This window comes from Malaclemys terrapin, chromosome 5, assembly GCF_027887155.1.
Source record: "Malaclemys terrapin pileata isolate rMalTer1 chromosome 5, rMalTer1.hap1, whole genome shotgun sequence".
In the NCBI taxonomy this organism is placed as follows: Eukaryota; Metazoa; Chordata; order Testudines; family Emydidae; genus Malaclemys; species Malaclemys terrapin.
The window spans coordinates 103,111,746-103,255,924 of record NC_071509.1 but is presented as its reverse complement, the minus strand read 5'-3'; the positions used below and the strand labels follow the sequence as shown (position 1 = coordinate 103,255,924).

General features: G+C 43.0%; 1 protein-coding gene across 1 annotated transcript; it reads left to right on the top strand.

The window, feature by feature from the left end:
- Positions 1–78,779: 78,779 nt before the first annotated feature.
- Positions 78,780–139,687, top strand: QRFPR (pyroglutamylated RFamide peptide receptor). The gene is made up of 6 exons (XM_054030324.1): positions 78,780–79,621; positions 120,225–120,383; positions 126,904–126,965; positions 128,972–129,207; positions 133,742–133,839; positions 139,205–139,687. The coding sequence occupies exons 1-6, from the start codon at positions 79,282–79,284 to the stop codon at positions 139,606–139,608; spliced, it is 1,299 nt and encodes a 432-aa protein (XP_053886299.1). The 5' UTR covers positions 78,780–79,281; the 3' UTR covers positions 139,609–139,687.
- The last annotated feature ends 4,492 nt before the right edge of the window (positions 139,688–144,179 follow it).

The window sequence follows — 144,179 nt, the reverse complement described above, 5'->3', positions numbered from 1 at the left end:
CCTCTCCCCATAGCAAACACCCCGACCCCATCTTCCAGATCACCTAGGTAAAGCTTGGGAGCCATGGGGTCCCCAACTCTCAGGCAGTCTGCATGGCAGGGTTTCTCCAGAGCTGGGAACCTTTGAAACATGGGCCACGTAAATTGGCAGAAAAACAAGCTGGTTCAGTCAGAATACTGCCTGTGTTCCAGTGGGAGTCTGTCAAAACAGATACACTTTCATGACACATTTCGGTTTTGAAAAATCAGCCTTGTTGATGGGAAAAACTGTTTTGTTGGAAAATCCCCCCACCAGTTCTAATCATGAATATCATGATGCAGGATTATTTTGAATACTATGGTTAAATTATACAACCTGTAATTAATTAGCCAATGACAGGTACATGTGGGGCCATCAGTTTTTGAGCAGAGTTCACTGCTGACGTGGAGGTGGGGAGTTTTGCTTGAATGCTGGTAGTATGATATGAACCCTAGTAAATATATTTAATATTTTTTGAATAGTTTCCCAATTACAATTTATGACCCCCTGGGAATTGTCTGAATTCAATGGCATGGAACTGCAAAAGTCAGTCTGTATTGTAGTTGTACCAGCCAAGTTATGCGTTTAATTTGCCAATAATTAAGATTGTTAGTAAATTGGTACCTAGTTCATTCGTCTAACCTTACTGCAATATCCAATTTTTTGTGTGTTAGAGAGCAAATTTCACACTTGGGCAAATTTGAAGCAAAAAAGGAAATCTACTTTGCCAGTAATTTTTCTGTAATGTCATTGCCATTGTTAAGGAGGAGTGTCTGAATAAAACTGGTTTCTTTTTTAGCACAGCTTCTCTTTCTGCTTCGCTGATGTTTCTTGACATGAGAAATGGGAACTTTGTAACAATCAAAAGGGGTGAGCCACCTCTTTCCAGTAGGACCTGCAACACTTGCTTCTAGCCCTGAAAGGCCTTGAGATATCAGATTTGAAGCTAATAATTTTATGGAAAGAAATGATGTTTTAGGTCACTTCTAGAGGCTTCGAGATCAGAGAAATAATACAAAGAGATGTACATAGGTTAGAAATGTGGGAAGAAAATAACACAATTTTCAACTTGGGAAAATGCAGACTAATATACCCAGAGGAAAATAATCCAATCAACAGATTCTTTTGGGGGCAGGAAAACTTATGGGTAACAATGAACAGCATATTAGGCATGCATTTCCAGTGGGATACAGCAGCAAAAATGCTATTTTGGACAGGATACTTCGTCACTGAGCAGGGAACTAATACCCTTCCCTCAATAATCCTCTGCATAACCACCATTGGAAGGCATTTGGGCATCTCATTAGCAGAAAGCTATTGGAGGGAGTTGAGCAGAAAAACCAAAATGGTTAGAGAGAAGTGGAGGGACTGATTTATACAGAAAAATAAAAGGATTCAATATGTATGACTAAACTGGGTCAGTCTAAACTATCTGAAGGATGTAAATACCAAGGAGTGAGAAGAATTATTTATCATAATGGGATGAAGTTTAGGTTGTGTATATAAGGAGAAACTTCCTGATGGTAAGGACTGTTAGTAGAAGTTGGAAAAGGTTGAGAAAAGGGCAACAAAAAATGATTAGGGATATACAACGGCTGCCGTATGAGGAGAGATTAATAAGACTGGGAATTTTCAGCTTGGAAAAGAGATGACTAAGGGGGATATGATAGAGGTCTATAAAACCATAACTGATGTGGAGAAAAGAACTAACACTTCCTTATTTTCTGTGTTAGGAGGAAGAGTAAATAAGGGTCATCAAATGAAATTAATAGGCAGCAGGTTTAAAACAAACACAAGGAAGTTTTTTACCTCATACACACAATGAACGCACAATCAACCTGTGAATCTCCTTGCCAGAGGATGTTGTGAAGGCCAAGACCATAACAAGGTACAAAAAAGAACTAGATAAGTTAATGGAGGATAGGTCCTTCAGGATGGGCAGGGATGGTGTCTCTAGCCTCTGTTTGCCAGAAGCTGGGGATGGGTGACAGGCTAAATTCCCTCTAAGCTGCACGGCAGTGCAGCAGCCTATTAAATATTGCTCAGCCGCTCTGGGCTGCGGCAGGGAAAGATACCTCTCCCCTAGCCCCGGACCTGCTGTGGCTGAGGGACAGGCACCCCTTCCCTGGCCCCAGCCCCAACCCCAGACCTGCCACAGCTGGGGGGAGAGGTGCCCAGCCCCAACCCATCCCTGGCCTGGACCTGTCACGGCTCAGGGGAGAGGCGCTCCTGGCCCCAACCCAACCCAGCCCTGGACCTGCCATGGCCAGGGGGAGAGGCGCCCCTCCCCCAACCCTGGTCTGGACCTGCACCAGCTGAGGGAGAAGCATCGATCCCACAGCCCCAGCTCCAGAGCTGCTGGGGCAGGGGGAGGCACCTCTCTCCCCCAACCCAGGTGATGCTTGGGGCAGTCCTCTCTTCCTGCTGTAGCCCCAGGGCAGCCTGTACCCCAAGCCCCTCATCCCCACCCACAACCCCAGACAGAGCCCTCACCTTCCTGGACCCCAACCATCTGGCCCAGACCTGATACCCCTCCCACACTCCCTTGGCCCCATCTCCACCACATTAATTTTGTTATGTGCGCCAATATGGAGGTGGTGTCACACCTCACCTCCAAAAATTCATTCCAACTTAGAGGAAACACTGGACAGGGGATGGATTACTTGATTACCGGTTCTGTTCATTCCCTCTGGGGCACCTGGCATTGATCACTATCGGAAGATGGGTTTCAGAGTGGTAGCCATGTTAGTCTGTATCAGCAAAAACAAGGAGTCCTTGTGGCACCTTAGAGACTAACAAATTTATTTGGACATAAGCTTTTGTGGGCTAAAACCCACTTCATCAGATGCATAGAGTGGAAAATACAGTACAGAGGTATAAATACAGTGTCTGAAAAGATGGGAGTTGCCTTACCAATGTTCACCTGCACCTCTACCAATATGCCACCTCTGCCAGCAATGCCCCTCTGCCATGTACATTGGCCAAACCGGACAGTCTCTAAGCAAAAGAATAAATGGACATAAATCTGACATCAAGAATTATAACATTCAAAAACAAGTAGGCGAACACTTCATCTCCCTGGACACTCAATAACAGATTTAAAAGTGGCAATTCTTCAACAAAAAAAACCTTCAAAAACAGACTCCAATGAGAAACTGCAGAAGTGGAATTAATTTGCAAACTGGACACCATCAAATTAGGCCTGAATAAAGACTGGGAGTGGAGGGTCACTACAAAGTAATTTTCCCCCCTGCTGATACTCGCACCTTCTTGTCAACTGTTTGAAATGGGCCACCTTGATTGCACTGAACTCATTAGCACCACAAAAGTGATTTTTTCCTTCCTTCTTGTCAACTATTGAGAATAGCCCACTTCCACTTTAATTGAATTGGCTCGTTAGCACTGACCCCCCACTTGTTACGGCAACTCCCATCTTTTCATATGCTGTGTATTTATACCTCTCTACTGTATTTTCCGCTCCATGCATCTGATGAAGTAGGTTTTAGCCCACGAAAGCTTATGTCCAAATAAATTGGTTAGTCTCTAAGATGCCACAAGGACTCCTTGCTGTTTTTGACAGGATACTGGGCTAGATGGACCTTTGGTCTGACCCAATATGGCTGTTCTTAAGTTGAATCGCTGTTATTTGGCACATTTAAAACAAGACTGGACAAAAACCTAGTAAAATGTCCTACATTGTTAGGGAGGTTATTTAGATCACTCACTAGGCTTTTTCTATCTCTGGAGTCTATGGACCAACTTCACCACTACCATAAGCAGGTGCGATTTCAGTGATTCAATAGAACTGTGGTTGCTTTACCAGTGGTACATCTGATTCTTTTATAGACATTTGCAGCTGGAAAGCCACATAATGGTGACACTCTTTGTCACATTCATCAGTCATTCTGGATGCCAATGTGGGTGTGGAATGTGTACTAAGAAACAAAACCCAGCTGAAGCTAACACTGAGAAACAAACAAATCAGCACTGCAGAAAAGTGCCAGGAAAGCACTCTAAAAATAAAGCACCGAAAAAACCACACAACCCTTATTTATGGTTTGCTTTGCCTTTAAATGTATAGATGAATAATTTGGAAGCTATGTGTACATGATATTTTCTTTAAGTCCAGGTTTTCATAGCCTTGAAAAATAAAGGGAATTTTCCCAGAAAGTAATAACTAGAAATGAATCCAAATCTAATGGGGATGGAGATTTGCTTCTTTCTTGCCAGTTTAATTTATTTTGGAGAAATGGTGTTTGGATTAGTAACAGGAAACAGATATGAAAAAAGGTAGGTTTTTCCATGTCACTTTGTTGGCTTTAGTCTGGGATTTTCATGGCAGCCTAAAAGTAGTTACATGTCCATATTCCATTCAATTTCAATAGGATTTGAACACCTACTTCCCTTTTAGGGTTAGGCTAAACTGCAAAAAAAAAAGTTTATTAACGTATGTTAGCTAATCTGTGTTCGCTAACTCAGATTTAAGTAGCATTGACAACATGGCAAACTTGGCTTTTAACTCTGTTTAGCATCTCATGTTTAACTTCAGCTCTCTAAGGGTATGTTTATATTGCAGCTGGGAGTGTGCCTCCAAGCATGGGTAGTCAGACATGCTCTCTAGCTCCTGTCAAGCTAGTGCACTAGAAACAGCAGTGTAGACATTGTGGCATAGGCTGAGTTCAGACCCTGGGGGTTGGGTGGGCTTGTACTTCAGTGGCTAGGCCATGCCCCCGCCCACGCTGCAACTTCTATACTGCTATTTTTAATGTGCTAGTTTGAGTGGCGTTAATGTGTGTCTGTCTACCCCGGCGGGGAGGCACGCTCCCAGCTGCAGTGTAGACACATCCTTAGGGAGCTGGGATTAAACTCAAGTTAACCTGAACTAAAAACTGAGTTGCCATCTCTTCACGGCTATTTTAACCAGAGTTAACTAATCCAAGTGAAGAACACAGTATTTTTTTGCAGTGTAGACATACAGATTCCTTTGAAAATTCCAGTCTCCATATATGGTGACACTTAAACATTAACAGCTTTACAGCATCTTAACATGGAATGCTGGACCTCCTTATAAGTGGAGGTTAAATAGTGCATGGTTAATTAGCAATTTCATTAAAATTCATAACTGCAGATAACTATCACCAGATTTCATTAAAATTCAGGGACTATACTTGTAAAGCTACTCTAAATTATTTTTCATCTCTAATGCCTAAAAGCCTGTTGTTAAGCAAGCAATATGCATGTGTGACAAATTTCCCCAGGTTGCAACCTGGAACTGGAGTACTTCTCACACTGTGAGGTTGTGACAAGCTGCAGACTGCTCCCGATCCTGCACTCAGGCAGGGACACACCCAGCTGCAGTTACATGAAGGCTTCTCCTCAGCCACTCATGACCTAACAATAGAGAGATTCCAGCCAGCTCACCTCCCAACTCCACGGTTTAGGATCCCAGAGCTGTACCATCTTGCCCTGGTCAAAAGCCTGACCAGTATAGATTTATTACTGAGTCTGCCCCTCCCTCAATGTGGAGAGGACAATGCACCAGTTTTTGTTCCTGAGTAGATTCCCCAAGCACTTCAAGCAAAACACACTGTTTTAGGTAAAAATATAAAACAGATTTATTAACTACAGAAAGATAGATTTTAAGTGATTATAAGTAGTGAGCCTACAGAAATGAGCCTACAGGTTACCTAAGAAATGAAACAAAAACGCAATCTAAGCTTTATAAACTAGATAGGATTTGAATCAAGCAGTGTTTCACCCTGTTAGCTAGTACAAGCAGGTTGCAGCTTTTGCATACACAGGCAGGAATCCCACCTGGGACTGCCTTCCCCAGTTCAGTCTTTGTTCATCAGATGTCTTCAGGTGTTGTGTTTTAGGGAGAGTGAGGCCAAGTGATGATGTATGTGCATGAGCACTATACAATGGAGACTGTTTGACTATCTCTGAGAGGCTTCCATTGTACACAGTTCCTGGGGTAGTCCTTGTGAGTGTTTGTATTTTCCTCGATGGGCCATCAACGTTGTTTGACCTTTTTATTGTTGTACCTGAAAGGCTGCTTGTGGGTGTTCCCAACCTCACAACTTGTTTGAGTGGCACATACATAGCAACACTTCATATACAATGATAGCACATACAATTTAACGGGACATTATTGTTCAACAGATTAAGACTTTTAAAATGATACCTCACAAGGCATGCGTTGTACAAAACATAACTATATCATGGAGAATATGGGGTGCATAGTGTCATTTTGGGGCACAGTGTTACAACATGTTCGTTAGACATGGCTGCCCCTTTCAAGCTCTTCTCATACTATATCAATTACACATTCATTGCACTTAGTTATCCTATAGAACAATTAAAAAAAAAAAGCTCAGCTTCATGTACAATGCTGGAAACATATCTTCATGTCTCTTCAACAGGGCTGACTGACTATTATGTAAACTGAGTTCTGAGATTATTTTCTTATGGCTGAAATGGGTGTCCACATGTGCTGGTTCCAGTCACAGAAAATAGTGTTTGAGTGCAGAGGATGTGATAGGCAGAATGATAGGAGATATCTATATAGTAACAAGTAGTGTTGGCTTTTATGGGAATATACATTAAATGGTGAACATACCTAGTAAATCCCAGGATGAGAACCAAATCTGAGGGGGAGGAGGAGGAGTGGGAGATGCATACATGCCTAAGGCCCCATCTTGCACCCACTCAAGTCCATAAAGATTTTTGCCCTTGACTTCAGTGAATGTAGGATGAGGCTCACAGCAATGAACTTGCAAACATTAGCATGTTTAGCATTAGATGTAGTCTCATGGAAGTCAAGGGGAAAAGATTTCCACACAAAAGGCACTTGATAGGCTCTGCCTTCCTGTTTTAAAAAAAATAGCAGGTTCTACTAGTTTGTTCTTAACTGCTCCACTGGGACATAGGACACTAGATGTTCTCTCAGAAATTCAGTTCCTGTATTGCTTTTAACTGTACTATCGCTACTAGTAAAAAGGTAATAGGGAGACTGATAGACTGAGATCTTGTGACACATATGTAATATTGATCATTACCTTCCTCATGACTATCAGCACATGAATTTCAAGTAAATTAATTCACTCTACAGTACTTACAAATTACTCTTGATCTTAAAATCCACATTCTTTGATATCTTTATACTAGGGTCGCATATAGACCACAGTAGAGAGTTTTTAGTTACTAACTTTTTATTAAAGATTAACAGAACTCTTGACAATACAGGTTATTTTCTCCTGTAAGTATCAAAAGAAAGTGGTGTGTAAGTGTGCAGGACTTACCGCTGTGGCACCTCCTGCTGGTCATGTCAGGAATTAGCTCATTTCCAGCCTTGGAGCGCCCTCTGTAGGCCAGTGTCCCACTGCTTCTTGGCCCCCATGTCCCTCCCGGACCCGGTGCCCTGTTGTCTGGGGTGCTACCCCCTGGCAGTAACCTCTCACAGCTCTGGGTCTCCCCCTCCCAGGGAACCCCCACCCACTATCCCCACTTCGCCTCAGTGTTAGGCTACTGCCCAGTCTCTACCTAGCCCCCATTCACTGGGACAGACTGCAGTATAAGCCACTCATCACAGGCAAAGGGGTTTGGACCTGCTGCCTCTGCCTATCCATGGGTTGCCTCCTGCAACCCAAGTGCCCCTTTGGCCTTATCCTATGGAACATATAGTAAGAAATATATATACATACAGAGAACATGAGTACCCAGAAGTCACCTACTACAGGACAGGCCCAACAAAGAAAATAAAAGAACGCCACTAGCTGTCACCTACAGCCCCCAACTAAAACCTCTCCAGCGCATCATCAAAGATCTACAACCTGTCCTGAAAGATGATCCCTCACTCTCCCAGATCTTAGCAAGGACTGGTCTGTCTCCCTACATCAAGCAAATACTCCCCAGCAACCACACACCACACAACAAAAACACTAACCCAGGAACCTATCCTTGCAACAAAGCCCGATGCCGACTCTGTCCACATACTTATTCAAATGACACCATCATAGGACCTAATCACATTAGCCACGCCATCAGGGCCTCATTCACCTGCACATCTACCAATGTGATATATGCCATCACATGTCAGCAATGCCCCTCTGCCATGTACATTGGTCAAACCGGACAGTCTCTATGCAAAAGAATAAATGGACACAAATCTGACATCAGGAATCATAACATTCAAAAACCAGTAGGAGAATACTTCAATCTCTCTGGTCACTCAGTAACAGACTTAAAGGTGGCAATTTTGCAACAGAAAAGCTTCAAAAACAAACTCCAATGAGAAACTGCTGAGCTTGAATTAATATGCAAACTAGATACCATTAACTTAGGTTTGAATAGAGACTGGGAGTGGCTGGGTCATTACACATATTGAATCTATTTTCCCATGTTAAGTATCCTCACACCTTGTCAACTGTCTAAAATGGGCCATCTTGATTATCACTACAAAAGTTTTTTTTTCTCCTGCTGATAATACCTCATCTTAATTAACTAGCCTCTTACAGTTGGTATGGCTACTTCCACCTTTTCAACTTCTCTGTATGTATATATATTTCTTACTATATGTTCCATTCTATGCATCTGATGAAGTGGGCTGTAGCCCACAAAAGCTTATGCTCAAATAAATTTGTTAGTCTCTAAGGTGCCACAAGTACTCCTCGTTCTTTTTGCGGATACAGACTAACATGGCTGCTACTCTGAAACCTGTAATTTGAGGCAGTAATTCCTTCCATTCTTATCAAACACATTTCGATATATAAGTATTTGTTTTTTTTCTGACCATAATCATGAAATATGTTGAGTGGCTGCAGGTACAAGAATTTTATGAATTTTCTAAATTTAAAATTAGGCAAATCAGGATATTATCCCAGCACTCTGCAGTATGAATTTAAGGCATACATCCATGAAAAGCACTTGTGCATCCCATTTCTATCACGGCAGAAACCTTTTCGTATTGGACAGTCTCAGAACTTATAAACATAGCTCCCAAACCATGGTATCTCCTGCAGCATTTTGCTGTGCATGTTGTATTTATTTTGTTGTTCAATATTAATGTGCAAAAATATCTAATTATTTCCCCAGTGTATTCTCTCCCTGAGGGGGAACATTAAAGATTTTAATTCTTTGGAAAATTAATGCCAAATTACAATGGACACATTCTCATTCAAATCACTTGCATAATTACTTCAGTTCTGTGATCATACATTTTTTGAAAGTTTAAAAACTGTTCTCAAAGCTTTAGTGCAATTAAATAATGATTAACACAGTCAAAATTGGTCTTTCAATGCTATGCTCTTTATTTTTTCTTGTGTCCTTGTTGCTTCTGTTTTCTCTATGATTTTGCCTTATATACATATATATATATAATAGCACTAAAGCTTTGAGAACAGTTTTTAAACTTTCAAAAATATATGATCACAGAACTGAAGTAATTATGCAAGTGATTTGAATGAGAATGTGTCCATTTTAATATATATATTCCAGCCTGGAACTACTATAAAGATAGTTACTGCTGTGTGATAACTATCTCAAAGTTGGATTAAAAATATGCAAATTGTAGTAATTAAGGTCCTAATTACCTTAGTAGTAATTAAGGTCCTAAAATTATGAATTACTACTGTTTAAGAACTGCTCAGACATCATTTTTAGAAAAATAGGACAAAGGGCTGGAAAAATTTTTAAAAAGAAAAAAATTCAAGATCTAATGGCAAGGCTTCTTCAGATTTTCCAAATAATCTGAGGAAACTCAAGTTCTTTGGCCTCTTACAATAGTGTACAGTGTATATTTTCCCTGTTTGTGAATGAATTGAAATATAGATATTAGTCACATACAATACTGAAAATATGGCAGCAGATTGAATCAAATATTATGATTAAATGAAGTTACATGTGTAAATGGGAAGCCAACTATGAGTGATACAATGTTGGGAAAACTACTGTAAACTTTGACAGAGTTTACCTGATGGGCAATCCAGTTGGGAAAGAAAAGGGTTGCATTCATATTGAATGCTGTTAGTTTAGTGATAGAGTGAAGAAGTAAGTACAATTATGCTGCTTATGCTATCAATTTAGTGAAATACAGGTATGCTGAAAGAGGCAGTAAATACAAGGAAATGAAACCAAATTGTGTGTTATAAGGACTCTAGATCAGAGTGGAATAATCAGAAATGTAACTATTTGGAAACAGAAATGGAAGATTTATACAATGGTTCTGGCCTACTGGAGAACAACGGCTCTTGAAGTGACTTTCCATTGTAGTGGACTGTTAAAACAAGTTTAAAAAGCATCAAAGAATGTGGATGGACTTTATATAAACTATATGAATTTTAAACTGGACATTTCAGTAGCTAGCTGAGAGTTAATAGAGTAACTTGAGCAAGCACAGTGTGTAAAGTCAGCCAAGGGATGCACTGGAGAGAGGCCCACGGAAAGTGATTTGTGGAGGTAAATTGTTTACCTCAGCAAACCAGACAGTGTTTGGTGTATGTCCCAAGATAGTTGTACCAACAGCTATGACCTAACTTGTCTTACAGAAGCAAGACAAGATGTTTTGCATCAAGAGACTGGAAAATTCCAGCCCCAGTTTCAAGAACTCAAAGATGGTGCTTTGATCCCTGATTGGATGGTGAGAGAGGACAACTCTCATTTTGATTTGACATTTCAAATCTTCAGACGGAGTATGGGTCATCATCTGATTGGTCCATGCCAGAATCTCCAAGAAAAGGAACAAAGACAACTCAGTTGAAATGGGATAAAACAGCCTGTCTCCTTGAGCACATTGATTTCCAAAAGCCGAAGACACCTGTAAGGGAGAAGACTGAAGTCTTGGGTTAGGCACCTGGGAATCCTCTTGGTGACATCAAGTTCTTTTGCAGCAATTCAGGTTGCCTGCTAGCGCACTGGGACAAGACTGTAGTTGTGTCAGTCTTTCACTCCACCTGTGTTTGCAGAGTCAATTTCTGCTGTGAATAGTAACGGAACTGAACGCTGATGGCTGAGCAAAGATATTGTGATGGGTTCCCCCTCGGGGTACCACCTGGAACTGGGGTACCACTGAGCCCCCTGACCCACCACCCTGGGCTCCGTCTCACACTGTATTGCTGTGATAATTAAGCTGCAAACCCCCCAGCCTGCACTTTCACCAGCCTTCATACAGATAGGGCCACACCCAGCTGCAGTACATGCAGGCTCTCTGTCCAGCCCCTGCAATGAACCAACAATGGAAAGGGTACAGCTATGGCACCACCCAGCTCCTCAGGTACGCACCCCTCTGGAGCATAAACCCCAAATTATATCGTCTTAGCAGAAGTTCATAAAATTCACCTTGTCCCTCAGTGTGGAGAGGAATATGCAACAGTCTTTGCCCCTTGAGCTAAGATTCCCATACACTTCACTCTAGCTCACAGGTTCAGATAAAGCAAAAACACATCTATTAACTACAATAGATAGATTTTAAATTATTATAATGGATAGCAAACAGATCAAAGCAGATTATCTAGCAAACAAACAAAAACGCAAACTAAGCTTAATATACTAGATAGGTTGGATATGAATTAGCAAATTCTCACCCTAAGAGATGTACAAACAGGCTGCAGATTCTTACGGGGCAAGCTTCCGCTTGCTTTACAGCTTGAATCCCCAGGTGTTTCATTCACAGGCTAGAAATTCCTTTAGCCTGGGTCCAGCACTTCCCCCAGTTCAGTCTTTGTTCCTCAGGTGTTTCCTGGAGTTGTCTTGTGCAGGGATTGTTGAACACCAGATGATGTCACTCCCTGCCTTATATAGCTTTTCCTTTTGCATATAGTAGAAACCCTTTGTTTCAAAGCTTGGTTCCCAGACCAGTCTGTGGAAAAATACTGACATTCCAAGATGGAGTCCAGCATCATGTGGTCTGATCACATGTCCTTGTAGAGTCCTAGCAGCCATTACTCACAGGCTGTTTGGAGTGTTCTCAGGAAGGCTCATCACCAGGTGGGAGATAAGCTTCTCCTAAGGTCTATTGTTTTTTTTCCTAATGGCCCATTGCCCTGAATAGGCCCTTTCCCACCCACTAGCAAGACTGAAAGCATCTTAACTAGTGGGCGTTACCCAGGTGCAACTACATCTGAAATACAGATACATAGTCAATATCCATAACTTGAGATACAAAAATGATACATGCATATGACTAGGATAATCATATCCTTCAAATCATAACCTTTCCAATGACACCTCACACGACTTATCTTGTACAAAATGCATCATAATTATGCTATAACCATGGGGTGCAGAATATGGGGTGCAGAGTCACAGATATAAGTAAAACACAGACTTTCTCTTGGGTTATGGCCCAAATCAGTTAATTGACTACTTCCTGAAACTGTGTAGCTAATTAATATGGTAGTGTACATGCTTGTGTATGAGCTTTAAAGTTTGACACAGAGTTACCGTGTGTGTCCTTGTTTGGTAACAGGTTCCAATCAGGATTGTTGTAAAGTAGTTTTGAAACTGAACAAGTTACTTCTTTTTGTGAACCGTGTCTACCATAGTTAATGTTTTCATACTGCCTTTCAAGTTATAGATGTAAACATACAGAAAACAAGTCAAAGGCCTGGTCTAAACTTAAAAGTGAGTGACCAAGCTGTCACTCAGGGTTGTGAAAAATGTAGTGCCCTGAGCACCCAAGTTAGGTCAACCTAACCCCTGCTGTAGACCCAGGTAGGTTGACAGAAGAATTCTTCTGTCAATTTAGTTATTGCCTCTCAGAGAAGTGGGTAACTACATCAACCAAGACAAACCATGTTCTGCACCAGTCAAGAATTTTAAGCATGGTTTTCTGAGAGTATGCTGTATGCTGTTTGTCCTGATCTGTGCTTGCATTAAAACTGTGTTCAATACAGGGTTAGTTGCAACTATTGCCGACACTGTTGTTAGCAATGGGTCATTTCTGTATTGAAAACCAGGTCTGTGACTGGAAACAAACCAATAGCCACCCTTCCAAAATATAACCTGGGTGCAACAGATGCAGAGATGTTTCTGCAGACAGTCTGGAATAACAGTATTAAGTACTAAGAGTACTAAGAAGGTGTAAACAAAAATTCACTGGCCCGTGACCTGTCCATGACTTTTACTAAAAATACCTCTGACTAATACTGCATGGGAGGAATTTGGGGACACCGTGAGTGCTGAGGAAGGGGTTGGTGGGTCTGGGGCAGGGCAGGCTTCTTACCCAGCTCCTGGGCTGGGAAGCAGTGGCCCCAGCTCCCTAGCTCCACGTGCTGCCTTTGCTCTACCCCACTGGGAACTGCAGCCAATGGGAGCTGCAGGGGTGGTGCCTGGCTGCCGGCAGAGACAGTATGTGGAGCTGGAGGAGGGGAGCCCCCCCCCCAAGTAAGCAGCAGCCCCAAGCCCTGAGCCCCCCCAGACCAAACTTCTGCTGCTGGGAGGCGGGGGGCCCCCGAGACTACCCCAGCAGCACCAGTGTGACTGATCCTGGGATCTGCCCGTGATGCTCAGGTGGCTTCTGGAGCAGCTGCATGGGGTTGATGCAGAAGTCACGGAGGTCACAGAAAGTCACGGAATCTGACTTCTGTGACCTCCATGACAAACACGGAACCTTAGTCATGAGACCATTAAAGAGCATGAGTGGTCAGGGTCTTCATTTCAGAAAGCAGCATTCGTAAGAAAACAAATCCGATGTTTTCTTCTTGATGCTAGAATTCCCCCAAAGACCTAACCATGCTCCAGAGGTTGTTCTCCATACCCATATGGTTATTTGCCAACTAAATTGTTGCTGTAAAGTATATGTTGGAGTAGTTGGAAAAATGCAATTAATTTAGATTAATCTTATTTAGTTTTGCTGTCAGACTGAAACAGATCTGCTTGAGATGCTTAAAACAGTGGGAGACAGATACATTTTAGAGCTTTCAGGGAAAAAGCGAAATAAAACTGGCTGCACAACTTGAAGTATCTTGAATCAAGCAAAGTATCTAATGAATATTAATGAAAGCAAAAAAAGTTGGTTAGATTTCCACTGGTTTCAAAGCATCTGCTCAGGTCTTGATCCTTTCTCTTATAAATTTCATCAGCTTCAAAGCTAAATCTCAATTTCTTCACTAAAAACAATTCATTAATAAAAATAGCCTATTTTCCATACTTTCCATATTTAAAATATAACTTGTAGTGGTGCAATTAAACAATACTTGCTAAATGGAATAAGAATATACAATGCATGTGTATTTATAACATTTACTGCATACCCCAGACTGATTCTGTGAGCTGCTGAGCTCCATTTGGTGGGAGTTGAGGTTACTCAGAACCTGTCAGGAGGTGTTTGGCACCCTGCAGGATGAGGCCCATAGTTTGAAGGCAATTGTAAATTGTCTCATGCCCTTGTAATCAGTAAGGACCTAGTTTGAGCCAAATCTATTGTCTGAATGGTGGTAGAAAGAGGTCTTGAATGATGCATGTTTTTCATTGAACCAGATCCTAACAGGACACTTGAGCAAAGCTCTCACCATGTGTCACCCTGTGTCCTCACCTGAAAGGCTACTAGATGATCACAGTGGAGCCTTCTGGCCTTTGAATCTATGAATTGTGTACTTGTTTACACATGTGCAAAGTGGACATAAAGTGTTTCCTGATTTGCTAGTTTTGCATTCACTTTATATAGGTGTAAATCAATATACAAGGTGTAAGCCCATAGAGCAGTGGTGGGCAACCTGCGGCCCACGGGCCGCATACAGCCTGTCCGGGTAATCCGCTGGCAGGCTGCGAGACAGTTTGTTTACATTGACCATTCGCAGACACGGCTGCCCACAGCTCCCAGTGGCCATGGTTCGCCATTCCTGACCAATGAGAGCTGCGGGAAGTGGCATGGGCCACAGGGATGTGCTGGCCACCACTTCCTGCAGCTCCCATTGACTGGGAACGGTGAACCACAGCCACTGGCAACTGCAGGTGGCCATACCTGTGGATGGTCAATATAAACAAACTGTCTCGTGGCCCACTAGCAGATTACCCTGATGGGCCACAGGTTGCCCACCACTGTCGTAGAGAATCAACCACATTTACATCTCTCTCTCTCTCCCCCCCTCTCTTAGTTCTACAAGGTTGTTGTCAATTTTATTACCTTGTAAGAAATAAGATCTGGTTAAGAGGTTTATGCTGAAGTATTGCTTCTCCAGGGAGTGTGGTGTTTGTTTAAAATAATTAATTGGATATTTTATGTTTGCACCTCATCTCTTATTAGTTTAATCTGTAATATTTCAATCTCTGTTTCTTTTTCTTTTGTTTTAGCAGAGGCAAAACTGGAGTTTGCTTAACAAGGCATTTTAGCTGCAGTCTATAATGTCATCTTTTTCTTTAAAGACATTATCTGGGACCAACATGGCTACAAAAACACCTCAAACAACCTATTTTTTGTTAGACAGTTCATTGACCTGTCTTAAAGTAAAGTATATTTAGAAGAGCCGGTTGAAATTTTTTTGATGGAACAATTTTCTGTCAGTGTGGTTTTGTCAAAATCAAAACTTCTGTGCGAATATGTCAAATTGAATACATTTTTGACAGGAAAAAGTCTAAAAGAAGCATTTCAGCTTTCTCATTTCATTTCAATAATGCTAAAACATTTCTTTTAGCTAATGTCAAAACATTTTGACTTTGTTTCTATTCAGTTAGTTTCAACTTTTCTATAACGTGTATGTAATATGTTTCAACATTATCCAAATGAAACATTTTTACCTCATCAATATGAGATGATTTGATATTATTGAATGAGATGATTTGACATTATCAAAGGCAGAGCCGGTTGGGATTTTTTTTGATGAAACATTTTTTTGAGGAGGAGAGCTCAATTGTTGAGACTGAAACTTTTCCCTGGAAAGGGTTGGTTTTGATGAATTTCATGCAGATATTTTTCAAAAGACATTTTGAAATCATCCATTTGTCCTCTTTTAATATTTTTGAAATAAAAAAAATTGATTTTCTGGTTTTGATGACTTTTTTCCCCCTTTCAAATGTAAGCCAACTATAGCAATTTTTTAAAAAAAGGTTCAAATCTAAATAAAATGTTCCAAAATTATTGAAAAAAATCTTTCAGCTGACCTGAACTTTTTTTTTATTTTCAGTTCACAAAACAGTTTCAATATTTCAATTTTTCATCCTAATTGGGGACGAGATTTTTTTTTGCAAAATCTTGAACATTTTTGTGGAATTAAAAAAACATTTCTCACCCAGTTCTAATCCAAATGAAAAATTTTAAAAGTCCTGAAATGAAGTTTTTTTGAATTTTCATTTCATGGAAAATGTTGAAATTTCAGCATTCTGATTTGTAATGATTTCAAAATGATGACATTTCCTATGAAACAGAAGTTCCAAATTTTGACCAGCTCTAATATTTAGGTAGCTTTGCAATCCACGGTCTTGATATACATTTCCAGAGCTTTCAAATTAGATTTAGCATTCAAAATTGCAGGTGTCTGATATGAAGGGGAAATGGGCTCTTTGTTTGTCAGTCTTTAATCTGTGCTGGGATAAGGAGCGTCTCATAGGACAGCTTTGTCAAAACAGTAGGGTTTATTAAGGCATGTCTATTACAGGGCTGCACCACTGTAGCACTTTAGTGAAGATGCTCTATGCCAACAGGAGAGAGCTCTCCTGCCAGTGTAGTTAATCCACCTCCCCGAGAAGTGATAGCTATGTTGGCAGGAGAAGCTCTCCCACTGACATAATGCTGTCTACATGGGGGGTTAGGTCAGTGTAACAGTTGCTCAGGGCTGTGGATTTTTCACACCCCTGAGCGACGTAGTTATACTGATTATAAGTCTATAGTGTAGACCAGATCTTAGTCAACTGGAACACAGCATAGGAAGTTCTTAGGTTAGCACAGAGAAATGAAGATTAAAGCTTAGACCATTTTGGTTAGCCTAGAGCCCAGCCAAGCAGAAATGAATCTCATTACTCAAACTTTGTGTCTCTGTCTGACCTCCTTAGTCAGATGCCAGGTGAGAGCCTCAACTTCCTCCAGCAGCTAACTCTTATTTCTCTACCTCACACCTCTCCAGTCTTCTGTTCTCAAGATGGAGATTGTTGCTCAGATTCCCTGTAGAGAGGTGGGGAAATCTATATCCCTCTGGTAGGTTGGTTGCCAGGGGCCAATCTCCTGCTGATTGGATTTGCCATTGTCTTCTCAGATGGTCCATTGATATGGGGACTAAGGCCCAGACAGCAAGGCAATATTCATACATATATCTCTTAGCCTGCCCTGAGAGCAAACAGTCTTTGCCCACCTACTGGGTAACAATACAGCATATAGGGGAAACTGAGGCACACATAGGCTTCAGAAAAATATTACAGAAAATTCCAACTTTGCCACAAATTCTCCTAGGAGAACATGGTTACTTGCGATAGCATTGTAATAAGCATAATTCATGATGAAGTTATACGAACTTATGAGGGAAGTAGGAGGTACAGATTCTTTATGTGAATGGATGATCAGCTGTTAAGGGAGAGACAGGTTTTCTTTCTATTTCACTTTCATTTGTGCACTTGCGCACACGTGCTTTGGATAATTCTACCAAACAAAAAAACCATTCATTTGAAAATGCTGATACATGTGATCATAAAACAAAATTATCCCAAGTCTCTTGTCAACAATCACCTTCCTGTTTGTGGTTCACTTTTTGCCCTTTGGTGTAGTTTAGTAAACAGGAAACCACAGTAATTGAAACATTCAGCCAGCGGATAGATGAAGAGGAAGAAAACACAATATCCCCTTTTGCAGCCAACATGATTAACTTTGAGCTTTATGGAAAATGGACAGACAATTTATTTAAATGATAGGATACTGTGCTTAGAAGACACATCGTGTGCACTTAATATATCAGCACACAGGTGATGTTTCTATTAAGAATGACAACTTGTTTGCTTTAGGGCTGAATTCTGTGAGGTATTCAGCTCCGTCATCTCTGTCACTTAAATGGGACTGGAAAGTACTGAGCATCTTGCAGGATCACACTTTTAATATGCATTTGCTTGAACACAGGGTATAATTCCACATTTATTTATATTTTGGTAAAACAATGTATTAAAGCCTTTTATATATTTTTATTTTAGTGTAGTTTATATTTTAGTCTCATTGCAGATGCTTTTTGTCACTGGTGGAACGAATGTCAAGAAAGGGTTAAAGAATGCCTGTGGTCCTAATTAGCCTCAACCTGGTGCACTTGTGCAGCTTGTCAGGCTTGGGGCAGGCCCTTAAAAGGGGAAGAACTCAGTTCAGTGGGGGTGGTACTCTGAAACAAGCAGGGCTGGAGCCTGTACTGCTAATTGGCATATAGCTTGAGAATGCTGCCTGCCATCTGAGAAAGAAGATGGGCTTTTTTGTTGGTTGTTTTTGAAACCCCCAAGACTAAGCCTTGGCCATTCTCTGTGCGGGGGAGTGAGAGCGGAGATTGTCTGTGGGGCTTGAAAGACTGCTTCTCTCTCCCTTGCATGAAGAAGATGGCTGATCTTTTGAGGGCTATATGAGTATTTTCTTTTTGTTTGGACTGCTTTGAGTGGACTTGCTAAGAGGTCTAGATGGAAGGCTCTACCTCGTATTCTAGGACCAGCCTACAGGACTGTTGCTACCTGTAGAACTATGTATGAGGTAAGTGAAGTGCCTGCCCTCACCCCAAGGAGACAAGCTTTAACAGTTATACTTCAGCTAAAAAAAAATGGTCCTGAAACACTAGGGTTACCATATTTCAGCAAGAAAAAAAGAGGACGGGAGGAGCCCCGCCCTAGCCCCGCCCCTGCCCCTCCCACTTCCCGCCCCCCCAGAACCCCCAACCCTCCCCCCGTTCCTTGTCCCCTGACTGCCCCCTCCTGGGACCCCTGCCCCTAACTGCCCCCCAGGACTCCACTCCCTATCTAAGCCTCCCTGCCTCTTGTCCCCTGACTGCCCCAACCCTTATCCACACCCCCACCCCCAGACAGACCCCTGGGACTCCCACGCCCCATCCAACCACTCCCCACCCCCTGACAGCCCCCCCCCGAACTCCCAACCCATCTAAACCCCTCTGCTCCCTGTCCCCTGACTGCTCCGATCCATCTCCCCACCCCTGCCACCTGACAGCCCCCCCCAGAACTCCCAAACACTCCCCCTGCTCCTTGTCCCCTGACTGCCCCCTCCTGGGACCCCTGCTCCTAACTGCCCCCCAGGACTCCACTCCCTATCTAAGCCTCCCTGCCTCTTGTCCCCTGACTGCCCCAACCCTTATCCACACCCCCACCCCCAGACAGACCCCTGGGACTCCCACGCCCCATCCAACCACTCCCCACTCCCTCCCCAGAACTCCCAACCCATCTAAATCCCTCTGCTCCCTGTCCCCTGACTGCTCCGATCCATCTCCCCACCCCTGCCACCTGACAGGCCCCCCCAGAACTCCCAAACACTCCCCCCCTGCTCCTTGTCCCCTGACTGCCCCCTCCTGGGACCCCTGCTCCTAACTGCCCTCCAGAACCCCACCCCCTACCTAAGACTCCCTGTTCCTTGTCCCCTAACTGCCCCCTCCTAAGACCCCCCCCGAACTGCCCCCCAGGACCCTACCCCCTACCTGTACCCTGACTGCCCAAAACTTTCTCCACTCCCCCCAAAAAGCCCCCCCCGTTTCTTGACTGCCACCTCCAGAACCTTCCTGCCCCCTGACCTCCTTACCCTGCTGCTCAGAACAGGGTGTTGGGCTCTGTGCAGCCGAGCCGGACACGTGGCTGAGCTCCCCTGCACAACAAAACCCGGTCTGGCCCTGCACAACAAAACCCGGTCTGGCCCTGCACAATGCTGCTGGACTGGGCTGCAAGGGAGCTGCCGGCTCAGAATGCAGGGCGGATCCGGCTCCTCTACAGCTGCTCCTGAGTCCAGCCCGGGACTTCCCTGCAGCCCTCCCAGCCGCTCGCTCTGCTAATCCCGGACATTGTGAGTGCTTTACAAATTCCCCCCGGACGCTATTTTTAGCACAAAAAGGAGGACATGTCCGGGTAAATCCGGACGAATGGTAACCCTATGAAACACAGGAGTTTCCCTGCTGATTGGTGTCAGTGGAAACCTTACCCTGATTAAAGACTGTAGGATGTGCAGTGATTAAAAGAAAATAGTACCAGTTTTGCACTTCCTATGACCATCTTTCCTAAGACTTTTTTTTTTTTTTTGACCATTTCCTGGTGTTTCAATTACCTGTTTAAAGCAATCTCCAAGAGACTAGAAAACAATCAATATCCCTAGTGGAGGTTGGTCATTAGCTAAAGTGTTTCCTAGTATAGTTCTGTTAATCAAGTAGTTGATTAATGAAGAGAGTTAAATGTTGAAGGTGGGGTCCTAAGTACAGATTTCACTGTTCAGAAGGATTAATAACTCTCAATAGGAGTTCACAGTTTTGAACTGTATGCAGTAGACTGGTCAGGAGTACTTGTCTGTTTGCACAGTGTTAATGAATGCTCCTTCCTGTCTAGCTCAATATGACAAGGAATTTCTGGTTCGTGCAGGGAAAGTAGGAAACTTTTCTCTCCCAGCAAGGTGCACACATGATGTAAAAACAGCAGAAATAGTCATGTTGTTCTGCCTGAGGCCAGCCTCCAAGAGACTAGGAAAGAGACACTACTCCTTCTAAAAGGAGGGATAATTCATGTGAGGGTGTGAAGGAGCACGGACTACTGGCCAGGGGTGGCTCTAGCTTTTTTGCTGCCCCAAGCATGGCAGGCAGGCTGCCTTCGGCATCATGCCTGTGGGAGGTCACTGGTCCTGCAGATTCGGCGTACCCGCCACCGAATTGCCGCCGAATCTGCAGGACCGGCGGACCTCCCGCAGGCAAGCTGCCAAAGGCTGCCTGACTGCTGCCCTCTCAGGGACCAGCAGGGCACCCCCCGTGGCTTGCCGCCCCAGGCACGCGCTTGGAGCACTGGTGCCTGGAACCGCCTCTGCTACTGGCATGCCCCCTCATCACTGGATGTGGCAGAGCAGCAGTGCTTAGTTTGTAATGAAAGAGATGCCAGGGCTCAAGCAACTTTTTTTAACTTTCATAACTGATGCGGCAAGCCCAGAGGTGCTGGGGCTATGAACTGCCAAGCCTAGAAATGCCAGGGCTCAGCCCTGGCAAGCTCTGGCACAAATTAAGCACTGCATAGCAGGCTCTTTCCTCTCTTGCAACCCAGCCAACAGTCACTCTAACCCTGCAGTGGTCTCTCTTCCCATAACTTGGCCCTCCAGGCAACTCACAATTTGTTTTCACCTTTTCTGGGGTAACAGAAAATGATCACTGGCCTCACAAAAAGGACTTTGGCCCCAACTGTGGGCTTTCTCTCAGGACTTCCAGCGGTCCTTATTTTCTTCTTAGGGGCTTCACACAATCTACTTTGGTAGCTGGTAGGGGAATCCAGGCCTTTCCACTCCTCTAGGTTCCAGCCCAAGGACCCTATAATCAGCAACCGGGGACTGCTCTGTCCAACTCCTTGCTGCTGCCTTCCTGGACTTCTTCCTACCCAGTCTTTCTCAGGCCTTCCTCCTGTAAGCTTTCTAGGTTAATCCTTCTCTTCAGGGGCCTGGACTCTCAGGACCCTCCCCAAAATCCCTAACAAATTCCCAAACCATAAAATATAAAAGTAAACCCACTTCCACTCTCCTTGGGCCTGACCTTACCTTCCTCTCAATTAAACACCTTTCAGGCTTGCTCCCAGGAAGTCCACTTCCTGCCCTTTTGTCAGAGCTTCCCTCCAGAGCCTGCTTCACTCAGATTCAATAAATATTTAAGTATTTTATAAATACATCCTGGGTGATATTGGTTATAAGGGCTGGCGGTGGCACCACCACTTCCTTGTCCTCGTGCTTTTCTGAGGAAGGGCTGATCTGACTTCAGTGCCTAACTCCAGGAGAGGGTTCACAGCTGTGACTCCTGAGTGGAGAGGTGTTTCTCTTCATACCGCCCGCAGCTAACTCCATTTGAGGGGCAGAACTTAGGCCCCAACCCCTTCCTCTGCACTTCCTCTTGGCTAGCTTCTTGCTGGCTTTTGTGGATCCCATTTGTAGGCACCTCTCTCCCTGTGCATTGTGTAGGGAGCCTGGACACCTAATTTGGGGATTCCGCTATGTGACAAGGTAACTAAACATTAGGGATTGCAAAGTCGAAGCTCCCTTTGTGGATCTAGCCTCAAGTGTCTTCTGTCCTGTTAAAGCACTAAATAAAGATCCATTTGTTGTGTACAGGAGAGGGTGAGCATTTGGGCCTGGCTAACACACACTAGCTTGTTCAAAACATCTCCTGTGGTATCAAAGTCATGGGACAAAACCCACCCTACTCAAACGCTGACCAAGATACTATAGCGAATATGAGGACATCAGCAGCAAGTTCCAGTTGGCAGAATATTCCCCATAGCAGTGTCCTGACCCTTTTATGGGATCTTTTATTAGCTGTCTGGTTCATTGTAGTGTCCGCTCTCCGTTGTTTTGCTGGCCAAGGGAGGATCTGACGTGAGGTTTTATCCTCTATTTAATCAATAGCAGAAGGCCATCCTGTATTTTCCCAATTAAAATTGAATGACTTCACAATGCTAATTTCATAATTAAAACTAAAATTTGATACTCACATTTCAAGAATTAAGGCATTGCCTGCTCTCTGCCCACTAATCTATCTCCCTGGAATTCATTCTAAATGTCAAGAGCAGTTGAGCTCTTATGGGAAAGCACACTAATGTACTGGTTACACACACACTTTTATTTCAGGCCTTTTACCCTACATTAAAATAGCTTTGGTCCATTTAGTTTATTTTCCTACTATATTTTATCTTTGTTTTAGCTCAATACAGGGTATACTTTGTAGATTAGCTTTCAGCATACTCAAACTTTAAACTTGAACTACACTGATTATTGATCTCTGACACTGATATGGCATAATTTAGCCAGGAAAACCTTTAGAAGGCAAAAACCCAGCTTGGCTCACAGATCTCAGAGATGTAGGGTCTACAGTTGGGGAGGAGGGGGGGGGGAAATAACTTTTTACTCATAAACCCAGCATGTGGAAGCTCTTGAAATAACAATTCACTTGAGAACAAAATGGCAGTTTAAGCTTCTGATGTAATGTGAAAGATTGGAGTAATTAAAAACAAGATATCCCAAAGTGATTAAACACTGAGGTGAGTTGAGGGGGAAGAATAAGTCTGACAACATTATACACATTGAACTTTATTGCTTTGAACTCTTTTTTATTAAAATTCCTGATACATCAGGATGTAATTCTGTATTTGAAAGGAATGATTGATTATAAGGATTGATTCCTTTTCCTGTTTTGCCTTGAACACAGATGTGGGCCGGCAGGGTTTTCTAACCTGTTTGGTTTGTTTTCTCTCTTGGTACTATAGTTTCATTGTGAATTCATCTGGAAAACAAATTCTTCAAAGCAAAGAAAGTGTCTCCCTGCTTTCCAGATGAGAAGGCTTGACTTGTCTGATGGGGAGCTATGGTTCTTATAAAAATTACAACCTTATTTTGCTTGAATTAATGTTACTATGCTTAGTACAGAGCTAAATATCAGAGTATTTCTGATAACTAAGTAGACATGGATTTCTTTAATGATCAAATCATATAGTCAGAAGCTGTTATTGTAAACCTAAATTCTTCCATGTTAGAATTCCCACTAATAAGGGAGGGGAGAAGACAGTTCAGTTTCTGCTTTGTCAGATACTGTAGTGCAAGAGTACTGTTAAAAATTCTAATGTTGTTAATATGCAGTTGAGAAGAAGTTTCAAAATCAGGATAATTGTGTTATGAATGTTCTGGTTTGTATCTGAATATAGTACAGTAGAATGTGAAACCTCCACAGTGAGAGGTGGTCACTTCCCTTTTTAACTTAGTTTGCTAAATGTATAGTCTATTGTAGACCTGGAGCAGCACAAAGGAAGAAGAAGAAAGCAGCCTGGGGATTCCGCAGACACAGGTGAGCCTCCAGTGGGTGATGAGCTCATGTGCTGGATCCTACGCACCCTGCAGCACAAGGTGTGTGTTGGGAATAGTGTGGGGTTGTGGCCAGAATGTTTTGTGCTCTGGCTAATGTCTTGGCCTGTTGTAGACGACCACCAACTGGCATAGTGTCTGGGGCCAGTGCAGATCTGACCAGGGAGCTGTAAAAACTTGCTGACTGCTCCAAGTTTTTGCTGTGCCCAAGACCAACTCAAAACAGAATTTGGATGTGTATATGTAGTTAATTTATAAATGTAATCTAGGTTAAAGAGACATCATGTTAATTGAACCATTAACTGATTAGTACAAAATATCATATGCAAAGGTGTATGAGAAATTGGTGTTTCGATATAGGCCTGGTCCCCACTAAGTCCCCACTTAGGACTAAGGTACGCAAATTCAGCTACGTTAATAACGTAGCGGAATTCGAAGTACCTTAGTCCGAACTTACCGCGGGTCCAGACGCGGCATGGAGGCTCCCCCGTCGATGCCGCGTACTCCTCTCGCCGAGCTGGAGTACCGGCGTTGACGGTGAGCACTTCCGGGATCGATCCCAGAACATCGATTGCCTGCCGCCGGACCCTCCGGTAAGTGAAGACGTACCCATAGCCTGAAAAAGAATAGAGAAACCATTTTTAAGACCCATGAAATAGCCATAAGGCTGATTCTATATTTGCTTCTGGAATTTCTTGACTTTTGAGTATTTGAGAAGTCAGTCTTTGTATTGCATTAAATTTATTTGCATTTAATTAATTTGGCAATTATACAGTTCTGTTTCTACTTTTTGACGCCATTCCTTTAAGGGGACCAGGCTGGAGCAGGTCTGGTTGGTATGAGAAAACTGGAAGGAGGGAGAAACTGATAATCATGATGCTGGGGAAGGAGGAAGCAGATCTGTTTCTGCTTATTGCAAAGATCTATTTGGTGCAGACAACCTAACAGATGCAAAAAAATTCTATTTAAGATCCTGTTTTGCAATCTTCTCTCACACTGAATAGCTCATAGGTGCATGAGTAGTCTCACTGAAGTCAATAAAACTCTAGATTCTTCAGTATGAATAAGAGTTGCAGAATTAGTTTGAAAACCAGTTTGCCACAGGATCTTTTTTGCATTCAAAGCAATTCTTCACTTCATAAAGATTGTGAAAATTGGTGCATGGGATACAGAGGAACTAATTTGTTTTATTAGATGTTTTTGTAGTGTTGAGTAAGTCCTTAAATACCTTCTTGCATTCAAAATTGAAAGAGATTAGAAAAGTTTAAATGACTTCTGTGCTTGTGACTATTTCAAAACATCAACTTTAGAGACAGTTGTTGTTGTGATGTGAAGAGAGACCAAACTTGAATAGGGAATAACATTACTGTGATATTATTTCTAGTCCCAGCATAAAGGAAAGAGACACAAATTGTTAAATGTTATCAATCAGGCACTCTCTTAATAAAAACAAATAAATGAATTCTATTTCCTCTTACCTATGTGATTAAGTCTTTGTGTGAAAGTTACTTAGGTCATTCAGACAATTATGTAAACCTCTGTCAAAAGAAAGATAGGTGGGGAAGAAAACCAAATCAACCGAACTGCTTTTTAAATGTGAAATATTTTATTCTCTTGAGCCTTACGAGGGTCACCTAGATGGACTTCTAGCATTTAAAGTTTTGTTTAATACAATGTAAAGCTTTGTTTTAGGGTAAAAATTTCAGAAGCACTTAAGTTACTAACATGCCTAAATCGCATTGACTTTGAAAGATACTTACGCTACAAAGTACCTGTCACTTTTGAAAATGGGATTTAGGGTCCTAAATCACTTTAAAAATTACCCCAATCTTAAATATCTAGATTTCAATATTGTGAATTTAGTGTCATTGGAAGTGTAGTGAATTGATAGCCCTTTATACTGATGTTCTCTGTTCACAAAATAGACACAGCAGAGCTAGTGTCAACATAAGCTTCTCCACACTGCCCCCACTAATGCGCTGTCTTCCAGAGTGACCAGCTCTGAGGATGAGCGAATAACTCCACCTCCATGCTCATTCAATCCTTGGGCTCTTCTTCTCCATGTCCACTGAAGATAAGCAAAGAAATAATTGGCTTACTCTGCAGCAAAACAGATTTAGGTTGGATATTAGGAAGACCTTTCCAGCTATAAGGGTACTTAAGTTCCACAATAGGCTTCCAAGTGGAATCCCCTTATTGGAAGATTAAGAACCAGTTAGACAAACATCTATGAGGGAAGAGCTAGGTCTTTTTGGTCCTGCCTCAGTGCAGGGGGCTGGACTAGATGACTTCTTAAGGGCCCTTCCAGCCCTACATTACTATGATTGTAAATTAATGGTGAAGAGAGAGCAGACCAAGCTACTAGTGAACACAAGTTCTGCTCTCCCACTCTTCTATCCATTTGTAAAACTGAGCTCCACACAGTGATTGCTGGCTGCCTATTGACTGTTCTGGTTAGAACATCATCCAGGGTAACATGCTGAAAGAGTAGGGTGCTAAAGAGGGAGCCTATAGGAGATGGGATGTAGCCATTGTTGTGGTCAGGCAGGTTGGTGAAGAAACTTACCCTGCACTCCAAAGACTGCTATATTCTCCACTTAATTAAATTGGGCAGTTCTGTGTCTTCTTGAAAGTAGAAATGGAAGAATGTAGAAGCTTGCATGAGTGCCAACATAGACAGAAATGCCCAAGGGGGCTGTCTGTGACTCTGTTAAGGCTGTTATAGTGCTTGAGGAATTCACACTTGATACTTGCTTGGCGAAATCTATAGAACACACAATCAGTTTGGGGTTTGTGCCCTGGTATGTAACAGTCTGCCTTGAGGTTGGCTCCCACATTCGTGAGCTACCTTAGACAGCCTGACAGCAGACTTGGGCCCTCAGTAAGCAGGCACAGCTCAATTTCTGAAATATCATTGTGATGTAAAACTTGAAAAATATAATCTAAATAATAATCATGTTAAATATGCAGGCTTGGTCGCAGAATATTAGAGAGACAAGGTGGGTGAGGTAATATCTTTTATTGGACCAACTTCTGTTGGTAAGAGACAAGCTTTTGAACTTACACAGAGCTCTTCATCAAGTCACTGTTTTATTGATCCATTGGGAGCAGGTCACACATCTGAAGAAGAGCTCTGTATAAGCTTGAAAGCTTCTCTCTCATCAACAGAAATTGGTCTAATAAACAATATTACCTCACCCACCTTCTCTCTAATCATGTCGAATAGTCATTCTTTGATGTCCTGCAGCTCTTGAAATAATGGACAATATAGAGAAGCAAGAGTCTGATATAATAGAAGTAAAATATAATTAAAACCTATAGAGAGCTATCTAAAGCATGAAAGTTTAAAGAAAAACTTTTTACATTGCCTATAGCTATTCTCATATCACACTCTAAAGGAAATAGAACGTTGTGCCCCTTACAGGGCTTTAATAAAGTCTGAAATGATGACTTTTTTTAAAAACACTTCAGATTGCCTAATAAAAGGTGAAATAACTGACTAAGCCAAACAACGCAAGATGACAACAAATTATACTCCGGTGAATTGCAGCTAAACGGCTATGGTACGTTTCTTCAACTGTGTTTACCTCTGCTAGCTCCTTGATGCCAAAGGCACAAAAGAATCTGTCATAAAACAAGCAACCTTTCAGTCTTTGTCCTTAGTGTTTTTTTTTTCCCCTTTGTCTTTTGGTCCTCAGGATCCATAAAAAGATCTGACATAATTGCTATGAGCAATGAAAGTTAAAATGTGTTTACTGAGAGTTTAGAGTCTTAGAAACTCTATAGAAATAAGATAATCTTTAGTGATTGAGTTTTTTTTTTTTAAAGATGTTCTCCATGGTGACTGTCAGTGGTATACAGATGGGTGGGCTATATCTTTCAGGCAGGTGATGACCAAAGTGGATTTTGAAGTGTTTCCACCCAGCTTCTCTCTTCAGGAGGTCCATGCAGTCATACACCCCAGCTGATGACTTGGAAAGGCTTTGACTCTGATCTATTAAAAGAGTGATCCCGGTGCTGCTGTTACTTCCCTGGGAACCTGCAAGGGGAGAAGTTTGTCTACCCTTTCCAAAGGAGGAACCAATAACTTAAGATTGTGGAGCCCCTTCAGAAATCTTCTGTTTGGCAGAGCACATCTGTGGCACAGAGGGCACACAAGTTAAGACCATGAATGATAGAATTATAGAAGGCTCTCTTAGCAATTTTCCAACTGCTTGGAGGAATGGGCAAAGCCACCACCTTCCCTTCTTTGGTGGCTTCATCTCTAGGAGGACAGGCAGACTTCCATTTGGAGCAGAAGAGAAAATCCCAAGAAAATGAGAAGGAACTGAGAAGGGGCCACAGTGGGGAGATAAAATGGATCTTTATAGGAGAGAGTAGGGGAGGTGAGCACCTGGGTGGCTGCTCCAGGATCCATGGCCTCTTCTGAGGGAAATGGTCTCCGCTAGGCTAGGATGTTCTTATTTCTTTAACTGATCTTTAGCTGAGTGCAAAAGTCCCTGTATCATGATAGGATGGTGTCTGGCTGATGGGGACATGAACTCATCCATCCATCTGTATCAGTGACAGTCACTCCACAGGATTATATAGTTGAGATGAATAAATAAGACAAGTCTGCATATAGCACTTGTGGAAGAAAAGAATTGGAGGAAGAGGAAATTAATAATCTCAAAATATTTAAATATATTCGCATCACTGACAAGAATATTTCAAGTGTGATAAACAAGCAATAGAAACCATATGTAAAAATGGCATCTGAGTATAGAGCTGAAAAGAGTTTACTGATTATTAGGGCCATCATTCATCTAGTAAAATACTCTGAGAAGACTACAAAGTGACAAACATTATATGGGGAAGATGTGATTTAATTTTTTTCAGCAGGAGGCTGTCAGGTGTTGCTAACAAGTTGGTGGATACAGTTAGTATGTCAACACTTCCCTAAATGCAGTGTAGTGAGGTAGAGGCCTTCATAGCTGCTGGAACTAGGAATGCTAGGGGTGCTGCCACATGCCGTGGCTTGAAGTGGTTTCTATCATATACAGGGCTTACAGTTTGGTTCAGTGGCTCTCAGCACTCAATTATAGAAATTGTTCCAGCACCCCGGTGGTCTTTGTTCCTCTAGGAAATGTTTCTGTGCATACTTTGAGCAGGGATTTAAAGTTTGCTGTCTAGCACATATGAGTCTGCTTTATTATAATTTTAGTTTAAAACAATTAAAGCTAAAAAGCAAAATAATTACTCTCCAGACTTTACATTGTCTGGTTATGACTGAGGCCGCGTGTGAGTCCCCTTCAATATACCTTTGATAATTGACTGAAAAATAACAGATGAGTGAGTAAAGAAGTTACACTTGGGTAGGAAATTAAAAGTCGATGATGAAAGTGTCCATTGTGGCCTGTTTCTGTGACATCAGAGGTAAAACTGCTATCCACCTTCAATGAGGGCAGAATCAGTCCATATTGCCTTAGGATAAACCCTCCATCTTTGAAAACCTGGGCAAGTCACCAGCCAGAAACGTTAGATTTCTCTCATCACTTAGGCACTGCCTTCATCCTTCTCTCTCTGCTTCTGAATTGCCTCTTCATCTCCTGTTTCATTAGACCTCATTTATTCCTTTTATAGTGCTAACGTTGTGCGATGCAGTTCATAGGACTTTTTTGAAGGCTGGAGCCTTATTCTGTCCCAGCTGTATGCATTTGATATTTTTTTCTTTGATTCCTCACACAGAATAGATAACCAATATTTTCTTTTTTCCATCCATAGAGTCATTAAAGCCCTAACTTTCAGAGGAGGGGTAGTGTTCAGAGGGAATAGCTTTTGACTCTCATTTAAACTGTAGTTGAGATTAGGAGGGAGCTAATGTGTAAAAAAAAAAAAAACAAAACTTTGCTCATTTTTAGAACCAAACTTGAATTGAAGCCTTTTTTGAAGTGCTGAATTGTTTAGCAAACTTCCCCCTGCCATTCACTTTTATCATTCTGGGTCTTGGATAGAATGTACTGAAATTTTATGAAGCAGGCTATTTTTGCAGTATTTTTGCCTGGGACCAGAAATGAAGATGCCTGAAATCTTGTGAGAAAGACCATTGGTAAATTTTTCCAGCTAATTTTTCAAGACTCGGGTATCTGTACTTGTGGACACATCTTAACTAAACCCAGACTCTGGTTGGTGGTGTGTGTGTGTTTTAAGTCATTTGTCCACCACTAGCTCACACCTAAATGGTTTCCAATTTCATTTAAAGGTGATCTGCAAATTTTTTTTTTAAATTGGGTTATATTTGGGGGATTCTTCATGATGTATAAAGAAGACTTGAAAAATTTAAAGGGGAAGAAACAAAAGAAAACAATGGCTTGGGTTTCTTTACAGCTTTGAGATCCACCTGATGAAAAGTCAGGGCTGGCTCTGGCTTTTTTTGCCGCCCCAGGCAAAAAAGCCTGCCCCGCTCTCCCCGGTGGGGAGCGCGCCAGGGGGAGGGCGGCGAGCCCGGCCGCGGCCCCGCTCTCCCCAGGTGAGCGCTGCCCCCCTCCAGGTGCTGCCCCAAGCACATGCTTGGAGGGCTGGTGCCTGGAGCCGGCCCTGTGAGAAGTTCTACATAGGAACTAGATATTTATTTCACACGAGAAACTCTGGAGATAAGTTTTGATCTTTCCTGTTTTCTTGGGGGACTTCTTGGGATTCTCAGGCCATGTCTACACTACAAAATTATGTTGACCTAACATACATCAGCCTTCAGCCACTTCAGTTATTAAATTGCTTGTGTGTGTGCACACTTGGCTCCTTGTGTTGTTGGTGCATCTCCTCACCAGCAGCGCTTGTTTTGTCAGTGTGAGGCATTGTGGGATGGCTCCTGAAAGCCAGTAAAAGTCTACGTAAGCAATGAATGTGTACACTGACACTACGTTGACCTGATTACATTGGCCGTGACTCTCTGCCGCTTGGGGAGGTGGTGTTTCTAAGGGCTTGGTTACACTTGCAGCTGTACAGCGCTGTGAGGTAAACCTATCTTTGTACAGCTGAGTACAGTAGTCCAGGCCTCAGCAGATATGTAGTTAGTATTTAACAAAGATTTCTTGATTTTTCTTTCCAGATGTTAATGTCTTTTCCAGCTGTCTTCCATAAGCTACTGGATCAAATGACAGGCAGACACAAAACAAAGGGCCAGATTCTACATTCATTTAGCCCAATGCAATCTCATTAATTTCCATGGAATTTCACAGGGCTAAGTGAGGGCAGAATTTGGCTCAAAGGGTTTCAGACAATCTGACTTAAAATCTCTCCCATTTTTCAATTGGTCAGCTTTTATTTTCCTGTGATGTTGCAAATATTTCTAATTTTCCAATTCCTATAAAGTTTTTCAGGGTGAATAAGGCATACATTTCTAATTTTAAAAAGAAGTGTGGAAAAGGGACTTATTTGAGGGGAAAATACAAAACTGCCCAGCTCCATAGACCTAAAATTTGGGCATAACCTGGTCTCCAATCTGCCTTCACTCGCCTCTCCCACACAAACTTTACAGGTCATCTTTAGTGTTTTTGAGTCTCTGCTAACATTGGTGCAAGTCATTAACTTCAGTGGAGTTAAAGGGATAATTCTCTCTCATATTAGTTTATCTTCTTCCAATAAGCAAATTAAACAATAAGTAATGTATTACAATAATACTGGTGTATTAATTAATGCTTTTCCTCCCTACCCCGCCACCCCCTTTTTTTTGTTCCTTGTCTATAGTGTGTGTGTGTGTGTGTGTGTGTATACACATATAAAAATTAATTTTTATTGGAGAGATATAATGTTAATTGATATGCAAATTGGAAAATCCCCTTTATGGAGAGAGAACCACTAGAAGAGTGTAATTAGATACTTTTTGCATACTGGCCTTACAACACAAAACTAACCAAAAAGCCAACCAAACAAAATAGATGCAAACTTCCTAACAATGCTGGAGGAAATGTCATAGTGCAAGGATCCAGCTCCACCAAATCTGGTAATGTACCAGAATAAAAGACAAATGTTTGAAAATTGATTCAAGTTGTTTTAGGGCAATACCACCCACAATCCTATTATGGTGTCAGAAATGACCTAGTTTACTGAAATTAAGATGATTATATCTTTAGAATCATTGTAACTTTATTACATTGCTGAAGCAACACAAAGCGGTCAGACCAGGGGCCCAAACTGGGCCCTCAGAGCCTAGGTTAAAGGACACAAATGAGACTTCACACTGTGAACAAGTCAGAATGTAAACGAAAGGTTTATGCACAGTTTTGCACAAAGTCAACAACATAAACAGCTGAATATTATTGTGCAGCTGTCTGATGTGCCCTATTATTCATTAGAGATTGAAATGGGCTCCAGGCTAACTCATACCACTTTATTATTGGTTGGACATGAACTGATATTCCACATGAAAACCACTAATACACAACCAACATAAATAGACCAACAATGTTCTTTGTTTACCTAACATTATCTAGGTCAAAAGAATCCCCAAAGCATGCATGAAAATATATACAGAAAGAACAAATGACTATTTACTGATATGTTTCTCTCACTAGTGCTGGTCACAAGGATGCTGTTTATTGATGATATATTCCCATCTAGAGAACAATTTTTTTAACGGAAATCTGATTTGTATTCAGAACATGGAAGGCCATTTATTCTGAATACATCTTTACTCTGAAAAGCAGCAATGTGGAAAAACAGCAACTTCTTACTTAACACATTCCTTTATTCAGAGTAATATCTGCTTATCAAAGCAGCAAATAAGTTTAAATTGCTTTAGGTGTTTTTTTTTTTTTTTTTTTTTAAGCATGAAGTTACATTTATTTCCTTATGCATTATAAATAGAATCACTTACTACATTCCAACAATTATATCTGTGGGAACATACTGAACAAATGGGACTGTATAGATGTCAGTGGGCAAAACTTGAAGAAAATTAGTGGGATTGGATTGTCCTGTAGCAATGACGACCTAATGGGCTTGCAGAACCTTTGTTGCTTAATAATCCTTCACAAGAAGGAAAGAATTCAGCTTGAATCTGTAAGCCCTGCTTGAGTTTGCATGGCTGGCAGTTAAAAAAAACCTGCTTTGTTACTTTTTGTAAACTGAGCTAATTCAATATGGAACATGAAATCCTTTGATATAGCTTCATCTGCTGCCAACAGAACGGGCCAGGAGGAGGCTAGATAAGCCCCTCTACCTTCCAATCCCCACTGGGTCCAGGATTTTGAGTGATATGGCTCCTATAGCCCCTCCATTTTCCCAATAGAACTATGTGTAGTGGAGACCACTATGGAATTTTTCCAAGGGAGAGTAGCTGTCACCATGCCTCTGTGGGCCACAACTAAGAATACCAAATTCAGGACAAGCTGCTGAGAAAGAGAGCAGACGCCCTCCCCTCCCCCACAAACTGGTGATGGTTCTTCCATGAGCTATACCAAACCAGCAACAAAAATAAACTTCTGTCTCACCACACTGGTTAACAAGAAGTCAGAAATGCAGCCTCCTTAGGTATTCTAGTGCTGGATTCAACACGCAGACATTAGACTTAATGATAAGTGGTTATTTAAAACCAATTTAATCAAACAAAAGGGTTCTTCTAATCCACAGGGACCAGTCACACACCCAGGTCAATTTATAACTAGATCTTACCCAATAATCATGCTGTTGCCATTCCTTTAGTATCTAATATCTAAAGATTTATTAATAAAAAAAGAAAAAAGTGAGAGTTAACTGGTTAAAGGGAGCAAATACATGCAATCAGGGCCGGATTAAGACCTCTAGAGGCCCTAAGCACTGAAAAGATTATGGTGCCTCCCCATGTGTAATTCAAAATAAAAACAATACAATACCAGAAAATAAAATTTTATTTTTCAAAATGGCACAAAACTTACATGTATGCTGAAATTAAAATAGCTTCTTTCTAAATTTTCTGATTGCAAAATTCTGGATAAGTTCATCGAAGCTGACTCGACGAAGGATGTCTACTTCCATTCACAACAGGGAAAGTGAATCAAGTCTGTCCTGACACATGGTTGTTCTCTGAGGGTTTTTTATTCTTTTCAGCTGAGAAAAAGTGTTCTGTGGAGCAGTTAGTAATCATCAATGTTAGAAAAATACGTAGTGTGATCTCTACATTTGGAAATACACATTATATTCCGTCTTTCAATATTGGGTCATGAAGATCAATGTGACTGAATTTCATTTTTCCTGTTTCATTAGACTTTGCACGCATATAACAGTGGAACTGCTGTACTGCTCCACAGAGATTCATGTTCAAGTCAACAGGATCTGAGTCAACTAGCTTTTGGGAACCTTGTGAATATTGTTCATCAGATAAGTCCATATCGTTTAGAAAAGAAAATCTACTTGATACTTCTTTGTACACTTCACCTCTCCTCTTCATATGAGCTTCAGGTGTATCAATTATAGCGTAGTAAGTAGATACGTGAAATTTGTCTCTAGGATTCAATGCTGTTTCTGTTGCATTGCTATCATTTGCTTGTTTTTTCTTGATTTGTTTGTGGGACTGGGCTTCTTTGTAGTTAGTATCAGGCAAGATATCTTTTGATGTGTCTTCAAATCTTTCAAAATCATTCCTCAAAGAGTGTAAGTGGTCTGCTAATGATTGACAGAGGTCTGCACATGTTTTCAAATCCAATTCTTTTTCTTGGAGAGCTTGACTTGTGTTGTAAAATTTCAATCCACATGGTCAACATGAATACAAACTCTAGTTCTTGCATCTTGTTTGCAATGTTTTCTGCCTCTCGTATAGTTTCTCCCTTTTGTGATTGGTCTTCAGCTATACTTTCTAATGCATCCACAATCTTTGAGTAGGACTCCAGAATTGCACTTGTTGCCACTGCATGTGCCTCCCAGCGAGTATTAGAGATTTCAACACACGATCATTGCCCAAATATGTTTTAAGAACTGCCTATCGGTGTGTTGAGGCAGAGAAAAATGTATAAAGTAACTGGACTGTTGAGAAAAAGCTTACTGCCACCAGACAACCATCAACAGCACTGCGGCCAACAAGATTGAGAGTGTGTGCAGCACATGATATGAATATGGCATAGTTGTTCTGTTCTAAAAGCTTCTTCTGCATTCCTTGATAACGCCCTGACATGTTGGCAGCATTGTCATAAGATTGACCTCTGCACTTCAAGAAATCTATCTTGCAAACTTGGCACAGATAATGCAGTACTTGATTTGCCATTTCTTCACCAGTGTGGCTTTTCAAATTGAGGAATGTTATAAATCGTTCAACTGGTTTTCCATCTGTGGGAGACTGTATAGGTGCAGACTCACCCCTGCGGCGCCTCCTGCTGGTGACTTCCAGGAATTAGCTCGTTCCAGCTTCGGACCGCCCTCTGCAGGCCAGTGATCCGCCTGTCCTCTGGCTCCTGTGTCTCTCCCTGGACTCCGGTGCCCTTTTACCTGGGGTGCTACCCCCTAGCAGTAACCCCTCAGTCTTAGGGTCTCCCCTCCATGGAGAACCCTCACCCACTACAGTATTCTGCCAGTCACTAAATCCATCTGCAGCAAACCGGGATGTTGAAAGTTTATATGCAAAAAGTTTGCAAACAAAACCGTACACAGACCCTGTTGATGGTGAATACAGTAGCCATTCTCGGGTGTATTTCTCACCATTCGCTTTCATGCTGAAAAATATTTTTTGTGGACAATATCTTGTTTGTTTGTTTGCTATTGGTAAAAGTCGGACGTGATTTCTCACATGGCCCAGTGTGGTGTTGATAGTCATTTGGTCCACGATCTATCCAGTAAGCTACATCATTGGTACTGAAATCAACCCACATACCAGGATCTTTTCTCCTATTATTTACAGCATGAGCAGGTTCAGTCTCTGACACATGCACACCTTCTAGAACAATGTCTGTTTTACCACCAGGAGTAGGATCATCAGTTACAGTCTGATTTCCTCGCATTATTTCCATCTATGTTAGTAGGACGCACCCCTGGTTTAGGTGGGGATAAGTAATAAAAAGAGAACAGAAAAACGGGGGAAGAGTGTGTAGTGGAGTGTAAGGAAGTCTAACAAAGTTCTGATTTTTTTTTTTTTTCCCCATGATGACTACTTTGGTGTGGTGTGTTTTGTTTTGTTTTTTTTAAATCAAATATCAAATTAAAAAAAAAATCTCTTCTCTTTGGTGCCCCCTGCTTTGCTGGTGCCCTAAGCACATGCTTAGTCTCCCTATTGGGTAATCCAGCCCTCCATGCAATAAATTCAAAGTTCTTGGATCAGGTTTGTATCAGTGATAGAATAAACTGCTGACTTGTTAAGTCTCTGGTTGTTTCCAAATCATTGGAAGGTCCTCAGTCCCTTGGCTAGAATGCTCCCTTTAGCATAAATTCATAGTCCAGAGGTTTGAGCAGGAAAGAGGCAAAATGGAGTTGTTTCCAGGGCTTTTTATAGCTTCTGCCAAGTGAAGGGAAACCCATTGTTCTCACCGTGGAAAATTACAGGGAACAAGATGGTATTTGGAGTCACATGGGCAAGTCACATGTCCATGCATGCTTCGCTTCGTCATAGTAGGAGCCACCACAGGAAAGTCCATTAAGTATAGAGAGGCGTCTTCCATGGTCCATTGTGAATTAAGTGTTCCATGATTAGCCATTTAATTGAATAGTCCCTTCAAGATGTGCAGGCTAAATACCTTGTGGGTGTTACCCAGAAGTAAACACATTTGAAATAGAGGTATAGAGCCAATACTCATAACCTCTAATACAAAAATGATACATACATACAAATAGCATAATCATATTCAGCAAATCATAACTTTTCTATTGACACCTTATTTGACATACTTTGTATGAGATTTGTTGCAATTATATAACAGTGATAGCGACAATGCTCTACGGGCAGGTCTACACTATGGCAGGGATCAGCACTCTGAGATCGATCCACCGGCAGTCAATTTAGCGGGTCTAGTAGAGACCCACCAAATCAACTGCAGATTGCTCTCAATTGACTCCTGTACTCTATCCCCGACGAGATGAGTAAGGTAAGTCGACGGTAACTACCGCGGTAACTTGACCTAAGGTATGTCGATTCCAGCTATGTTGTTCATGTAGCTGGAGTTGTATAGTGTAGGTCGACTTACTGTGGTAGTGTAGACATAGCCTACATCAGCGATGGGCAACCTGCAGCCCGCGGGCCGCATGTGGCCCATCAGGGTAATACACTGGCGGACCATGGGACATTTTGCTGACATTGACTGTCCGCAGGCACAGCTTCCTGCAGCTCCCAGTGGCCACGGTTTGCAGTTCCGCCTGTGGCCCGTGGGCCACAGGTTGCCCACCACTGATCTACATGGTCATATTTTAATCAGATAACGTCACCATAGTGCTTTAAGACGGCCCAACTATACTCTAGGAGAGACTCAGCAAGGGTGCAGGAAGTTCAGCAGCACTAAAGGGCCTAGCTGAGCCTCTCACCCTTGTTAATCCAGGTCTTTGCAGGTGTATGTTCCTGGCAGAGCCCATTTTTCCCCCCCAATAACGCTGGTCTCAGGAACCTTGATATCAGCTGTTCTGGATTCTGTGAGATGTTTTGTGGGGTTGGCAGTCAACTGATGGGGTGAATGAATGGGAGAGTAGGAGGTTAGGCAATAGGCAGGCTCTGTACTGCACATAGTGTTGCCAACTGTTATGATTTTATCACAAGCCTGATGATATTTGGTGTTTGTTTTAAAAACTCAGCTTCCAGAGTCATGTGGCTCTCTGAGAATCTCAGCTTTCATTTTAAAAAAAGTACATTTCTAGCCCTCATGGTAATGGAGAAATGCTTGAAAACGTTAACCCTAAAGACTCAAAGCCACAAAGCAAATAAGAGCCCCATATGTATTATTGAAACAAACAAAAAACCCAGCTTGGCTTAAACAAGATCTCATGATTTTTTGAGGTGAAAGGTGTGATTTCCCCCCCCCCCCCGGTCGAAGTTGGCAATGTTACTGCATTGACATCACAGGTTGTATTCCATAACTGCTCAATGGACTTTCAGCACCTGACATAGGGACCTACCTCTGTCCCATCATTGGCCATGAACGTAGAAGAGCCCTGTTGCCCCTCCACCAGCCCCATGTGGGCCAATGCATTGAGAAAGGGGACTTATGAGGTAGGAGTGGCCCACTACCTGTCTGAGGGACTATAATGCTATGCAGAGAAGCAAGTGGAGTACAGTTTATAATGAAGCAGAAAAGGAACAAATTAGCTGACTATATAAGAGGTGATGAATCCAGGATCAGTTTCCTGGATTTGGAAATGTTAAACTATAATCCTCTAAACTCTCTTAATAGGGAACTTAAACTACTGATGATAACGACAACAACCACAAAAACAAAAAACCAAACCCTTATGTGGTTCACAGTCCCCACACTGTGCGAGCTCATGCAGCCTTAGGAGGGAAAGAAAAGGATCACTGATATCATATTATGTTATGTCATTTGTTGTGCCTTGTTTGAAATTAGACAGAGGCCATGTCTTCCTACAATATCTTGAAATTGGGTTCTATTCTGATAGCTATATCAGAAGCACCCAAAAAACCTAACCTTGCAGAGTAGAGCTGCACTTTTGGATTTCTTACGTAGGAAACATTCAAGACTAAAATTTACTCAAAGTAAAAACACTTATTGTGTTTTGATATGAGATTCTGGAGTGGGGTTGAGGAAGTAAGATTAGTTTGATGCTTTTCAAGTGCATTTTAGTGTACAAATTGTGAATAGAGACATTTTGCAGCATAATTCATATTGAATACTGCTGATGCAGCCTTCTTACCTTGATTCTCTCTTCTGACCCTTAATATCGTGTATAGTAGAATTTAGTGCAATGGGGGTGCCATACATAGCCATAGCATGGGAACTTTGGGTTGTAAGCAGCAGTTGGTGGGAAGGAATAATGGAGGACAGTAGAGGCTGTTTTGTACTAAAAACAATATTCTTATTCACTGTTCCTTAAGAAAGTGCGTTGAATAACTATACACAAATCTAGATATTGGTATCTGAATTTAGCAATGACTCGTTAGTAAGAACTCAGTTTTCCCTGGGACAAACTTTCTTCTGGAGCCTAACTTCATTGGCCCCTTTTGCTTGTGAGCAAGTACAAACTAGAAGAATATTTTTCTAACTGCCTTAACATTCTTTTTTAGTAACTGTTGACAGTTTATAGATGATGGTAAATTGCTCTTAATATAAAAATGTTGCTTACTAATGAAGAGAATTGTATAATGTCAGTGCTGACTGGGGAAAAGGAAGGAAACCAGACAAATGCTACAATGCTTCTGACCCCCAAAGATTATATTTGATGTAGGATCTTACTATTTTAAGTAGTAGGTTTTGTTAAAGTTTTTTCCTGGTGTCATATTATTGTGTATCTCCTTTATGGTAAGTTGATCAATTTTGTTCTTTTAAAAATTCAAGAATTAAGAGCCTGAAACGACATGTGGGCTTTATTGAACATCCACCAATTAGATACTGAAGGGTTCTCATAACAGTCAGGGCCGGCTTTAGGCCGATTTAGCCGATTCGGCTGAATTGGGCCCCGCGCCAAGAGGGCCCCGCGCTGCAGCTCTCCACCCCGCCCCCAGCTCACTTCCCCCTCCTCCCCTCCCCTGAACGCTCCACCCCCTCCCCTGCTTCTCGCGAATCAGAGTTTCGCGGGAAGTCTGAAAAGAAGCAGGGGCGGGCCGGCAGCACAAGGTAAGCTGGGGTGGTGGGGGCGCGAGAAGGGCTCCAGGGAGGCGCGGCCCGTTCCTGCAGGCCCCAGCGGCTCTGGCCCGGCTTGGCTCCAGCCCGGCCCCCGCGGCTCGGGTCGGGTCGGCTCCGGCCCGATCGGCGTGGCTCGGGTCCCCCCCCCTCCCGGTGCGGCCCCCGCGGCGCGGCTCGATTCCTGGGGGCGGGGCTTGTAGCAAGCCCCGCCCCCAGGAATCGGGCCCCGCTCTTGCTAAAGCCGGCCCTGGTAACAGTTGCCTGCAATAGTGGCATTTATATTTTCTTTAAAAAGCTACTTTATGATCTTTACTTACATTAAAAGTTGAATTAAAAATTATTAATGAGAGCACTGAATGTTTCTCTTTCCTCTTTTTTTTTAGTTGATGGAAACTTTCTCTTTCAAAAAGGCTTGCGAGGGTGTAGAATAAAATTTGCGATTATTCATTTTTTTTTTTTTTTGTGGTTTAGTCCACCCTCTTTTTAACCTATTCACTTCTTTCCCCTCTTTACTTCACTTTCTTTTCACTGCCTCACAGCTCTTCCTCTTGCTCCCACATTTTTCTCTCTTCCTTTGAATATTTTCCAAAAAAACTTGCCCACTTAACTACTTTATCACTAGATTTAGCGACTTTTTGGTTTCCCTAACGAGAAAATAAGTATCAAAGTGATCGGTAACAAATCTAGCGACTTTAACTGCCAATTACAGTGACAATCAGAGAAAGAAGTCACCACTATGTATAGTCACAAAATCATTCACAAAAAGCTCAATAGTGTTAATAAAATCCATTCCGTGCTCTTCTTACTACAGTCCATTGCACACCAAATTAGTGTCATTACCTCTCAATTGAGCATGTCCTCGGAAGGAATTGCGTTCCAAACAGAGGGTCCTTCCTACAAATCGGACATATTTGGCAGGTCATAGCCTCAGCACCTCTGGGCACTGCTTAATTTGTGCCAGGACTTGTTGGGACTGAGGGCAGCGGAGTCCTGGCATTCGTTCATAACAAATTTAAGCACTGGGCATACCTAAACCTGCAAAGGATCCTCGTCCAAGTCCCATTCACCTTCTTTGGATGTAGCTGGCTCTTGATTACTGGTACATGGCTCAGGTTCCTGGCTGTTTTGCTTTAAAAGAGTAGGCTGCAGTAGTTCCTATTAGTCTTGTAAGGGAGTCAGGAAGGTTGTAAGTGCAGCATGATTCTCTGAACAGTTTCAGTCCAGTTCTTATGGTCAGGATAGTGTTTACTGTGTTTATGCCCAGATGATTATGCAGTTTTGACTTGACAACATTCATGAGATTAACAGACGTTCAACTTCAGCATTGGAGCAAAGGTTTGAAAAGGGAATAAGAGATTTATATTATCTGCATCCTTGCTTGAGTTTCCTTGCATGGGTTTTAGCCAGCCCTTAAATTGCTCCTGAGACTGCCACTCCTCTCTGAATCACTGAGTATATGCTGCTTTGTGTTTTGATATCTCTGGTTTGGATAGACTGCAAAAATTATTACTGAAATACTTCAGTTTTTTGCACATTGCTTGTAAACAGCAGTTACGGAAAGCAGAAGCAACTACAACAGTACACTGTCATCATCAGGAGGGTGCCCTCTGCTCGTTGGGAAGGACACTGTACGCTGCAGGGAGATTTAAAAACAAAAATCAGCTAGTCAGACCCCTTTCAAATCCCCCACTTCCAGGGTTTGATTTCTGAAAACAGCTGGACATCTAACCCCAGGCCAAGCCAGGGGAAGGAGTAAAAGGGAGCCAAATTCAAGCTATTTCCATCTTTGATCCTATAGTAAGGGCTTCATTCCTAGAGGCACGGTGCCCCCTGCCCCATTGGGGCACATGGCCCTGTCTCATCCCACCCCACCTTCCATCCATGCAGCTCGCCTCGCCGGCTAACCTGCCTCCTCCACCCTGCTTCATTAGACATCTTTCCCTGCATCACAGGATGCGCTGCCTTCTATGGAGCAGCGAGAAAGAACACATTTGGGTAAAAACAAAGCCCTGGCTAATGTGCTGCTCTCTCCAAAGTGCGCCTGGCTTTAGCAAAATATTTAATTAGCCTTGAAAAATTTCTTTTCCTCGCCCTCAGATTGTAGTGATCTCAACCCAAGAAGCCTTGGAATGCAATTCCTTCTGAGGACATGCTCACCTGAGACGTAATGACATTGACTTGGTGTGCGACAGAATGTAGTAAGAAGAGCATGGAATGGATTTTATTAACACTATTGAGCTTCTTGTGAATGATTTTGTGACTATACATAGTGGTGACTTTCTCTGAATGTCTGTCTATCTATCTATAAACTCTTTATTGAATTCTCTGGGAATTTAATTTAATGACATTTTTTACTCCTTTTGAGCGCTTAAACAGCTACATCTAGTGATTCACTAGGGTTTGTCTAGTGACTTCCTGCTACGTGGTGTTGGCAACACTCCTTCAGACTACTAAATATTTGATTATTCCATTAAAATGGTAGGCCACATTATGCGGCCAGTGGAAGTCTGCCTGATTTAAGGCTTCATAATTTGGCCCAGTATGTTTATACTAATATAATAGCGAAGACCTAGAGGAAGATTAACTAAGAAGCACACCACTAGTTATGTAGTTCTTGAAACAGTTCATTTTGTGGTGTTTTGTGAATCCTTGTATTGTATATGGAAACACACAAGCTGTCCATTTTGCCCCATTTTTATACTGCATAGGTAGTATGTTGCTTAAAGGCCCAGTCATGCCTCCATTTGCTCTTGTCAAACCACGGCAAGTACCAATGCTAGGCATGGAGTCAGTATGGAGCTCCTAAGACTATACTGTCATTGAAATACTGGTCCAAACAAAGGAAATTCCCAGACAAAAACTTAAGATGGAGATCAAACTTTATGTAAGCACTGATACCATGTTATTAATTTGGAAATATATGTAAATTAAGAAGAAAAAATCCATTATAAACCATAGTAAACCCCCACTTTCACAAATATGTGAAAGTCGGCAATTCAGTGTCAACATGCTGTATATCCAAAACCATGAGAGCATGGTAAGTTTGCATGTATCATCTTCTGTGTTAGCAGTATGAGCTATGTACTACCACTACACAGTACTGTACTTTACATGAATAAATACGCAACAACAACTGATCTGCCTGCTATTTAACCTGTTAATTCATCTTTGACAAGAGAGCCACACAAAAATAAGGCAACTATACAAATAGTATCTTTCCTCTCAAACTTCATATGTGCAGTCCTATTAAGCTCCCATCCCACATCACTACAGATCTTGGGTTTTGCATCTGTTTTACATGTTTACTGTTTTCAGATGTCAAGCTCCCTGTGGCTGTGGGCATCTCAAAGCCAGTATTCCAAAACTGTATAGGTTACATGTAAACCACAGTAAAGAGTGGTTTCCTGTTAAAAAGGAAGGAGGGGAGTAATGTGTTGATGTGCTTCTGCCAGAGTTGCAACATATGGGGAGAGATCCTGAGGGAGCTCAGGATACTACCACCACAGAGCACTGTCTGCACAAAGCTGCTCCTTCTGCACACCATGTGGTCCTGAAGCATGAGTGTTAAGCATCCCACTAGCATTAGTGGAAACTCATTAGGTGGGGTGAACTGAGGCAGAGCATTTGGTAGCACTGTACCTACTTCAGGCCTGTGATCTGTGGCCCTGCCCCATTAGTCTCTGCTTTGCAAGAGGGCTGCTAGGATATTGCCATCAGGATGAAACAGAGCTGTTTTTTTAAGCCTGGGCAGATAGCATCTTGATAACAATGGTTCTTTGTTCTCTTTTGTGTCCCCTCTTTGAGGGGGCATATCTGGAAATAGTAAGCCATGTTAAGAACCTTGACCTCCTGTATCTCACAGGCCATTAAATTCTACTCAGCCCTGTATTGAGGCCAATAACTTGTGTTTGACTCAAGTATGTCTTCCAGAAAGGCATCAAGCCTTCATTTGAAGACATGAGGAGATGGAGAATCCACCACTTCCCTTTGCAGCTTGTCCATTGTTAATCACCCTTGCTGTTAAACATTTGTGCCTAATTTCTAATTGGAATTTGTCTGTCTGGCTTCAGCTTTCAGCCATTGATTCTTGTTATGCTCTTCTCCACTAGATTAAAGAACTGGTAGGTACCCACTATTTTCTCCATGTGAAGATTTTTATACACTCTAATCAAGTCACTTCTCAGTCTTTTTTTCTGATGAGCTAAATAAATTGTGCTCTTGTAGTTGCTCACTAAGACATTTCTTCTGGCCCTTGAATAATTTTTGTGGCTCCTTTATTCACCCTCTCCAAGTTTTCAACATCCTTTTTTAAAATGTCAACACCAGAACTGTACACAATGCTGGACAAAACAGTACAGCATCATAACTTTAGGCTAACAGTCAAGATGGTCCAACGGGAATATGAGCGAGGCTTCATGTATCTTTTTTTCGCCCTCCTTTTTTGTTCAGTAAGAAAGCAGGCAATTCTTCTGTAGTTTCACTTTTTGTAATTGCACACAGATACTGGGAGTTTTATCTTCAGATGTCAATGTCTGGGGGGTATGGTAGTTCTATTTTCAGAATTTAAATACTTTAGAAAAGGGTTTTTTAAAACTTCCATAAAGTGGAATATATTTCATGAGAAAATTGTCCTGAGGTTCACTATCTTCTCATTCTTGACTATGTAAGGTCCCTTGGTAACTACATCAATTGTTTACATGGAAAAATAACATTATGGAAGTACAGTATTTAATGCATTTTTATCTTTCAATGCAATTTAGTAGCTGGAAACAAAGAGGATGGATGTTGACCAGCCACCTTTCTTTGGACCACCAGTCAATGCACTGTGGGCCCCAGGTCCCAGTTTGGGAATCTCTGGTATAAGCAACTTATGGTACACCTGCTCAGAATATCCTTTTGCAGGGGTCTCCAGTTTCACCATTCATAACTCTATATCTTTGCAAAACTTCCATAGGGCCCTATTGTATTAATTTCAACGGTCACCATAAAAACAGTGAAACAAAGAAGTCGAGGGTTTTTTTTTTTTATAGTTTACTCCGTTTCTTGAAAAACACTCAAACATTTAATCTATAGTTGAAAGTTCATTGATCAAACACAAGAAAGAACAAGAAATTAAAACAAGCATTTATATTGAAACTGAAATTGAGTGATTATGCAAAACAAACAAAGCTTTTAAAGTCTCTCTTTGGAGGCAAAATATCAGAGTTTCTTATTTGCAAAAAACCTTTTCTCTGAAAAGGTATGGGGGGGGGGGTTATTTTACTCTCAGTCCTGATATGTAAAGGGTATTCACATTTTTTAATGTTTTTAATGTTCTCTTTGTAATGCTTTTTACCTTAAGAATAAAGTAGACTTGCATGGGAAGTGCTGTGTGGGACCTGTAGCAATTACGCTGTCTCTGAAGAGAAAGCAAGCAGGAGTCCTTGGCAACCTGTCTGGGCTGGGAAATACATAATGAATGCAGGACCTGTGCAGCCTGGAAATAAAAGACAAACTATCTGCAGTTATTTGCAAACATCTGATTTATGATCTACCAAGAAACCCAAAGCAAACAAAAAGCAGTAATGCATTTTATTTTTCTAGTGCCTATTTGTCAAGACCTTCTGGGCACTTCACAAGTGACAAAAAATGTTCATATAGTATTCATTCATGAATATAATTTAAAATATTGGTTCCAATAAATTCTATAGACTTTTCTGAAGAGATACGAAATTCCTGTAATGAATGAGGCCTTTGTGGATCTCTGTCTAAGGGTACGTCTACAGTACAAAATTATTTCGAAATTATTCTATTTGAATTTTCAGAAGTGATTTTATATATTCGGTCTTGTGTGTCCCCACTAACGCGCATGAATTCTGCAGAGTGCGTCCACAGTACCGAGGCTAGCATCGAATGTTGGAGCGGTGCACTATGGGTACTTATCCCACAGTTGCTGCAGTCCCTGCCGCTCATTGGAATTCTGGGTTAAGCTCCCAATGCATGATGGGGCAAAAACATTCTCATGGGTGTTCCTGGGTGTGTGTCGTCAGTTGCTCCTCCCTCCGTGAAAGCTACGGTAGACAACCGTTTTGCGCCTTTTTGGCATGCAGACACCATACTGCTTTCAGCGTATGGTGCACCGCTTCTCTCTTGGTACTACAACTCCACCTCGCATTTCCTCTCGTCTTTCTATGAAATCTCTATAAGTATCGACTCTTTCTCTTCCTCATCGACCGCTTCCGCTGCCAACTCTGCTCAGCCCTCGTGAACCAAGCAGCACAGTTTCCACCGCCAACTCTGCTCTCCCGCTCTTGCTGCGCTATCGAGCTTCTCCATGTTGTCTGTCCTGGGCTCCCGGCTCCGTGAAAACTACAGAAGACAACCATTTCCCACCTTTTTTCAGCTATCATGAACCAAACAGCACCTCTTCTGCTGCCACTCTTCTCTTCTACGTTTCAGGCCCTTTTTCCAGGATTACCCATGCAGGCGCCATAGCGCGGCAAGCATGGAGCCTGCTCAGATCTCCGCTGCAGTTTTGATCATTGTAAATACCTCGCGCATTATCCAGCAGTATGTGCAGTACCTGCAAAGGCAAGGAAGCAACGACAGCGTGATTACTCTACTGATGAGGACATGGACACAGGCGTTCCTAGAAGCACGGCATGTGGCGATTGGGAGATCATGGTGGCATTGGGCCAGATTCATGCCGTGGAACACCAATTCTGGGCCTGGGAAACAAGCACAGACTGGTAGGACCGCATAGTCTTGCAGGTATGGGATGATTCCCAGTGTCTGCAAAACTTTCGTATGCGTAGGGCCACTTTCATGGAACTTTGTGACTTGCTGTCCCCTGCTCTGAAGCACAAAGGCACCAAAATGAGAGCAGCCCTCACAGTTGAGAAGTGAGTGGCCATAGCCCTGTGGAATGCTGCAATGCCCGACAGCTACCGGTAAGTCAGGGCAAATCTACTGTGGGAGCAGCTGTGCTGCAAGTAGCAAACACAATCATTGACCAGCTGCTATCAAGGGTAGTGACTCTGGGAAATAAGCAGGTAATAGTGGATGGCTTTAATGCGCTGGGGTTCCCTAACTGCGGTGGGGCGATAGTACCCCTTGCAGTTTACACACTGGCCCTATCTTGGCCCTGGAATACCGGGGCAGCCAGTGTGTAAACTGCAAGGGGTACTTTTCAATGGTGCTGCAAATTCTGGTGGATTACAAGGGACGTTTCATCAACATCAACGTGGGATGGCCGGGAAAGGTACATGACGCTCGCATCTTCAGGAACTCTGGTCTGTTTGAACAGCTGCAGGAAGGGACTTACTTCCCAGACCAGAAAATTACTGTTGGGTATGTTGAAATGCCTATAGTTATCCTCGGGGACCCAGCCTACCCCTTAATGCCATGGCTCATGAAGCCGTACACAGGCACCCTGGACAGTAGTAAGGAGCAGTTCAATTATAGGCTGAGCAAGTGCAGAATGGTGGTAGAATGCGCTTTTGGACATTTGAAAGCGCACTGGCACAGTTTACTGACTCAGTTAGATCTCAGCACAACCAATATTCCAATTGTAATTGCTGCTTGTTGTGTGTTCCACACTATCTGTGAGAGTAAGGGGGAGATGTTTATGGTGGGGTGGGAGCTTGAGGCAACTTGCCTGGTGGCCAATTTCACACAGCCAGACAACAGGGCGATTAGAAGAGCTCAGCAGGGCACGCTGCGCATCAGAGAAGCTTTGACAGCGGTGTGACAGTTGTGTTTGTTTAGTTACCCGCCCCCCCCCCCTCTCTCTATATATATATGAAAGGAAATAAAGTCACAATTGTTTAAAAACCATTCTTTATTATTTGTTGCACAACACATTGAGAGAAATCAGAAGGTAGAGCGGGGGAGGGGGAGATACTGGGTTAGGGGTGGAGGAGGAGGAGGAGGAGGAGGGAAGGACAAGTCCAGAAACCAAATAAAAATTTTGGATATGCTAGCTTTCTGCTGCTTGTGCAGTCCTCTGGGGTTGAGTGTGTGGGTCCCCATAGCCTTCCCCCCCCACCCCCGAGTTCTTGGGCATCTGGGGTGAGGAGGCTATGGAACTTGGGGAAGAGGGAGGGCAGTTATACAGAGGCTCCAGTGGCAGTCTGTGGTCTTGCTGCCTTTCCTGCATTAGATCCACCATACAACGGAGCATGTCAGTTTGCTCCCCCATGAGCTTGACCATAGCATCCTGCCTGCTCTCATTGCACGCGTCCCTCCTCTCTTTGTGTTCATTTAATGCTAATGTGGGGGTCTAAGACAAGGTTATGGTTTACTGGTTATGATTATGCTGTCTATATGTGTGTATCAGTTTTGTAGTTGAAGTTACGAATATGGCTCTATACTGTCTGTATGGCAAACTTATGCTATGCTTCTGGGTGACATCCCAGACAAGCTGGGATTAGCTCTGCCTAGCCTGCTTGATGGCCCATTAAAGAACATCAGCTATACAATGGACCCATTGAGAGAAGGCAAATATGCCTTCTGACTCAGCAAAGTATGCAGGGACTGGCCCATATGACTCCAGGTTCCATTTTGCTGTAATTTTCCACAGTAAGAACAAAGAGGATTCTTACACCTGGAAAAGACTATATAAGGGTGATGCCTCATCTCCATTTTGTCTTCAATCCTGCTTCATACCTCTGGAAGGACTTTGCTACAAGCTGAAGCTTTGAACAAAGGACTGAGGACCCATCCAAGCGGGGGATGTATTCCAGAGACTTGATTTGAACCTGCAGTTTATTCTATCGCTGCTGCAAGCCTGAACCAAGAATTTTGCCATTACTGTATGTAATTGATTCCATTTAACCAATTCTAACTCTCAGCTCTATCTTTTTCCTTTTATGAATAAACCTTTAGATTTTAGATTCTAAGGGATTGGCAACAGCATGATTTGTGGGTCAGATCTGATTTGTATATTGACCTGGGTCTGGGGCTTGGCCCTATGGGATCAAGAGAACCTTTTTGATTTTTCTGGGGTTTTGGTTTTCATAACCATTCGTCCCCATAACGAGTGGCACTGGTGGTGATACTGGGAAACTGGAGTGTCTAAGGGAATTGCTTGTGAGACTTGTGGTTAGCCAGTGGGGTGAGATCAAAGTCCTCTTAGTCTGGCTGGTTTGGTTTGCCTTAGAGGTGGAAAAACCCCAGCCTTGGGCTGTGACTGCCCTGTTTTAGCAATTTGTCCTGAATTGGCACTCTCAGTTGGGTCCCGCCAGAACCGCATCATCACATGAGAACAATAAAATTCTGTATGATGGCAATAATAATAATTATGGCACTCGGTGAATCAAAGGCAGTAGGCACTGTAGCCTTTAAATGAACTTATATATTGTGTGGATTAGTCCCTCTCACCACATCAAGTTCTCACCACTGTAAAATTCTGTAGAAAGTTCATATATACATTTAGGAATGTTTGACATTACTCCCAATTAATTTTTTATTATTCAAATGATTTTCATTGTGCAATGGAGTACACTTTTAAACTGCAAAGACTGAGGTTTTGTAAATAGGGATAATAAATTTTGTCCAATATTCAACTTTTTAAAAAATCTACTTCTGGTATTTTAATACAGTCATAAGTTAGGAGTTTGCTTTAATCTTTTTATGGTATCTTTTTTGAAACAGTGTTTTCATCTTTAAATACACATTTCCTCTTGATGTGTGCAGTGTTGTTATAGGAATGTTGGTGCTAGGATATAAGAGAGTCCAGCCACTTCACCTTGAATAGTCCTGTAGTGAGGTGGAGTGGCCTCCCTCCCCACTTGAGGGTGAGGGACCACTACGAGTCCCTTACAATAGGTGTTAACTACTTATGCTAATCACATCTGTTCCACCTTATATTTAGCTGTAACACTCCCTGTACCTTTCCCAGATCTGAAGAAGAGCGCTGTGTAAGCTCAAAAGCTTTGTCTGTCTCACTGACAGAAATTGGTCCAATAAAAGATATTACCTCATCCATTTTTCTCTCTAATTATCACTCCCACTGAGATAATTCTCCATTTATAATCCTCTTTGACTATATGCTGGGAGATCAGCCACCTTTCATTGCTGCACAGGTTCACTTGAGAGAAATGAAAAGAAGAAGCCTTGTGTTTTTCCCTCCCTGCTGGATTATTATTTATGCTTTCAACCACCGGACAAAACCTTCTTCTTCCCTCACAAATGGCTCAGTCTAGCATCTAATTTTTTTTTTCACATTAATCACCATCCTGGCAGACTACCTCTGTTGCCCTTCAATTACATATTTTAAAACCCAAGCCAACAACTAAAAGTTCATAGCAGAGAAAATGAACCAATAAAACATATGTTGCCTTTAAAAGTGTCTGGAGTGGTCTCTTGGTTTCTTTAATATTCTGAGCTACAAGTGCAGTAAGAATTCTGAGCGTCACTCAAGACACAGACTATACATCATATCAAAGCTTTTCCTGTGGCTTCTATAGACTCTGTAGATGCTCTCTGATGAGAACTGTCATGACTCTTTCCAATGATCTATTCTGGTGTTGAAGAAAAGAATATGTACCACACTTTCTTCCTTATCAGCATGGAAGATGTGCAGTGTATGTTGCATTTTATTGCCAAATTCTAATGGGCCAAATCTCACCTAATCCTTCTCTGTGGGGGCCCGAAGGACCTGAAATACAGGAAAGCTGCTGGGGTTTTGCTGCATGGGAGGAGGTAGTGCTAGGAAGAAGCTGTTTGGAGGGACCCCATACCACTTGTATACTGTGGAGTAGTGTCCATGGTCCTTTCCTCTTCACAATAGTATGCAGAGAAATTCTGGCTGCAGCACTTGTGAGTGGAGTTAGCCCTTTGGTCTTGCAAAGCCTGTGACCTTGCTGCTTGGAAGGAGCTAGAAAGACTCTCAGGTTACATTCCTTTCAAAAAAGCTAAGTTTCTATCCCTTTTCCTTGTGAAGCGAAACTTGAAAGCATAAATTGATGTAACCCAATTGCCCTGGTTGAAAGGAATGAGTAGCTGGACTCTGCTTCTGGAACCGAAGGCATTATGGGAGGAGGACCGTTGTGGGGCATACTCACCAGAAAAGTGTCCCCTTGAAGCAGAGTGTGATGTTGCAGGGGCTTTTGCCTCCAGTGCCCCTGTAGGCCATCTGTCTTTACGCACCATGCAGCCCTCCGGCTGGGAAGCAACAGATAATCCAAACCCCTTCTATGGTAATGACAGGGCCGGCTCCAGGCACCAGCCCTCCAAGCATGTGCTTGGGGCGGCACCTGGAGGGAAGCGGCGCTCACCTGGGGAGAGCGGGGCCGCGGCCGGACTTGGCACCCTCCCCTGCCGCACTCCCCGTCGGGGGCGGAGGGCAGTGGGACGCTTTTTTGCCTGGGGCGGCAAAAAAGCCAGAGCCGGCCCTGGGTAATGAAAGTCCAGGTGTAGTCTAAAATTCCAAAGAATCAACTTAGCTTCTGGGCTTTGTGCTCAGCCCTTTCCTGGGGTTCCACTCCCTTTCCTCAGCTCTGGTATCAAGCGCTATTGACCACCTGAAGTCTTCCTGAGGCCTTCAGTGGTCTCTAGAACTTCAGCCCTTCACAGGAGTCAGCCTTCCTCTCTGCTCCCAGTGGCTTCCCTTTCAGAGTGAAGTCTCTCCCCTCTTCTAGGGCCTAAGTGTCCATTAAGTGATCCCATGATCCCTCCCAGTCCCACTCCTGAGGCTGGGAAGCAACTAATTAGGTACATCTATTGAACTTGGGCTGTAATTACAAACTATGAACCTCTTTCCAGCCTGTGATGGATTTCAACCGATCACAAAGACCTAAAGATTCTTCCTTCATCTCCACTTTCTGTGTTGAACACAGCAGTTGAGTCTTACAAAAGTAGGGAGGGCTAGCCACTCCTGTAAAGTCCTCAGACTGAACTGGGTTACATTTGGGGTCAGAGGAAGGAGTAGTAGAAAAGAAAAGTTTAAGAGGTTTGACCAAAAATACTGAAACAGATACAGTCTTTGGATCTGTCACTCTGGTTCTGATAGCCAGAACCTCTGTGTGGGATGTGCATATGAGGGAAATGGGTGCAGTAGCAGCAGCCCCTTTTAGTACCCCTGGACTGTAACTGTAATGCGTCACCTCCTGAATGGAGGATTCTGACCTCAGAGATACCCTGCACAAAGCTTGTTGGCTCAGGCTTTGGCTAATGATCCAGGCTTTGGCCCTTTGAGAGCTACAAAATTTTGGGATGATCTATTTGTATTAACTGGTGTGATGGGGATGGTTTAAGTGGATACTAGATTAATCCTGAGCATAAAATCTCCTTGTTTTCAATGTGATTGGCTTTCTTTCCCTCTTCCCCCAAGAATATCTGCATGGTTCACAATTTAGTAGGTGTCTTTCCAACTGTTGTGTATTTCCACCTGTTGAAAGGAGGTAAACCGCAAATGTCTGATCTGAGATGGCTATAATTTTGTGTACTGCAGAATTTGGATTTTGCATAATTTAAATATCAGAACTCTGTAAATTAGCAAAAATGCAAGTTGCTCTGTGCTCAAATTGAGATGAGGAAGATAAATTCCATAAATGCTCATTAATGCATTCTCATGTAAAGACATACCCAGATGGTTCCCAATGCAATAAGCTTTAAATTAACTCATATTTTAAAAAGAAAATAGAGGGACACGGGGAGAAATTCTCACTAAAAATCAGATTGTGTCTCCACTGTGATTTAAAAGTTTGAGAAGTACGTGATCAAGGTTAATTTGTGTCTTGCAGGGGCAACAGCAGCACATAAAATCCTCAGAGGTGAATAAAAGCAATACCTCTTTCACTCAAAGTGAAGAGGAATCAATACATTTACTTCAAAGTGAATTCATCTCAAGTTTCAAACTAAATTGCAAGCATTTTCCTGGGAGAATAATATGAATGGATCTTGAGACTTGTAAATTTACCGAAATATTTAACCATTGCTATAGCAGTATGGACCGGGCCAATCAAATGGTATCTTTTGCTACCCTAACCTATACCGGTGACTTGGCCAGGAAATAAAATCCAGTCTTGCACCAGTACTCCTGTATATTACACTCCTTGTACATAGTGTCAGAAGTTTGGCAAAAAATGGAATGAAGTCACCTGAATTTCTCAATCTGGAAGGAAGTGTAGCAGAGAACTGGAGAAAGAGAGAAGAGAAATCAGAGTGAAACATCCCACACTGCTACTTGTGGCTGGGCCAGACCCATAGGAGATAGAGACTTAGCACAATACATTCCAGGGGAAGTATGGAGGAGACTGTAAATTGTTAGAGAAAGTAATTAACAATGTGAAGAGTTGTTTGATCAGTGCAAAAATTTCACATAGGAAAGGCATATCTTCACAGACCTAGTGAAAACTTTTTAATCTAAAAATTTTAATTTGAAAAATGGGATTTTATTGAAAAAAATGCTGACAACTCATTTTTGACATTTAAAAAAAAATTCAAAACTAAAATTTACTGAATTTTCATTTCTTCACAAAACTTTGTGCTTCAAATTTGTGTCTACATTCTGTTTGTAATTTTTTCCTTTAGAAAAATGGAGAAACAAAGTGTGTAGCTCTCTTTCTCTCCACACACACACACATTTATATAAACTTTTTTATAAAAATGTATAAAAATATTTTAAAATAGTTAAAAGGTGAGATAAAATGACAATTTCATTTTTTAAAGTAACAATTTTTCTCATTTTGTTCTCCAACTGGAAAAAACTCCAAATGAGAAAATGGGTGGGAAGAGGAAAAACTTTTCACATGTTACTGTTTTCCAACTGGCAAAAGATGGATAAAGTAAAATGTGGGGATAAAGGAGTTTTTTTCCAAACGTCCTTAATTTTTCAAATTTGCTCATGGGAAAATTTCAAATGAAGATTTTTCTCCTCAAAAATTCCCGTTTTCCAGTGAGCTCTACTTCAATAGTCTTATCTGGAAGCTGTGACTATTATATTAAATGCAAATAATTAAGCTATAAATGTGGACAGTTAGAAGATGGATTACTAGAGCCTGAGTTATTTGTGGTATAACTCAAACGGATCAAAGCAAGGCTGTTGTAAGACATTGACTTTGCAAAGAACAGTGGATATTTGGAGGTCTATTGAAAATTGTGCTTCCAAATGGAAATGTTAATACACAGTCAAAGAAAGGGGTTATCCTTCTGGTGAGCTGTGACAAATTTACAGTTAGGCATAAATGAATGAAATTTTATAAGGTCTGATCAAATGCTGCCATTTGATGCTGTTACTTGCCTCCTCTGTGTTAATGTAATTGCTTTTGAAGTAAAGTAAATTCAAGGACATGAAGAGATTGGATGATCTCATTAGAGTTCACAGCTTCTGAATGTGTAGATATCCTATTTAAAAGTTTTCAAATTCTTTACAGGCATTATCTTGATTAAAGTTAGGGTAGTGAATGGTATTTGATATAACTGAGATAATTATATAGATTTTTTTCCTCATACTGTTTTCATGTATTCTTCCTTAGTTTTTCTTTCGATGTAAATTTTTTAACTCCGTTCATACAGAGTCCAACTTTTGTGGACAGGACAGTGCATCCTTCACTTATTAATTTTCCTGGGCTATTTTGCAGATGAATGGTTTTTGGTGTCTGCCTTATTTGCATTTTTAACAGATCAAATTCTATCCTCACTGAACATCTGTGTAACCCTTTTGAAGTCAAAAAGTTTGTATTTGAACAGCTGTACATGAGAGAAGAATTTGAAGCTTAATCTTCTCTTCTAACTTTGGCGGATAGAGAAGACCACTAGATGCATAGCGAGTACATACTTTGTACTCTCATACTTTGAAGGCTTCTCAAAATCTAATTCAGGCAGTAGAGCCTTTATTGATTTCTGCGTAGCCTGTGGTACTCTATTCAGCTAGGTCTGAGTCTGAATACTTATACCTTATGCAGTGATTAGTTAAATCATCACTCAGTTAAATCAATCATTCTGGCCAGCAAATCTCTAGTTTCACAGAGGTAGAGAGGGGATGGCATGATAAGCAATATCATCATCTCAGTCTTTCTGCTTCTCCTGGTATTAGCATTTCTTCAAGAAACTCATCTAGGTGCCATTCAAGGAGCAATCCTGAGACAGGCACCTTAATTAATATTAAGAATCTTAAACTCAAGTCCCATTATTTCTGTTTACCAAAGTTAGCTGATGTATGCCTGGACAGGAGACACAGTCTAAATTATCTGGTGTCTAAGAGAAGCTGTTAATATCTTATATTACAATAGTATTTCAATATTCCATTGAAATATTACTAGAAAAACTTAAATCTAATGTCTTGGCAGTGCTGAAGTCTCAGTGATGTCATCATGTTGCAGAAACAGTGTCAGGCTGGGAGGTTGCTGCTTCCTGATGCTGAGTTGTGCCTTCATTGTTCATCTTAGCTGTCTTGCTGCTGCTGCTGTTTGCTTGTAGAGATGAAATGCATGTGTTGAGAGGAGTCTTGAGTGCTTAAGAGACCATACGAGAGTAAGCATGTATAAGAGTGCATAAGGGTTTAGGAATAAGAGTGTGAGAGCATATATAAGCATAAGAGTGCATGTATCAGTTCAGAGAAATTTATATTCTTCTCTTTCCATAGTCTCAATAAAGGTGGAAGACACCTTTTTCAGGGGCGTGGTGGGATTCAAATATCAGCTACTGTCACCTTTTGGTCTTGTTTGCATATTCATGAGCTGAAGATGCTATCTACTAAAGCATTGCAGCAGGGTTGTAATTCTTCTTTAACTTTTTGGCAATATTGCTTTTGCTTTTGTGACGGGAAACTATCAGAATATTGTTTGCATTTTAATTCTTTCTTTTATTTAGTTCATTTTCTGAGATATCCCTTTTGTTCCATCAGGGTTTCACAGGTGTTGAAATTCTGGTTCCAATGAGTCCAAAGACTCATATTTCCTATATGAAAGTATTTTAGCTCATAAATAGTCTCTTTTTAACTTAAATGATTCCTAAATAAAGTCTTTAAACATAAAAGATCGTCATAGAAGGTATTGTCTTCTTATCAATCTTTGGAGAGGTTATCGTCTTCATGAGTTTGGTAAGGAGTTGCATAAGCATTGCCAGATCATTAATTAATTTCCCCCAATCAATTAGTTATTTCTGTACTCCAATGCTTCTTATATTAGTAACCAGTTATAGCATCAAATTTGCTATATTTACATAAGACCTCTTTCTATTCATATATCAATGGTATCAGACAGTTAATATGGGAAAGCTTGCATTTAGATACAAAATATTTGCAAATCTACATCTCAAAAGATGCATATACTGTATTAAGCATTTGAGGCACAATGGCACTATAGAAATCCATGGTATGCCCACACCATGGTATGCACTTCTGGTTGCTCCATCCCAAAAAGATCTATCAGAAATGAGAAAAAGTGCAGGGAAAGGCAACAAAAATGATTACTGGGATGGAATAGCTTCCTTCCATATGAGGAGAGATTAAAAAGACTGGGACTGTTCTGCTTAGAAAAGAGATGACTAAGGGGGATATGACTGAGGTTTGTAAAATCACCAATGGTGTGGAGAAAGGGAATAGGGAAGTGTTGTTTAACCCTTTACATAACACAAAAACCAGGGCTCACCTAATGAAATTAATGGGCAGAGGGTTTAAAACAAACATAAGGAAGTACTTTTTCACACAACACACAGTCAGCCTGTGGAATTCATTTTCAGTGGATGTTGTGAAAGCCAAAAGTGTTGTTGGAATCAAAAAAAGAATAAGATAAGTTCATGGAGGATAGGTCCATCTATGGTTGTTAGCCAAGATGGGCAGGGACACAATCCCTTGCTCAGTGTGTCCCTAAGACTCTGACTGCCAGAAGCTGGGGCGGGATGTCAGGGGATGGATCACTCGACACATTGCTCGGTTCTGTTAATTCCCTCTGAAGTATCTGGCATTGGTCACTGTCAGAAGACAGGATACTGTGGTAGATGGACCATTGGTCTGACTCTGTATGGCCATTCTTATGTTCTTATGAGTAGAGGTTGGACACCAATAAGAATCTGTCCCTGAATCTCTAGCAGTTTAATGTAGGAGCCAATAAAATCATGTTTGAATTAAAGGAGGAGGAAGGTGAAACATGTCGTATGTAATATGATTTAAAAATCCAATATCTTAAGTGCTAGAAGCAGTCTGGAATAATCAAGAAAGTTCAGTCACACATACAAATTTGAGAGAGGTTCCATGGTGGTATCCAAATTACAATTGACCTGCTACCAACCCTTATGCTGAAAGGTGATCCATTACAAAAAGACACACACATACAACGTTTGGATTGCATTCTTATTAATTCCACCTCTAAAAATTTCCCAGAAGATACTAGAGATTATAGGGGGGAGGTAAGGTGAGGGGTGTTTGTGGCATGATGCTCTAGGCCCTGGGAAATCACCTTCTTTGCAGAATATATCAAAATTAAGGTGTAGGGGTCCTAGGTCTTGTAGTGGTAAAATGTTTAGCATCACAAAGCAGAGACATCAGAGAAGAGGATGGCCATCCCAAATACTTGGAGCTGAATGCTTTTGGTTGGCCTAGTTCTGTAGAGCTTACTCAGTGGGACTACTCGTGTGTAAGTACTATTCAGTGTGAGTAAGGATTTGCAGAATTGAGTCCTAAGTGATACTGGGAAGCATTCAGTTCTCCCTAATAGTATATTTGACAAATGTCCTAGTCCGAGTTGTTAACACTTCACTCTACATACAGTTAAGTCTGGCAAAGGTAATTCTTCTCAGTATTCTTTTCAGGATACTTAGGATCCTTTGCTGGCCATGCAGTTTGTGGGGAGGAAGTAAGGAACTTTCCCCTGCACACCTCATATAAAGTGTGGCCTGAGTTACCCCACCTCTGCCCTTGGGGAGTGCATGGTTGCTACCTTGAATGTGTCTCATGAGCCCTAAAGGGGCTATTGAGGGCAGGATGTAGGCAAGAGCTTTGGCTTCCCTCCATCAATTAGCAGTTCAGGGGAAAGATAAGAATGCTGTACCCCTTAAAGGGGTGTAGTAGTTGTTGCATAGCCTCATGCACTAGCGGGCTCAAGGAGGCATTGAGTGGAGCAGAATGTTATGATGGTCTCACTGGAGTAGCATGGTTCTGTACTGTCTCTAACTCAGGGCTGTGCTGAATAAACACACCCTAGCCTTCAGTGTTTCAGTTATTTTACTCCTTTTTAAAGCACATTTACACCAGGGTGACAAAGGTTAGAAGAAAGAGAATTAAACACTACCAAGAAATCTTGGAAAACTCTGCTGCATCCTACTTCATATTTTTTTTACTGAAACATTTTGTGAAGTCAACCTCTGAAGTTTCTCCAGACTCGTTTGATTAGAGTCTGCAGAATATTTGTGAGTACTAGCTTGCACTCCTCAACCACATGCAAGTTTTAATTACAGCTGGGCCATACTGAGAGTTATGACTCTGGATCAAAATTTCTCCAAGGTCAGAAGGACTCTGGATGTGATGGTCTGGTTCAGTCCTGCTTCTAGTTTTTACACAAGCTGGAGACAGCTGAAGAGAGAGAGAGAAGAAAAATTGAATTGGAAATATTTCCATCAGGCATTGTGAGTAATGGTTATGTGGGTGTGTAAGGTGGTTAATGAAGAGAGAGAAACAGATCAGATGAGATCATAGGGAAGAAAATAATCAATCCATTCCCTTTGTGTTAACTAGAGATGGGCCTATGTCCAGAAACCTGAATCTGCACATCTGCAGTCTTTGAAGAGGTAAACATCTGGACCTGAATATCGAGATAAATTTCATGAAGACCTGTATTACACTAATATATATTATCTCCACAATGAGCCAAATCAGCACTGCAAATCTGAGCACCCCTGATCTCTGGGGGAAAGGAAAGGAAGGCCAAAATCTGGACCCAAACCTAGATCAGAATTTTGTGAATAGACCCTATTACCTGGGCGAGATTGTGGCTGGAAAGAATAGGGGTTTGTAAGGATTTTCCCCTGCCTTGCATGGCCACATTAGATCTTACCAGCTCTCAGCAAGTGAATGGGGAGTCGGTGGAGTGGAACTAGCTGGACATGAGAGGGGAGGGTGAAATATTCTGCATCCTACAAAGGGGTGTTCAAATTACTTGCCATTCCATCCTGGTGCAACAGGGAAGTGCTAGGAGAAACTGTGCTTGAGGGGTGTCTTGAATTACACTGCTTCCTAGCACTTTAGGCTGCACCTTAATGGCACAATGTAGTCCTATATTATTGGCTGGACTCAGATTTGCTTTGGGCCAATTTCTAATCTTAACAAGTCCAGATCTGCTTGTTTTGAGAGCTACTGAGATGACATGAGCACATACACTTTTGGGAGCAGAGACTGCCTTTGTATGTGTTTGTGCAGTGTCCAGCACAGTGTGATCCCAGTGCTGATTGGGCCCCTTGGCGCTTCTGTGATATAAATCTGAAATAATGCTGCATTGCCTTTCCAAATATTCATTGTACGTTTGTAACCATGCTGTGAAGCCATCTGCTAGTGCAGTTTTCTGTTAGAACCATTATTATCTTTTAAAACCCATGATTTTCTTACCCAAAAGAAATGCAAGATAAGGGACAGGGAAGATTTGTTTTTAGGGCTCACTGTATGCAGAAGTGTTCTCAGTCTGGAATCTGGAATGTGGAATTAATGGGAAAATGAGAATGAGCAGGACTTGACATTTCGCCAGATTAGCAACTGGTAAGGGATGATATTTACTGAGCACAGTCTATTTTCTCTTACATGATTCAAGTAATTAAAGTTGTTTCTCTGAACTTAATATTTCCATTCAATAGCCTTCTCGTAAATAACATTATCAATCTAGGCACCATATGTGTCTTCTCAAAATTGCAGTTTAATTTTCTCATGCCTTAATTCCTTTAGCAAAAGGGTAAGAGATATGAAAATACTGTAACTGACTGCCAGTGGGGTTTAGAAATGTAAAGGTGCAATATCTATAAATACAGCGCAAATAGAAAAGTATCAATTTTAATGACTTCAATAGACAAGATTGAGTTAGTGCTAATTTAGAGACCACTTCTGCATTCTTAGTGACACAAATTTCCAATTAAAGTAAATGAGCCAAATTCTGATCTCAGTTAAACTAGTGTAAAGTTAGACAAATTTTACTGAGTGGAGTTATTTTGGTGCTGTACTATTGTGACAGAACAGAATTATGCCCATTGGTAGTTTAGTATGCTTTAAGAATGAAGGATTGGGCCCTAAACCCATTCTCCCAGAGTTCAGTACTTCTGCACTTGGGAGCTTGGAGGAGGGATTGGGGTCCATGTTATCTTGCTGAATTTGTCTAGATTAATAACAAAACTGTTTGGGGATTTGGTTCATGCTCTAGAGATACCATAAATGGCTCTCATTTGTTTCAGGGAATGTTAAACTTGCTATTTTATTATTTTTCCTATGGCAAAGAACTACTCATGAAAGCTGAGAAAGACCATAGACTTTGGTATGAATACACACCAATATTATCTGGACCTATACAAATTGCATACAGGACCACATCCAGTCAAAAAGGTGAAACTGATCCTGCAAATGGCAAGACTAGTGCTGGATGAAATTTTTTGGCTAAGAAATGCAGGTTTGGGTCAACAACTGAAACATTCTGTGAATTTGGGTCAAATTTGCCAAATATTTTATTTGGGGGAAAATATCAGAAAAAAACTCTGAAATTGAAATGAAATACAGAAGAACCAAAAAGTTCTTAATTTTTTTTTTTTTAATTTTAGGTCAACCTAAAATTAATTTTTTTTGTATTATTTGTTTTTTGGTCTAGCCAGCGGACCAAAAAACCATTTATTCACACAGCTTTAACTAAGACCTATGGGACTGGGAGTACATTTGCTGGGTGTATGTGTGTTAGAGAGGTAGCACCCTTGCCTCCTGTTTAGCCCCTAAACCTTTCAGAATGGAGGGGAAGAATTTAAAGGAACTCTGTGAGGTTCATCTCTAGGTGTCACCAGAACTCTCAAATCCTGTCTCTTAGGGATGGTATATTTTGACATGCTTTCTCCCCAATTCCATAGCAACCAGTGAAGCAAAAATGTGTTGAAATTCACATTGAAAAGTGAGGTTAGTCCTAAAGTTCATCCAGAAGCTGTCTAGGATCTCTGTCTGCTTAAACTGGAGTGTGAGCAATGTTCAAACAGGCTCTTGTTTTGTGGCCTGTTTATAAAATACTGATTAGAGAGCCAATTTATTTTTCTGTAAGAATGTAGATAAAACTCTCTGGAGAAAAACCAGTGAGACCATGAATTTTCCTGAGGTCATAGAACACTTTGAGACTTTCACTTTTAGTGCTGAGGTAAGGAGTAAAATGTAGACAAATTCTATAATTCTGGAATAATTCCACTGAAATCAATTGCATTATTCTTTTGGGGGATTTGATGATAGTCTTCTACATCTTCTCGGTTTTTGCTTAAGGGATTTAGGCCTTATTTACACTACTGGGGTAAGCCGACCTAACTTACGCTACGCCAGCTACTTGAATAATGTAGCAGGAGTTGACGTAGCTTAGGTCGACTTATCACAGTGTCTTTACTGCGCTGCATCGACTGCAGCAGCATTGATCTCCTGGTAGTAAAGACAAGCCCTTAGATTAGCTGAAAAGCTAATCAGTTTGACTCCTGTTGGCTGTTGATGTGGTTGATAGCTGTAGAATTCCCCAAGCCAATCATTATTCAGAACTTTTCCGTGTTCATCTTGATTTTCCAAAATGTACAGCACTTTCCTTACTTTTGCATAGCAAAAGCTTTGGCACATAAAAGGGTAATTTTGTTGAAGTCACAATATGATAATACTCATACAAGTGCTCCTATTTGGCAGGATTCCAAGAAGACATAGCAGGAAATGAATGCTGTGAGATAATTAAAAAAATAATAATTTTAGCCTAGGAAAGGATTATCCTTGCCCACAGAATAAGAGTTCAAAATGGATCACAAGTTACATTTTGGTTCCAACACTTTTGTATTTAGCTTGAGTACTTTGGGAGGGCTCAGGAATTTTGATGCATCTTTCACCCCGCTGTTTTATTTACCAAACAAAGCAGTAGAAGAAAGTGTGTGAATATATCCTTAAATCATTCCTTTGAAAAATCATGAAGTTCTCTGCAACATACAGCCAGTCATTTTGTTTGAATGGCTGAATATTTCTAACTGCAATTTTTAATCCGAGATCTTGCATTGTTTGTTATGAATACCTCTGCCTGGCTTGTGATGTAGTGATTTGTGTGTGTGCACCACTGACCTTTACTTGAGCACTTGGCCCTACATTGCTAAATTGAGATGCTCTTTTAGCTTAAGTGGTAGAAGCCTGTGCGTCTGTAACAGGAAAATCTGAATTCTATTTCCGTAAAGTTCAGCGTGATCAGAGCATGCAGCATGATGACAGCTATGAAGTATTAGGTGATTCTGGTTTCATACACAATTTTGGTTTCTCTTCTTCCTGTTTCATTTTGGGGAGAATTGCTTAGATTCACTGTAGGGTCTTGCATTCCAAACCAGTCTCTCCAATCTATACAATAGAAAGAGCAGCAGTGCTCTCTGGGCACTGAATACATTTATATTTCACAAAATTGAGTACTACAACATATGCCTATTGGTACATAGATCATTTAAATGCATTGGATTATGCTGGTAATAAAAACAATGAGGACCTTTTTTTTTTTTTTTTCTTTCAAGGCTCCCAGGGCCAATCTCTTAAAGGTATTTAGGCATCTTAAGATGCAGATAGGCACCTACCAGGTGTTTCAAAAGCACTTAGGCACCTAATTCCCATTGATTTCAATGCACCTCCGTGCTTTTGAAAATCCTGCTAGGTGCCTATTTCCTTTCCCCTTTAGCACTGAAAGTATTGCCCCACTCCAAGCAGTCAGAGACTCTGTGACTGTCTTTGTGCCAGAAACTTCTTTGCTGTAGATATGCACCTCTGTACCTGCCACTTGCTAGCCTGAAGGAGATGAGACCTGGCAGCCTTATCTCTTAGGGCTTATCTAAATGGGGTTTTTAAACTTGATCAGACTGAGTTGCAATTCATGTTACAGAGAAATTATTTTAGGTCATTTAACTGAAGGAATAATGATCACATCTGTTGAGATTGCTTAAAGAGAGCTCTGAGAGAAATCATTAGCAGATTTGAGTGAAGTTAAGCAGATGTTTTTTGTTTCTTTAGAATCTACATTATAGTGTGTGATAAAATGAATACAAGGCTGTCGGCATTCTCTTACCCGTTGCAGATTGTGCTACCCTTCCTATCTTCAGTTATATGCAATGCTGAGGAGAAAGAATAACCATTTAGTATCCTTAGAAAAAGGAAGACGGAGTAGAAAGGATTTATATGAATTTATATCAATTTCAGTAAAATTGGGATATCTGAAATTTAAATGAAATGAATCATGCTAAATTAAGTTATTTTACAGTAGCATTTTAGCTCCCAGTCATGAGTGCAATTTTCTGCATTTTATAATACACCTCTACCCAATATAACGCTGTCCTGGGAGCCAAAAAATCTTACCGCATTATAGGTGAAACCGCGTTATATCGAACTTGCTTTGATCTGCCGGAGCGCACAGCCCCGCCCCCCGGAGCGCTGCTTTACTGCGTTATATCCGAATTTGTGTTCTATTGGGTCATGTTATATCAGGGTAGAGGTGTACTTGAAAGGTGAACAATCTAAAAAGCCTTGGGCCTGATTCTCATTTACTCTACATCCCCTTTGCACTTGTCTGGCAGTAAAAAGAACCCTTAATTTACTTTCTCTTGAAGGCCCCTTTAGGCTGTCTCAGTGGTCTAAAAGGGGCTTAGTGTACATGACAATTGGTCCAAAATGGGATTTTTGTGTGGGTGATTTCCCTGTTGTGCACAGAGACATAGCATGGGGGTGTAAATCTACAGCACACTAGCCTGCTGCACATTAAATCGCCATGTCAGCCCTGCTACTGCTTCAAATAGCAGTAGGTCAAAGTGCACTAGGGAATTTTTAGTGTGTGGTAGCAGGGTTCACACTGTGACTTAGTGCATAACAAGCTGTACATCCACACCATGTCTTGCCGCACTAGGTCACTGTGTGGACAAGCTTGAAATATTGAGATTGGTTTAATTTGGGATCCTTTCATAAAACACTAAAGCCTTATTTCCATTAATACTGCCTATTGTGTACCTACTGTAACTGTGATAATGTTAATTAGAAAAATAGAGGTGTGGGAGAAACTTTCCACCTCCATTTCTTGACCATTCATGTTAGTTACCTGCTTGCTTTTATTATTGGAAATTAGTGCTACTGTTAATAATGCAAATTATTGGATTAATGGGAATTAGTGTCCCTCTGACTTTTTTTTTTCCACCTGCATTATACTGGCTGACTAGGAGCATACTAAAATGATGCTAAGCCATAAATTCTGTATCAGAGAACAAATAAATACACATTATATGAAAGGAAGAAATGCAAACCTACCTGTATAGAATTTAGGGGAAACCTGCAGGTAGTTGAGGAATGTGTTGGCTGGGTGGTAGATGAGAAGAACTTTTACATCTGCCCAGACCTCTGCCAATATTTGACAGGGAAATTTATTTGCCATTTTAATGTTAGACTGTAGGGTTAGACTGTACTGGCTGGGCCTTTAGTGCCAGCTCTGTATTTTTATTTAATTGTTTTATGTATTTAGCCTCTTAGTATAGTTTTAGCTTAATATGTAGGGGATGAAATATATGTCTTGCTGAAATGAGAGGTAAGTAAGAGGACTGACTCTGCTGCCACTGAAACCAGAACAAAACATCAAACATTCACATCAAAATGGGCAGTTTATGGGTGGGATTGTCAAAAGTATTTAAGTAAGGTAGTCCTACTGATTTTCAATTAGTCTTGCACTTCTAAGTCACATACGTGATTTGAAAATCAACCCCCATGGTCATCACAGAATGAAGTGAAATTTTTAACTAGCCTTCTCCAAAGTGTTGTAAATAATTCCCATTAAGGGGACTCTTTGTTCTGTTTAAATGTTGTTTTGTTAGTGCCATTTTTGTAGCAGCAGGGAGCCAATATATTTTGTCTGGGCTTGGAGAACTAGATAGAATGGCAGTTATTTTGTGAACATTTCTTTGTAACTGGATTGTCCATTGTAATCTGTGCTTGCATTGATAACCTGCTACTGCTGCATAACACTTCATAAAAAGAGATTTTTTTTTTTAAATATGGGCATGAGCGCTGGAACAATTTGTGTAGTGAGGGTGCTGAGAGCCATTGAACCAAACTGTAAACCCTGTATATAATGGAAACCACTTCAAGCCAGGGGATGCAGCAGCACCTCTAGTTCCAGCACCTATGGGCATGAGACTTGATAACTCAAGCACTTCAGACTACAAAATACATAAAATGGCTCCAAAAACAAAAGACTGCTATAAAGTACAATTGTTCCACAAAGATGTAGCAGCATACTGGAATGTCTGTCTTTGGCTGCTTTCTCTCTTTCTTACACATGAATGTTACAATATCCTAATGGTGACTGATGCGATTTATCCTATGCTTTAAGAGAGAATGAAGATGAATTGGTGCCTAACTCATTTGAAGAGTAATAGTAGCATCAAACTTGTACTGTACCAACACCTCTGCCGCAATGAGATGATGCCACTATGCTTAACAAATTCCTTGTTAAGCGGATCCTGACACCTTTTTTTCCCTTCCACTGAGTAATTTCCAAGTTCCAATCCTTCTGTTGTTGGCTGCTGGACTGAGAGACCTTAAAAGGCAGTTAGTCTCTCAGTAGCAACCCTATTGTCCCACCAGCATAGAACTATTCAATCTTGATGGCCCTGGTTCAGATTCCCAGATTTAGTCTGTTCCTGCTACCAAATGGAGGTTCTAATCCACGCTGAAGGTTAGGATCATAAATTGTATAGTTACACCTGGCTGGTCCCAGGAATGAATGAGCAGGTGGCCCTCATGGCTGGTCCCTGTACCCAGAATGTCTTAGTGGATTCAACTACTGATTGTTTGTTTCTTTCTTTCTTTGTGGGATGGAGTAAGCAGCTTGTTCTAGGAAAGTCCCTGGAGAAAAGGATATGTGGTTCACATGGCTGGTCCTTGCTTCCCCTAATGTTCTGGCACCTGTTGCTCCTGACCTTTCCTCTTTCCCCATTCCTCCCTGAACGGGTACAGAAAGCCACTGCCCTCTCCTCACTTAAATATCTTTTGAAGACCCACTTCTTCCATGGCACCTATAGAAAACTAGCTAACTCAGAAGCTGATCGAACTCTCATTGAAGTCAACAGAAATAAACTCATTGGCTTCAATGGGAGTTGGATTGGATCTTTAGTAATCTACTTATCTGTTTAATTTATCTCATGAGTGAACTGCTCTTGTGTGTTGAAGGAGGGGGCCATCAGCACTGGAATTGAAGCTGCCAATTGTTTCCTTCCTCCTTTATGATGCATAGCCATCTGAGAATTGGTTTTAGGCAAACTGCAAGAACAGGAAGAAGCAGAGCCAGAGACAGCATTGTCCCTTAAGAACAGGCTGAAATTACAATAACATAATTTCAGTTATAATAATCTCATTATGAAAAAGTATTGATGATGAATTGATATTCCTTTTAAATAAAAAATTGCCATTATTGCTCATCCCAATTTGTTTAACCCAGAAATACATTTATTCTTTAAGAAATTGATGTTTTCTGAAAAATTGGTCCCTAAATCCAAATATATCCTACTCTGTTTGCTCCTAAATGTATGTTCATATGGTGAGTTTTCACATACCCCATTCTAAAAGTATTAATGGAAAAACTGAGATATTGTAACAAGTCTTTTAATTTGAGAAAACAGTTGGGTATTCAGGATATTCATTCTAAATCTGATGTATGATATAACCATTTGCCATCGAGAATTTGCTCTGAATGCTATTTGGAAAGGATATGGGAGGTGGAGATAAATAATGTATCTAACACAATATCTCACCAGTGATCCTATTTGATTCACTGCATTGCCAGATTTTTGTGTCCATACGTTTTAGACATTTTCTCTATCAGTGTATGTCTACATAGAAATAAAAGCCCTGGAGCATGGCTGGTTTAGGTTAGTTGACCTGGGCTCACGGGGCTCCAGTGGGGGTTAAAAATCACTGTGAAGACATTTGGGTTTGGGCTGGAGCCTGAGCTCAAGGAGCCTCCCTCCACCATTGCTATTCGTAAGCTTGAAAGCTTGTTACCCTCATCAACAAACATTACCTCACCCACTTTGTCTCTCTAATATTCGGGGACCAACTCAGCTATAACAACACTACATAAAAGATAAAGACTTTAGTCACCATCAACTTGGCTGTCATGGTATTTGTTTGGCACAAAGGAGAAAGTGGGGACAAGGCCAGCACACTGAATAGGCTAGACATAAATTAGCAGAGTGCAGATGAGTTAGCAGAGTGCCAACTTTGTCTTTTCCTTTATTTGTGTATAACACGACAATGTGTTGCTTTATGGCTTTAGAAATTGTCTTGTGATACCTGATATAAAAAAGAGTCTAAATGAATAGATCACTTTTCCAGTAGAGCTTTTGAAAAGGAGAACTGCAAATTAGTAAGTTCATCTAGAAAAATAAATTCTAAAATAGGCTGAACGGTTGTTTGCAAAGAATCAGGCTTGATTTTTAAGGAGAGTACAAGCAACCACAAAGAATTTCCAAATCCTTTTTGAGTTCCAAAGAACTTTCTTCTGACTTCATTTGAGCCCAAGATCTCAGATGAAGAGAGTTGCCATGATACCACTTGGGGGGGCATTTTAGCTAAAAAGATTAACTAGCATGCTTACCCATAAAGTACATGGTAATCAAAAGAGATGGATTTAGTTCCACTTGGCTCCTTTTGCTGTGCTATAAAACCACTACACTGTGAAACCAGAGTAAAAATTGACAGCATACCAAAATTTGCCCATAAATTAATCCTGTCTAGAAGTAAACAATTTTGATCATGTATTTAACCGAACTTAAAATATCCATGATTATAGTTGTGTAATGAACCATCATAAACACTTATTTTAGAAGTACCTTTTTTAACAATAGAGATTTCAATTTCACAAACTATTTTATTGCCGGATAGAAATTGTGGAACACCTGACTGCACACATTTATTCACAGTATTGTATTATGTGTGGATGCATTTTCCTAGAGAATGTTTTTGAGCTTGGTTTCAGGCTTGAAAATTGTAGCCTGAAATCTAATCAGATATTCGTTATCTATCAAGTTTGTTAAATCTCTAAGTGACAATATAGAATTAGAGATTAAAAATAGAAACACTATTGTCTTACATTTCTCATGTCAGAGTACTTTGTGAGATATAGCTAAGCAAAATAACTATGATAAAATATGGCTCCTTTGACTTAAAATCTTTCAACTGGAAAATCATGATCATAACTAAATTTCAGAGGATAAAGAAAATTCTTGTATATTTCTCCATACATGACAAATGCGTCTTGAATTGTCCATCTCTATAACATCAAATAATATAATTCCATCATGATTTTCACCAACACAGATACCTTCAACTTTGCATGTTATAATGGATTAAGCTTGCAGGATGTTTTTAAGATGGTCTTTTGGCTACTTGCATGAAGGATAAAAGCAGGGAAGATATGGTACTTCGAAGATATAGTACAATGCTTTGTGAGTGGTTAGAATTGGTGCTAGTACCACTGGAAAAGAAGAAAAAGGAGAATTGGATTATCCAAAAATAAAACTGGGCCTTAATTTAAAAAATGAAACAAAACAATAGGCAATCTTAAAGAGAGTCACTATATTGTATTTTTATAGAGTCAAGGTTTTGAAATTTGCCTGACATCCACTAACTGGAGAATTAAACCTGCTGCTCAGGGGCATGTTGTGCAGAGGCATGTACAGTAAATTGTCCAACGTAACAAAAGCCCAACTCAGCCAGTTACATCAAATTCTGTGTGAAAATCAGCAAAAGTTGGAGAGAAATAGATTGGTACAAACTAGGTTGTGATAAGGGGTCTTCAGAGCTTCTGGTAAAGTCCTGGGTTGGCATGGCAATGAGCTGAAAGATTCTAGAAATGGAAGGAAATATTCATAGCTGAAATCACCAAACTGATGTAAAAAATTGTTTTGACTGGTTAACTTTAAAGGGATGAGGTTTCCACCCCTTTTTTGGACATTGCTACCTAGGAGTCACTAAAAGGAATGAGGAGGATACATAGACTGAAAGGAGCAAGAAGCTTTACCATCCTGGCTACCATCCCTACTGTCTCCTGAGTATGGAGAAGAAATTCATGTTATTTGTCTAAAGATTAATGAAATAGTTTTTTGAAAAACCATGGGGGAATTGATTGTTGAGGCTAAGTAGAAACTACTTATCTGTGATTCTGTGGGTGTTGCTAATGAATGTGTACTGGGAGTTAGACTTGATTTGGACAGAGGAGGTGAGGAGAATTGATTTTGCCTACTGGTAAAAACTGATTGCATGTGGGTGGAGGTTTGATAATTGATTGTATGGGAAGAAAGGGGAAATGATTGCAAATGTGAGCAGGAGGAGGAGAACTGATTGAGAGAGGTGAGGGAATGGTTTGTGAGCAGAATAATTTTGAGCAGAAAGGGTGAGAGAAAATTGTGCAGCATGTGCTGAAAAAGAGGAAAAGGAACAACAGATGGGAAGGCAAAGTGAGATGAAAACTGCAACTCTGAAAAGGAACAGAATATACATAATTTAATTTAACATAAATTGCAATTGTGCATGTTTTAGATCAGAGGTTCTCAAACTGGGGGGTGCCCACCCGAGGTATTCTGGTGGGGAGGGGCTGAGAAGCTTACTGCACACATTTTACCCACAGCAGTGAATAACTAGAAAAGTTGCTTCCTCCAGACATATCAGGTCCTCAGATGGTGCTATGCGTTTGCCTCTAGCTGGCATTGTGCATTTTGATTGCTTTGATAAGCTTGCAAAGTATTATACAAAATCGTTGCCATCTGTACGTTAATCCGTTTGCTACAACGCGGTGTGCACATTTAATTGTAAGCATTGATCACATCTCAGTTTTGCTCTTATTACAATGGATTGTTGGCTCTATTTGAAACAGTGTGTTACTGTTTTTAATATTTAGTGAGAGTTGCATTTTTTTTATTGGTACGTGTACTTGTGTGGTGGGTGGGAGGGGTGTAAACCACTACAGACACAAAGAAGTGGGGCACGATCAAATACGTTTGAGAATCATGGTTTTAGATGATATGTACTTTCCCAGTTATTTTAACCAAACATATGCATAACAAAAGTGCTTTTGGAAAAATACTTAAAAAAAAAAAAAAAAAAAAACCCATTCAGGAGCCATTGACTATTTTTAGTCCAGCTTCATATACCAATACATGAGGGAAAAGTAGAAATCTGTTACTATTTTAATTCCATCTCTTTGAGGACTCCACTTTGCTACAACTCATTGTTGATTGGCTTCTATATCATGATATCATAAGCAAATCTGCTGGCCATCCAAACATCTTTCTTTTTTTAATAAATAGTACTAGTTTGATTTTTTCTTTGTTAAGAAAATATGTGGTTTACAAATATTGAACTGTGCTATTGCTACCTGTAACTTGACTTAATTTGTATTCTACAGTAAAATTGGTACAATTAACAGAGGCTTTGTCAAATGCAACTGAAAAGCAGGGCTGCTTGAAAATTTTCTGTCAAACCTTTTTTGGACAGAAAACTGGGTTTTTGACTAAACAAAACCATTTTGTGGAAATTTTCTGCTTTGTTTGAACACTTGATTTTTCATCAGAAAACTGAAAATTGTTGACTGAAAATTTCATGATTTTCAACTAATTGTTTTCATTTTTTGTTTAACAAAAACGATGTATTAATTTGGGGAGGGGGTTTATGAAAAGTTGAAATTTTCCTCAGGGGGAGGGGGCAGGGGAAAGAAAGAAACACAACATTTTCCAATCAACTCTACTGAAAAGTTTTCATAATACTAATAGAATAAGTTCTTTCTATGCACAGAAAAATAGATAATACATTTGAGAACTGGAAAAACACAGTATTAGAAGATATGTGATAATTGTCTAGAGTTTATCGCCCAGGAACATGAAAAATATAATGTATTCAATATCTCCATTTATGTTGATTAAAAAAATTCCAGGAAAAATATTTATATAAATAAACTAAGAAAAGCTTAATTTTCCACAAAAATATTTTCCGAAGATTGAGGCAGTGTCCTGTGAGGGAGAAGAGATTGGGAGGGATCTTTTAGTGCCACCTTCGTCGTCTTTGTTTTGTTTGTAGTGGAGCATGTTGGCAGAGATATAGCTAAAGGGAAGGTTGATCTTGGATTTGTACTTTGGAGATTAGGTGTATATATACAGGATAAGAACCCATTCTCTGGATCATAGAATCATAGAATGTCAGGGTTGGAAGGGACCTCAGGAGGTCATCTAGTCCAACCTCCTGCTCAAAGCAGGACCAATCTCCAACTAAATCATCCCAGGATTCTGAATGCCTGATGTTATTATTTTTTCAAGTATACAGGAGAGCTCACTGCTTTTAAAAACTTCATTTTCCTCTTCATAGCTGCCATATGGTGAGTTTACCACTTGCCGCTAGAAGAGAGAGCCACAGACTGCAATGATAGCTTCTTTGGCATTGCAGTCTCTCTCTGTAGCTTCGTTAATTTCCATCCGCTTCGCTGTTGAAACTGGTACATAGTGCAGTGTATTAGTGGTTTCACTGTCTTGATCCTCTTTCCCCCCCCCCACCACCCCCAACTTGCTGATGCTGGGTATATGTGCCCTGCTCAGGGTGTCAGCTAACACTCGTAATTGTCCTAGACAATATCTGATTTCTGTTGGGTCAGCACATGCTGCAGTCTCTTTGGAGCACTAAGAAAGGGCTTTGCCATGATTGTATCTAGGGGTCCATGGTTTGATTGCACTATTCAGTGTACGATAAGTGTACTGATGGAATCGCTCCACTCCAAATACCATAGCCAGAAGCTTTTTTTTTCTATTTGGTGTATCCTTGTTCAGTCTCTGACAGGGCTCTACTGGCATAAGTGACCAGCTGCTCCTGCAAAAGAGCTATACTCAATCCTTTCTCTGATGCATCATGCTGGAATGTCAATGGTTCTCCTGGCTGGTAGTACTTCAGGACATGGGCATCTATTGTCATTTGTCTGTGTGTATCAAATGCTTGCTGTTGGGGACCTACCCAGTCCTAATCAACATCCTGTCTTGTGAGATGATGTATGGGTTCCATTACAGCAGCTAGGTGCAGACAGAACTTGGACATACGCTTTTAAAAATTTCTCTTGTCCAGGGGACTCCTCCATTTGCTTCTTGCACTGCAGCTATAAAATTCTGATGCTTACACCCTGATCAGATCCATGACTTGTGTGGCTGTATTCCCCAGCAGGGGTCTGTGGTACCTACAGCCCACCACCACAAACTTCAGTTGGTACTATCTGTTATTTTTTGGGTTAGTTACTATGAGATCACATTTCTCATGCCTGGCAATCAGTAGGTTTGTGAAAAGAGGATTGTATTCTCATTGAGAATGAAGTAAGGCTGGGAATAGCTAGTTTCTGACCATATCTTTATCACTATGGAAAGTTTCCTTTTGTTCAGGATACAAAAATGTAAAACATTCAGGTAACTAATAGGAAAGTGATTTAGGCAACTAAGAACACAGTGAAAAATGCATTATCTCTGTAAACACAATTATTTGTTAGAATTTTTATTGATCTGGCCTTTTTTTATTAAATGTTTTCTCTGTTTATATGAATATACCACTTTTATAAGCCATAGGTAAGAGAATTGGAATGAAAAATGTGGGTTGGAAATTGCTATAATCTCTACTGCTGTGTCTGAATCAATAATAGGACTTGTACTTTTATAGTATTCTTCAGCATCTCAAAATACTTAGACATTCATTAATTAAATATCACAAATCCCCTATAGTGGCCTCATCCACCTCCTATTGAAGTTAATGGAGAACTCCATTGATTTCAATGGGAACAAAGTTGGGATTTAGGTTAAATAAAACATATGGAGGGTCATAACTAGGACTTGAAAAACTCACTCATCAGTGAAAGTAGGTAACAGTCTCTGGCACAGGAGGGAGCAGTTAAGCCACCAACTTCTACAAAACAAAAAAAAAGGCCTCAAAAAATAAAAAGCCCATTTGGTTGAAAAGGCCAGTATTATAGCTCTAGAATATGAAAACAAAATGAATCTGAAAACGATTTCTGAGCTTCTGCTCTCTCACAGTACAGCAGGGAAATTGACAACAATGGGAATTTCAGCTGCTGCTATTAAAAGCTATGTGGGCAGCTGTGAATCCGACAAGAGCTTTGGCAACTTCCCGCTGCTTTGACTTGATCTAACTACAAGCAGCATCACAGGCAGATGGTGGTTGATGTTCACTATAAAGGAGGAGGACTCAATTAAAAAAAAAAAAGAGGAATAATGGACGTGGCGGGTTGTCCGTCACTCCAGGGTGCCACCTGATATACTGGGGTCCCACTGAGCCCACCCTTTCCACCAGCTGGGGCTCCCTTACCTTGTCCTGCTGATCCAGGCCCTCAAACGTCCTCCAGCGCGCGCGCGCGCGCACACACACACACGGACACACACAGCTGCAGAAAGACACAGACACTGAGATCAGCTCGGGGAGTGTCCAGCACTCAAGTGCACACCTCCTGTAGAGAGTAAACCCAAAATTGTATTGTCTTGTGCTGCACAGAGATCTGTACAGTGTAAGCTCCTCAAAGTCGCTCTCTCCCAATGTGGAGGAAGATATGCACAGCTTTTTGTCCCCCCTCCCCGTTATGAATTGCACAACCTGGGTTTTAGAAAACAAAGCAAGTTTATTAACTACAATGGATAGATTTTAAGTGATTATAAGGGATAGCAAATAGATCAAAGTAGATTACTGAGCAAATAAAGCAAACACACAAACGAAGCTTAATACACTTAAAGAAACTGGCTACAAGTAGTAATTTCTCACTCTAAATGTTGTTTTAAGCAGGTTGCAGAGATTCTTGAAGATAAACTTCTTTTGCTTGCATCTTAGAATTCCAGATATTCCCTTCACATGCCAGACACCTTCTAGTCTGGGTCCAGCTGTTCCTCAGTTCAGCCTTAGGTGTTTTTAACAATCATTTTGGGAGGAGATTTAGTGAAGAACTGACCCTGATTAACTCACTTCCTAGCCTTAAATAGGATTCACATAGGGCGGGAATCCTTTGTTTCCCAACTTGATTCCCACCCCCTGCCAGTGGAAGAATACCAGCAGTCCAAGATGGTGTCCAGTATTAGGTTACACAATTACATGACCCTGCAGTGTCAAAGCAACATCCCTGGAAGCTTCTCAGGAAGGTGGGAGATTAGCATCTTCAAAATCCTATTGTCCTTCCTAATGGCCCATCTAGGCTGATTGCCGACTGTCTGGTGGGCATTCCCCAGGTGTAAACACTTTAATAATTGATACATAGTCAATATTCCTACCTTCAGATACATAAATGATACATGCATACAAATAGGATAATCACATTCAGTAAATCATAACCTTTCCAATGATACCTCACATTACCCATCTTGCATAAAACATATCTTAGTTATGCCATAATCACATCATAACAATATCTCTATGAAGAATATGGGGCATAGTGCCACAGTGGAGACTAGCTTCTGTGTTAACACTATTATACTAATTTCATAGAGAGGGAAACAGGATCAGAGAACATGCTATGGTCACACAGGAAGTCAGTGACAGAGCTGGAAAGAAAACTCAGTGATCCAGAAGTCCCATTGCCTCCTCTAATTGCTAGATAACATTGTGCCTATCTAAATCAGGTCTTTTGTACAGTAAAGTCCAGTGAAGTGCACAGGAGTCATTGGCTTTGCTTCAGGTCCAATATTATCATTTTGTAATTGGACCACATTTATCCCTGGTGTAATTTCATCATATTAAAATATTGATCAGTAATTTGGCTTATTGATTTTATAATGTCCATAGATAGGAAAAATATATACAAACCCCACATACATACTCCCCAAATGGGTAAATGCACAAGCCAAATATTACCTGCACATTTACTTGCTTTGTGTGCTCAAATGGCTACATCCACCAAATGTAATGGCACATCTTTATGGTCTACTGAAAATCTGGCCTACCAGCTTCAGGCTCAGAGTATATTATTTGGGATATGTGAATTATAAATTTTCAGATGTACTGCCTATTATTGCTATTTTAAACTGAACATTTACATTATTTGCAACAGCAAGTAATCACAGTAATACAACAGAAAAATAGGGACAAAAGGAATGGCCATTGTAATATTTAAATATTTTATATTCTTTGGATCAGGAACGGTCTTCATTTGTGTTTGGAAAGTGTCTGGCAGACAGTAGTTGCAATCTAAACAATTAATAATAATTAAAATGAATACAACACCCCCCTTTGATATACACACCCCTGGTCACTACATTTAACACTGATTCACAGAAGATTGATCTCCCTTTAGGCTTTAATTTCTTCTATAAAAAAGAACAAGTCTGAAACTGCTTTAAACTTGATTCTTTTACAGGAGACATTAAATCTAAAAGCAATTGCTCTTGTTATGGGAGGAAATAAAGGAATGAAAAAGAGGATTAGAGAGCGGTAGGGGAAAGTGTACGCCACTTTGCTAAAAATGCCAATAGTATGTTAGGGGTTTGAAGGGTCTCTAATAAAAATCCATTAGCCCATTCAAGCCATACAACTAATTGTACCCTTCAATTCCTTCTCCTATTTTCTGCTCCCACTTATACCTGGACGCCTGAATTAAACTTCTGACCTTTCAGAGACGTTGCAAGTGTTTGTATTAAAACTGAGCAGATTAAAAACACATTACAGAGCAAAACCCTTCTGTTAACGTGGATCAATTTTCTATTAATATTTTTATCTACCTTTTATAAATCGTGTATAGTATAATATTTTGCACTTGTAGGCCCCTATTCAGCAAAGCACGTAAACATGTGCAACATTTTAAGCATGTGTGTAGTCTCATTTAAGTCAATAGGAATACTCATGATTCAAGTTAAGCATGTGTGCAACATTTTAAGCATGTGTGTAGTCTCATTTAAGTCAATAGGAATACTCATGATTCAAGTTAAGCATGTGCTTTGCTGAATCAGAACCAAAGGGACTGATCCAAGGCCTATCAAAATAGTTGAAATACTTGCATTGACTTCAGTGGGCTTTGGATCAGACCCTGTCATTACATCCAAGAAACAAAGGGCTACATCCACAAGGGGATTTAAATGCTTAACTACCACTTTAAGTGACTAAGTCCAAAATTTTGATCCTCAAGACCTCTGCTCATCTTCTGCCTGTAGTGGTCTAAGCTGCTGCTGGCAAACTCCCTTAAAATTTCATGCAAAGCTGCCTAAGTCCTCATGCTGCCAAGCTGCTCATGCCTAACCCCTTGCAGGATTCTCAAACTAGGCATTCCCCTGCTTACCTCGCTTGCAGGGCCCGATCTGGTAGGCACACTAAGAGCATACTTACCAGATCACCAGGCTATAGGGACAGTCTCTCTCTCTCTCTCTCTCTCTCTCTCTCTGACTCAATGTTTACTCATCTGAAAAATATTTTAATAAACTCCATGCAGACAGATGGCCCTGGCATCTGTGGATCTCAGGAGATTTGTTGATTATGGAGCCTGAATCCCTTGTCTGTACATGGGGTAGGGGGAACTCTACACCTCTGCCCCAAGGGGCAACTGCTGAATTTCTAATCTCCCACATGAGTATTCTTTGGGACAGGGCCTGTCCCTTCTTGTGTGTGCAGACAGTGTCTATGGGTGCTATTGGACACACATAAATAACATTAATGGTTACTCCTGCTTACGAAATGATCTCGCTCTATAGGTCACCCATCAGCCATAACAACATGAGTCAAATTGTGTTTATTATTGCTGTTATTGAGAATAGTTATTTATTCTAACAGGAGATTTACTGCCTGGAAGTACTAATTATTCTAGATTTTTCTTTTGAAACCAGCTATCAGGCACATAATGAACAGAATGCTTCTGCTAAGGTTTTTTTTTACTACAATTCCCAAGAATTGGTCAGAAACAAAGAGCTGACTGTTAGTCATTATTTTTAATGATGCTGTCTTATTAAAGAACTAGAACTATGGCAGTGTGGTCAGCAAAGTGACCAGCATCTTTTCCCTTAACATTGCTGCTCCTTGTAGGTCCCTTATGTTTGATATTTTACTACTGTTAGGTCTGGTCTATACCACCCGCCTGAATCGGCGGGTAGAAATCGACCTCTCGGGGATCGATTTATCGCGTCCCGTCAGGACGCGACAATCGATCCCCGAATCGGCGCTCTAACTCCACCAGCAGAGGTGGTAGTAAGCGCCGCCGACAAAAAGCGGCAGAAGTCGATTTTGCCGCCGTCCTCACAACGGGGTAAGTCGGCTGCAATATGTCGAATTCAGCTACGCTATTCACGTAGCTGAATTTGCGTATCTTAAATCGACTCCCCGCTGTAGTGTAGATGTACCCTTATTGATGAAAAGGAAAGCTATTGCTACAAAAGTTAGCACAGCAGTGCCAAGGAAGATTGTGCTACATTCTATCCTGTCTAGCTTACCATCAGCAAAACTGTCAACTAATTTCTGATTGCAAAATCTTTAAGTATTACTAGGGATGATGTATGTGTCAGAAAACAATCTGATGTTTGGATCACAGGGTGGGTTTGCATGGCTGAAAGTTGGGAAAATCCTCTTTTGATTAGGGTATTTTGAGTAAATGTGGCATGGCTTTCACTGAGTGAAAATAAATATGGAACTCAACAATGCCCTTCTTACAGTCATGTCTCTATCTGGAACTCTAGTTTTAAATCCAGACACTTGCCCTTGTCTATACTAGGATTTCCATTGCTGTGTCAGTACAAACCTATATTGCAGACACAGTCTGCTGCACAACATGCATTAGAATAGCTTACTCTGGTTTGAAATTGTGTCAACATTAAAGTTTTATACTGGAGTAAGTGCAGCAGAGGCTAAGATCTCCATGCAGATAAGGCTTATATTATTTATTTATTATAAGGTTTAGGTTATTTTAAGACCTTGATTACATGGAAACAATATACAAAATATATTAAAAATATATTATTCAGTTGGGATGAAATTCACCCCTGAGCTGAGGGTCCACACTTTAAATCCTATTTTATATTCCACTCATAATAGAGTGGGAGATGTCATTGACTCCTTTTGAAAATCTCAAGCTTTGTTTTGTGTATTTGTAGTGTAAAGTGTTTTACATAAGTGAAGGACACTCCAGCTGGTAGCTCTTCAGTGTGGAGAGGCAATCTTTATCATATAAATCTCCATGACCTTATGGTAACAAATGAAGCTTTCACTTACCTGGATGCACTTAAAAAAAAAAAAAGCAATGTTCTACTGAAAGAAAAAAAGGAGATGAGAAAGGTGGGTGAAGGAGAGAACAACAGTGAGACATTCTCAGACGATATTAAAAAATATGGCATTTCACTGTCTGGGTTCTAGGACCAGCGTTGAGATTCGTACAGACCAATGACAGTTTCAAACGGTAAAGGGAGTTGTGCAGGTTGTGAAGTCCCAGCCATGGGACTGCACGGGTGCACGGAACCACCCAATAGGGGAATCAGGTAAGTGGCTATTTTTTCTTGAGTGTATTGCGCAATGTTTGACAGACTTTAACCACGGGGATGTGCAACGATAATACAAACTTAGCTAACTCCCAGGCGATGATTTGAAGATCACTTAACCGACAACGAGACAAAGATTGAAAGCAAAAAATCAGATCGGCTAACCCGAGGGGAGACTGCACGGCTCCCTCCTTCGCCGCCCCCTCCCCGCCAGGGTCTTGCCAAAGGAGCGATCAGCTCAGCCGCCTGGCAGCCCCCTTCCCGTGAAGGCAGCAGATGCCAGCGGCCCCAGTTGCTCGCCCGGGGGCTAGAAACTGCTGAGGGCCTGGGGGGCGTTAAAGGGGGAGAGGGGGAGGGCGCCTTAGTGCACTGATTGGCTGATACCCCAGATAAAGCCCCAGCCGACGCTGCTTACACTCCTCAGCTTGGCTGTAAACTTTCAGTCTTGAGCTGGATTTTCTCCTCTGCCGTGACCGCTTCCGGCTCGTTAAAGGGAGACGGTCCAGGTTGCCCCCAGATTGGGCTACATTCAAACCAATGACCAGGAGCTAGTGGGAGCGGTTGCCTCTTGTCAATTTCACTCCTCCGTTCTTTCCCCTCGTTCGCTTAGTTTCTTTCTTTCCCAGCAAATAGCAGCTCAGCCCAAGAGTATTTTCAATTGTTCTTGGACCTCTCAGGGTTACTTCTCTCCCCCCCCCCGGCGCCCCCTTGGCTAAGTGGCTAAGGCAGCCCCCTAGCCTGCAGGAGTACTGGCCATGCAGAGCCCTTCCGCGCAACAGCCCTAGTGCTCGCCCGCCCTGGAGAGCCTGGCAGGGGCGGGCAGCTCCGCGCTATGCCCAGCTGCCGGACGCTCCCCTGAGACGCTGGCAGGTAGCTTGGGCTGCCGCCTGGCCCCGGGCAAAGATCAGCGCCCCGGAGGGCCCCGCTATGCGGTCCCTGAACATCACCCCCGAGCAGTTCGCCCGGCTGCTGCGGGAGAATAACGTGACTCGGGAGCAGTTCATCGCGCTCTACGGGCTGCAGCCGCTGGTCTACATCCCGGAGCTGCCCGGCCGCACCAAGCTGGCCTTCGTGCTCGTCTGCGTGCTCATCTTCGCCCTGGCGCTCTTTGGCAACTGCCTGGTGCTCTACGTGGTGACCCGCAGGAAAGCCATGAGGACCGTCACCAACATCTTCATCTGCTCCCTGGCGCTTAGCGACCTGCTCATCGCCTTCTTCTGCGTGCCCTTCACCATGCTCCAGAACATTTCCTCTAATTGGCTGGGGGGTGAGTAAGCCCGCTGCTACCGCCTCTAGCCGGCCGGGGATCTCTGAATGGACCCAGCCTCTAGGGACGGGGATCCCTGCCTCTGCCCCTCTCCCTCCCTCTCATTCCTGGACGGGGCGCCCGGGAGTTCGCATCTCTCTTTCCCCCACTCCCCTGCTTGCTGGGCTTGTTCCTGTCCCATCAAGCACACCTGGCTGCAACAGATCTCTGCCGGAGGAACAGAGCGGGGGATGCAGGTGGGAAATGACATGTAGATCGCTTTGGTCCCACAGGACTAAGGAATGGGCTGTGTCACCCGGGAAGATGCTACTGTCTGGCACTTCTCATCTTCAAAGCAACCTGCAAATGCCTTTTGTGTACAGGAATGAGTCAAAAGGTGACCTGCAGTGTACTTGTAGAGGTGTGTTTGTCCAAGGGTATTAGAGAGACAAGGTGGGTGAGACAATAACTTTTATTGGACCAGCTTCCTTTGGGGAGAGAGACAAGCTTTCCAGCTTACACAGAGCTCTTCTTCAGGTCGTTTTCTGAAGATGAGCGTTGTCTCTCTCACCAAAAGGAAGTTGGTCCAATAAAAGATACTACCTCACCCACCTTGTCTCTCAAAAGGAGGCAGGGATTTATTTAGCTGCCCCCCTACCTAGATGAAGACAAAACACCTGGTTTTTAGAGTTTATATTTTCTTGGGAAATTGTTTTTCCTTTAGGACACATGGATTGTTTTGACTAGATAAGGCAGAGTGTAAGGCAGCCGTTTTCTTTTCTGGAAAACCTTTTGTACTAGGGGATCTGGCAACATTACTTTATAATGCTCCATTGGTATCACTACTAGTGTGCAAGCTCTCATACTTTCATAGCTCAGAACTGATGCTTCAAACCTTTGAAAGTCTCTGTTCATAACAGATAGCTTTCCTGGTTCACTCTAGAACTGTTGCTTTTGCCTACTTATTTGTAGTCTGTTATTGCATTTTAGGATTAGGGCTCTGAATCTACAAATCTGACCCATTAATCTAAATTTTCAGTGTACTCCTTATTCTGCAGAGTTTCAAGAACTGCTACGTCACATCACCATTGGACTAAACTAACAGATTGTATTCAACTTGAAACAGCTGTGTCTTGAGATTCTGGTGAAAGTTGCAGTAAACAGAATTTTTGATGTAGTAATGGTGGTGACATGACACATGTATCCTGTAATTTTTTGTTCCAAGGATACATTCTTGCTGACAAGTGCAAAAGAAGGTCTGAGCCAAAGCTTGTTGAAGTCAGTTCCATTGATGTGAATAGGCTTCAAATCAGGTCCTTTTTGCCTTTGTTAGCAAAAATGGGTCCTTTGGTTGATTGTATTACAAGATGTCCCATTCATTTGGGGTTGGCCAAAGTCACTGACCAGACAGAATGAGGAGAGGAAAAGCCCCTCTTCAGATCAGGTCATTTATACTTTAGGACAAAGTGTCTTTAGTTTTTAAAGGTGTTTCACAGACTACATTTCTTTAATAAATGGCTTTCCTTTTGTTTGACAGTGCATAGATAATATGATGAATGGGTGAAATAGATACATGTTCACAAACTGCAGGGCTTTGGAAGTTTTCATGTTATGATCTGAATGTGAAAGTTAAGAGCAGTGTACAAAGGCACTGTCTTTAGGATTTATTTGCCTCTTGTGGATGAGGGACCACGGGCCAGACTCCCATTGAGTTCAGTGGAATTTTAGAGTGTATATTGTTGTCACAACAGAGAACTGCAGAGACATGAAGTTAAAGAAAAGGACAGGCAGATGCAGTAGTGCTACGAAACAACAATTCTGTAGAGAGAGGCTCAATGCTCTGTCTCTGCTCTTTTGATCTTGGCAATTACAAGTGAAGAAATAAAATGTAGGTTTCTGCCATGAATGGCAGCCAGGGATGCTGATTATAATGGAAATGCATATTGGATTTCAGAGTCTGGACTCCAATATGATATGAGTGGGAATATCTACACTGCTTTTTTAGCCTTATGGCACAAGCCTTGTAAGCCTGAATCAATTGATCCATGCTCTGAGACTCACTGTTGTGGTGTATTTTTGTTTTTTATTTTTTTGTTTTTTTTGCAGTGTAGATATATCTTTAGACTTATTGTTGCAACAGCTAACTTTTAGGCCCCCTAATGCCTAAGGGAACCAACAGATCTGAGTTAGGCTGCTAGGCTCCTTAAACAATGCATGTGAAGAAGTCCCTAAGAATGGGACTTACAAAAGCCAGCACAATGAATGGGGAGTTACCCAAGATAGCCAGTAGGAATTGCTGAGGAGAGGGGTGGGACATATGTCCAGCTCCTCAAATGGTACTTAGGATAGATAGGGTGACCAGATAGCAAGTGTGAAAAATCAGGACACATTTTTTTTTGGGGGGGGGGAGGAGTATAGTTTCTTATATAGGAAAGCCCCTAATATTGGGTTGGTCCCAATAATATCAGGGCATCTGGTCACCCTCACTTAAGTGCCTAATAGCAGGTCACTCCTGCTGCTTGGAATTCATGGCTGTGAACCCTTTCTTGGAGGTAGAGGCCTAAGTTAGGTCAGTGCCTCTGCTGCCACTTAAGGCACACCAACACCATTTTTCATGAGAATCTTTCTCATGAAAAATGGTGTTGGTGTGCCTTAAGTGGCAGCAGAGGCAATGTGTGTGTGTGGGCATGTAGGGCCACATGCACCCCCAAATTTCTGCCAGGGTTCACACTAGAATGTCAGAACCATCTGGTGAGGACTGCTGCCCTCATTCCCTTTGCCTTGCCCAGGAGTTGCCCTTGGCCCCTGTCTTTGCAGAGCTCATCCTTTCTCTCCTCCCCACCCGCAGCTGAAAGCAGGCATCCTTCCTGCTTGCGCAGCACCAAAATGCAGCTAACACCTCCAGGCTGCTGCTGGCCACTGGCATAACCCAGCTGCCTCCTGTCCCCTGGATTAAGGATGGATTGTACCCTGGGGTCCCTGGGAACCTACAGGGGTAGTTGGGTTCTGTCAGAGGAGGAGGAAGTGACACTGAATCCCAGCCCAGGGAGAGTGTGGTGAGGGGTCTGGCTAGTGCAGCCTGGCTCCTTCTCTTCCCTGCCAGTGGCACCGATGTCATCCTGGGCTGGAGGTGCCTCCTGTCATGGTCTGTCCTTCTACACAGCCAGTGGCACCTGCCAGATAGGGTGGCCTCCTGCATGTGCCTCTGACTGTGGGGGCTGAGGGTTACAGACAGGGCACAGGGGCACGGCCTGCTCCAGACAGCCCAAGCTACCTGCTGAAGTTGGGGGAAGGATGGAGGGGCACTGCCCAAGGAGCAAAGAGCATTACCCTGCAGCCTCCCCCCACCCCACCCTGGGACAGGGACTCGGCAGTAAGGCTGCACCCAACCCTGACACAGTGCAACGGCCAGGCCTGCCCCAGAAGCACCCTGGGGTCCTGCCCCCCTGTGTCAGGTGCACCAGGTGTGGGTGAGCAGGCTCTGCCCGGCAGCAGGATCCAAGTGCAGAGGGACTTAGTGTGGGGGGATCCAGGTGGGGGTAAGAGAGTTCTCTGTGGGGCAATCTGGGTGCAGGTGGCTCGGTGGGAGATCTGGATGCACAGAAGCTCATTGGGGGGTTCCAGGTACAGGGGCAATGGGTCTCTGCAGGGGATCCAGGTGAAGGTGTTTGGGGCTCAGTGGGGAGGGTGTCTCAGGGGGCTCATCAGGGTGGTACAGATGCAGGGGAGGTGGGGCTTGTCAGAGTGAGGGTTCGATGGGCCTGCTTGACAGGGGAGCCCCAGCTTCTACCAAGGGGATGCCGCATGCTGGGCTCCAGCTTCCCCACTGCCCCCACGTCTCCCATCCCCTTCCCTTCCCCATCCCATGCCCCTACCCCACCACTCCATCTCCTCCCCATCCCACCCTCTTCCTTCCCCCAGCTCTTCCCCATGCCCCCTTCCCCCATCCCCTTCTCTTCCCCATCCCATGCTGCTTCCCCACCTCTCCATCTCCTCCCCAGGCTTGGGGGGAAGGGGGGAAACCACCACCCCCAGCATGAGCTGGTAGAGTGGAGCGGGTTGGGGCTGGGTTGCTCCTCCACTTCCTGCCACCTGGTGATTGCAGGGTGGGCCCGACCCCGCACTCACAGGGCGGTGGGAAGTGAAGTGACCTGGCCCCAGCCTGCTGTGCTCTGCTCCCCTGACTTTGGGGGAAGGGGGGAACTGCCCCCCAGCACTCACTGGTGGTGCGTCTGGGAGCCAGTGGAGTGGAGCAGGCTGGGGCCAGGTCAATCCTCCACTTCCCACTGCCCTGTGAGTGCAGGGCAGGCCTGACCCCTGCTGCAGTCTCCTGGGATGCATAGCTCAGGGGAGGGGGATTGGGGGAAAAGGGGGAGGAGTGGGGGTGGGACAGGGGTGGAGCGGGGTGGGAAGAGGCGGGGCGGGCACAGAGCAGGGGCGGGGGCAGCTTTCCTGGCCAGCTCAGCTGGCCGGGGGATTGGGCTGTAGCAGCAAGTCCGGACACTGGGGCCCCTTCTGACTCTGGGCCAGGTGCCATGGTAAACCCAGTACTGAGCATCTCTCCAGGGGTCTCAAAGCACTTTACAAGCTGCAGTGTACCGCTGGGAGTGGGGTGGGGATTGCTCATTATAGAGAGGGGAGGCCTAGCATTTAACTTCATGCAGCTGTGCAGGCATGTGTGTGTTCAGGGGCTGCACCTGCAACCCTGGGAACTGGGCCCAGCTGCCTTGTTCAAGCTCACAGAGTCCATCACAGAGCCAGGAATAGAGCTGGGGTGGGTGGGGTAAGGCTCAGATCCTGTGGCCAAAGACTAGTGGGACAGGGAGCCTGTGGACAAAGGTGGGACAGGCCGGAAGCTGGCTCTGAGCTGGGAGGTGCTGGGAAGCTGCTGTGCATTGCACTGAAGAAAACGCAGCGAGTGACTGTGAGGCCAGGCTCCAGCCCACGGGGCTGTATGGCATCCCTTGCCCATGCATCGCCTCTGCTGCCAGGTTCCTACCAGAACCTTTAAATTGTGCTCCCCACTATCAACAGTTGTGCTTTGCCTCTGAGTGGCAGTTATCTTGTCCAAGGTGAACAAGAGGGGACATGATAGAGGCTACCTGCTCTAGAGAAGGTAAATCAGGTACTTCTATTTACCCTCTTTCACAGTACAAGAATAAGGAGATGTTCAATGAAATTGAAAGGTAATTGTTTAAAACTTATAAGAGGAAATACTTTTTTCTCATTGCACAATTATTCTGTGGAGTTCACTGCCAAATGATATCCCTGAAGTCATGGCTTTAGCAAGATTCAAAAAAAGGATTAGACACTTAATTTTTTTGGTGTGGTTTTACAATGTTTTTTCTCTCCCCTGTTGAGAGTGAGTTTTCACATGTCAAACAAAAGGCGGTGACTCTGGCCCCTATCCAACAACCGGATCCACATGGGTGGATACCTGCATCCATGTGGAGCCCTATTGACTTTGACAGTGGTCTGCCTGGGTAGGTAGAATCTGTTAAAGCATGGATCAGTGTTCATGTCACACTCCTCACCAGTACCCAGCCTGGGAAGCTAATGATCCAACCACTGGACCAAATTCGGTGATGAATCCTGGCCATGTGCCATCTGAGGCACATTGAGTATATGCTAAGAAGTTATAGGAGTAGGGCCAGTGCTGTCAAATGCACAGTGTGAATAAACACAAGGAGAGATTTGTTTCTCTTCTAATCTTTCTCAGATAGGTAACCTTTAAATGTTGTCGAAATAAAATAGTGGGCAAAGAGAAATTCAGAAAGAAATATGATTTTTTTTTAATTGATGGTGTCCTTTTAAAGATTGAGAGACAGGATGATTCACAACCTGCATCTCTGCCACTTGAGGTTTGTTACTATGTTACTATGCACTATGTGCATGCTTCAGGCTACCTTGGCTGACAGCTGAGTCCTTGCTGTCCATAAGTGGACTATTCAGAAAGTCTGAGGACAGTAAACAAGCCTTCCAAAGTACTCTGCTAATTACACATTGGATATTAATTGCCTATTTAGCATTCTGCAGCATTGCATGCTGGTTTTCAGTGCTATGCATTGCTAAAAAGAGTTGTCCAAGCTTTACTCTGAAGAGGGTGGCATTCCCTCCCCCCCCGAGCCCTGTGGCAGCTCTTCGCCCCCACCCTAAGATGCCCCCCTGTGGCAGCTCCCCACCTCCCCCTCCGCCCTGAGGTGCCCCCCGCCCGCTGCAGCTCCCCCCGGCCCAGGGAGCTGTGCGGCAGCTCCCTGCCCCAGCTCACCTCTGCTCTGCCTCCTCCCTGAGCATGCCATCGCCACTCCACTTCTCCCGCCTCCCAGGCTTGTGGCGCCAATCAGCTGTTTGGCACCGCAAGCCTGGAAGGGAGAGAAGGAGAGCGGGGCCGCGTGCTCAGGGGAGGAGGCGGAGCAGAGGTGAGCTGGGGCAGGGAGTTCCCCTGCATGCCCTGCCCCCTTACATGCTGCAGGCAGTCCTCCCCGCGCCCCCCTGCCCCAGCTCCCTTCACCTAAATGCCAACGATGACCAGGGCGGCCGAAGATCCGGCCGCCGTGGTCACCGCTGAAGGACCGAAATGCCGCCCCCCAAATGCTAGCGCCCTAGGTGACCGCTTAGGTTGTCTAATGGGTTGCACCGGCCCTCCCTAACACAGCACATCAAAATCTTGTGGTAATGCTGGATGCAATCTTAGTCAAAGGGATGTCTTAAACCAATTAGCTTTGGTTAGTTTTAATTTTTCTTATGATTTTGTATTTATTTCTTTTAAAAAGCAGTGAGGGTGGGTGGCAGCAGTACCTGAGGCTTTGTACATCCTTGATCTAAGCTCAAGAACAGACTTCACCCTTTCTTCCCTCCCCTGATATAAAGCAGGTTACCTTGCTTTATCTGAGCTACTGTTGGTTTTATGTAGACCATTGTTGTGGACTGTTCTCAAACAGAGAGAGACCTAACTTCTGACCTGTTTCGTTCAGTCCATAAGGCTCCCTCCTCAAAACATGCTGGTGCATATATTATGGTAAGGATGTTACCAGATTTGCCTATTACTTTGGGGTATGCTCATTTATTTGGGTTACTCTTGGAGGGGATGTTTCTGTAATTCTATCAATGTACTGCTTGTCACGTGTGTTTTCATACGGACCTCTACTCCTCCCTTATGCAAGTCCCCTCCCAGTGGAGCTATCCTGCAGGACCTAGGTTCCCTAGGGCTGGGTTCCTGCAGCCCCAGAACCGGATGAGAACAAACAAACAAACAAACAAACAAACACACACACACACACACACACACACACACACACACACACACACACACACACACACAGTAATAGAGCATGTCTGAGCGGATCAGGTCAATCAGCACTTTCAAGCTGACCCCTTATGTGCCCCTGGGCTCAATGGACTGGGTAAAGCAGCACTTTCAAGCTGTCACCCTTATGTGTTCCAGATTCAGCATGTCCGTATCCCCACTCTCACATCACAATTGTACTGGTAGTAATCTACTTGATGAGCAAACCCCACAGTATTTTGGGCGCTGCAAGGATCTTTAGCTTAGGTAAAAGAACCGTTGCTGCAGAGTAAATGGGGGAAGCTAAAAACACAAAAGAGTAAAGTTCAGAGAGAGAGAGAAGCAACCAGTTTAACCATAAAAGTTATTTATTGAATAATAGTGATAACTACACAAGGAGAGCCTAAACCAACATAACATACATTATTAAAGGTTAATACCTAAGGTAGAAAGGAAAACAGAGAGAGAGAAAGAAGGGGATCTCACCCACTCCAGGAGGCTTGAACTGGTCGGGGTTCCCAGGTGATGGTGGTAGCTCAGGGTCCTGAGTGCTGGAGACAGGCAGAGCCCCCAGCACGATCAGTCAGGAGAAGATGGAGTCCCAGTGGAACTGATGCATAGTTTGAATCTAAGCATCAGAACACTGACTGGAGGGTGAGTAGGGATTTTTGTAGAGAAAATACAATGGTTCAAGGGAGAACACTAGATTTGTTTATGGGTAAACTGATGACTCAAGGGTTTTCTTTAGGTTAGACAATAGGAGGTGATCAATCTTGGCTTTCGGTAGTGTTTTCTTCCAGGGAGCTCACAATGCAACTAGGCTGCTTCAGTATTTTGGATATCAATCAAGGATTCCTTACTAGAATTGGTCTGATAACTGCTGAGCTGGGTGTGGGCAGGCGTACATTCATTAACATCTGGAGCAGAGATTCCCACGATGCAGTGCTTCCCTGCTTTTTCTGGTCCCAGAGTTCAGTGCGGTTCTCTGTTCTCTATTCTGTACGCAAATTGAAATGTTTCCTTGTCCCATCTTTCAAGCAGATGAGGCTTGGGGAGTTGTCTCTGTTCTTCATTCTGTATGCTAATGAAGATGTCTTAATCTTGTCACCCTTGTCAGGAAGGGTCTAGGTGTGTCTCCCATCTGCCCTTCATTGCTCTCTGCAAGTCTTTTCTCTGATGGGTTTTGGTTTAAGCAGAGGGTGGTGGTGGTGGGGTGTCTTTCATGAGTCAGACAGGCTGGATACTGCGCCCTGGTTCCCCAAGAACACAGAGCTGACTGGTATCAAGGACCAAAGAGAGTGATGGGAATAGAGGACTGAACTGAAGATCAGTTTAACAAGAATTTAAATCGCCAAGTGTCTGTTTTCTCTACAATGCCTGGCATGTTTTTTAACATTCCACTATGTGCCCAAGAAACGGTGGAAGAATTCCCACTTTAGCCCATTATGAGAGTGCAATTTAATCCTGGCAGAGATGGGAAGGATTCTGCCATTGTCTGGTGCCTCAACCTGGAAATTTCCAGGAAACAATTTATACCTTCAAGTCAGCAGCACTGCTATGGATACCTGCATGGCCACACAGTATGCCAACATTTTTATGGCTGACTTAGAACAACGCTTCCTCAGCTCTCGTCCCCTAGCGCCCCTACTCTACTTGCACTACATTGATGACATCTTCATCATCTGGACCCATGGAAAAGAAGCCCTTAAGGAATTCCACCATGATTTCAACAATTTCCATCCCACCATCAACCTCAGCCTGAACCAGTCCACACAAGAGATCCACTTCCTGGACACTACAGTGCTAATAAGCGATGGTCACTTAAACACCACTCTATATCGGAAATCTACTGACTGCTATACTTACCTACATTGCCTCCAGCTTTCATCCAGACCACATTACACCATCCATTGTCTACAGCCAAGCTCTACGATACAACCGCATTAGATCCAATCCCTCAGGCAGAGACAAACACGTACAGGATCTCCATCAGGCATTCTTAAAACTACAATACCCACCTGCTGAAGTGAAGAAACAGATTGGCAGAGCCAGAAGGGCACCCAGAAGTCACCTACTACAGGACAGGCCCAACAAAGAAAGTAACAGAATGCCACTAGCCATCACCTACAGCCCCCAACTAAAACCTCTCCAGCGCATCACCAAGGATCTACAACCTATCCTGAAGGACGATCCTTCACTCTCACAGACCCTGGAAGACAGGCCAATCGTTGCTTACAGACAGACCCCCAACCTGAAGCAAATACTCACCAGCAACTACACACCACTCAACAGAAACACTAACCCAGGAACCAACCCCTGCAACAAACCCCATTGCCAACTCTGTCCACATATCTATTCAAGTGACACCATCATCGGATCTAACCACATCAGCCACACCATCAGGGGCTCGTTCACCTGCACATCTACCAATGTGATATGTGTCATCATGTGCCAGCAATGCCCCTCTGCCATGTACGTTGGCCAAACCAGACAGTCTCTATGCAAAAGAATAAATGGACACAAATCGGACATCACAAATTGGAACATTCAAAAACCAGTAGGAGAGCACTTCAATCTCCCTGGACACTCAATAAAAGACTTAAAAGTTGCCATTCTTCAACAAAAAAACTTCAAAAACAGATTTCAACAAGAAACTGCAGAACTGGAATTAATTTGCAAACTTGACACCATCAAATTAGGCCTGAATAAAGACTGTGAGTGGCTGGGTCACTACAAAAAATAATTTTCCCTCTGATACTCACACCTGCTTCTCAACTGCTGGGAATGGCCACATCGACCCTAATTGAATTGGCCTCATTAGCACTGACCCTCACTTGGTAAGGCAACTTTCATCTTTTCATGTGCTGTATATTTATACCTGCTTACTGTATTTTCTACTCCATGAATATGATGAAGTGGGTTATAGCCCACGAAAGCTTATGGCCAAATAAATTTGTTAGTCTCTAAGGTGCCACAAGGACTCCATGTTGTTTTTATTGATACAGACTAATACGGCTACCCCCTGAAACCTGTCACCATACAGTAACTCAGTACATTACTTCCTCCCACATTATCTAGTCGAAGTCCTCCGCATACTCAGCGAAGTAGAAGGAAAGGGGTGATTTACAGTGTGATGGTGTATTATATCTGAATAAAACAAAGATGAGTTCAGGTTCAGCTCTGTTATAAATGGGGATCCTCCTGTTTCCCCCCAATAGGGGAAAATTCCACAAGATTTGCTCCTGTATGAAATTGCTTAGGAACCCTCAGCAGTATTTGTGCTACTGCCTGGGAGAGTTGTGGCATGGTAGCACTGGCAAGGGGCCAGGTTGAAAGAGGCCTCGTTGTGCTGGAGTTGGTACACCGCAGGGCTTCTCTAAGCATTTCCCCTCTCCCAGTCAAGATAGTCTCCTCAGTACAGATGCCAGGGACTCCGGGAGTGACACTGCTCCTCTGCCGTGGACCTTCTCTTAGGGCTTGTTTATATGGGAAGTTGGTATTCCTGATTTCCACCTTGTGTGGATGCTCTTATTCCAAATAAGATGTTCACACAGGGCATTAATCAGGAGTAACTACTCAACTTTAAATTTGGATTAAGGTTGGATGTGAATTTATGTTATACTTTTTAGACAAGCCTTTAGAGAGAAGCAAGTTATCTGAGAGAGACTCCCTAGGAGTTTCCACTGTCCTGATAGCATCAAAAGGCTGGAATGACACCAGGGTTATACTTAGTAGCCAGGTCTGTGTTTAGGGTGGCTATAGGATGCTTTCTGCTCTTTGGTTTAACAGTTTGCATTAGACAATATGCCGTCCCACTTGCAGCAATTGCCCCATCACGGTACAATACTCCTCCACCACTCTCTTTTTTGATACAGTAGTACAAAGAGATTTCCCCCACCATTATATGCAGGCATCATTAGCAGAGCTGCATGCCTATGTACAGGGCATCAGAAACTTCTCTATGCTTAGTAATGGAATGTTCCTTGAAATTGGACTCGGCACTGAACATTTTCCATCTCCCTCCCCGCCATTTTTTCAGTTAACCGGACCTAGTGTATTGACAGTATTAGAAAGCGCAGTATTAGACTTCATAAATAGACAATAGGAATTTGGCTAGCTGAAAAACCTCAAAGTAAAGAGGAAGTAGATATGACTTCCAAATTAGGCAATTGTTTGTGTGCAGCTTAAAGTAAGGACATGGACACAAATGCATCTACTCCCTTCCCCCAGTAGAAAAATATTGTAGTTTATATTGTCCTTATTCTAGAATGAGGATAATCTATAATCTGCTCTGTTCTATGAAATGCAAGGTGATTTCATGTAGTATCATTCACCCTTTCTGTATACCAGAGTTCATTGGTATTTTCAGATGCTTGTTTCTGATTGAAAACATGCAAAAACTTTCATATAAAGATGGATTAAAAATATTGTGACTGTTAAATTTAGAGAGGAGATTAATCAAATAAGGGATGTGTGGACAAGATAAAAGTATACAAAATAATGAATGGTGAAGAGAAGAAAATCGCATGCTTTAGTTTATCCTTTCTCAGAATACAAGAACAAAGGAACATCTGATGAAACTGAAAAGCAGCAAATTTAAAACTTACAAATGGAAACCATTTTTAGACTCTGATACAAGGCATTGAGGTAAAGAGTTTAGTAGAATTCAAAAAAGAATTAGACACATACCCTATCTAATGTAACTGTAGATTTTTTAATTAACTGTAAGAAATAGGGATATGAGCAACTTAGGGTGTAAGCCAACCTCAAACTGACCAGGCTTGAGAAGAAACTGTGTTCTTATGTCACAGTTGACCATGGTGCAGTTTCTTGCATCATCTTTGAGGCATCTGATACTGGCTACATAGTATGGGACTAGATGAAGCACTGATCTGATCAAGTATCTTCCAAATCTGATCTGAGCTAACATTCCTATGACTGACATGTTAGATCAGACATAGGTAGGAATCTACACGATCTATTCCTGGGGGGATTCTGTGCCAAAAAATTCAAAATTCTGCAGATTTTATTTGTCAAAATAATGCAATATAATCACACCAGTTTCAATTCTTTTGATAATTTATTTAAACTACAGTACAGAAAAAAGTCACAATAACTATTCAGCATTTCCTAAACACATGAAAGTTAAGTTACAAACACTTGGTAACTAATACCCTCCATTCCAGTTATAATCCTAGATTTTCATTTAAATTACATTACAGAACATCAAACAGCACAAAAAAATTTTTTAAATTGCTCAGATTTTCACACATGAAAATCATACTGTTTTGCTAATCATTGTCCTGGATCTGGCTGGGTACTTTGGGAAGTGCTAGGTTCTGATTGTCCTTTTTGTTTTGTTTTGTTTTGTTTTAATGGGTAAGTAAAATAAATCCTGAGCTGTAATCTAACCCTATTGTGCCACTCTGGCATAGGAAAAAAGTGAGAAAACACATAGATCTTACATCACTCTGGCAATGTAGGGGCCTTAAAACTTTCACAGGTTTTATGCTCCTGGGGGAATTGACTGAGAATGGAAACAGTTAACTAACAGTAGGAACATTAACAATGTTACTACTAGGCAGGCTGCTACATTTCTGCCTCAGAGAATGAGATCAATTAATCATTAACAGCAACTTTAACAATCTTACTACACAGGCTGCTACATTTGTGCCTCTAGCCTGGCTCATGCATAATTAAAAGCCCTACCCTTCCATGCCAGCGAGCTGCAGTCTCAAGAGAGAGGGGCAAAGTGTCTCTCTCTCTCTCTCTCGCTTGTTGGCAGGCATGTACACCCAACCCCTCTCCCCCGATGGTGATCAGCCATGCAGGCATGCACGTCCAGGCCCCCTCCCTCATCTCTGAAGCTGCTCCAGGCACACTGGAACAGACGTACTGGCTGGGCTGCCAGGGAAGAGGCTTATGTCCCCCAGCAGATTTTTGTGTGCGTTTTTCTGCATGGGGGGAAGGGGAGAGGCACATAAAAATACCAGCAATATGAATTCTGTGCCCCCACAGGGACGCAGAATCCCCCCAGGAGTAATGATCAGACCAGAGCTCCATTCTGCTTGAGGAAAGTACAAACTAATGGGAAACCTATATTTCATCCAAGACCTTCCTGCAAAAATCACCAATAATATGACCAATCTTTATCTTCTAATCTAGGAAAATGGTGCTCTGGACTGTTCATATATTTAGAATTCCAAATTATAAATAAATAGCTAAATAATGAGAAACTCTGACACTATAAGCATGATATTAAATTGGATATATTTGTTTCATATCTGTGGGTGTAACTCTTTGAAAAGTAGGCTTGTCTTTTAAATATTATTTAATCTCAAAATAGAATTAAATATATTTGTCAATTATAGTATTTAAACTGCACATACATTAGGAGAGCAAAGAAATTAAGTGACAAATTGAAACCCTTTCAACTTGCATTTTTACTTGCCTAAGTGTTTTAGTAATTACAGAGTTAATTTTCCCATTTCCATAATTGAGTTGTTAATGAATGGTTTAAACGTCATTATCAAGCCAGTTGAATTTATAGATTATAGTCCTATTATATTATCCAGAAGCACTGAATATTTTATAGGGGGTGACAACTGAAAGACAAGGAAATACTTAAGAAATATTAAAAATCCATGAATGATAAACTTCCAGTGACTTCAGTGGAAGCAGAATTTGGTCAAAAATGAGAGCTTTTGAAAATCTCACCTTTAGAATTGTATTACTTCATGCCTTTTATTTAAAAGAAAAACTCTTTTGTCTTTATCCCTAATTACCTTGCATCATCCAAATGAGTGCTTTCTTTAAGCTTTGTAAATTACTCTTTTTCTTGTTAGCATTTGGAAATGAAACATTCACAATTCTTTCACATAATTCTTTCATACTGCTTGACTATAAACAATGACATACATTGCTACAAATAAGAACAAAAGATTAGTACAATTGTTTAATATTTTCCGAAGTGTTGTGCATTTAAAATTAAATTTCAATGGGGCCTTATGGGATATGCTTATGAAATTCACTTCCTGAATTTAAAGACACAAAAGTTCTGAAGGACTTCTAAATAAGACACATTTTATGACTGTTTATATTGAAACTTTCTAAAACACAAAAAGACTGCATTTCATGTTTATATTCATTTGAAAGAGCTCCGCATGTATTCTTAATCTTTTGTACAACTGAACTATTTCAGAGAATGGACTGAATAATAAAACAGGTTGTTAAGAAGAAACTTCAGACACTTTCAGAACAGTCTGTGCCACGAGTTTGATCAGAATTTCCAACTTTTGCACATGTGCAAACTGCAGACTAATACCAGTTAAATTCTATTTAAAAAAACCCAGTCAGGATTCACTCATTTTATAACTAACTTTGCTGTCATAAACTCTCTGAATTATTTGTGACTAGATAGGCACCATTATTATTTCTGTTCCAGCTTACCTATAGAAGAGTGACCTCTGCACATAACAGGTGTCAGTCCTCGAAAGTGTAAGGTTTGCCTTGCTTCCCACAAGGAAGATAACAGAAAAAATTGGAATCAAAACTCTTATTGTCTGTACTTTGTTTTATTATTAATAATAACTTTGAATGTTTGTCTAAATCATTGTCCTCTAAGAAATGGTAATAACCTTTGTAACAAATAGAAGGGTCTCATACTTGAATTTGTATAATGAGAAACAATTACTAATTCAGCCTCTCTGATCTAAAACAAGGAGTCCGGTAGCACCTTAAGACCAACAGATTTATTTGGGCATAAGCTTTCATGGGTAAAGAACCTCACTTCTTCAGATGGTCTTCAGATGGTGGTTCTTCTGCATCTGAAGAAGTGAGGTTTTTTACCCATGAAAGCTTATGCCCAAATAAATCTGTTAGTCTTTAAGGTGCCACCAGACTCCTTGTTTTTGTGGATACAGACTAACACGGCTACCCCGATACTTGACACCTCTCTGATCACATAGAGGTGGGATAAAATGATCTGCTACTGAATACCCCTTTCATATCCACACTTAAAACTCACTTCTTCCCCACAGTCTTTTACATGTTGATCTTCAGTCTCCTCAACAGTTGCCCTGTGTCTTCTGTCTCTCTGTAAGAGGGACACTTTGTCCAATATACGCATACAAATATAGGGTTATAAGTACAAGCAGACTCTTGTTTGCCAGTAAGTAAACATTTTAAAAAGCTTGTGAAGGGTGACAGATTGGTATAGCTGTTGGAACAAGTCTCTCTCTGCATACACACTGCAGCAGCACAGGCTTTCCCACAGTACTCTATGTGTCTCAAGCCTGCTCTGGGCTCCATGAGGTGGTGGTTTGATTTCTAAACCAGTTCAATTACTGGCCTCTCTGAAAGCACAGGTAACAATACCACTTTTGAGATGAGGATTGATCTAAAGTCCACTGAGCTCAAAGGGAGCCATTAACTGCAATAGGATTTGGATAGGCCCATGACACCTCTTTACTAATAACTAGACTGAATTCTCCAAATGCACTGCATCTATCATTTAACAGTCACCAGGGGGTAACCGCTTTTGTACTGATCTAGGACCTGGAAGCAATAGACTCCTTAGCCCATTGCTAATCCCCCTCTGCCATCTTGTCCATCAAAAAAAAAAACAAAAAAACATTAGCTTAACTGTGTTTCAAATATTAATCCCTAGATGCTTCTGATTAATTTGTGTGTTTTCTCTCAACTCTAACAAATAGCCAATCTTTAGACTTTGGTATATTTTGCTCTGGTTATAATTATTATCCCAAACAGGAAGCAATCCCAATTTCTCTAATTATATTGGGACTATTCGGTGATATGTAAAATATGAGACAATTTTACAGTTTGGGAAAAGGTGTAATAATTATGAATCAAACTAAATATTAAGATTTGGGGATCTCTCTGGTTCCAGACTTAAAGCATCTTATAGTTTTATTTTGAAGGCAACTATTATGGAGTATACCATACATAGTCCAGGGACTTAGTGGTATAATGCTTTATAGTCTCAAGATTGCTTAGCAGATCTGTTAGTATTATCAGGCACACCTAGCTCCCAAACTGACATCCAACAGCAGGGGATTTTGGAATGGGGCACCATGGGGGTTGAGGGAGGAGGGAGAGAATGCCAGGGGGAACACACAGAATAATGGGTGATCTTAAACCATCACTTATTACTGTGCTTTAAAGTGCTTATAGCTTTTGTGGTTTATGGCTTATCTCTAAGAACAGTTGGCTGGGATGTAAATCTAACCTGCAACGCAATAAGTGTTTATGTGGACTGTGACAGGGTGCTGGCTAAGGGAATCTGAGCCAGGCTTCTGTCATGCCAGCTCCAATCAGGAAAGGGGAATTGGAGCTAGCTGAGTAAGCCCAGCCCTGACTGGCAAACAGGAAGCACCTGTCCGCCTAGTTAGCCGGGGCTACAAAGGCTGGCAGGAAAGAAGTCAGGGGAAAGAAGGAAAGGGAGGAGTCAGAGAGTTAGAGGGAGTGGGAGTGCTTCTCTGCTGGCTGCAGGAACTAGCAGTCCCTGAGGCTGTAATACTGAAGCTGTTTGTAGCTAGAAGGTGGTGGGAAAGTGGGCCCCCTGCTTTGAGAGGAGACGGGCAGGCAGGGGTGAGGAGAAGCCCCCCTACCAACCTCCCCCCTGTGCCTCCTGCCTGCTGACCAGCCCTTCCACCCCCCCCCCCCAACGCCTACTGCTGATCAGCTGTTTCATCTGGAAGCGCTGGGCAGGGGGGGGAGGAGTGAGGGCAGTGCGCTCTGAGGAGGGGGCTGAACTAGGTGCTGAGTGGGGGGAGGAGGAGGAGGAGCCTTGGGGGAAGGGGTGGGGATGGGGCGTGGACGGAGCTGGGGGGAGCACCCACTGGCAGATAGAAAGTCAGCGCCTATGTCCTGGGCTCTGCACCCCCTAAAGGATGGCCCTGACTGTAGATAAAGAGCACGGGTGATTTGCACCAATGCAGTGGTTGCAGCAGGGGCAGAATCGAGGCAGGCCCAGCGATGACCTGTTACATGGATCCTGCTACCACACACTAAAGTTCCTTAGTGCATTTTAAACTATTCCTATTTCAAAGCTAACTATGGTACTTCTAGTGTGCAGCAGCAGGGTTCACATGGACACTTAATACGTGTCAAAATAGTACAAGTTAGATTTCCTCCCAGCTTACCGTGAAGTAAGAGTTCATCTGGACAATCCCTTAGTAGCAATTCAATATTTTTTTCTTTGCTTCTTAAAGAAAAGATGTCCCTTATACAATTCTTTATACTTTATCACATCTGGACTGTTAATTTAATTGATGCTCCATGATCGTAGTATAGTGAATATACTGTAGTGAAAATATTTTTTTTAATGACAAAAATTTTTCTAGTTAGGGCAGGAGACCCTAATACAGATTTAGATAGATCACAGAGCCCTTTTTCCACAGCTACAACATTTGAGAGACTTGAGCTCCATAGATGGCACACTTGGGAATGAAGATGCCAGGGATCACAGCATTCCCTTTTTTTCCTAGGCAGGTCCTAGTATTTCATTTGACACACTTCTGTGCTCTCATTCCTTCTTTTCCTAAGAAACAAGTACAGATAGGCTGGCCATCAGCAGGGGGTTGAATTATATTTGTTACTCATCCAAACTTTGCTCACAAAATAAGATCCACCTACAAGATATCACTCAGATTAGATCAGGCAGATAGTCTAATTTAGAGCAGGTTTGGAATTTCCCATGATGCAGTGTGGTCTCTCCTCTTACTGAGCTGTGTGATGCATCATGGGAGATGCAGTCTGGCCAGGAAACTTGACCCATAGGAAAGAATGGAGTCATGAGGAGACACCTGAAATACAAATCCCATGAGAGAATGTGATGCTATAGGGAATACAGTTTAATATTGAACTGAAATGAAACATTTTGATTGGGGAATATGAGAACGTTTTGTTTCTGTTGAAAATGGCAGAGATGGTGGTATGCCATACACTGAAATTAGGGACCTTGCTGATCATGGTCACTCAACCCCTCTTGATTCAAGTGAGCTAACGTATAAACCACAACGGAACACTTTATTTTTGAGAAAATTAAAGAGCATAACTCTTGTGTCTATCAAAATATACACTGGGGGGGGAAAAAAGGACTGTTTCATTCCATCTTTTATGAGAAGCTTTTAAGGAAGCCATCTGCTGTGGGGATATTAGTGTGTCTTCTGCCCTAAAGTCAGATTAAAAAAAGCATACTCTGCTTACACTTAATGAGTCAGAAAGAGCTCATCAATTACTATTAATAATAAATAACAACGAAAAAATCTTCTTTCACCAGGATAATGTCATAATTTCTAATATGCAGGAGTTCTGTGTTGAGATTTCCAAAGTCCTAGAGCCTTTTGGAGTCTTCTGAATGTCAACATGAAGATTTCATCATCATTACGGGATTAATTTTAAAAGATTAAACTTTTTTCAAAAGGTAGTTTTATTGAAATCCTATTCATACATTGTGTACAAATCAGCCTAATAACTTAAAACAGTTTAAATAAAAAAACTCAGGCCATCAAATTACAAAGCAGAGATGCTAAGAAATTAAATGATAACATAAAAAACACATCCCATATCGCAATAAGCAGAATTGCATTGTGCATTAGGAAACAAATCACACAGCTAAAAAGAATTCATCACTCTATGCCAGTGACACTTGACATTCAGAAGTCCCTTTGCTCTTTTCCAAATTTTAAAGTATTTTCCAGTATATGAAATCCCCAGTCTCAAAAAATTTCCTATAATAGGTTAGATTACTTGATATTCAGGCCACTTTTCCAATTATTTTATTTTACGTCATCTGGAGAAAAAATGTGTGTGTTCAGTAATCAGACTAATTTGACTTTTCTCATTTTCTCTAAAAATTAAAATCTATTATCCTAATATCATAATTACAGGAAGTTGTTTAAGTGTTTCTACCTTACTTTCAGCTCATGGAAGAGCAGAAAAAGATTTTAAATTGGACAGTCTCTTTTTTTCCAATCTGAATTCAATGGGAAACCTTTTTTCCTTTTATACTAAGCCACAGTTATTCTGAAGTAAACTGCCCAATAATATTGATTGGATCTCCCAGTCTCAGTCTCCCTGAGGCTAATCAGAATTTTGTTTTTTACCTCAATGGGTTTTAAATGCCAACAGAAAGCTAGTAGAAGGTTTTCTAATTTTTCAAAGAAAATCTTGGGTATTAAATTTACTCTGTGATTCATGTTTATGTCTAGTTGAAACTAGAATTCTTCTGTCAATTTAGGTCAATACATAAGCAAGCTGTGTAGTCCTTGTAAATTGGTGCCTTGTGAGAATGGTTGCCATGGATAGTGATGACAGGAACACTAGGTTGCTAGGTAAGTTAGACCTTTGAGTGCCCACTCCTCCTCATATCAAAAGGCCTATTTTGCCTGCTGGAAACATGGCAGCAAAAGAAAAATAAAATCTATCTCTGCCTTGTTCTCATCAAGAGCAAGAGGGAAGTAAAACACTGACCCTAAGGCTACGGCTACACTAGAGTTTACAGCAGTGCAGCTGCACTGATGCAGCTGTGCCGCTGCAAGCTCTCTAGTGTCACTGCTCTAAGTCGATGGGAGAGAGCTCTTCCGTTGACTTAATTAATCCACCCTGAACGATTGGTGGTAGCTATGTCATCGGGAGACACACTCCCACCGACACAGCGCTGTCCACACCGGCGCTTAGATCAGTGTAACTTACATCACTCAGTGGTGGGGAGGGGTGGCTTATTCACATCCTGATCGACATAAATTATGCTGGCATAAATGGTAGTGTAGACACAGTCTAATTGTCCCTCACAGTTCTGGAGGCTATAAGGGGTCCACCTGGGAAAACAAGTGTCAAGAAAAGCAGAGTGCTATGCCTTGAAGTTCAGCAGATTATAACACAGCTTTTCTTAAATGATTTCCCTTGAGACCAATACTCCTGCCCCACTTCACTTCCAAATGGAAGATTGGGGAGAAGAGGAGGAGGAGTTCCTGAGGGCCAGCATGCTGCATGTTGCCAATCTGGGCTGAAGCAAAACCCAGACTAAAGCCTATACCCACAGTCATGCCTGCTAACCTGGGTTGAAAACAACATTAATCTTGGGTTCCTTGTTTCTCTGTGTGGATGGAATGAGTGTTAGGGGAAACTCTGTACTATAACATGGGCTAACTCTGCAGTGAAGACGTACCTTCAGTGACTAAAGGCTATTCACCCCTCTAGGATGGTCAGTGTGGCAATCTTAGTTTAAAAGCACCTGGACTGCAGTAAAACAAGATTTATTTGGAACACGAAGAGATAATTAAAACAAAGAAATAGTATATGTCAAATCTTTTGTGTCATTAGAGGAAACCAAGAAACCTCTGACATTTCTCAAGTGTGCCTCCTTTCCCCTCAGCCCGTCTCTCTGTCGCTGTATCTCTCTCTGACCTTTTCGTTTTGCTGGCAGCACATCAGAAGGGCCATCTCTAGTACAGGTGTCTCGTTTCACTGTTCTCTCTTCTACTTCCTTGATTCTGACTGTTGTAGTTTCTCAGTTTTCTTTAGAGCATCTGGCTTGATGTATCAGATTCCCACCACATCGTGGTGAACTCTGGTACTGCCCAGAAGAACATCTATCCCTCAGGGCATGTCTACTCAATGGTTTTTCTTACAATCATTCACAGTTGTAATCACTGCTTGGGATAACAGGTTTAGTTCTTGCTTATCCTGTACCACTTTTAAAATGTAGGTCTTATCTACACTGAGGATTTGGGCCAGCTGTGTAGTTGCACAGATGCAAACCCCTATTGTAAACAGGCAAAGCCACTATAAACCACAACTTGCACTGGTCAAGCTCTCTCCGGTTAAAAACTAGTGCAAATCCCAGCTGATAGCAGTTTTGCCTGTCTATGCTAGGGATTTGCACCAGTGCAGCTATACCACTGGCTGATCAGTTCTAGCTTTTGCTGGGGCAAAGCTGTAGCATAGAAAGAGTTCTTTTGAAGGTGTATTCAAAGGATAGTTGTTTCCTTTGCAGTCCCTCCCATTCGCACTTTGTTCTAACCTGACTGCCATGCTTTAGCATGTTTGCAGTATTGTTGTAGTGAAATAATATCTTTTGCTTGGCCAACTTCTGTTGGTGAAAGGGCAAGCTTTCAAGCTCGGACAGAAGTTGGTTCAATAAAGTTTTTACCTCACCCACCTTGTCTCTCTCATGCTTTGACATGTTAACTTTGTCCTGTTTGGAGTTGTCAGGCTGAGACTGACTGTGTTAAGGGCAGCCTACAAAGAAGATTTTTTTTTTTAAAAGGTGTGTGTGTGTGTGTCTTAGACCCTTTTTGTTTCTGTATGGTATGTAAATAAGGCCAGAAAATAATTCTTTTTTTCCCCTACTTGCTTCTTGCCTTAGAAAAAACTAGGGAAGGATGTTCTTTCTCAGAGAAAGACTTCCTTTATACAAAAGGTTAATTAGCTAAATAAAGTTAAAATGATAACAAAGAAAAAGTTTCAAGCAATCTAATTAAAAATCTTCCCCTTTTAGTAGCTCTATTTTCACTCTTTTGGGTCTTGTGATGTCACTATTTTACTAGTTCTTCAGTCTTCCAGACTAGAATGTAAAAAAAAAAGCAGATTTAAAAAAAAAAAAAAAAAAAAAAAGACCTTTCAGGTCACCTTTATCTATCATAAGGAGACACAAAACAAACCATCACACAAAAGAAGATACAACCTCTTTCCCCTCGTCCCCTCTTTCAGATCACCTTTAACTTCATTCTGTTCTGGTCCAAATACAAACTGACAAATTAACATTTATGTCATTGTAACATTGATAGTATAAGTGTATCAGAATTGGATGCAAAAGAACTGCAAGGTACATCAAAGCCACAACCATCTCCCTGGGTGTAGAATTAGTCTCACACTCTCATTGGCCCAATGACTATTTATTGTTAACAAATACACCCCTGTATTCACACCCTACATGCTATTGTAGTAATCCTTGTGAAAAATATGTATTGTAAGGTATCATTTGATAACCAATACCTCACTGGTCAATAATATCATAGCAAAATGTGTGTAGCAACATTACATATAAAGTTATGAACATAAGCTGAAATTATGACTGAAATGTGTTTACCAGACAAGTCTGGGGTGGGGGGTAAACTTGTTTCTCAAAGACAAAGGGCAAGATGACACCTCTAACCAGGTGTCATCAAAACTGATTGACAATCATTGGTCAAGTTGCAATTCTTGGGCAAAGGAGGGGGACAGAAACAGATTGACCTGCATTTTAACAAATAACAACATGGAACCTCTTTCACTACGAGACTCCATGTCTCTGTCCTCACAATGGGAAGGAACTTGAGCTAGGGGTAACCCTCAAGAAAATGCATTTGAAAGGGTGACTGGACTATAAAAGGGAGGGGGGAAACAAAGCAGGTATTCTCTCTTTCTCTCCCTATCTTCTTCTTCTCTCTCTCTCTCTTTCACCTAAGACAAAGGAACCAGCTTTTGGACTTTGTGTGAGATTCTGACATGAGAATTTGCTCAGCCCTGTTGCTGGGATCATGTGGTAAGAGTCTTGCCTTGAACCAAGTCTGGTTTCTTAAGTTTTAGCTACTAGAAAGCGTTTTATCTTTATTTCTCTTGTAGCCATTTCTGACTTTCATGCCTTATACCTGTTCTCACTTAAAATCTATCTTTTAGTAGTTAAATAAACTTGTTTTATTTTTTAAATCAAAATTAATCCAGTGTTTGTGTTTTAAACTGATCTGTTTGGTAGCTCCATTTCAAGTAGCATACTGATGGATATTGACCACTTACAGTGGCAATAGACCTCTAATATCTGATCTGTCCAGGAGAGGGCTGGAGAGTGCAGACCATGTTTCTGTGGAAAATTTGGGACTGGGAGTGTGTTTGGGTCACCCCGCAAGTAGTAACCAAGGCTGCTGGAAGCCAGAGTGTGGCTGGTATGTTGCTGACAGGCTGCTGGGGTCAGAGTTGCTGGATCAGGGCTGCAGCTATACACAGACACTCAGGGTGTGACTTGCATATTGGCAGGCTGTTTGTGAGAGGCCCAGCTTGGAGCTACAACAACAAAGCATTGTGAGGCACCCCAGGTTATAGGGCAGATAGTGACACAGCCCTGCATTGGTCTGAATTGCACCCTGGAATGTAACATTTATTTATACACAGTGGAACAGCTTCAACAAGAGACACCCAACCCGGAATACTCCAGTGGTTAGGACACTCTATTGGGAAGCGTGAGATCCAAGTTCATGTCACTGCTTCATATCCGATAGAGGATTGAATTGAACCTGGGTTCCCACGCCCTTGAACCTGGTTTAAAAGTTATAAGACGGCATCTCCAGTTTCTTTGTGTGGGGTTAGATGTGCTTGGATCATGTTTACCAAATTGGGTACTAAAGGCAACACAGATGGGGGAATGCCTAGTTTGTATATCCTGCTGGGGCTTAGGTCTAGCTTCTGATTCAAGTACAGCTACTCAGTGTTTAACCCTTTCTTTTTATTCTGACTGCTGAACTGCAAGCAGAGTGAATCTTCTCCTGCATTTGTAATAGCCACTGCCACAAAGAAGTCCTTTGCCAAGTGCACGGGTAGGTGGTCATCAGAACACAGTCAGATTTTGGTTAAACTCTGGTGTGAGGTGATCAAACAGTTCAACTTCAATAAGAGTTCCAGGAATGACCATGTATACAAGGAAATAACGAAGAAGCTGGCAGAGTTGGGGATTCATTGGGCTGGTGGCCATTGCAGGGAGTGGATTAAGTTGCTCAAGAGTGATTGCTGGAAAGCCAGGGATGAGAACTGCACCTCTGGGAACTCCCCATCACCTTGCCTATTTTATGAGGAGTTTGGCTGGGTACTGAGCCAAGCACTGACCCACCAGTGATTCATGACAGCCGGGTCAGCTGGGACAGTAACCTTCTGATCCTAGAATCCAGGATAGCATTGGAGGCAAATGCTGGCAAATGCTGGATCAGGCTGTTGAAATGACTTTGGTGCTCACGCGGGTGCCCAAGGAGGCTTTGCAGATGGAGCAGCTGCAGCATGTCCTGGGTCCCTACTCGGAGAATCTTTTTCATGATTTCACAGAGGAGTAGCCTGCTGTGAAACTGGCAGCAGAAACACAAGAAGCAAAAATAATCCCTCAGCCTGGTAAGTTTCTGGCTCCATGTTTGTTGTTATTATACACATGAGAGGGATTTCTGGTTTATGATGGGCTCAGTGCAAAATTTATTACAAGCCATGGGCAGCAGTGTGTATTCACTAATGCCAGACTGCATGCTAGTACCTTGGTGTTCCCCCTCCCTTCCTTTCCCCTCCCTCTCCCAAGATGTGGAATTCAAATGGAGATTGGAAGAACAAACAACAGTCAAACAAGCACTTAAAATTAAATTTTTACAAGAAACTCCCACATTCTTACAAAGAGGAGCTGAAGTGTTAAAAGATGTTATGTTATGTTATGTTGCTTTCTCTTTTAGTATGCCATGCTATACAAATTGTCCATGCCACAATGTAATGAGCTGCATGTAAGTGCTATCTGGGAGGCAGGGGGAGAGGTTAAATGTAGTCCATAGGTGATGGAATCAACGTCCGAAGTATAGCTGGGGGGTTGAATGTAGTCCAGAAATGTGCCTTTTGGGGTAGGGAGAGGGAATGCCTATGTAATTCTTTGAGAGTCCATATTATCATGTGTGTTTGCATGTAGTCACTGGATAGATGTGTTCAGAGCAGCATGCATCAGGATCCTTAGGGAGGCAGTAATCCAAGTGGACACCAATACAGCATCCTATCAGTTTCCCCATGAATTTTGGCCCAATTCCGGGTGCTGATAGCCACAAATAGCTGATAGCCCATAGTAGGAACTCCAGATAGGTACTCAAATTTGGGGTAAGTGCATACTTTCCAGGCTCTGTAGGTTGCCAGCCCCCTCCACTCATATTTGTGCTGTTCAGTTATCATATATCTGAAAACCTCTGTGGCATACACGGCCACAGGGGCAGCTTGCAATAAAATGTCACTTTGCCATTCTGCAATCTCTAGAATTGTGATGTCTTCCGGAATGGGGAATGGCAGAAACATTAGAGAAAGCTAAGTTTGTAAGCTCTGCCCCCTTCCCAAAGGCAAATCTGACTTGCAATTTTTCAACAAAAAGCAATTTAACATTTTAACTTACCATTGTTGGTGCACTTTTTTTCACGGCGATTAACTACGTTGTTTCTACGCAGCTTCTGGGAACTGAATATATTGAAGTTCAGTTTTATAAAATATCATTTTTTGGTTTTTGGATTCCAAAAAACACTGGTGCCTGCAGATTACACTGAATATGTTTTAAAGTACTTAAATGCACTGTTTGATGTCTGTTTTTAGGTTCTTTGACCTCTCCTGGTCCCTCTCCCTCTACTGCTCCTCCCACCACTGCTTTTCTGTCCACCTCACCAGTAAGGGCGCTGCAGCAGGTACCTGTGGTGCAGAACTATCACAGACTATCACAGGTCCAAGCAAAAGTGTTTCTGTGATGAACTTATGGTGGACATTCTGGACAGGCCCAGCAAGCAGGTGTAATACCAGAGGGAGAGGGATTCACAGCAAGTGGAAAGGCACAGACAGGCTGCAGAGCGAGAGAGCAGAATTGCAGCGCTCAAGGAGAGGCTTGCGGCACAGTTTCTGTAGCAGGAATGTCAGATGAAGAAGAAGATAGAGTGTAGCAGAAAGACCTATTCGAGAGGCTGCTCATGCTTATGGTGCAAGAGTGCACCCGCACAATGGCCTGGATCCCTTCCACAATACCATGTGCTGCAGATCATCCTCATGCAGATTCCCAGTAAGCCTCCACCCCCATGCAGTGGCACCAAGTGCACTTGAGAGGTAGAAGAAAAGGCAAGGAGAAGTGGGGAGGAGGGTCAAGGGACATGCAACGTGAAGGGATTGATTTGTTGGCAATGAGTTCACTGTTTGCACTATTCAGTGTTTGGTTAATGCACTTTGTTTTATTAATGGTTTTGTGTGTGGGTGTGCTAATGGTAGTTGGCCTGCCTAGTGATGGTTTAATATTTTTTTAAATTTTATTCAGAATGTTTATTACCATCCTTGCATCACATCATACAATTGACTTTCCAACACCAAACTGGTTAGCTGTGCACCTGTAGCAGTCTGGGGTAGCCACCTCTAGATGGTTACAGCAACCCACTTCTTGATGGCCACCTGTGATGGGGTTTACAGCCTGAAGGGGGTAAGGTGGCTAGCTGAGCCAATTAACCACCTAGTCTGCACCTGAAGGGGAAGCCAGGGAGTAATGAAAGTAGATTAAAGAGGAAGCGCAGCTGGACAGGAACAGGAAAGGCCTGTGTAAAATAGGGGTGTGTGTGACCTTACTGATATAATCTGGGACCATGTAGAACATGGTTGCAACCAAGGTCCTGTAGTGGCACTAAATCTTGTATAAAGGGGGTCAAATGAGCTGTCTAAGACAAGGTTATGGTTTGCTGGTTAGGATTATGCTGTCTATATGGGTGTATCAATTTTTTAGTTGAAGTTATGAATATTGGCTCTATACTGTCTGTATTTCAAACTTATGCTATGCTTCTGGGAAACATCCCAGACCAAGTTGGTGTTAGCTCTGCCTAGCCTGCTTGATGGCCCATTAAGGACCATCAGCTATACAATTGACCCATTGAGAGAAGGCAAATACGACTTACAAATCAGCAAAGTATGCAGGGACTGGCCTATGTGACTCCAGACTCCATTTTGCTGTAATTTTCCACAGTAAGGACAAAAAGGTGTTCTTACACCTGGAAAAGACTATAAAAGGCTGAAGCCTCTCCTCCATCTTGTCTTCAATCCTGCTTCTTACCTCTGGAGGGACTTTGCTACGAATGGAAGCTCTACACAAAGGACTGATGACCCATCCCAGCTGGGGATGTACTCCAGAGACTTGATTTTGAACCTGCAGTTTATTTCATCACTGCTACAAGCCTGAACCAAGAACTTTGCCATTACTGTATGTAATTGATTCCATTTAACCAATTCTAGCTCTCATATATATCTTTTTCCTTTTATGAATAAACCTTTAGATTTTAGATTCTAAAGGATTGGCAACAGCGTGATTTGTGGGTAAGATCTGATTTGTATATTGACCTGGGTCTGGGGCTTGATTCTTTGGGATAGAGAGGACCTGTTTTTTCTTTTATTGGGGTTTGGTTTTCATAACCATTTGTCCCCATAACGAGTGGCACTGGTGGTGATACTGGGAAACTGGAGTGTTTAAGGGAATTGCTTGTGTGACTTGTGGTTAACCAGTGGGGTGAGACCAAAGTCCTCTTCGTCTGGCTGGTTTGGTTTGCCTCAGAGGTGGAAAAATCCCAGCCTTGGGCCATAACTGCCCTATTTTAAGCGATTTGTCCTGAATTGGCACTCTCAGTTAGGTCCCGCCAGAACCACATCGTTACAGGGGGCTGCAGAGAGAAAGAGGCTTCTGTCACCATAGGTGCTGGCTTCCTTTGTGCCCTGGGGGGGGTGCTCAACCTCCTGCTCTGCCCCAGCTTCTGCCACCACCCACCCTTTTCCTCCAAGTCCCCACCCCCATCCCACCTATTCCCATCCCTGCTGTGCCCCAGGCCCTGCCCCCACCCCTTCTCCCAAGTCCCCATCCCTATCCTGCCTCTTTCCACCCAGTTCTGCTCCCTCCCCTGAGCATGCCCTGTTCCCACCCCTCCCCCTCCCTCCCAGAGCCTCCTGCATGCTGCAAAACAGCTGGGGAAGTGGGGGAGGAGGTGGCTGCCAGTGGGCACTAATGTTTTTCCTTGGGCACTCCAGCCCCGGAGCACCCACTGAGTCGGCGACTATGCCTGTCCCTGTCGGAGAGAAGGCAAGGTAGGAAGTAGCCCAGGGATTCAGCAATAAGGGAGAGGACATGCTTTAAGTCAGTCAGGGAATGATTTTACTTCCATCAAAGAGAGCCAGGCAAAGGTCCTGCTCTGGAGAAGCTGCTTTGCTGCCAGCCAGAAAAAGATTCCCACCTGATATTAATATAGACAGTAAAGGGACAGCTTAAGGACTCTCTGAGAGAAGGAGGAAGCATTCTTTCTCTCTTTTCTCTGTTCAGGGAAATGATAGAGCCAGGAGGCATGAATACCCTAGAAACTGCCTGCTTAGTTACACCAGAGGAATGTTGTTCTTGCCAGAGACAGAGGGCCAGCCATGTTCTTCAGTCTTCTAAGTCTGCTTGTACAGCACAAAGTGAACTTAAACGAGCTGGAAAAAAAACCCTGATGAAGCCTCCTATTTAGGAGGGCTGGTATAAAGCTGGTGGAGGTGGCTCTGTTGCCACCTATGCCAGCTCCCCCACCTGCTGCTTTCTCTGCTGGAGTTATGCCCCAGAGCATGAGGGGGAAGAGGTGTGTCAAGTGAGGGGAGGCAAGGGAGAGAAGAAAGTGATTTTCTGCAGGCGGAAGGTCTTCTGCCAGCTGTGTCACTTAAAGCACCCCCCTGCAGGTTGGGCAGAGCAGAATCAGAGAGTGGCGATCAGGTCTCTGTCAATTCCCCCTTTCCACTGGGCCTGAGAGTTAACTGCTTATTTTGGGCCCTCTGGCTGAAGTGGGCATGAGTCTGGTGACTGTTCCCCTTAAACTAAGCTGAGGAAAGCTCTCACATTACCTCTCTGTACACTGGCCAAAGGAGAGAAGCTCCATGGTTAAGCACGGTGTTTTATCTCCCTTTGTTGTGTTTCCTCTTCTCTGCTAGTGATTGGCACTACAGCCTCAGGCCCACCTTGTAGTGATGGGCTCTGTAGAGTATGGAATGTACTTCAGTAAAATGACCCGAACTACCATGAAGCAGACAAGCTGAGTGGGCAGGAGGCATAAATTATAAAAGATTGCTGGAGCGAAAGAGAACATCAATGTCTCATTGGCAAATATGTGATTTTCTTTTTTTCAAAAGAGAGCTGAAAAGCAGCCAGCTGAGAAAGGAACATCAGTCTTGGTCTTTTAATGTTCTCTAATTTGTTTAAAATTCATTTTGTAAATCCATTTGTTTATATGAGAATGTGTGACAAAACTGTGTTGAATTGCTGCTCCCCTGGAGAAAAGTGTCTGTCTCGTACTCTAGGACCTATGGATCAAATATAGCCTTTCATGTGTGGACCCCACTGATGTTATTGGCTCATTCCATGGTGGAACTTGGTCCCATATGTGAGTGCGTGCTCTCTGCTTGTCCAAACTGGGTTTTGGATCAAGTTCTTCCATTCTAAGCATTTTGTATTTACAAAAGATGTCACCTCATAGTGCAGAGTGCTCCTGTACAAATTAAAGATGATTCACTTACTAAAAGGTCACTGAAATGTGCTACAGTATCTCCAAAATGGCACACAAGAGCACTCAATAATTTTAAAAGGAGACAAGTATGGTGCCTTTGATACAGGGTCATCACTTAAAAAAATCAATAAGTAACAGTAAGGAGACCAGCCCTAATGCAATACAATAACATTAATACAAAAGAAATGTTGGTATTGGAAGAACCCTTGGCCGAGGTGACCACCTGGGCTGCAGGGAGATTGGAATAGTTCAATTTTTAAAGAACTTTTTATGGTAGCAGGTTTGGTAGAAACTTGCCAAAAACGCAACTCCTAACTTTTCCCTTATAACAAGAATGAGAACAGCTTTTGTTAGATTTTCAATGACTCGGGTAATTAGAATGCATGCCATGTGACTCCAACCATCTGTTGCCATTCCAATCAACTTGGTATGCAAATTAAATTCAGAAGAGGGCTTGTACCTTTTGTTTCAAGTTGCTGTGGGAAAGCGGAGATCCCTTATTTAGTTTAGCTCATGAGATGTATCAGTCTAGAGATGTTATGTTTTCCTTGACCACCATTTTCTCTCCAGTTTTTTTAAAAAGTCTTGTTTTTAACACAATTATATGACTCATTGACTGTTGGTTGGGTAATTTCATGTAGATTGCCCCAAAGAGACAAGAGCTCCATTATCTGTAAGTGTCAGGTGACCAAGATGAGGGCAGAGCAGACACCAGGAACCAAGGCCTATGGTCAGAGCCAGAGTCAGTAGCTGGAGCCAAGAGTCAAGCTAGATACCAAAGCCAAACCAGAGGACAGGAACTGAGTACCAGAGCCATGGGTCAATTCAGAGTCTGTAATCAGAAACCAGAGCCAAGGGACAAACTGGAAGTAAGGAACTGGAGGAAGGCTGGATGCAAGGCAGGAGCAGCAGGATTCAGGTAACACAGGAGCAGGCACAGTGGTCAGCATGAGCATTGATCCTCTCTAGCTAATCACGTGGCATGCCCAATCAGGCAGCTGCCTGCTGCCTGCTGTATGATGAAGCTGGCCTGGAGACTAGCTCTGCTGCAGGCCCTGATTCCTGACCCTAAGGAGAGGTAGTGAAGGGTCAGGAATTTCTGGAGCCTCATTCCCTACTCCAGGTCTCAGTTAAAGAGGCATGGACAGAGGTCAGAGGTGAAAGTAAGCCAGTACGGCGTACTGGCAAGAGCCAGTACGCTGTGCCGGACTGGACCAGCTTCTCCGGCGGTGATTTAAAGGACCCGGGGCTTCAGCCGCTGGAGGAAGCTACGGTCCCTTTAAATCACCACCAGAGCTCCGGCAGCCGGGCTCAGGTGGGGATTTAAAGGGCCTGGAGCTCCAGCCCCTGCTGGGAGCTCTGGGCCCTTTAAATCACTGTGGGAGCCCTGCCGCCACTGCCCAAGGCTCCGGCCGCAGTGGGGAGCCCCGGGCCCTTTAAAGCGCTGCCCGAGCCCCGCTGCCGCTACCCCAGCGGTGTCAGGGCTCTGGCGGTGCTTTAAAGGGCCCGGGGCTCCCAAAAGTGGCAGGAGCACCGGGCCCTTTAAATCCCCGCCCGAGCCTTGCCGCCCCGGGGTAGTGGCGGCAGGGCTCCCACAGTGATTTAAAGGGCCTGGAGCTCTGCGGCGGTCGGAGCCCCAGGCACTTTAATTTGTCCCTGAGCCCTGGAGTTCCCTGCCGCCTCTGCAGCTGGTAGCTCTGGGGTGATTTAAAGGCTCTAGGGCCAGCCACAGTTGGAGCCCCAGGGCCTTTAAATCTTGAAAGGCCCCACCTTTTCTGGTTGAAGCCCCGCCTCTTCCAGTTGAGGCCATGCCCCCGCTCAGGACTCCGGCGTACTGGTAAGTCCTTTAAGTTACTTTCACCCCGACAGAGGTGCCCTCTCCTAGTAAGGCATGCTGGAAACTGCTGTAGGCAAGCAAAAACCAAAGGAGATGGGAGTTGGAGGGGGTGTGGATGACAATGATCTAAATTAATTTTTCCACTCTTGGCTGGGTTGGACTGGATGTCAAATAAACATGAAACTTCCAGTAGAGTATTTACAGTATCACTAAAAGGCAACAGAGAGTCCTGTGGCACCTTATAGACTAACAGATGTATTGGAGCATAAGCTTTCGTGGGTGAATACCCACTTCGTCAGATGCATGTAATAGAAATTTCCAGAGGCATAAATATGCAGGCAAGAATCAGTCTGGAGATAACGAGGTTAGTTCAATCAGGGAGGGTGAGGTCCTCTGCTAGCAGTTGAGGTGTGAACACCAAGGGAGGAGAAACTGCTTTTGTAATTGGCTAGCCATTCACAGTCTTTGTTTAATCCTGATCTGATGGTGTCAAATTTGCAAATGAACTGAAGCTCAGCAGTTTCTCTTTGGAGTCTGGTCCTGAAGTTTTTTTGCTGTAAGATGGCTACCTTTACATCTGCTATTGTGTGGCCAGGGAGGTTGAAGTGTTCTCCTACAGGTTTTTGTATATTGCCATTCCTCATATCTGCCTTGTGTCCATTTATCCTTTTACGTAGTGACTATCCAGTTTGGCCAATGTACATAGCAGAGGGGCATTGCTGGCACATGATGGCATATATAACATTGGTGGACGTGCAGGTGAATGAACTGGTGATGATGTAGCTGATCTGGTTAGGGCCTGTGATGGTGTTGCCGGTATAGATATGTGGGCAGAGTTGGCATCGAGGTTTGTTGCATGGATTGGTTCCTGAGTTAGAGTTGTTATGGTGCGGTGTGTGGTTGCTGGTGAGAATATGCTTAAGGTTGGCGGGTTGTCTGTGGGCGAGGACTGGCCTGCCTCCCAAGGTCTGTGAAAGTGAGGAATCATTGTCCAGGATGGGTTGTAAATCACTGATGATGCGTTGGAGACGTTTAAGCTGAGGACTGTAGGTGATGGCCAGTGGAGTTCTGTTGGTTTCTTTCTTGGGCTTGTCTTGTAGCAGGAGGTTTCTGGGTACACGTCTGGCTCTGTTGATTTGTTTCCTTATTTCCTCGTGTGGGTATCGTAGTTTTGAGAATGCTTGGTGAAGATCTTGTAGGTGTTGGTCTCTGTCTGAGGGGTTGGAGCAGATGCGGTTGTACCTCAGCGCTTGGCTGTAGATGATGGATCGTGTGGTGTGTCCGTAGTGGAAGCTGGAGGCATGAAGGTAGCCATAGCAGTCGGTGGGTTTTTGGTATAGGGTGGTGTTAATGTGACCATCACTTATTTGTACTGTGGTGTCTAGGAAATGGACCTCCCGTGTAAATTGGTCCAGGCTGAGGTTGATGGTGGGGTGGAAGCTGTTGAAATCGTGGTGGAATTCTTCCAGAGTCTCCTTCCCATGGGTCCAGATGATGAAGATGTCATCAGTGTAGCATAGGTAGAGAAGGGGCGTGAGTGGATGAGAGCTCAGGAAGCGTTGTTCCAGGTCAGCCATAAAGATGTTGGCATATTGTGGGGCCAGGCGGGTGCCCATGGCGGTGCCACTGGTCTGGAGGTATATATTGTCACCAAATTTGAAATAATTGTGCGTGAGGATAAAGTCACAGAGCTCAGCAACAAGTTGTGCTGTGTCATCATCAGGGATACTGTTCCTGACAGCTTGTATTCCATCTGTGTGTGGGATGTTTGTGTAGAGAGCCTCCACATCCATGGTGGCTAGGATGGTGTTTTCTGGGAGATCACCAATGCATTGGAGTTTTCTCAGGAAATCAGTGGTATCACGGAGATAGCTGGGAGTGCTGGTGGCATAGGGTCTGAGCAGAGAGTCCACATATCCAGATAGTCCTTCAGTGAGTGTGTCAATTCCAGAGACGATGGGGCGTCCAGGATTTCCAGGTTTGTGGATCTTGGGTAGTAGGTAGAATAACTCCGGTCGGGGCTCTAAGGGTATGTTGATTTGTTCCTGTGTTAATGTAGGGAGTGTCCTGAGTAGATGGTGCAGTTTCTTAGTATATTCCTCAGTGGGATCTGAGGAAAGTGGCCTGTAGAATTGGGTATTGGAGAGTTGCCTGGCAGCCTCCTCCTAGTAGTCAGACCTGTTCATGATGAAAAGAGCACCTCCTTTATCAGCCTCTTTGATTATAATGTCAGTGTTGTTTCTGAGGCTATGGATGGCATTGTGTTCTGCACGACTTAAGTTATGAGGCAAGCGATGTTGTTTTTCCACAAAAAGAAGAACAGGAGTACTTGTGGCACCTTAGAGACTAACAAATTTATTAGAGCATAAGCTTTCGTGGACTACAGCCCACTTCTTCGGATGCATATAGAATGGAACATATATTGAGGAGATATATATACACACATACAGAGAGCATAAACAGGTGGGAGTTGTCTTACCAACTCTGAGAGGCCAATTAATTAAGAGAAAAAAAACTTTTGAAGTGATAATCAAGCTAGCCCAGTACAGACAGTTTGATAATAAGTGTGAGAATACTTACGAGGGGAGATAGAGTCAATGTTTGTAATGGCTCAGCCATTCCCAGTCCTTATTCAAACCGGAGTTGATTGTGTCTAGTTTGCATATCAATTCTAGCTCAGCAGTCTCTCTTTGGAGTCTGTTTTTGAAGTTTTTCTGTTGTAATATAGCCACCCGCAGGTCTGTCACTGAATGACCAGACAGTGTTCTCCCACTTTAACCTGTCTGGTCATTCAGTGACAGACCTGCGGGTGGCTATATTACAACAGAAAAACTTCAAAAACAGACTCCAAAGAGAGACTGCTGAGCTAGAATTGATATGCAAACTAGACACAATCAACTCCGGTTTGAATAAGGACTGGGAATGGCTGAGCCATTACAAACATTGACTCTATCTCCCCTCGTAAGTACTCTCACACTTATTATCAAACTGTCTGTACTGGGCTAGCTTGATTATCACTTCAAAAGTTTTTTTTCTCTTAATTAATTGGCCTCTCAGAGTTGGTAAGACAACTCCCACCTGTTTATGCTCTCTGTATGTGTGTATATATATCTCCTCAATATATGTTCCATTCTATATGCATCCGAAGAAGTGGGCTGTAGTCCACGAAAGCTTATGCTCTAATAAATTTGTTAGTCTCTAAGGTGCCACAAGTACTCCTGTTCTTCTTTTTGCGGATACAGACTAACACGGCTGTTACTCTGAAACCTGTTGTTTTTCCACAATTTCTGCCTGTGCACGTCGGCGGAAGCATTCTATGTATAGGTCCAGACTGTCATTTCGACCCTCAGGAGGAGTCCATGTTGGAGTTCTTCTTCCTGTGTTGTTGGTGGGAAGGTATCTGTGTATCAGTGCATTGTTCAGTGTTATCTTGAAAGTATTCTTTGAGTCGGAGGCGGCGAAAGTAGGCTTCCAGATCACCGCAGAACTGTATCATGTTCGTGGGGGTGCTGGGGCAAAAAGAGAGTCCCCAAGATAGGACAGACTCTTCTGCTGGGTTGAGTGTGTAGCTGGATAAATTGACGATATTGCTGGGTGAATTAGGGGTACCACTGTTGTGGCCCCATGTGGCAGGTAGGATTTTAGACAGCTTGTGGTCCTTTTTTCTTTGTAGAGAGATGAAGTGTGTAATGTAGATCTCCTGTCTTATTTTAGTAAAGTCCATTTGTGTGGAGGGTTGGTTATTTATGAAAGTCTCCAGGTTGGAGAGCTCTTTTTTGATGTTTTCCTGTTTGCTGTATAGGAAGCTGATCAGGTGGTTCCTCAGTTTCTTTGATAGTGTATGGCATAATCTCTCACAGTATCACTAAAAATCATAGACTCATTACTAATATTACACTTTCCCTTTATTACAGGGGTGGCCAACCTGAGGCTGAGAAGGAGCCAGAATTTACCAATATACATTGCCAAAGAGCCACAGTAATACATCAGCAGCCCCTCCATCAGCTTACCCCCCCGCCCCGGCTCCCAGCGCCTCCCGCCCACCGTCAGCCCCGCCGATCACCGCCTTCCCTGCACTTCCCAATCAACTGTTTCGTGGCATGCAGGAGGCTTGGGGGGGGGGGGGGGAAGGAGGAGCGAGAGTACGGCAGGCTTAGGGGAGGGGGCGGGAAGGGGTGGAGTGGGGGCAGGGCCTGTGCAGAGCCAGGGGTTGAGCAGTAAGCACCTCCAGGCAAACTGGAAAGTTGGCGCCTGTAGCTTCAGCCCCGGAGTCGGTGCCTATACAAGGAGCCACATATTAACTTCCTAAGAACTGCATGTGGCTCCAGAAGTTATAGTACACTGATATCTCTAGAAATCTTGAGTATTATAATGTTGTTCAAGTGGACTTACTAAAAATTGCATGATTTAAACGGGAACTATTAAATGCCTTGTCTGTTTTACAGACTGTGAGGAGCAATATATGACAGTGTTTTGTTTTTGCTACAACTGAAATAGAAGAATTTGGACTTTTCTATTGTGAATTATTAACATACTAGTGTTCACTCCATTGGTTTCAATGGACTTAATTTTTGCTTTCCCCATCTACATTCCCTCCGCACCTCTTTGGTAGTCTGATCCAAAGCCCATTGAAGTCAATGGGAAAATTTCCTTTGATTCACTGGGCTTTGAATCAGGCCCTACATCATTTTGCCTTTAGCTTACTGACACTAAGATGCTGATTTTTCAAAGACAACCAAGGTTTATGTGGTATAATTTTTACCTGCTTATTTTCTCATTTAGCAACTGTGAAGTGGTGTTAGGGGTTATTTTTTATTACTTTACTGAGGAGGTAAATATACCAACTTTGCAGAGCAGATATAATCCAACTACAGGAGTGCATGTTATCTCCCACGCTGCACTGGACATAAAGAGGTATTGTTTAGTGAGCTATTGGATCACTCTCATTAAGGATTTGCTGTAGACATTTATGGAAGTGTAGGAAGAAGTGGTTGCTATTTTATTATGAGTCATGCTTGTCATCATGTTGCCTTTATGTTTCACAGGGGCCTTATCCTGCTGTTTGTAACCATTCAGTAAAATACCTAGTAGTACAAATCCTTCCCTGGCCAGCAGAACAATGGGAAGTATAGATGCAACCCAGGGGAACTTCTTCCATGTGGTTCCTGCTGGCCAGGCTAAGACTGCACAAGGATAGCTGGGTATTGTACTGTGAGGTACATTTTGCTACTCCTCTGAGCAGGACCTGATGTACTTGCCATCTGGCTACAGTAGGAATTAGGTGCCTTAATAACCTTTGAGGATTATTTGGGCCATATGCCCTAACTCTTGACCAACACGCCTTTGGAGATTACTCCTACGATGCTAAACTCAAAGGAATTTGTGCCTATTGAAATCAATGAACAGTAGCAAACTCATGGTGTGCAGGCTGGTGCTTAAACTAGGCTTTCATCCTTGCTCCTTCCTGTGTGCTGTGATGGCAGCATATCCTGCTGGTCACAGTCAAGGAAGTTTCCCCATGCCTGTTCTCATCACCACTTTGTACAGAAAAGGACAGGATTGAGCCTTGATTTGATTTCTTGTTTCCCCCCGCCCATTGTTTTCTGCATTTCATTGTTTGTGTAATGTGTGCTTAAACACTTATTTACATTTAATTTTCAAACAAATCAAATATATAGAGAAAGAAATAATGTTCTTAGTTTCACCCATACAACTCTTTCGGCTTTATTGGGACTGCCTCTGGGTTACAGTTGCCAACTTTCTAATCACACAAAACGAAACACCTTAGCCCTGCCCCTTTCCTGAGGCCCCACCCCCACTCACTACATTCCCCCTCCCTCGGTGGCTTGCTGTCCCCCACCCTCACTCACTTTCACTGGGCTGGGGCAGGGCTGGTGTGTGGGAGGGGGTGAGGGTTCCAGCTGAGGGTGCGGGCTCTGGGGTGAGGCAGGGAATGAAGGGTTTGGGGTGCAGAAGGGGGCTCCAGTCTAGGGGGTGGGTCCAAGGGATTTGGAATGTGGGAGGGGGCTGCGGGTTGAGGCAGGGGGTGAGGGCTCTGGGGTGGAGGGGGGCTCAGGGCTGGGGTAGGGGGTTGGGGTTCAGGGGTGTGTGAGGGCTCTGGGCTGGGAGTGCGGGCTCTGGGGTGGGGCTGGGGATGAGGGATTTGAGGTGCAGGAGCAGGCTCCAGTTTTGAGGGGGGCTCAGGGCTGGGGCAGGAGTGCGGGGGTGAGTGAGGGCTCTGGGCTGGGGCCAGGGATGAGGGCTTTGGGGTGCAGGGGGAGCTCCAGATTTGGGGGAGGAGCTCAGGGCTGGGACAGGGGTTGGGGCTAGGGGTAGGGGTGTGGATTTACCTCAGGTGGCTCCCAGTCAGCAGCACAGCAGGGCTAAGGCAGGTTGCCTACCTGTTCTGACACTGTGCTGCACCCCGGAAGTGGCCAGCATCAGGTCTGGCACTAGTAGGTGAGGGGGGATGGGGCAGGAGGCTCCACATGCTGCTCTTGCCCACAGGCACTGTCCCCCCCACATCCCATTGGCTGGGAACCACCCAATGGAGTCCAGAGCTGGTGCTCAGGATGGGGGCAGCACATGGAGCCCCGTGGCCCCCCCACCTAGGAGCCAGACCTGTTGGCTGCTTCCAGTGCGTAGTGCGGTGCCAGGACAGGTAGGGACTTGCCTGCCTTAGTGCTGCAGCACCACCGACTGGGCCACCGACCGGACCTTTAACAGCCCGGTCGGCAGTGCTGACCAGAACCTCCAGGGTCCCTTTTCCACTGGGTGTTGCGGTCAAAAACCGGACACCTGGTCACCCTACTCTGGTTACAGTTTGCAAAAAATCTTTATTAATGATCTAGTAAAGAGAATAGGGCAATTATTGATGAAATTAACAAATTATTCTAAATAGGGAAGAGTTGTGAAGACAAAGAATCTAAAATGACATCAGGATTTGAAATATTGGACAGAAAATGACAAGATTCAGTTTGGGAAGAGGTTAATATAAGGGAATACATTTGGGAAAGATTTCAGTGATAGCTGTGTTAGTCTGTATCAGCAAAAAGAACGATGCATACTTGTGGCACCTTAGAGACTAACAAATTTATTTGGGCATAAGCTTTTGTGGGCTAAAACCCACTTCATCGGATGCATACAGTGGAAAATACAGTAGGAAGATATATATACACAGAGAACATGAAAATATGGGTGTTGCCATACCAACTATAATGAGACTAATCAATAAGCTGGGCTATTATCAGCAGGAGAAAAAAAACTTTTGTAGTGATAAACAGGACTACAGCTATTATCTTGGGAGATACTTAAAAATCAATACTTCAGAATGACTAAATAATACTTGGCTGCAAATTAAATATGCATTTGCGATGAGTTAGCGCAGCAATAAAAAAACAAAGTACGATTGTTTGGGACCAGCTGTACAGAAACATAATGTTTTGTGGCAGGAATCTACATACGAGCTTTTTGGAATTGGAATATTGCATTCAATTCTGACAGTCTTGCTAACAAAATATCTTCACAAATAAGAATAAGATTAGAAAAGTGAAAAAATAGTTAAGGTGTTGATTTACGAGATAACTTTTTAAAGAGTGAAAAGTGCACAGCTTGGCTAAATGGTGCCTAAAAGGACAACTTAAGGCTATGAATATTTTGGAGGATGTAAACACTTAGGAGGGAGGAGAATAACTGGGGATATAACTAGAAGTAATGAGATGGTCAAGAAAAGGAAAAATTCAGATGAATACCAGGAAAAACTGCCTGATAGATAGATGAGACTGCAAAACAACCTCCCAAGGGAAATGATTATGTCATGTAACTTAGGACATTTAAAAGGAGACTGAACAAAACCCTAATAAAATAGTAGGGAAGAGTCTTAGGTTATTATGGAGCTGGGCAAGATGACATAGGTCTTTTTCATCTTTAAATTGTACGAAAGGGGAGAATTTTGAATAGTTCTAAATATTATAGAAATGCAAGGGGCCACGTGTGACAAGCACTGGAAAGGAGCTTCCTAGAAGTCTAGGTATTGAAATAAATGTATCTGACAGGTTTCAGAGTAACAGCCGTGTTAGTCTGTATCCGCAAAAAGAAGAACAGGAGTACTTGTGGCACCTTAGAGACTAACAAATTTATTAGAGCATAAGCTTTCGTGGACTACAGCCCACTTCTTCGGATGCATATAGAATGGAACATATATTGAGGAGATATATATACACACATACAGAGAGCATAAACAGGTGGGAGTTGTCTTACCAACTCTGAGAGGCCAATTAATTAAGAGAAAAAAAACTTTTGAAGTGATAATCAAGCTAGCCGAGTACAGACAGTTTGATAAGAAGTGTGAGAGTACTTACAAGGGGAGATAGAGTCAATGTTTGTAATGGCTCAGCCATTCCCAGTCCTTATTCAAACCGGAGTTGATTGTGTCTAGTTTGCATATCAATTCTAGCTCTGCAGTCTCTCTTTGGAGTCTGTTTTTGAAGTTTTTCTGTTGTAATATAGCCACCCGCAGGTCTGTCACTGAATGACCAGACAGGTTAAAGTGTTCTCCCACTGGTTTTTGAGTATTTTGATTCCTGATGTCAGATTTGTGTCCATTAATTCTTTTGCGTAGAGACTGTCCGGTTTGGCCAATGTACATGGCAGAGGGGCATTGCTGGCACATGATGGCATATATCACATTGATAGATGTGCAGGTGAACGAGCCCCTGATGGTATGGCTGATGTGATTAGGTCCTAGGGCTCCTTACTGGGAATGGCTGAGCCATTAAAAACATTGACTCTATCTCCCCTTGTAAGTACTCTCACACTTCTTATCAAACTGTCTGTACTCGGCTAGCTTGATTATCACTTCAAAAGTTTTTTTTCTCTTAATTAATTGACCTCTCAGAGTTGGTAAGACAACTCCCACCTGTTTATGCTCTCTGTATGTGTGTATATATATCTCCTCAATATATGTTCCATTCTATATGCATCCGAAGAAGTGGGCTGTAGTCCACGAAAGCTTATGCTCTAATAAATTTGTTAGTCTCTAAGGTGCCACAAGTACTCCTGTTCTTCTTTTTAAATGTATCTGAGGAAGATAGGTTCGTTTGTTCTTAATATCACTTTATTGACTCCCTGAGCTTATTATTTTTACTAACCTCAATGATTACATGCTTTACTTTTTAATCATTACAGGTGCGTTTGCTTGCAAGATGGTACCGTTTGTTCAATCTGCTGCTATTGTTGCTGAGATTCTCACAATGACCTGCATTGCTGTGGAAAGGCATCAGGGAATTGTGCATCCATTAAAAATGAAATGGCAGTACACCAACAGAAGAGCTTTCACAATGCTGGGTAAGATCTTAGGCAACTCCAGTATTCATACAACACACATCGTTTGCGAGTTGAATGATTCTGTTGTGGGTAACTGGTGTAGAAGGTTTGCATAGTAGAGAAGGTATTGATCTGCGCAATGGTACAGAGTTATTGCTGAGACTAGCCATATTCTATGAAGCGGCTCAGAAATACTGTCCATGCAAGACTGGGACAATCCCTTGTCTTTCTACTTCACCTCTATCCCCTTTTTAAAAATTAACATCATCCACAACTTTCTCAATCTGCCTGCCTCAAAAGCCTGATTTTGTTTTTTCACAAACTAATGGGCTAATGTAAATTGAAGTGGCCATCCTTGATGATATCCTGTTTGTGGGTAGTTGGGAAAGCCTTGATTTCTGTTCCAAAATAGTTCATATTTGAATAGGTTTTGACTAGGATTTTGATAACCTTGTTACAGTCATTTTGCAAGAGATATTCAAAGTACACAAGTACTGCTGAAGAGGCACGCCAGTTGCCAAGGCTGTATTAATTACTCATATCTGCTGTGCAAAGAGAACATAGGGTGATGTTGATCTTGCTTTTCACAGGGCAGATGTTGCCTGGGCATCAAATGTAGCTGCTCTTGAGACTCTTAGGCCTGGTCTACACTACGAGTTTAGGTCGAATTTAGCAGCGTTAAATCGAATTAAACCTGGACACGTTCACATGGCTAAGTCCCTTTTTTCGACTTAAAGGGCCCTTTAAACCGGTTTCTTTACTCCACTTTCGATGAGGGGATTAGCAATAAAATTGGCCTTAGTGGGTCAGAATTGGGGTAGTGTGAATGGAATTCGACGTTATTGGCCTCCGGGAGCTATCCCACAGTGCTTCATTGTGACCGCTCTGGACAGCACTCTCAACTCAGATGCACTGACCAGGTAGACAGGAAAAGCCCCGCGAACGTTTGAATTTCATTTCCTGTTTGCCCAGCGTGGAGAGCACAGGTGACCACGCAGAGCTCATCAGCACAGGTAACCGTGATGGAGTCCCAGGATCGCAAAAGAGCTCCATCATGGATCGAACGGGAGGTACGGGATCTGCTCGCCATATGGGGAGATGAATCAGTGCTAGCTGAACTCCGTAGCAGTAAACGAAATGGCAAAATATTAGAAAAGGTCTCCAAGGCCATGAAGGACAAAGGCCATAACAGGGACGCACAGCCATGCCGCGTGAAAATTAAGGAGCTAAGGCAAGCCTACCACAAAGCCAGAGAGGCAAATGGAAGGTCCGGAGCAGAGCCGCAAACATGCCGCTTCTACGCGGAGCTGCATGCCATGCTAAGGGGTGCAGCCACCACTACCCCAACCATGTGATTTGACTCCTTCAATGGAGAACAGGGAAGTGGGTTCGGGGTACGAGGAAGATGAGGATGAAGATAATGTAGATAGCTCACAGCAGCAAGGAAGCGGAGAAACCGGTTTCCCCAACAGTCAGGATATGTTTATCAGCCTGGACCTGGAACCAGGGCCAGCTTTAGGACGATTCAGCTGATTCGGCTGAATTGGGCCCCGCGCCAAGAGGGCCCCGCGCTGCAGCTATCAACCCCGCCCCCAGCTCACTTCCCCGGCCCCTCCTCCCCTCCCCTGAACGCCCCGCCCCCTCCCCTGCTTCCCACGAATCAGAGATTCGCGGGCAGTCTGAAAAGAAGCAGGGCGGCGCGGCTCGGGTCTCTCCCCCCCCCGTCCCGCCCTGCGGCGCGGCTCGGGTCCCCCTCCCCCCCTCCCCTCCGCGGCGCGGCTCGGGTCCCCCTCCCCTCCGCGGCGCGGCTCGGGTTCCCCCCCCCGTCCCCTCCGCGGCGCGGCTCGGGTCCCCCTCCCCTCTGCGGCGCGGCTCGGGTTCCCCCCCCCGTCCCCTCCGAGGCACGGCTCGGGTCCCCCGTCCCCCCCCCCCGTCCCCTCCACGGCGTGGCTCGGGTTCCCCCCTCCTCTGCGGCGCGGCTCGGGTTCCCCCCCCCGTCCCCTCCGCGGCGCGGCTCGGGTCCCCCCCCCGCCCCCTGCGCGGCTCGGGTCCCTCCCCCCCGTCCCCTCCGTGGCGCGGCTCAGGTCCCCCCCATCTCCCCCACGGCGCGGGTTCCCCCCCCATCCCCCCCCAGGAATCGGGCCCCGCTCTTGCTAAAGCTGGCCCTGCCTGGAACCAGTAACCCCCGAACTCACCCAAGGCGTGCTCCCAGACCCTGAGGGCACACAGGGGACCTCTGGTGAGTGTACCTTTGTAAATATTACACATGGTTTAAAAGCAAGCGTGTTTAATGATTAATGATTAATTTGCCCTGGCAATCGCAGCCAGTACAGCTACTGGAAAAGTCTGTTAACGTGTATGGGGATGGAGCGGAAATCCTCCAGGGACATCTCCAGAAAGCTCTCCTTCATGTACTCCCAAAGCCTTTGCAAAAGGTTTCTGGGGAGGGCTGCCTTATCCCGTTCGCCATGTTAGGACACTTTACCACGCCAGGCCAATAGCACGTAGTCTGGAATCATTGCATAACAAAGCATGGCAGCGTATGGTCCCGGTGTTTGCTGGCATGCAGACAACATCCATTCCTTATCTCTCTTTGTTATCCTCAGGAGAGTGATATCATTCACGGTCACCTGGTTGAAATGGGGCGATTTTATTAAGGGGACATTCAGAGGTGCCCATTCCTGCTCTGCTAAACAGAAATGTTCCCCACTGTTAGCCACGCGGTGTGGGTGGGAGGGGTGAAGTGATCATTCCCGAGAATTGGGTGTGGAAGCGGGAGGGGGGTTAGTTCGGTTTGTGCTGCATGTTATCCCAGAAAACGCAGCCCCTCCTTTTACATTGCAAACCCATTTTAAATGGCCAACCCAACGGGTGCTTGGTATGGGAAATGAGGGCGCTACTGTTTGAAACCATTCCCACATGTTAAGAAGGTTAAAAAAGCCAAAAGACTGTGGCTTACCATGGCTGCCTGCAAGCCGAAATCTGTTGCTTGGCCCTGCGTGAGTGATCTCTCACACCAAACCGGCAGGCCCTCAATATAAGAGGAAAAATGTGACCTTGTAACGAAAGCACATGTGCTGTGTAATGTGAACAGCAAAATTTAACGTGAAAGAGTGTACCCATTGTTCTCTAAAATGTGTCTTTTCTAACCACCTCTCCCTCCTCCTCCACCAGCTGCAAATGTTTCTCCTTCACAGAGGCTAGTGAAGATTAGAAGGAGAAAACGGTGGACTCGGGATGATATGTTCTCGGAGCTCCAGATGTCTTCCCACACTGACAGAGCACAGCAGAATGCGTGGAGGCAGTCAATGTCAGACTACAGAACAGCACAATATGAATGAGAGGAGAGGTGGCGGGCTGAATCGCGGGATGAACAGAGCAAGTGGCGGGCTGAAGATGATAGGTGGCGTCAGCTTGCAGACAGAAGGCAAGAGTCAATGCTCCGGCTGCTGGAGCATCAAACTGATATGCTCCAGTGTATGGTTGAGCTGCAGGAAAGGCAGCAGGAGCAGAGACCGCCGCTACAGCCCCTGTGTAACCAACAGCCCTCCTCCCCAAGTTCCATAGCCTCCTCACCCAGACGCCCAAGAATATGGTGGGGGGGCCTCCGGCCACCCAGTCACTCCACCCCAGATGATTGCCCGAGCATCAGAAGGCTGGCCTTCAATAAGAGTTAAAGTTTTAAACGGCGGTGTGTCCTTTTCCTTCCCTCCTCCCCCACCCATCCCGAGCTACCTTGGCAATTATCCCCCTGGTTGTCTGATGAATTAATAAAGAATGCATGAATGTGAAGTAACAATGACTTTATTGCCTCTGCAAGCAGTGCTCGAGGGGCGGGAGGAGAGCGGGGGTGGTTGGTTTACAGGGAAGTAGAGTGAACCGGGCGGGGGGGGGCGGAGGGTTCATCAAGGAGAAACAAACAGAAGTTTCACACCGTAGCCTGGTCAGTCACAAAACTCGTTTTCAAAGCTTCTCTGATGCGCACCACACCCTGCTGTGCTCTTCTAACCGCCCTGGTGTCTGGCTGCACATAATCAGTGGCCAGGCGATTTGCCTCAACCTCCGACCCCGCCATAAATGTCTCCCCCTTACTCTCACAGATATTGTGGAGCGCACAGCAAGCAGCAATAACAATGGGGATATTCTTTTCGCTGAGGTCTGAGTGAGTCAGTAAGCTGCGCCTGCGCGCTTTTAAATGTCCAAATGCACATTCCACCACCATTCGGCACTTGCTCAGCCTGTAGTTGAACAGGTCCTGACTACTGTCCAGGCTGCCTGTGTATGGCTTCATGAGCCATGGCATTAAGGGGTAGGCTGGGTCCCCAAGGATCACGATAGGCATTTCAACATCCCCAACAGTTATTTTCTGGTCCGGGAAGAAAGTCCCTTCCTCCAGCTTTCGAAACAGACCAGAGTGCCTGAAGACGCGAGCATCATGTACCTTTCCCGGCCATCCCATGTTGATGTTGGTGAAACGTCCCTTGTGATCCATCAGGGCTTGCAGCAGCACTGTAAAGTACCCCTTCCGGTTTATGTACTTAGTGGCTTGGTGCTCCGGTGACAAGATAGGGATATGGGTTCTGTCTATTGCCCCACCACAGTTTGGGAATCCCATTGCAGCAAAGCCATCCACTATGGCCTGCACATTTCCCGGAGTCACTACCCTTGATATCAGCAGGTCTTTGATTGCCCGGGCAACTTGGATCACAGCAGCCCCCACAGTAGATTTGCCCACTCCAAATTGATTCCCGACTGACCGGTAGCTGTCTGGCGTTGCAAGCTTCCACAGGGCTATCGCCACTCGCTTCTCAACTGTGAGGGCTGCTCTCATCCTGGTATTCTGGTGCTTCAGGGCAGGGGAAAGCAAGTCACAAAGTTCCATGAAAGTGCCCTTACGCATGCAAAAGTTTCGCAGCCACTGGGAATCGTCCCACACCTGCAACACGATGCGGTCCCACCAGTCTGTGCTTGTTTCCTGGGCCCAGAATCGGCGTTCCGCAGCATGAACCTGCCCCAGTAACACCATGATTTGCACATTGTTGGGGCCTGTGCCTTGTGAGAGGTCTATGTCCATGTCAATTTCCTCATCACTCTCGTCACCGCGCTGCAATCGCCTCCTCGGCTGGTCCTGGTTTTGCTTTGGCATGTCCTGGCTCTGCATATACTCCAGGACAATGCGCGTCGTGTTCATAGTGCTCATAATTGCCGCAGTGATCTGAGCGGGCTCCACGATCCCAGTGCTATGGCGTCTGGTCTGAAAAAAGGCATGAAACTAGTATCTGACGGAGGGAGGGACGGAGGGAGGGAGGGAGGGGCGAGTGACGACATGGTGTACAGGTACAGGGAATTAAAATCAACAAAGGTGGCTGTGCATCAGGGAGAAACACAAACAACTGTCACACAGAATGGCCCCCCCAAAGATTGAACTCAAAACCCTGGGTTTAGCAGGCCGTTGATTTCACGGAGGGAGGGGGAAGCAAATGAATACAGAACAAATCTATTTTTTACATCTTAAGCTGGCAGACGATGGTGCAGCATGACTGATAGCCCTCGGCATCTTCTGGGTGCTTGGCAGAAAATACTGGGCGCGTGCCAGAAAATAGCAAACTACGACTGATAGCCATCATCGTCATTGGGAAGGCAGCGACTGGGAGACATACAGAGTTTCAGCCACTGCAGTACGACGACGACAGATACCAGTCATAATACACCATCTTCTACCAAAAGGCAAGGGGCTGCTGCTGTGTAGCAATGGAGCCCCATGTCTGCCAGCACCCAGATCGCCGATGAACGCTACCAGTCATACTGCACCGTCTACTGCCAAAAGGCAATTAGCTGCTGCTGTGTAGCAATGCAGTACCACGTCTGCCGGCACCCAGAGGACATATGGTGACTGTGAGCTGAGCTGAGCAGGCTCCATGCTTGGCATGGTATGTTGTCTGCACAGGTAACCCAGGTAAAAAGGCACGAATCGATTGTCTGCCGTTGCTCTGATGGAGGGGGAGGTGCCTGACGACATGTACCCAGAACCCCCCACGACACTGTTTTGCATCATTCAGGCATTGGGATCTCAACCAAGAATTCCAATGGGCGGCGGAGACTGCGGGAACTGTGGGATAGCTACCCATAGTGCAACGCTCCGGAAGTCGACGCTAGCCTCGGTACTGTGGACGCGGTCTGCTGACTTAGAGCACTTAGAGCATTTTATGTGGGGACACACACAATCGGCTGTATACAACTGATTTCTGTAAAACCGGCTTCTATAAATTCGACCTAATTTCGTAGTGTAGACATACCCTTAAGAAGGAAATGCTTGATTAAGGGCCTTGATGAAGAGAAAAGTGTTGCTATTGTTCATATTTACAATAAGTCAATTGTCCACAAATGTTGACTGTAAAATTTCACCTTAAATTTCGAGTTCAGTTTATAGCACGAAGTTCCACATCACTTTGTTTTGCTAAGTGGAGCTATTAAAGTAAAATGAATTCATGTTAAGTTCCCTGTTCTGCTGAGCATTAAGAAGACGTTTGTTTGTTTACAGGAATAGTCTGGTTGCTGGCAGTTATTGTTGGGTCACCTATGTGGCATGTACAGCGACTGGAGGTATGGTATGATATATCATGTAATCACTCTTTCAGAGAGAGCCCTTGTTTCAGACTTAGCTCTTGCAGGGTCTCATTGCAGGGGATAGCAACAAGGCTGAATAAACTCCAAGTATTTATGAGCAGGGATAAAGCAGAATCTGGTCACATGCTACTGTAAAAGTTGTCAGTGTTTCTTACGTAGAGTAATTGATTTTGTAATCTGACTTTCTGGGTCCTCATTGAAAAAGAGAAAATGGAGAGACACTTTTAATATTGTCACTGGCAAAGGATTGTGGGCAGTTTTGGAAAGCCTTTACTTCAGGATGTGGGCAGAATTTGACACCTGGGGCATTTGGATTGCCTCCCTGTAACCTTGTGCTGGCTTTCCATACTATATTGCCTACTTGTAGTTATGCCTCTCTCCCTGTCTTGAAGATGAATAGTTGCATCTGTGCCTTGCACTGAACCTTCCCATTGCTTTGTATCTGCAATGACACGCAATAGCTTGGGACTTTGAAAATGATTATCTTTACGTGACATGGCATGTTCCTATAAACATTTCTCCATAGCTATTACATTTTAAGCAATGGTTACTCCATTCAAAACCTTCATTAACTGTTAGAAGCAGCTATTTGGGAGTCTGGGTTTTTAAAAAATCCTTTAAAAAGTGTAACTTGGCATATTGGAGTTTGAGAAAGGGGCACAGTAGTCTATACAGACATGAGCTATGTATGCTTGGTTACAAGCTGTGTGTGTGTATAGACAGTTGTTTTTTGGGAAATCTTTGTTTGTTGGCTGATGAGACAAATTTGTTCTGAAAACTCACTTAAGTTTGAGAAGTTTTCAGTCAGCCTCCATAGCTACAACTGCAAAAGCTGTGTACAGATACCTGCATTTGTGCATGCAAACCAAAGCCCTGACCCTGCAGTCTGATCCACCTGGGCAGAAGCCCTGCACCAGTGCAGGGTCAGGCTGACTTCAGTAGGATTCTGTGCACGCACGGGGGGAAAGCAGGCTGCTTATGTGGATTTAGTTGCAGGATCAGGGCCCAGATCACAGAGTTAAATATGCAGCTGTACCTTTTGTTCACATGAAAATGGATGTGCCAACCAAATTGGCATTTAAATTATATACATTAAAAAAATGCCAGGGTTAAACAATGTTTTTAGATACGTTTGGCTTTTTTTAGCCTTCCAAGAAGCTTTTGATAAATTACCTCAAATGAGGTTATTTATCAAAAGTCTCTTGGAAGGTTAAATAAATCAGATGCACTGTTTCTCTTTCATCCACTATTTAGTTCTGTGTTTTATATTTGTCATTAACTTATTGATTTATTAATATTACTACTACTTATTAATGTTACTTTAGACACTTTAAAAGTGTGATAGGTGCTATAGAAAAATAGTCCTTGCCACAACCCCAGTTGTAGAGGAAAATTAAAATAAGACACTTGGGGCAGGCTTATGGTTCCTTTGTGGTAATGCAAATCAACCTGACTTTGACCAGTGGTACACAGAGAGCCAGTGTACCCGATCCACAGAAAACCTGCGCCCACTACAGCCGTAGCTAGAAAGCACCTTATCTGTTTAGCTCAAGCTGTACAGACTTGTATTTGTCTCTGGGGGACCCCAGTTCAATTCCTGTTGTATTGGCCAAGATGGCCAGCATAACCTTAAAAGTAATCAGCCCAAACAGTACATTGTTTCAGCACATCTCAGCAGCTGCCTCCAGGAGAAACTGACACTTCCCTCCCCAGCATAAACCCTGAAGGAGTGTGTCAGTTAAAACACCTCTTGCTCTTCTTGGAGGGTAATCCCTCTGCTGCAGAGAGGAAGTACAGTTTTTACCCTGCATAAGCTACGGTGAACACAGCCCTTTACATGGAAAATGCATTAGAAGAATAGCCTCACTAGAAAGGTGTCTCCACTGAATTCCTGTTATAAAGCAAGGGGCTTTAGAACATATGACACTCTTCATAATTAGGGTCATTATTAAAGTGACTCATTTCTATTTCATTTGTTTTAGATTAAATATGACTTTCTGTATGAAAAAGAGTTTGTTTGCTGCTTAGAAGAGTGGACCAGTGCTGTTCACCAAAAGATATATACCACCTTCATTCTTGTCATACTATTCCTTCTTCCACTGATGCTGATGCTTCTGTTGTACAGTAAGATTGGTTATGAACTCTGGATTAAGAAACGAGTGGGAGATGCTTCAGTTCTTCAAACCATTCATGGGAATGAAATGTCTAAGATATCAAGGTTTGTAAAGTAAAACCATATAGTTAGAACTCTCAGTCTTGAAAAGCATATCTGGGGACTGGCAACAAGAAAAGTTATGGACAAGATTTTCAAAAGTGACTAATGACTAGGGCCCTACCAAATTCATGGTCCATTTTGGTCAATTTCACAGTCATAGGATTTTAAAAATTGTAAATTTCATGATTTCAGTAATTAAATCTGAAATTTCATGGTGTTGCAGTTGTAGGGGTCCTGACCCAAAAGAGAGTTGTGGGGGGTAACAAAGTTATTGTAGGAGGGGTTGCGGTACTGCTATCCTTACTTCTGTGCTGCTGCTGGCAGCTGCATTGGCTTCAGAGCTGGGTAATTGGAGATCAGTGGCTGCTGGCTGGGAGCCCAGCTCTGAAGGCAGAGCCTCCACCACCAGGAGAACAGAAGTAAGGTGGCATGGTATGGTATTGCCACCCTTCTGTGCTGCTTCGGGCGGGGTGCTGCCTTCAGAGCTGGGCAGCACAGAAGTAAGGGCGGCAATACCGTGACTCCTCTAAAATAACCTTGCAGCTCCCTTTTGGGTCAGGACTCCCAATTTAAGAAATGCTGGTGTCCCCCTTGAAATCTGTATAGTATAGGGTAAAAGCACACAATAGACCAGATTCCATGGGGAAAGACCAGATTTCACAGTCCGTGACGCTTTTTTCATGGCTGTGAATTTGGTAGGGCCCTACTTATGACTTAATATTTGGTGCCCAACTTGAGACACCTTATAAGGGCCTGATGTTCAAATAGTGCTAAGCACCCACACTCTGAAAATTGGACCCTTTTCAGGTGTGTCACATTGTGCGCCTAAAATTAACACTTTTAAAAATGCAGGTCATGAGTTGGGAGGAAGAAGCAGTTTGTTACATTCCTGAGGCAGATTGGGAGTGATCAAATACAGTTCCTTTTAGAATCCACCTGGAATAAAATCAATAATATCAAAAGTTTTCTAAGGTGAGTTCATTATATGTGTGTCTATAACCATTGTTCTATCAGCCTTTTAAAAATGAAAGTAGTATATTAAAATAAAAAAGAATTGGAATTTACCTGAAAACTAATTTAATACACTCTAATTGGGTAGTTTCTAAAGAGATATAAATGCCCTCAGTCTTTTTCTGCCTCATGAGACCATCCAGATGGGAACTTTGTGTTTGAAATGCAATTAAAAAAATGAATAATTAACAAGCAGACAACAAAATGGTATAGTTCCTTATGCTTAATTGTAATTTAGTGTAGCAATTACCCTACTTTATATATTACACTGCAGTTTTTCTTTAATTTGGCAAGTTTTTTCCTGGTGTGATAGCAACTTCTAGCAATACGTGCACAGAAAACAGGAGAGTACCATATTAAATATTGAATCCAAGGAGAATAATAAGTAGCAGCTTAAAGAGAAAAGATTGCTCAGTCAAGTGGTTAACATCAATCAAAATGAGGATGAGGATGAAGTTGCAAAACTGAATAAAATAGTAATGTAACATGCTTGTAAAGTGTGTGCCAATCCCCAGCTAGTGACTCCTCCACATAGAGGATAAGGTTCTACTACTTCTGTCCACCAAGAGAGTTGCTACTTTAGCTCAAGTGGCAGAAGTTTATATTGGGTTCATAACACCTGGTGGTAATAATGTTATATAGGAGTTCATGAGTAATGATAAATCCAGACATACTCTGAGCCTGCAAAGTATTTTGGTGAAAGCAGGGCATGTACTCCTAACAGATGGTGCAGATCCCATTCCTCCAAACACTATCCTCTAGCAACAAAAATTATCAGGTAGTGAGGTTCCATCCAGCTCCTTATCTATGTTGGACATTGACAGAGTAATGAGACATTACAGATACAGTCAATATTCCAGGTCCCAGGAAAAGATCCTTGCTTTTTGATATATCATGGATTTTTGAGTAGTTTCTCCATCTCTAGGTATCAGAATTAGACTTGCTTGAACAGCTATAACAACAAAATTGATTTTTAAAATACAATATTATCTAGACTCCCTACCATAACTTAAATACTTATCTTTTGCATTAAAAGTGTTAAGTAAAAGCTGTTAAATTATTAAATATCACATCTTTACATATATGTTTGAAACAGCTACACAGAATGATCCATCCACGTTTTTAATATATCACTGTGTTATCTGGGCACCTTAACTTCAGCCCTAAACAGAACCTTTGGGCTAAGATTTTCAACAGTGACTCATGTTTGGGGTATCTGTGACCAGGAGCCCTTCTACCACCAAAATATATTTCTTTTTCCTCTGGGTTGGCTGGAGCATAGGGCCCACAATATCCTTTGCCACCCTAAGAAATGCCTCCTTGATCACAGGTAAGGGCTGTCTGGGAGCTTTGTGAGACCCTGCAGGTCTTTGCACTTTGGACATAAGTCACAAGACCTGTAATAGTCTCCCAGCTCATATCTGGCCAATAAAAGTTCCTTTTCAACCTTTCATAAGTCCCCAAGTGACCTGCAAAAGGACAGTTGTGGGGTAATGTCATTAGCTCCCTACATGCTTAACAGGCACAGCCAGCTGCTTGTAAACCTTTACAGGATTTTTGATTTTCCCCATAGGACTTTCTCTATACATCCTTCCCTCCTCTTCAAAAAACCTTTCCCTGTTTCCCCTAACTGGGGACCCCTCATGCTATCTAAGGATGGGTCTGCTCTTTACTGTGGTGCAAATTCCTGCTGGCTGTCAGCTCTGATCAGAGCCTCCTCCACTGGCACTGGGAGTGGCTCTGCCCCACTTGTCCTTGGAGACTCACTGTGTCTGTCTGATAAGTCAGGGCCAAGGATGTCCCTTTCCCCTGAGCTGTTTCTCGTCTTTACAATTCCTTTCTGGGGCTACAGAGCGACATTCACTTTTAGTGCAGGTTACTATATTAATGGCTTTAGACATAGTTAGTATGTTACTTCCCATGAGAATTTCTGCTGGAATGCAATCCAATACACCAAATTTTAAAATGCCTTCCAGACCTTCGCACTCTACGTACACTTTAGCTAAAGGCACAGTGGTTTTAAAACTTCCCTAAGCTAGGAGTTCTACCCTTTTTCCATACAGTATGCCAATCTCCCTAATAATACCTTCTCTGAATCACTTACAAATCTGTTACCAGTGCTTGAAGTGTGAACCTTAGTCAACCAGCACATTGTGTGAAAATCTTGGCCAGAGTATGCTACCTGTGACGTCTGGCTCAGGACACACACAACTGTGAGCCACTGTGGTACTGCTCTGCCTCAGTTCCCCGACACAATAGCTTGTCTGTCTTGCCAGCGAATTCTTCTGGACTCTGCCAGTCCATATCTTGCTTTCCAAACCCATTTCCTGAGGTCCACAGAGACATCACTACCACCAAAGAGACGGTGCATGCACCAGCATGTTAGGTTTGCTGAGGACTTGCCTTCCACTGTTAATACACAGTACTGAGATGGTTTTGTAAGAAAACAAATTAGTTTATTAATAAAGAATAGATATTTAAATGATAGGCAGGGCCAGCTCTGGCTTTTTTGCCGCCCCAAGCAAAAAAATAAAAACCTGTGGCGTGGCAGGAGCGACAAAGCAGGAAAAAAAAAAAAAAAACCTGAGGGGCAGCCGGAGCCAGGGTGCAGGGGGACTCCCTGCACTGCAGATGTGCCCCGGCTAGCGGGGTGGGGTGGGAGAGGGAGCAAGGGGAAAAAAAATAAACGGCCGTGCCGCCCTAGGATTGGGTGGAATGCCGCCCCGTAGAATCTGCCGCCCCAAGCACGAGCTCGGCTGGTGCCTGCAGCCGGCCCTGATGATAGGTATAGTTACAAATAAAACACAACACTCTTTCTAGTGATCGAAACTCAGTTTTAGCACGTTACAATCTTTGTCTAAGCAGGTTTTTCACTTACATCAAGCAGGGCCATCCCTAGCTATTTTGGTGTCCTACGCAGCCCCCCAAGCCTCCGCTGTGGGTGGGAGGGCTGGCCACTCCCTGTGGGAAATGGAGTGACCCGGCCCCAGCCTGCTCTGCTTCCCTGGCTCCCAGAAGAGGCCTGATTTTTCAGAAAGTGCTGAGCATCCACCTTTTGAAAGTCAGGCCCATTTAAGGTGTTGCAAATTGGGCACCCAGAAATTGAGACACTCAATGACTAGTCACTTTTGAAAATACCTCAAAGTCTGTGTGCTCATAAGTATCTGCTTGGGAAAAAACTGCATTTCAATGCATCTACAAATACTTGCCTGTCCAAATATTTAGAGCTGAATAAGTAAATGACAGAGTTTATTAGTGCAGTTGCATGAAGGTAAGTAGATTTTGCATTTCAAATTGGATCCTGAGTTAGGAAAATATGACATTGCTCTTGTTATTTATTACTTATTTGATATGGTTCAGTGATTTCAAGGAGGGTTAAGCAAGTGGGCATTTCTGAAAATCCCATTAAGTGCCTATCTGCATCTTTGGGCACCTAAATACCTTTAGAAGCTGACCCTGAGGCATTTGTGCTAATCAACAGTTTATTCAAAGTTATTCTGTAAAAACTACCTTAGTGTAATTTCAGGAAGAAGAAGCGAGCAATCGTTATGATGGTGATGGTGGTGGTTTTATTTGCAGTCTGCTGGGCCCCTTTCCATGTAATTCACATGATGATAGAATACAGTGAGTACCTGCCACACTTCTTAAATTAAGGCATTTACTTTTGAGTGTGTCTTTTTCTTTTTAGTAATGGAATCACTGGTGTTGTATCAAACTCTAGTGCTGCTGCTCTAGTGCCCATTGCAGCTAAGGTGAATATGTGCTTTTAAATCTGGAATAATAAACATTCCCTCATGATATAACAGTGGTTCTTAATCTATTTATCAAGTTTGTCATCTTCTTCTTGTGTTTTATGGTGAAGCAGACTTACTTGCTGAGTCTGTGATCCCCAAGCACTGGACACGATAGGTAATTAAAAATTAAAGTCTTTCATTTTTAATTCCTAGCATTCTGAAAGAATTTCAGTATTTCTTTTTAATAGGCCTCATTTTTTCTCAGTGCTCTTACTAGGTATTTCCATGAAAAATTTTGAACTTTTTTTTTCTCCATATAAAATACCCCCTTTCAATGGTGTACTCTTTGTTCTCCCAGAGGAGATGATCATCTGTTTCCTGGACCTTGCACATCCCACATAATCCATATTTGTTTGTTTGTTAGAAACAAATTACTATTAATCTACAATGGCCAGTTGTATTCTAAATTGTCACTTCACTCTATCTCTCAGGGCCTTGGAGTATATCAGCATTTTTTCTCTTGGGCATATTTCATATTCCCCTTTGTTTCTTTTGCCCATCGTTCTTGCCATTCTTCTCAACTCATTTTTAATTAGATGTTTAAACTCCAGTTTATTTAAAGGGCTCTCTAAATCAATTTGCTCATTTTCAACAGCATTTTTTTGCCATTTTGTCTGCCAGGTCATTGCCCACTACCCTGTGTGCACTGGGATCCATTCTATTACTATGATTACACCCAACTACATCAAATCTATTGTTAACAGTAATATTTCATTCAGAATATCATTTCTGCTCTTTGAAGAGCCATTGCTGATTGCCTGTAGTCCAAATAAGGAAACAGACAGGATGACCGTAGCGTCTGGATGCACATCTATGACCCAATTTAATGCCAGCATTATCCTTGCCAGTTCAGCTGTCAAAACGGCTACAAAATTTGATTCTGAGTGCACTGAAAGCTGTTCCCATTTGTCCTGTTCTGACATCTTTGGATCCATCAGTATATATTGGACAGTAGCATTCCCATTTATCACAAATGTTTTCATTTGCCATAGCTTGCACATTTAACGCTCCTTTTCCAGTCATAATATATTTTTCCCAAAGCTATACATTTTAATCTTTTAGGTCTTTGTTTTCACCAAGATCTTTTGTCCACACTTTAACCTTGCTTACTTGAGGCTTTTTGAGTTTTTGCCCTACACATAGCCCACTTAATTCCCAGCATTCATCCTATATTAGTTTGGTGTTTTCATCTTCAGTTTCCAATGACTTTAGCCCAAAAGGTTAAGTCTAAAAGCTTTATTCTTAAAGCAATGGACAGTTCACCTGCAGCTATCTGAATTACACACAGCGGTGTTGTGATGAAGGCACCACATGCAATTTGTAACCCCAGAGCTTGGACTGAGTCAAGCTTTCTCAAATTCATTTTTGATGCTGAACCAAAAGCCTGATACCTGTACTGATCAATTGGTCTTACTGGAGTTCTGTATAACATCACCAGTACTCTCTTTTCCACACGCCAGGAGGTTTGAGAAGTAGTTTCCATATGATTCTTCCAAGTGAGCGTGCTATCAAATATCACCCCTAAAAATCTGTAGCTTTTAACTATACTTATTTGCTATCCATATAGATATGATTTATAATCTTTAAAATTTTTCTTTTTAGTGAATATCATTCCTTTAGTTTTGTCAATTGAGAATTTAAAGCCTCACGTTTCTCCATTCTGCGCCTGTCCTTAGTACATTTACTCTTTTAGCAGCTCTTTCCGGGTATCTGTTTGTGACCCCTGAGGCAAAATCGTCAGCAAATAAAGCAATGCCCATTCCTGCACTTAACTCTTAATTCATCATGATCACCCTGTGGAGTGCCATTTGTTAGTGTACATATATTGGAGTAGGCTTTTCCTACTCACACCTGCATAGTTCTTTTACTTAAGAAATCCCTTATCCACCTAGACTTCCTTCCCTTTATACCCATGGCAGCCACTTTATAAGTAAACCCTCTCCAGAACATTCCATAAGCTCTTTCAATATCCAGAAAAGTTGGCCTGTATGCATCAGGTCAAGATCTCAGCTTGCCTGATTTCCTTGCTGGAACAGTAACTGCATGCTTCCACTCAACTGGTAAAATAGTATAATGGCTAACAAGGGTCAGGCTGGAGACTCTTGCCTACATGCTCGGGGTATTACTGATCGCCATATTTGGGGTCAGGAAGGAATTTTCCTCCAGGGTAGATTGGCTGAGGCCCTGGAGGTTTTTTGCCTTCCTCCGCAGCATGGGGCAGGGATCGCTAGCAGGAGGGTTCTCTGCCAATTGAAGTCACTAAAACACAGGTTTTGGGGACTTCATCAGCAGAGTCAAGGGAAGGGTAGGGATGGTTTTGTGGCCTGCAGCATGCAGGGGGTCAGACCAGATGATCATAATGGTCCCTTCTGACCTTAAAGTCTATGAGTCTATGAACTGGCAGATTACCTTTTCCTCATATGCTATTGCCCAATTTTAGTATCACCCTCAGACTTCTTTCAGATAGGTGTTTAAGCATTTCAAAGCATATACCATCCGGCCTGGAGCAGTACTTTTGCTCTTTTTTATAGATTTTGGAAGTTCCCTCATACTGAAGTTCTCATTTAAAATTGTTTCATCTTCCTCTCCCACCTGTTCAATACCCCACTGTTTTTTTCAATGCATTTTCTTTTCCTCTCACAGCTATCTATACTCTCATTCTCATCATTACTAGCTCTTTCAGCCCTGAACTGAGTCAGCCTCTCTCCTTTATTGCCCCTCCAGGCTTGGCATTGCCTGCAGGTATAGTGAGGTGAGGTTAGCTGGGCCCATAGACTCTCCTTTACCCCTTTTCTGTGGATGTGGGGCCTTTTTGCCCCATCAGAGTCCCTGATTGGGGACAGCAATTAAGACAATTGGTCTCAAATGAGGAAGACACTGACACCTGCTCCCAAATCTGAATTTAAAATGTCTCCTTCCTACTGTTGCTTCATTTCAAGCCTGAGTCAAATCTCACAAGACTGGTAGTTGGCACCCAGCAGATCTGTTCTTGTGCCCAGGGTCTAGGAGGCCCATTGTAGGCTTGCCTTTCTCACACTCTCTCCTTCTATGGGCGGGCGTAGAGGAGGAGCAAAGAACAAGCACTCATAGTCAGCATGTGAGTGCTATGCTCAAGAAGTGGCAGAATGCAAGTACTGGAAATACTGGAAGTGCCATTACACCTTCTAGCTCCCCCAAACAGTGCCATAACAGTGACCCGGAATATTCCAATAGGACTCAAGCACTGCTCACGGTACTCTGTCTCCCTGTGGGGGCTCCTCTCACCCTGAACGTGAAGGGTTTGCAGCTGTCAGAACTGGCCTTGCAGATAATGCAATGCCAAAGTATACTACAGAGCTGCCTTGCAGGTAAGACATCCTCAGTGCAAATCAGAGACTATCTGTGGGTTTTGCCTTAAGTTATTTTTGGCTGCTACTGCAGTTGCCTTATAGAAATTTCAAACCAAATTGTGGATCGTGACTACTGCAGTCTTTCTTTGCTTTTACGTGCCTCAATCACCAAGGATCTTGTTTAAAACACTAGCAATTAAGTATCAGCGCAGAGCAAAGGGGCTGATGCATTTCTCTTCCTCACTACATTGATTCATCAGTTGAAAACACACAATTCACTACAACCAAAGCCATTCATCCATTATATAAAAACACTTTTTTTGGAACTATTAGCCTGTACCTTTCTTAAACTTCTACTTCTCTCCATGTCACTAATCACTCTCTGCCACTTGGACACTTCTCTGATCAAAATGCTTTATTGTTAAACAAAACAAAGCAAAAAAAAAAAAAAAAGTTGCCTTTCATTGCAAACTTGTAGTATGGGGACTCCGTTTTTGGAAGAATTGAAAGAGGAAAATCACTTTTTAATATTTTATGACATTGAATATTCAGAAATTGGGATGAGAGCCAGATGAAAGATAATAGATAAGAAAAAATTTATAGGGGAGTTTACACTTGCATGTTCGTACAAGTGTGTATGAATGGAGAGAGAGAGACAGAGAAAATTATGTAGGGCCAATGTTTCCACTTCACTGAGGAAGCTGGTTTCCTGTGCTCTGTAACTGTCATCAGACATTGGTCTGATTACATCCAATTCAGTGTGAACTGTACTTATATACTTCTTGAATTTCTGTATTTATACAGCATGTGACTGACTGTGATTATCAGTGAATACTGTATTTTAAAGCTGTATCCTGATTTGACCAGTGTGGTTAGTTACAGCCAGACTGTAATCCATTCCTTAAGGAGACTTTGTGCATGCAAGAGAATATGCATGTTTATATAAAGCACAGGTCACCCATTCCTTGAAGGCGAAACCCTGCTTCTACACTGACCAGAGATGAGACTCTGAAATGAATTCAATTCCTGGTATAGGTGGACAAAAATGAGGCTTGGTGAGTTAAGCACAGGACTGTGAGTTGGTTTCGAGTTGTAATCCCAGCTCTGCTACTGACTCATTGCATGGCTTGTCACTTCCCCTTTCTTCCTTTCCCCTGTCTGAAAATGGGGCAAATATTTACTCAGCTAATGATAACTTGCTTTTATAGTGCTTTTCATCCGTTGATCTCAAAGCACTTTACAAAGGAGTCAGTATCATTATCTCCGTTTTACAAAGGGGGAAACTGAGGTACGGAGATTTACCCAGCAGGCCAGTGGCAGAGCTGGGAATAGGACCCAGCTCTTGTTAGTCCCAATACAGTACACTCTATTAGGCCACGCTGCCAACTACTATGTAAAGTGCTCTATAAATATTCATGTTGATTGCTATTTATTTTAAATGGCTGGAGCATTACCTGCTTATATCTGGCCTGGATTGGACCCAAAGTGTGTGAGCACAGAGGAGAGAGCTAGTTTTCCACCGTGTGAAAAGGGCAGAGGACAGTGTAGAGGTACAAAAACAGTGTTTACAAATCTGAAGTGAAGATAGAACATGGGAAACAATGGGCTTTAAATAAACAATGTATGTAACTGACTGGTAGCTTTGTGTCACTCAGCTGTCTGTTAATTTTGCAATTCATAAATTGCGATTTTCAGACTATCTTTATATGACTGTGTTTTGTTTTGTTTTGCTTTCTGGTCAAAACCCATTATTAAAATGGATAAAAACATCTAAGAACTTTTTCTTGAAGCTGAACAAGAACTTCTGACCTGCAAGGGTGGGTATGGCATGTGGGTATCTATATAATTATATTTCCTTTTTCCCAGGTAATTTTGAAAGTGAGTATGATGACGTCACAATCAAGATGATCTTTGCTATTGTTCAGATCATTGGGTTTTTCAATTCCATTTGTAACCCTATGGTATATGCCTTTATGAACGAGAACTTCAAGAAAAATTTCCTCTCTGCAATCTGCTTTTGTATTGTCAAGGAAAACCCATCCCCTTCGAGGCGACTTGGAAACTCAGGGATTACCATGATGCAGCAAAAGGCACGTCTTTCTCTAGGAGAGCCCACTGCTTTAGAGGAGGCCAGGAGAGAAGCATTCAGTGATGGCAACATTGAAGTCAAATTCTGTGATCAGCCAGCTGCAAAAAAGAATACAAAAAGGCACCTTGCTTTGTTTGCCTCTGAACTCACTGTGCACCCTGCATTAGAGAATGGACACTAGCATCATGAACAGAAGAGAATTGCTTCCTATATTTGATATATTTCAACAAACCATTTTGTTTTATTTTCTACTTTGCACATTGAAGTGAGAAAAGAGAATATATTTTAAGGTTTATTATAATGCTAGAATATGTTTTCAAAACAGTAATATATTTTACAGGGGTTAAGAATAAAACTTTGGAAAAGAAGTTCCATTATGATTACAAAAAATATTTTTCTTATGCCAAATTCTGGCTCTCTGGGGTTTACTCCCAAATGTGGGCAAACTAACACTGTTTTTCTGTTAGCAACTCTGTTTACTTTGTGCCTGTGTTCTTGTGGGCCATGGGAATGTGCACAGCTGACTTTGCAAATTGCCTGAAGGTATAGTCAGTGGGGTGAGCACATACTGCCTCTGGGCAGGTCTGGATTCCATATGAACTATGCTACTTCTACCAAGACCTGCCCTCTGCAGCTCAGTGGACAAAGGGACTGTAGATTAGAGTCTGGGAGGAGGCAAGGTTGAGACGCATCAGGTGTATTATGCGTTTCTCTTGTGCTATGTATGTGAAAGGCCAGCCAGAATTTGTCTGTATGGAGTAAGACTTACACACTGTCTGCATACTAAGGCTTTTGTTAAGGGAAGTCAATTTGATATCAACAATGTACCTGTGTGTGTCTAACAGATATACTGTCATCACAGGATAATTAGCCGAATACAAATATAAATGTTACACTGGACTGGCCTGTAAATTGCATCACTTTAATTGAAAAATGCATAATGTCAAGAAGTGCAGTAAAGTCATCAATGCAATGTAGAAGTTGGAGGATGTGTTCCCTAAAATATAGTTGTTTGTTTAAGGTCCCAATTTAGATACATTGCTGACTAACTGTAGCAATGCCATCACTATAGGGCGGGGGTGGGCAAACTACAGCCCGCGGGCTGTTTTAAGCTAGCCCACAAGCTCCCGCTGGGGAGCAGGGTCTGGAGCTTGCCCCGCTCCGGTGCTCCAGCTGGGCCACTGGATCGAGGGGTCTGCATCATGTGGGTTGGCCCTGCTCCGGCGCTCCAGCCAGGGCGCTGCATTAGAGGGGCCACACCACATGGTTCGGCCCTGCTCTGGTGCTCCAGCCGGGGCGCAGGGTCGAGGGCCACACCACGCGGCTCCCGGAAGCTGTGGCATGGCCCTGCTCTGGCTCCTATGTGCTCCAATGGCCCCCTCCAGTGCGCCAATGGGAGCTGCAGGGGCAGTGCCTGCGTAAGAGCCAGAGAAGGGACATGCCACTGCTTCCGAGAGACACTTGAGGTAAGCGCCGCTCAGAGCCTGCATCCATGAGACTCTCCCCATACCCCAACCCTCTGCCCCAGCCCTGATCCCCCTCCCGCTCTCCAAACCCCTCAATCTCAGCCCAGAACACCCTCCTGGACCCCAAACCTCTCATCCCCAGCCCCACCCCAGAGCCTGCACCCTCAACCAGAGCCCTCACCACTTCCTGCACCCCAACCCCAATTTTGTGAGCATTCATGGCTCGCCATACAATTTCTATTCCCTGATGTGGCCCTCAGGCCAAAAAGTTTGCCCACCCCTGCTATAAGGCCTGTATAGGGTACAGGGCCTGATCCAAAACCCACTGAAGTCAATAGGAGTCTTTCCATTCATTTCAGTGGGTGTTGGATCAGGCCCCTTCTGAGTAAAATCATAAGTAGAATCTTCTAGTTTTATTCTTCTGTGTAGCATGGATAGCCCAGTACTCACTCAGAGTTGTTAGCAAACTACAAGGTTGAAGTGGCACACAGTGAAAATGTGAAGTCAGTACAAATGTGAACTACTAGAAGTGGGTAAAAACTAGAACTTTGAATTTAAACTTATTTGCATTTCTGGGCCAGGGAGAAGAAGTGTGTGTAGATTCTTATCCTCTGATATGATTCCACACCAGAATAGGTTCAGAATTGGATCCAAAACCAAAACTTGCTTATTTTTTGGTTTCAGTTTAGATGCAGCTGGAATCCCTGAACAAGAGGTCGAGATTTCAGTGCCCTTTGATCTCCACCTCATACTTCACCTTAACTGTGATTTGCTGAATTCAAATCTGAGAGATAACCTTCCCACTGCTCTGGCATTGTAATTTACACCTATCTTGAGGCTCCTTTACACTGCCAGTATTTTTAAGGGAACTTAAATGTAAATGAGAATCTGACCCTCAATCTGTTCCACATCAGAATACTTCCACATTTTCACAGTCGAAAAGAAATTTCAGTGCTGGTTTGAGATCCTAGCTATCTTAAAAGGCTATTTATTATTTAAAGGGCACAAAATTGTCAAAAATGATAAAATGATAATTTAAAGTTCCAGACTTACTCATAAATGGAAGCCAGATTTGAAGACAGATGGCTCTGATCTTATTTTCATCAGTGTATGAATTAGATGAAATAGTGATTTCAGCAGAGCTCCAACTGTGTAAATTGTGTAACAGAGATCAGAATCCGGCTCAGAGACAAACATAGTAGTAAAGAATGTTACTGGCAAACTCTGGGGACAATTTCTGCCCTTGGCTATACATGCCCAACTTCCTTTGAAGTCTATTGGATTTCAGCATCTGTTTGAAGAGATTATCTGATCCTAGTTTTGGTTTTCATGTTTTCAACAGGCAGGAAATCTCTCTGAAAGGTTTCTATACATTTATATTGTGATTGGAGAATGCAGCTTAGTGATGTTAGTTTGTTCTGATATACTGTACATTAACTGGGGGAAATTGTCTGGTCAGTGATATGAGAGTCTGTTCTTTTACAGATTCTGTAACTGAAACGCACCCCGTTATTTGTAGCTTTGCTTGAGTCTTTTTGTTTATGTGTACTGGTAAATTCAACAACAGACTTAGACCAAAAATATTCATAGTTATTTTGTCAAATTTCCAAGTGAACGCTGCTTTGTGTACTTCTTATTCTCTTATCATAAAGCGTATTGTATAAAGAACTGAATATGTGGCACTGTTTAAATTTCACAGTAAAAATGATCTGCTGTAGCATTGTTCACATTGTGATGCTCCTAATGGTGGCACAAGAGCATGAACACCGACCTCAGGGCAAATTGTTAAGCAAACAGGGCACAAACCCCAAATAGTTTGAGTTCTTAAGTTAAATTTCACCAACCCAACTGCACCAAGTGCAAACTCCTCAGGCAGTTCAACAGCTTTAACAGCATCTTAGACAGTTCCCTTCGTACTCTGGTCTGTCTTGCCACCCAGGTGAGTGCATCGCTGTGATAGATGGCCCTTTAAACCAAGAATCACAGCAATATTCAGATTACTCCTAGTCCCAAAGGACTAGTCATTTACCCCAGATCAGTTGTACTTTAGGTCTCACACCAAGGATAATGCTTGTAGCCAATCCTATAAGTTATATGAAGATTTATTAAATAAGAAAAGGATATTAGACACTTATTTACTAGGTTAAGGCAAGCAAATATAGACACACTGAGTTACAGCCTTAGATTATAAAGGTAATTGAGGCTTCTATAATCAGCAAGATTTGTCCTTTGAGGTAACCGAGGCTAAGCAGCTGGGGATCTCTTGCTTATGCCTAGAAACCCCTTGCTTCCCAGAGTCCCAGCAACACAGAGATTCTTAGTTCCTTTTGTTTGAGGTTTTTATCTTCCTCCTGCCATGTGCTCTCTGCTTATGGGAGTATGGGTGGTGCATGAATGACTGGCTTGAGGAGGCTAGCCTCCAACCCTGCCCCTTCTGCCTGAAGCACCGCCCTTCCATGCCCCCCAGCCAGAGCCCAGAGCCTTCCACTGCGGCCGCTGGCCCCTGCCCCAGGCTAGTGCCCCCAACCCCGGAACACCGGGAGGACAGTCAGTGTGGCCCCAGCCCCGGAGTGCTGGGAGGGCGGGCAGTGTGGCCACAGCCCTGGAGTGCCAGGAGGAAAGGCAGTACAACCCCAGCCCCCTTGACCCCCTGCCCTGGAGCGTCGGGAGGCCGGGCAGCATGGCCCCAGCCCTGGAGCGCCGGGAGGGCAGGAAGTGTGGTCCCAGCCCTCCTCCTTGCCCCCCCCCCCCGCAGTGCTGGCAGGGTGGGTGGCATGGCCCCAGCACCAGGCCACCAGCCCCAGCTGGGGCCACAGCACATGGGAAGAGCCAACTCACAGCAGAGAGAGAAGCAGGAGTGTTCTGAGAACTGGGGGTGGAGCGTGGGCAGGGCCATGCCTGGCTGTCTAGGGCGGCTCAGCCTCCCCCAGCCCATGATACCCCCGACCCATGTATAGGAGGAATCCACTAGCAGGATTCATCTTCCTGGGGAGGAGAGCAGAACAACAATAAGAGTCTTTAATGCTTTGGTTGACAATTCTTCAATCCAGATGTAGGGAGTTTCTAGTTGAAAGATCCCAACCACAGCCTGTCTGATATGGATGGGTCTCCCTTTTTGGGAGGGGCATAATAATTTCTGTAGAAGAGCAGCTCTTCACCTTTCCTGTACAGTGATTCATAGAGTCACAGAAGCTCACACTACAACCACTCACTCTACACTCACTTATTTGCTATATCTGTATTCCATACTGTAATGTAATAACATTACAGTATGGAATACAGATAT

Excerpts from the sequence above, each read along its gene's own strand:
- QRFPR (XM_054030324.1), top strand. The coding sequence starts at position 79,282 with ATGCGGTCCCTGAACATCACCCCCGAGCAGTTCGCCCGGCTGCTGCGG. Across the intron at positions 120,384-126,903 it reads AAGAGCTTTCACAATGCTGG|GAATAGTCTGGTTGCTGGCA; the intron begins GTAAGATCTTAG and ends GTTTGTTTACAG. Across the intron at positions 126,966-128,971 it reads GGCATGTACAGCGACTGGAG|ATTAAATATGACTTTCTGTA; the intron begins GTATGGTATGAT and ends CATTTGTTTTAG.